At 33.2% G+C, this 144,179-nt stretch overlaps 5 protein-coding genes across 9 annotated transcripts in view; 2 read left to right on the forward strand and 3 right to left on the reverse strand.

The window, feature by feature from the left end:
* Positions 1-14,897: 14,897 nt before the first annotated feature.
* Positions 14,898-46,576, reverse strand: LOC106670128 (fatty-acid amide hydrolase 2-A-like). Of its 2 annotated transcripts, XM_024230683.1 has the most exons (12): positions 46,481-46,576; positions 46,148-46,425; positions 19,119-19,297; positions 17,270-17,489; positions 16,992-17,209; positions 16,826-16,937; positions 16,150-16,307; positions 15,942-16,085; positions 15,769-15,870; positions 15,427-15,594; positions 15,180-15,362; positions 14,898-15,093 (listed from the first exon to the last, which is right to left on the reverse strand). In XM_024230683.1, the coding sequence occupies exons 3-12, from the start codon at positions 19,287-19,289 to the stop codon at positions 14,998-15,000; spliced, it is 1,572 nt and encodes a 523-aa protein (XP_024086451.1). In that variant the 5' UTR covers positions 19,290-19,297; positions 46,148-46,425; positions 46,481-46,576; the 3' UTR covers positions 14,898-14,997. The 2 variants fall into 2 exon arrangements, with proteins under 2 accessions (XP_024086451.1, XP_024086450.1); XM_024230682.1 differs by lacking the exons at positions 46,148-46,425; positions 46,481-46,576 and adding an exon at positions 30,169-30,306.
* A 13,522-nt stretch (positions 46,577-60,098) lies between these two features.
* LOC106670109 (probable cation-transporting ATPase 13A3) lies at positions 60,099-84,772 on the forward strand. 3 transcript variants are annotated; one of them, XM_014400155.2, is made up of 22 exons: positions 60,099-60,256; positions 66,416-67,187; positions 68,148-68,227; positions 68,298-68,465; positions 68,528-68,598; positions 68,702-68,808; positions 68,894-69,050; positions 70,155-70,359; positions 71,683-71,887; positions 71,946-72,250; positions 72,316-72,516; positions 72,597-72,782; positions 72,846-72,971; positions 76,852-77,005; positions 77,078-77,323; positions 78,689-78,840; positions 78,907-79,046; positions 79,111-79,295; positions 79,357-79,822; positions 79,884-80,312; positions 80,377-80,561; positions 83,103-84,772. In XM_014400155.2, exons 2-22 carry the CDS (start codon positions 67,073-67,075, stop codon positions 83,276-83,278), a joined length of 4,059 nt encoding a protein of 1,352 aa, XP_014255641.1. In that variant the 5' UTR covers positions 60,099-60,256; positions 66,416-67,072; the 3' UTR covers positions 83,279-84,772. The 3 variants fall into 3 exon arrangements, with proteins under 3 accessions (XP_014255641.1, XP_014255644.1, XP_014255645.1); XM_014400158.2 differs by lacking the exons at positions 60,099-60,256; positions 66,416-67,187; positions 68,148-68,227; ... (2 more) ...; positions 68,702-68,808; positions 68,894-69,050 and adding an exon at positions 69,931-70,057; XM_014400159.2 differs by lacking the exons at positions 60,099-60,256; positions 66,416-67,187; positions 68,148-68,227; ... (2 more) ...; positions 68,702-68,808; positions 68,894-69,050 and adding an exon at positions 69,935-70,053.
* Positions 84,773-85,662: 890 nt separating this feature from the next.
* Positions 85,663-134,818, reverse strand: LOC106670118 (myosin heavy chain 95F). Of its 2 annotated transcripts, XM_014400175.2 has the most exons (25): positions 134,592-134,817; positions 127,318-127,484; positions 93,460-93,644; positions 93,320-93,393; positions 93,120-93,249; positions 92,886-93,050; positions 92,540-92,802; positions 92,330-92,479; positions 91,985-92,244; positions 91,771-91,928; positions 91,533-91,697; positions 91,229-91,452; positions 90,958-91,158; positions 90,580-90,804; positions 90,304-90,511; positions 90,118-90,242; positions 89,943-90,059; positions 89,653-89,873; positions 89,501-89,588; positions 89,288-89,427; positions 88,766-88,816; positions 88,487-88,604; positions 87,085-87,202; positions 86,794-87,018; positions 85,663-86,719 (listed from the first exon to the last, which is right to left on the reverse strand). In XM_014400175.2, the coding sequence occupies exons 3-25, from the start codon at positions 93,641-93,643 to the stop codon at positions 86,568-86,570; spliced, it is 3,762 nt and encodes a 1,253-aa protein (XP_014255661.1). In that variant the 5' UTR covers position 93,644; positions 127,318-127,484; positions 134,592-134,817; the 3' UTR covers positions 85,663-86,567. The 2 variants fall into 2 exon arrangements, with proteins under 2 accessions (XP_014255661.1, XP_014255662.1); XM_014400176.2 differs by lacking the exon at positions 88,766-88,816 and having other exon boundaries at positions 134,592-134,818.
* A 2,080-nt stretch (positions 134,819-136,898) lies between these two features.
* The window catches only part of LOC106670119 (kynurenine 3-monooxygenase), a 16,594-nt gene continuing 9,313 nt past the window's right edge, over positions 136,899-144,179 (reverse strand). The window contains exons 6-11 of the mRNA XM_014400177.2: positions 142,926-143,094; positions 138,040-138,285; positions 137,879-137,968; positions 137,293-137,433; positions 137,069-137,230; positions 136,899-137,002 (exon numbers count right to left, since the gene is read on the reverse strand). Coding sequence (XP_014255663.1) covers positions 136,919-137,002; positions 137,069-137,230; positions 137,293-137,433; positions 137,879-137,968; positions 138,040-138,285; positions 142,926-143,094 — 892 coding nt within the window. The 3' untranslated portion in view covers positions 136,899-136,918. The remainder of the gene's footprint in view (positions 137,003-137,068; positions 137,231-137,292; positions 137,434-137,878; positions 137,969-138,039; positions 138,286-142,925; positions 143,095-144,179) is intronic.
* LOC106670120 overlaps positions 142,733-144,179 on the forward strand; it is a 22,511-nt gene continuing 21,064 nt past the window's right edge. Inside the window, exon 1 of the mRNA XM_014400178.2 lies at positions 142,733-142,837. The gene's annotated coding sequence lies outside the window, so the exon portion shown is untranslated. The remainder of the gene's footprint in view (positions 142,838-144,179) is intronic.

The following is a 144,179-nucleotide window of genomic DNA, read 5'->3' on the forward strand; positions in this document are numbered from 1 at the left end:
CCCTCAAATTCCCGTGGGAATACAGATTAATCCAAAGTCTTCGTCTGACGGCTCGGTCCCCTTCATGCGTAATATTAAGACCCTTTTCCAAATCCCTTCAATTTAGTCCTTCACAAATGTCTACCAAGAAATGTCTCATTGGTATATTATACAAAACTGTAACACCGTATAATACCCTTCTCACGTATCCCTTCACAATTCTATGGAGCTTATCAAGTATGAAATGATAATGCATCAGAATCGAAGAGAATTTTTTACAAAATTATTTCTTTTACAAATACGTGATTACCCAATTATATTAAAGCTATAGTTATGCATTTTGCTTTGTAATTAATCTTTAATTATTTTATCTTAATTACAATTAACATTTCTTTATACAACAAAATTCAATTTATAAAATAAAACAACAAGGTAATATCGTTAGTTTCTGTTCCAGAGCCAATGGAACACTATGATATTCGTACGCTAATCGAATAAACTTTTTTACTGTAAAAGCATTTTTTATTGCTTTCGTCTATTCATTGAGGACGTCTAAAACAAAATGTCACACCCCCTTTTCTCAAAAAGGAAGATAACTAGAACAGAATTTTAAATGTTACTCACCCTTATTGTTTGGCTTATAAATTGAATATGTAATCCAATCTCAAAGATTCATAAAGGGTATTACCGAAATCATTCCCAATTCTTTAATTTCAAATGGCACCTCATATTTCTCTCTTGAGTTTATGAAACAAGATTTGATTCTGAAAAGGTAACATATAAAAAAATATGATAATCATAAAAATTAAATAAAAATTTATGATCTAGTTTATTCGAAAAATGTTTGTTTTTTAGAACTCTTTGCTTTTTGATAAACTTTGATAGCTTTTAGAATATTTTATTGCAATATACATTTTAAAAAAGCTGTAAAATGATATATTTACATGATAGATTTGAACGAGGTGAACAGCTAAATAAAAATGTTAACATAATTTCAAATTAGTTCCACGAAAAAAACATTTATAATCTAGTTTACTGGAAAAATGTTTGGTTTTTATAACTCTTTGGTTATTGATAAACTTTGATAGCTTTTAGAATTTTTTATTGCAATATACATTTTAAAAAAGCTGTAAAATGATTATTCACGTAGTAGTTTTGAGCAAGGAGAACGGCGAAATAAAAATGTTAACGTAGTTTTTTATTTAATGTTTTTATTTTATTTAATTTGGTTTACAATAAAAAAGTATATTATAATTTATTCGTATAACTATTAAAATACATATAGTTTGAAATAAACAACAGACTACGAATGTCCGGCTTTTGTCTTTGTGTACATTTTGTTAGTATTTATTTTTATTTTTGAAGCTTTTTGAAGAATTTGCCAATATGTCAGTCAAACATTCTCATAGCTTTGTTGGAGAGATATCATGAACCGAAGCACCTCGGCAAAACGGTGGTGATTGTCGAGGTACCTGGACCCAGACTATAAACCGAACACCGGTCTTAAACACATTGATATGGCCCATTGACGATACAAATTACTAAAACGAAATGACAGTCTTCTCAACAACCGGCCTTAACCACCCCGATCCGACTATCTGACGAGAAAAAGCAAGATTAAAAGAAAGTGGCCGGATCGGGTAAGGAGATTTCACGTATCCAGGGCACTAACGATATGTGGCCTAAGAAGATCTAAATCGAGATTAGGGGTCATCCTCTCCCGACTATGAATAGGCCATGCGAGTTTGACACAGAACAATTCTTTTTTATCAAAAGCGGCGTATGTGCCCTCTATGCAGCGAAAGGAATTTTTCCCAGTTGATTGCAGGGTGTCGTTCCTAGCTCCATACAGAGAGCATTTTAATAATAATATTGGGAATTGTGCATGAGCAGTTAGTATTTGGGTCCTCTGTCCAATTTTTCAAATAAATAGGGCTGTTTTATTGCCGTTACCTAATACTTTTACAATATATGTAATAAATTTGCTTTAATGAGAATCCTTCAAATTTAAAATATGACATTAATAAAAAAAATTCATATTTTTCTATCTGGCCATAAATCCAATGAACTCAAACAAATAGTCGTAAAGTTGATTAATTTAAACTAATTTGTTCTCTATTAATAACATCGTTTCGATTGTTTAAATTAATATAAAGATTTTTCTAAGAACTTTTAATAGAATAGCAGGTGCTATCCATTTAATCACATATCGCTACTACTGAGCGGGAAGTTGGGATCGAAGTCACGATAGATCAAGTGGTAGAGCAGCGGCGAATCTAGCCGAAGGTCGTGGGTTCGAATCCCGCTCGTGACACTGACTTTTTTATCTCAACTAAAAACCTTAATTAATTGTATTAAAAACGTTTGTCCTCACAAATACTCCATCTAGAGTACTCGATATTCCCCCGGACGGGGTTGAATCACTCCATTCACGCTAATACATTACATTCCATTCATTCCAATAAATCAACATTTACATGTATCATTCTTACAAACAATTATTAATTTTCATTTATAAAAAATTGATTTATATAAAACTAACTAGGAAATGAAAATGAACTGTAAACATTTTATCCAAATACGCAAAAAATTAATTCATTATTTTTTCATTCCATTTGCTTTTTCTAAATTTTGTCTCACGAAGTTCAGAACGTTAAATCAGCACCGGAGGTTAAGAAAAGAACTTCGGCTGAAAATAAATGGATCAATAGGAGGGCGGTTGACTTAATGAGACTTGACGCTTCTGAATATTTGCTTAGAATGAATGTATTCAGTCATCGCGGCTGGATTTGAAAAGATCGCTTTCAACTTTCCCCCACAAATTATTCGGAATGATGTTCCATTTGGCAGAAACGCCGCGATTTTTTCAAAACAGCCAGCCAGCTAGATAAAATCGACATAAAAAAAATACTATAACATTTATTTTAATTAATTATACTTTTTATCTTCGGCTTGTGGCACTAGCTTTTTAATCTCAACCAAGACCTTATATAAAAATTATAATTAATTAAAATAATAAATACGTTCGATTATGACTACTAAATACATATATGGATTAATATAACATTTATATTTGATAATATGATATTTTATTATATTCCATACACGAAAACCGAAAAAATTTCATAAAAATATTTTCTATATACATGGATCGATTTCGGGGTACTGCCCGCTTCCCCTCTTCAGCTCTTTTAAATGAAAAAGTGCACAGTTTCACATGTAAGGGTGAGCGGGCCAGCACCCCGAATAGATCCATGTAAAATAATAATAAATATTTTTATGAAATTGTGTTTTTTGGTTGTCTCTGTCTGTGAAATATAATAACTAATAAGATTTTTTTTTAATTTAATAGAACTGCCTATTGAAGAAAAGTAACTATCAATATTATCCATTTAAGATAATTTAATTGTTATTAATCAATGATCTTTTTGTGGAATGTTTTTATTGGTAGAAAAAGGATATCTCACAATAAGCTTTTAAAGTTTAACTTCCTTTGTTGAATCAATATGAGCTGGATTTAGCGGTTGTACAGATTATTTTCTTACCACAATGTCAGGAAAGAAAAAACAACGATAGATTGTGTATATGGATGCATAAATAGTTTATGACCCGAAGCTTGTGGCTGCTCGTGACTTCAAAATAAGGAAGGGGTGAAGAGTTGTAACCGAACAGTATCGATCTATTCCGATTTAACAGACTCGGTTGTTTTCGTGGAATTTTTTCATAAAAAAATATCAAAACCTCATGGGATTAAATTGCTCGAAGCGGTTGTTTCGGGTTGAAGAGTGCGTAATGGATTCGGACAGTCACTTTACTTTCCACAAGGCCTAAATTAACATTTCATCATACTTTAATACAAAAAATAAATAAAATAAAAATACTAGTTGAAAAAAATTAAATTTTGCTGAAATACCGTAAGTCGAGTGCTTGGAGGCTTTCAAACCATGATCTGATAGAATTTTGTTTCTCTAATGATGTACAAAGTTCTTCTCGGTTTTATTTCTTTAGTACTACTCCAGGTTTTTAATTTTTCCCTTTTCATTCCATTGTGTTCTCTCATCACTTTTTAAATACAGTTTTTCGAAATCTAGTATTTTTTCTTGAATGTTAGACGGTTTTGCCAGCTATGCTGAATCAACACTGAGTCAGTCTAAACTCGCGCGTTTTTTTTGCTTTCTTTGCGCCTTCTTCAATGATTGAGTGTAATGGATCCAGTAAGTGATATGCTGCAGGTTGAACTGAGCGTATGTTACCGACTCCCAGACCAACACCGACCGTCAACTTCATGTCGGTTATATTTACTTTGCCAAAATTTTTATATGGCTAGCATTAGATAAATGTTTTCTTTCTACTCTCCGACGAATTCTCAGTTTTACACTCTCAGCCATCCTTTTGATATGGATAAAAGTTAAAATTTAAGGATACGTTCAATTGCAGTTGTGGGTTTTGTTTAAGTGCACTGGTAGATGCTAAAGCATTCTTATTCTATTTGTAGCTTTTTTAAAATATTTTTTATACGTTTTATATCAGGTGTAACTTTCATATATGATCCTGGGTTTGGATATCATAATCAATAATCATAAGGTCATTTAAGATTTAGTTTTACAAATTCTACCCCAGAGTCATTGGCATATCTCTTCTCTCTTAAGGTCAAGAACTATTCTAAGGTATGTAACTTCTTTTTAATTGGAACTCTGGTTAAGAAAAACTCACAACTTCCATAATAAGTTGAAATACATCGTTGTCATTAGTTTTTTAAATAAAATTCATTATGAACTAAGAACATTTACAATAACACATAATACTACGTACAACATTTATCATGTTATGAGATCATTGATTAATCAAGAAATCATCAGTCAAATTGTCAAAAACATAATGAGCTAAACCAAATATGATATTAAAATATTATTGTATTTACATTTCCCAACAAGTAGAAAGGTGTTGTTTTTTAATAATATTTCTTTCAAAAACCAACGTTAAAAAATAATTACACTCTTATTCGGAGATGGTGAAATGCGGTCTGGTGTAACCTAGGTTTTAGAAAAATCCATTACGGTTCGTAGTCCGATTGAACAATTAACTTGTTTCAATTAATTAATCTTTATGAAAGGTATTGGTTGAGATAAAAAAGTCAGTGTCACGAGCGGGATTCGAACCCACGATCTTCGGCTTGATACGCCGCTGCTCTACCACTTGAGCTATTGTGACTTCGATCCGCTCGGACATTAACTTCACATCTCAACCTCACCTATCGAATTTTCCCTCCTTTTCAAATGTCGTTTAATCTATTTGATTCTCGGCGACAAATGAAATGGCCACGGAGAGCAGCGGCGTATTTAGCCGAAGATCGTGGGTTCGAATCCCGCTCGTGACACTGTCTTTTTTATCTCAACCAATACCTTTCATAAAGATTAATTTTAATCTTAACGTTGGCATGATAAAGAAAATGTTTTTCTAAAACCTACGTCACACCAGACCTCATCTCACGATCTCCGAATAATCATTGACTAACGGTCACTAAACACCACACAAAAATAAATACAATAAATGGATATTATAGTGACAATTATTACTAAAAAAATCTCACTTTAAAAGTTACACACCTCGAATGTTTTTATCAATAAATGCTACTTCAGGAAGTGTTGAGGGTGATGTCGGAGAGACGGAGTTTTTCTCTTAGTGGATCTCCTTGGCAGAGCTGGAATTATTGATTAATAAAACGACGGTAAGGAACTGAAAAATCTCAAGGGGTGCGTCACGGTTGAAAAAGCACTGAAAGGTATTATTATTTAGATGTTAAGACGGGTGGCGAAAAATCTGGGTCCCGGAGGTTTATCATGTGAAAAAGTCACTGGTCGAGTTGGTACAGTGGGTTTGTCACCGCTCGCCTCCTCAAATGATAAATGATCGCGGGAGTGATGCAGTGTTGGGGTGAGCCGGCCACCACCCTATACTATATATATATCACTGCCCAAAGACAAATAAGCCGCCCTTAAAAGTGCTCCACGAAATAGAATTCTCTCACACCATGGGAAGGATGTAGACAGCTCGTTCGGTCCTGTGAGCGGCATTAGTCCCGCCCCTCCGGAAATTGTTCCAATACATTCTCAATTTGGTGCCATTGCATACTGAATGGGAATCCTAATTCAATAAAAAACACGTCGAGAGGAAAAAAGCCGACGGGCTCAATTAAATTATAACAACGAATTCTTAAATAGCTTTTTTATAAATTACGCTTAAATCTAAATTTTAAAATATCACAAACTCAGTTAAAAAATGTGATTCGATTTGTGTATATTTACATAACTAATACATGATCGGAGTTTTGCTTCACCAATTTTTTTCTTCAATATAAAAATCAAAATACCTAAAAAGTGAAAAACGAGTGTTTAATAATTTTTCCTGATGATAATTTTAAGCTAAGTTCACTTTTATAATATAAGAAAATTTTTAGGTGTTTTGTTAGACTAGATCGTACTGTTTTGTTGTTTTTTTCACCAAAATATCAGTGGGTTTTTGCCTAAATCAAACAGGAGCAAAGGCAGATCATCATAAACGATCAAACATCACATATAATGTAAAAAACAATAACGGTGGCTATAATAATAACGAAGAAACGTTAAGAGACTACTTACATTTACATTTACATTTACTATTTACAGAGTTACGCTTCACCAATTTTTTCTTCAATATAAAATTACCGAAAAGTTATTCTAACCCACGTTTCATTTTTATAAAATAATCTAAATAAAAATAATATAAATATAAATAAAAAAAAAATAAGAACCAAATAATCTTAAATGATTATTTGGAGATCGTGAGATGCGGTCTGGTGTGACTTAGGTTTTAGAAAAATATTTTCTTTATCGTGCCAACGTTTCTATCTTCATTGAGATTATCTTCAGGGCCTTGTGTTGTCTGCATTTCAACAAAAAAGTTCTCTGATTGATAGATGATCTTAACAAATATCAAAACGTTAGCACGATAAAGAAAATATTTTTCTAAAACCTACGTCACACCAGACCGGATCTCACCATCTCCAAATAATCACTGGCTAACGGTCACTAAACACCACACATTTCTACACGAGAAGAACGAAGAACATGGGATTCTTTGAACAGATGTCAACTGCATATGGGCACCCAGCAAAGAGTCTTCTGGTCTTCTGAAGGACATCGCCAACAATGAGAAGAAACTTGCTTCGGCTATCAATCGGAGAACTTTTTTGTTAAAATGCAGACAACACAAGGTCCTGACAATGATTTCAATGAAAATCGAAACGTTGGCACGATAAAGAAAATGTTTTTCAAAAACCTACGTCACACCAGACCGCATCTCATGATCTCCAAATAATCATTGACTAACGATCACTAAACACCACACATTTATTAACAGTATTATTAATTGTATTATTTATATACATATTAATAACGATTTACCAACAACGGATAACGTTTTTCTTGGTTCATTTCAATGTTTCTTTCAGTTAGTTTTTACTTTTTCATTGGCCCCCGGGTAGCAATGTCTCTCTACTTTCTTTACACTGCTAATTTTGTGTTGTGATATAATGAGTCGGTTTATGACACGACGAGTCAGTCCGAATTATTTTTCTTGGAGAAGGAAAATTATTGCGCTACTTAGCTAATCGCCTTAGCATTCATTATTTGTCAGTTTCAAAAATATTAAAAGAAGCTGGCCTGACACAATCACAAAATTGACTGTCAAATTCACGCCGCTTTTATTGAAACGCTAGCAATCTGCTAGGGCAATTCAACACTTTTGGCATTAAAAAAGTTAAAATTCCTATTCACAGATGAAATGAGAGTGGCTCTTAAAGTCCAGAAGGCCATGAAAGAGTTTGGAGGAGACGAACATTGCTGTACGTTGAGTGACATTTGGAGGCGTCATATTCTGGGGCGGCATTTTTCTAGGTTTTGTCTTCATCTATTAAATAAATAAGAAGATAAATAATAACAGGGAGGGACCACTGTCCAACACGATCTAAACCACATGAAGAGATATCAAACAAGAAGAAAAAAGTGCTGAAAACTACATAACATTTTTTTTAATTAAACATTTGGGGGGGGGCATCGGTGGCTGCAAAGGTTTAGGCGTTGACACGGACGCGGCCGCGGCGCTCATCAATGTAAGGTAAAGGTCCCAGGTTCTAATCCGGCCGCATTCGAACCCGACATACTTACAACTGGACGTTTTTCAAAGACACCGGCACCCCGAGGGTTGATATGACCCCTGCAATGTAATCACAAAACGCTTTTTTCCTACGGTCCCAACACTAACACTAATGCCAGCGCTGTCTCAGAGGGCACATGACATGAAAAACCAACTAATGCTTGCAATGAGTGTGAGGATTTAAAGAGCAAGGAGGTACCGAAGCCTTCATCATGATTCGAGCATTAGGGTGAGGTTTGATCTAGAGGTTGATGTGAAACTTTGAATTCGGTAACGATTAAGTTCGTTCACAAAAGGAATGTTGAGGTCGTTGTGGATAGTGTCAAAGTAAGGAGCTTTGACGATTGGTAGAGGACTTTTGACTGAATAGGTTAGATAAGTTGGATTTTGGATGGATTGACAGAACCCCACAGTTCCTCTCTGTATAGTCCGTGCTAAATAAAATAAAATTAAAAACACGAGCTGAAAATTTTCACGAAAAGTCGGTACAAAATGTGTAGTTTTACTGTACGTAATTCTGGAACTTGACAGATATTATTTTTATAAAGTTTGACATCGATTTAATCATATAAATTATAATTTAAGTTAAAACTTAACGATATGGATGGTTAGTCAATAATTCTTATTAAAAAGTTTTTTAGACTGAACCATCTAGATTTTTTTACAAGACGATACTTCTATCTTTGGCTTTTTAGTTCATTTCTGAAATCTCGTTAACAAGCTCGGCAAAAGCTGTAATTATTGCAATTACACTTTAATATCCGAAGAAAAAGCCGGAACCTTATCTCTGCTATAGAAGCTAGGTTAATTATTTTTTGCAAAAAAGGTTTGGCCACATTAAACTTAAACCGGACTAATTTGGTTTTATACTGAGTTCTAACTTTTACTCTTTGTTGCCAGAAAAGCAGTTTAAAAGATGCAACTTTAATTTCTTCTTTCGATTTCATTCTTTTGCGCTGATGTATTTAAACAGTATTTTTCTTGTTATGATATTTGGTGGAAGTATATTTGATTTGAAACACTTCCTTATTTCATGGCCAAATTGTAGAAAGTTGAAAACATTTTCTGATATTTTCAAGTAGTAAAGGAAAAAATTAAGAAGTGCTTTTATGTAACAACTGCCATGAGTCGACGATATTTCGTTTATACATACGCGTCACCGATGAAATCCCAGAACGACCTGAGGCATGTCCGAAACCACTCCTGGAACGCAGCCTAGAAACGAAAATATGCTCTGTAGAATTCAAGACCCTGTATGTTTTTTTTATTACTCTCTCGTATTAAAATAAAAGTACAAACATTAGAGGGGACTTCAACAGACTAACATAAATTAATATAAACAAAAAGTATTTACATGTATAAACAAAAGTCATAAAAGATGGAAAAAGAAAAGATCTCGTTTAGCTTATGTTTAGCTTTTCAATATCTTACATTATCTTAGAACTTTTGTATTTATGTCGTGATAAACTTTAACCAAATAGCATAAAGTTTCATCATGAGGACATTTAAAGTCTGGTATTTAAAATAAATTATTGTTAATTTCCAATTAGATGTACTCATTATTTACATAATTAATCGAAAATCGCGAGATCGAGAGACTTGGTTTTAGAAAACATTTCCTTTATCATGCCAAATTTTCGATCTTTATTGAGATCATCTTCAGGCCTGGGATTTTCAAACATTGCTTAAATTTCACAAATACATGTAGGATGTGGAAAAAATGAATTTATACAATGCAAAAAAATTTTTTATATTTGATGTAGTATTATAAGTTACTATCCACAATTACTAATAATACTACATCAAATCTATCAAATACAGACTAACCAACATTCATTTCCATGCCATTCATTCACGGCCTATCACATGAATTGAACACATTTCTCTCTTCCGATAACTTTAAAATAGCTTTCAAAAACTATAAAATAATTCACACACTTTTTTCCAAAATTAAAGATCACACACCAGTAACAAATAAATATGACAATCTTTATTTACAAAATAAATTATTTAATTTGTCCAGCAACTGACATCGGTATAACATCCCAATATCTGGATAAGAGAGTAAAGCAAGATTTCAATGATTGTAATAAACCCAAAGAAATTCCTATATCACTGGCTACCCACCACTTTGAACACCAACAAAATTTCGACTTCAACAATCCAAAAATATTACATTCAGAACAAAACAAACATAAACGTAACTTTTTAGAAATGGTTTACATCAACAGAGATAAACACAGCATCAATTACAGAACAGACACATGTAAACTCAGTCGCAGCTACTACAATCATTAATCAAATTCAATATCGATAATATACATATATGATCATCATATCACACAAAACATTTAATATAACACATAAAACAATCATTACATTCCACACATCAAACATTTCTACATAGTATAATTCTTCAACAATTTGGCTTTCCTTTCCCTAGTTTCCCCGTCTACATAATCCTGAAAGGATAATCAGGCCGAACTATTCCCCATTTTTTTCCATCGTCGGCTCCTTTCAACTCAAAGAAGCCGACTCCTCATTTAAAATGTCTTTCTATCACGACTTCCTTCCCAATCCCTTCAAAATCCAACGTATATAAACATAAAGCAATATCTCACTGGCACTCTCAACACGACACACAAGAACGAATATTTGTTAAATTTAAACAATGTTTGTAAATCCCAGGCCCTTAAGATGATGTTAATAAAGATCGAAACAATTAATTAAGGTTTTTAGTTGAGATAAAAAAGTCAATGGCACGAGCGGGATTCGAACGAGTGGATCGAGGTCACGATAGCTCAAGTGGTAGAGCAGCGGCGTATCTAGCCGAAGATCGTGGGTTCAACTCCCGCTTGTGACACTTAGTTTTTTATCTCAACCAAAACCTTAATTAATTGAAAAGAATTTATTTGGTCAAGCGGACCACGAAACCTAATAAAATGTAATAAGCAAAATGAAGACTTCACTAAAGCTCTTCGTGTCTATTTCATTTGTTGCCGAGAACCAAATAGATTACACGACATTTGAAAAATGGCAAAAAGGATGGAAAATTCAAAAGGTGGGGTTGAGATGGGAAGTTAATGTCCGAGTGGATCGAGGTCACGATAGCTCAAGTGGTAGAGCAGAGGCGTATCTAGCCGAAGATCGTGGGTTCGAATCCCGCTCGTGCCATTGACTTTTTTGTCTCAACTAAAAAACTTAATTAATTGTAATACATTAATTGGTCAAGCGGACCACGAAATTAGTGAATTTAAAGATCGAAACATTGACACGAAAAAAATGTTTTTCTAAAACCTACGTCACACCAGACCACATCTCACGATCTCCGAATTGACTAACGGTCACTAAACACCACACATTATTTACATATTTTAAGTTGAAGTTAAAAAATGTGTCTTTTATTCAACAAAATTACAAATTCGTTCTATCTATAATCGTCGAAGTTTTATATAAAAATAAATTTGATGGATGTGTAATTGTCCAATTTGTAGGGATTACTGTTCCATACGAAGAACTAGACTAAATCTTAAGAAAACATCTGTGATTTTAGAGTGAAAAGTATAAAACTAGAATTTAAAAACGATCACGGCAAAATCATAAAGCAGACAGAGAAAATAACTTAAATTGCCATTAGATCCCGTGTGAGGCTGTTGAACAAAACAATCCTAATTAGAAAGGGGCATAAATCGAGTCCGGAGAATTATTGGCTGCGTATTGCCTCCAACGGGAGGATTTGTTCGGCCCATGGGATTACTTGGCTCTAGATAAGGTGCCAGCCGCTTTAATCCCACATTTTTCCCCCGTACCCACTTGCATGCGGCCTCGGAGCGTCCAGCATAAATTTTAAGTTAACGCGTTGATAAACATCCGAATCCGGCTCGTTTTCGAACCCGGGGCACCCCGTGGAAGGGCTCATGCATAAAGATATGACAGCGTGCCGAGTGTTTCATTCTCGATCTACTTCATCTCTCATTTGCCTTATAATTGTTTATTCCTCTGATATATTACCAAAAATAATCATATAATACGTTTAACGTACATTTTATTTTTTCCAAAAATAAACAGACTTCATTTATTCTCTACGTGTTCAAACTTTGTTCCAATAACATTCCAATTGAAAATTCTTTCAAACTACCTTCCCTTTTTATACAAAATTCTGTTAACTAATACATACAATTATAATGTTCAACAAATATAAAAGATCAACGTTAAGTATGGACTTGGCAGACAGATGGCCGTGCCTTAGATGTTTAGATAAGAACATATCTAAAGGCACTCTGATTCCACACTTTTTCTATTTCAATTTTCTGACCTACAATGTTCTAATAGTTGTGTTCATTATCAAATTTTATTGCTCAAACTAATCCTGAATGCAGTGGTCATCATTTCAGGATGTGTTTATCAGCCCATAGGCCAATCAACCACATATTATATTTTTATACTTGAGAAAAGTATTAAACTAAATGGTTCACAAACTGTTTAGTAGTATTGTATACCTTTCAAACTTAAAACTTAGATCCTATCACCCTAGAAGAATAAGATACAGCTGCTCTTGTTGAATGGAAAAAAATTCCTCAGAAATATTTTCAAAGGAATGCAAAGGCGTTTAACAAAACGTGATTCGTGCCAAGTGGAACTACTCAGTATTAAAGGAAACAAAATTTTGTAATTTTTTTGTTTAAGTTCAATATTTCAATTTTTTTTAATAAGTAATAAACATTTTCTTTTTAAATTATTTTTACAACCAAACCTATTTGTGGTACGCAAACTATGAAAAAGATTAAATAGATTAAAAGTAAAGGTGGTGCATTAATTTTGTCCTTCAGTGTAGCTTATATTACTAAATTTATAATTTTTTAAATTCATTTTATGTATTTTAATTTTTACATTGTAATTTGGTTGTTTTTATCTAGATCTGCCTATCCTTGCTGTTATGGTCTGTCAGATTCATTCCAGCTTTGTTCTACTGTTAAGGTTAGGGGTTATTATTCTAATTACTCGAAATTACTTTTCTTACGAGATACTTAATGAGAAATTATCTCTTAAAACTAATGCACTTCAGAACAGTTCTTGCTTTAAACTGAAATTTTAAGTTTAGATTTGATATTCAAGATTTTTCTTTTTTACCCTATTTCATTTTTTTAATCATAATAAAGATGAAAGGTTAGATTTTCAGCAAATTTGAATTTGTTACTTCCATAAATTATTTTTGTCATTACTTCAGGATAGTGAATTATTAAATTACAATTTAGAATCGTTTCTCAAGTCATATTTATATTTAGATTTGTTGAATTTTTTTTCTGGTCTTTTGTATTTCACCGCTTCTCCAATATCCTACAGTAACAAGAACTCCATCCACCAATTTTTTCAGTTACAACTATGTAACAGATTACTTAGGTATGGTTCTGGTCCCATGGGTGAGGGGTTGCACCTTTGTTGGCTATTATGTCAGCCTGTTCATTTCCTTCTATGCCTTCATATCCGGGAACCCACTTTAAGGTAATCTGATTTTGCTTTTCCAAGTCATTAGACAATTTAGGCACTCCCAGACAATTTTGGAGTTGAAAGCATGCACAATTAGTGCCCTTACAGCTGCCATAGAAGGTGTATATGGAATTTTCTCATGGGGTCTGTTGGGTGATGAACATGTAGTTTTGTCAGTAATAATGTACTTTCCAATGAGAACATATAATTGCACCTAATAATTATAAAAATAGTAAGCATTGAAATTAATCTTGAATCTTCGAAGTTACTAAATAATCTAGGAATAGTTAAGTTTATAAATAAGGATAATAGTCACAATCTATAATTTACAAATACCACGGTAACCTGGAGTTCAATGTGTTGAACACTCAGCCTATAGACCTTGTGGTCATTTGGTTCAATTCTCATTCTCACCCCTGAAATTTCTGACACTGACCCATCGCCACAAAATATTCTATCATTGTCCGTACTCTGGCTAATATGTAAGAACATAATTTATCAACTGAAGGATGATCAACCTGTAATTTGATTATTATCATTCAGACAGATTTATCTCATCAGTTTGTTATCTTCATAGTTGAGTCTCAGTTGATTTTGTGGAGTCAAGTTTGTTTTATGGCCTTGAGAGGTGGAGAATCAATAAAATAGTTAACAGAATCACATAGACACAGTGAAGATGGCAAAATGTCAAAACAGGTCTGATAAACCAACCCAGCGAGGATAGGCCAACATGTCTCAATATTTCATTATCTTCATTCATGGGTCTGAGTTATTTTTGTGAAGTCGTTTCTTTTATAGCCATGAGAAGTGGAGGAGCAAAAGGAGACTTGACTTAACAGAATCAAACAGTTTCACTGAAGTTGGTAAAATACCGACACGTATCAGATAGACCAACACAATGATGGTAGGCAGACCAAAATGATCGATCGGTAATGAAGAAATTACAAAAAAAATTGCAATTTGTTTAATGTTTTTAAACATCAAAACTGAACACAATTTGAAATATTATTAGACATACGGTGCTGACAGTAATGTTTGCATGATCAAAATCCATTGAAAGAATTGTTGAATATAGTTATGCTGCTCTGCAGTGTTTAGAAATTATTTGATAGTATAAACATTTAACTTATTATTTTTTTGTTTATTATATACTTTTAAGTACTGTAAAAGAGAAGTCATGAATTGTTATGTATGATAGTATTTATTGCAAAGATAGGATCATTTCAGCAAAATGAAACTTCTGATAAAAAGATGAAGTTTATTACAAAACAAAAGAAATCAAAATGTATACATATTTTCAAAATGTTTAACAGTTGCGTAAAATTTAAGTATGTACAATTAAGCAGAAGGAGGAGGAATCCATCCTCTGTATTTTTCATCGAGGGCTTTTGCCACGGCCAAACAAAGCCTGTCTTGGTATGGCGCTGCAACAACCTGTAAAATTCAAAATGAAGTACTTATTACTTTATAAATGTTATAATAAGGTTGTCAAAAATCTTTTTTTAATTTTTATTTCTCACCTGTATGCCAATTGGAAGGCCATTTTTATCTAATCCTAGTGGCACGTGTGTTGACGGTAGTTCCAATGAGTTAAAAATTATTGTGTACATAACACCAGCTGTTTTGACAAATATTTCACCATGATGGAGTGCAGCTACTGGGAATGTAGGGTACAGTAAAACTCCATTGTCTTTGAGAGATTCCTAAAATGCAAAAATAACAATAAATTTTATTTTCTTTTTTCTTTTTTTTTAAATCATGACATACAGCAAATGACTGCTTGAGCATTTCATTGAGTTTGTTGTAGTAAGGATATGTCGATTCAGAAATCATTAATCTGTGCTCAAGCAGAAGCATGAACAGCATACCATTAATAGAAAACTCAGATAATCCAAGAAGAGATTTGAAAAATTCAACATACACGCTCATCTCAGTCTGTACACACACAAAAATATATTAATAATAATAATAATAATAATAAACATAAAAAAAGGAAAAAAGACAATTTAGATTTTAAAGCATTTAAGGCCATGGATCTTGGATCCGTCTGCCAACACAAAAATATATATATATGTAACATTGTATCATTAAGTATCATTTGTAAATTACCCTTTTCTTTATCTTTGAAATATCTAAAAGATGGGGGATATCATTTAATCCTAAAAACACCGCACCACTCATTTCAACCGAGTCGCCTAAATCAAAATTTCCCTAAAATGTAATAATAATTTTAAATAATTCTTATTGTAATAAATAGTAATTTTATTTGCTCATTAACTGACTTTTCTAACTGTGCATCCATGATTGTTTTTCAAGTAAGCAGCTGCTTCAAGCATTCTTGTTGTTATTTCATCTTGAACACCTACGTTGACAAGGGAAAAACCAGCCGATTCTTGATAGAATACATTAATACTACCCAAATTGACCTGCAAAAGACATTTTTTGTTAAATAAACAGTTTTATTAAAAAAAAAAAGGTTATAATAAACACCTCTTGGTCTAAATGAAGCATTTTTGCATTTTCTCCTCCCATTACTTTCATCATCAGAGTCAAATCTTCAACATACCTGGTCAACGGACCAAGTACTAAAAACTTAGAAAATTTATCATCTTTTGATATAGGATAGTGGCCCTCAAGAGAAATCATCCCTTTAAAAAGAAATATGCATTACATCCAGATGAATACAAAAATATGAAAATGACTGATTAAGTAGCTTGATCATCTCCGATCAGCCTGGTCTACCTGTACACAATGGTTTATCTTTGTGATGCTTTTTGTCATATTTAGTGTTTGGTAAATAGCTTGGCACAATACGGACCAAACCAAACAAAATTGGCAGATAAAAATAAAAAATAAAATCGATAATTTAAGTGTTACCTGTATCGGCCACTTTCTTTATTAATGAATAATCTTGATCTTGGTATGGTCTAGATGAAAAAACAAATTTAATTCTCATCTGGCAGATAACAATCGATTTTTTTTTCATCCAGACTATACCAGGATTCAGATTATTTGACAGAAAATTGATAATAAACAATCTTTGCATTAATGTTTCACAATCTATTGAAATTGAACATTGCACAAACAGAAAATACCATGCGATTTGGACAATAAATATATTATTAAATATAGAAAATGTAATAGGAGCATATCAAACAGTACTAACTCGGCGTTGGTTTATGGCCATAAACTCCATTAAACATTGCCGGGATTCTAATCGAACCTGCAATATCTGAGCCGATTCCAACCAAAGAAGCACCTGCACCTAGGAGTGCTCCCTAAAAATTAAAATTTATTTTTGAACTTTACAATTTTACAAGTCTTTCTACTACCTCTCCACCAGATGATCCACCAGAGGTTCTGTAAATATTATAAGGATTGTTCGTCTTCCCGGTGACTAGGTTGTTACTCTCCCAGCACAAACACAGTTCTGGTGTGTTAGTGACACACAATGGAATCCCACCGGCTTTTTTTATATTGCTAACAGCCTGGCCATCTTGCTCAGCCTTAACGCCCATTCTGGGTAATGAGCCAACACAGTAAGACATACCTGTATTAAAAATTATTCTCATTTGCCAACTATAATTTTTAAAAATAATAATAATTACACCTTTTACACAACAGCTCTCTTTCACTGTCACGGGGACTCCAAGAAGTGGTGTTTCCTCTTCTAATGTCTTTGAGTCTTTTTGACCAGATGTTATTAACTTATCTACGTTGATCGCATCTTGTCTTGCGTCTTCAAATCTATCTTCTACCACAGCATTGAGTAGTGGATTTACTTCTCTTATTCGTGCAATGTAAGCTTCAACTACTTCTTGGCTAGTGAGCTAAAGTCAAAAATTCAAAATTAGTCACAAATAAAATATTTATTAGAAAAAATTATTTTTCGGGAAAATATCTTCATATTGAACAATCCAAATGTTATGAGTGTTTTTGTATAAGTCATATGAACAACTTTTAACAAAGTAACGTTTGGATTGTTCAATATGGAGCAATTTTCCAAAGCATATCACCAAACATAATATAATAATAACTATGAGTAAGGTTAAAACTTTGACTTTACTTCATCGTAAAGTACGATCGTCATATACTTGAAGTATCCCAGTACATCAGGATATCATAGGCAAGGTGTCAAACCACTTTACAATTTTTTAAAAATTTTATTCTCAATTACAATTCCATAAGCTAGATTCAAACCCAAAACTGGTAGTGTGACAAATACAAGTCATGAGCCCAAACCACTAAGGCAGTCCTCAACTAAGCCAATTATCAGATTTGAACATTTAGATTAATAACAAAAGTTTTAACTTTTAACAGTTTGATCCTAATTTCTCTTAAGTACAAGTTTCAGCATTTTGCCATATTCAGCAGTTGATACGTGTGTTATTTTGTTTGTCATATTTGCAAAAAAAAAGGATTACTAAAATTTAGGGAGACCACAGTAGCCAAGTGGTCAGTGTGTTAGACTCTCGACTCATTGACACTTTCGTCATGGGTTCAATTCCCTCAGTCACCTCTGGCCTTTTTCCCTTTCCCCCAAAAACCCAGTAACAAGAATTTAATTGAATGAGCTCTGGCTAATATTGACAAAATAAAGCCAACAAAGAATGAATTTTCTGAAAATTAACAAGAAATACATTTGTTTTTTTATTATTATTGTACATGTTCCATTTACTATTTTCATATTTATTCGATCATGATGTAGTCTTGAAACCCATTTTAGTATATTAGATATCGTTTCATTGTGAAATTATGTGTCGTTGTTACTTTCAGATAACCCTTACCTTTAAATTGCCTTTTGTTGTTGGATGTTCACCATACAGATTTGAACGATTTTTTAAATAATCATTAGTAAAGCTTAAAAAAAATCATTAAATCCCTTACCCTAAGTTTGAACTTTCAGTCAACCCCTAAAGTGGTCAAACATTTTTATAGTTAAACAGCAATTTTGTTTTGCTACCTGAATCAACTTTTGATCCTTTCTGTAATTTGAACTTTACCAATCAACCAAACCATTTCATTGACAAATCTACAACTGAAATATTCAACAAAGTGTAATTCATTTTCTATTAAATGGATTGAAAATATTAGCCCATAAAATAATATTGTAATAAAATTGATGATATAGATTTGATTAGAAAACATACATTAGGAAATTATAATCTCAGGATTTCTCTTCCTTTTTGTTGACACTTGTCATTCATTTTAGCATTTATTCAAATAAATTTATATAAGCAATGTTGCCTAGTTTTATTCATTTCATTTTATTTAGATTCTCAAAATGATAAAATATGTAGTATTATTTAACATAATCATTGTAACATTTCACATTGAGCAGATTTGATTATAAAATAGTTTAAAAATAATTTTATATAAATAATTAAATGTAGTTAATTTTTTTAATAATATGATCTTTAATTATGTTAAATATACATATATGTAATTTGATTAATTACCTCTTTATTTCTAATTTTTTTCGCTAATTGTGTAGCACTGAGTTTGAGCAAGTCAGATTTAATTGGAGGTACATATTTGATTTTCCTGAATGACAACAGGTAAAATACTGGGATCAGAAGGAGTGAAATGATTAGCTGCACCGCACCAAGTATCCGCACGCCGATCTCCATGTTGCAATCTGATTAAACAAAACAAAAAATATATATATTATATACATAAAATACCTCAAACAGTCTGAACCATGAGGAATGTCTTTCTTGTTTTGTTATTCAATTGTAAACTTTTTATATATTAAATAATAAAGACATATAGTATACATAAAATATATTTAATATGATTGATAATTAGATTTTATTGAAATTTATGCAAATGAACATCAGATTTAAAGCTGATTTTTATATAAAGTATTTATTTATTACCTATTAAAAGCCAAGATACAAATAGATATCTCATAAATAATTTTGACATGCATAAGGTTTATACATTTTCTAATAGACAATTGAAACTGAACGACTAAAACTAATAATGCCACATGATATCTACATAATTAACTTATGACCCAAAGGCATACGAATTTTTAACTACAAAAGCTAATGTGAAACTAAGGAGTTCATGTTTAATTTAATAAACGAGAGATAAATGATAAAGATGAACAGTTGGGGGTAAAGTGATAACACTATTGTATTGTACCGTAATTATGCTGGAGTGCTTAATGTATTGAAAGAATATGACTTTTTTTAGAGAAAGTAAACTGCTGACACCAGGAGGTATGCAACAGAAAGGAAAGGGCCAGAACAGTCAATAAAGGCAAGTGTCATGTAATGTAAATGACGAGAATTTTCAAACACTATGGGAAAACTCCATAACATATTTAGAAATACAGTTGGACTTCAAGCTGACTTACACCGCCACATTCATTTTGTCTGTGACAAACCATCAACCAGAGCGCTTCACTCAACTTATTCCCATTACTAAATAAAAAATCTGCCTTAAATGTTAATTACAAAAGCCCATCTACCTTCTCTATATTTGACCTATTTTAACTTACACCTGCCTTGTGTGATCAAACACATGTAAAACCATAACTCAACTCAGCAAACTCCAAACTGCACAGAACAAAAGTCTGAGAATGGTGGATTTAAAAGTGGACAACTATTGACTATATGCACTCTGTTCTTAGCATGCCAAGCGTAGCCACATTTACTGGATAACAGAAAATTTTATGAAATCCTCATCAGATAATTATAACACGATCTTCTACAATTATAAAAAATATAAACACAAGAGAACAATCCAATAATTCAATCTTTATTAAGATTTTTTTTTCTTTTTACCCCATATTTCTCCAAGTTTATTCTTCTCCCAATATTGCTTGTAAATAAATTATTATTACTATTAGTACAGTTAATATGATTATGAATCCATCTAGTTCATGGAGAAGATCATAAAGAGTATTACTAAATATTCCAGCCTCCCTGAATCAAATAAGATGCAAGAAACGTCTCTGTAACCCTATAATGCATCAGTTAATTGTCTTGTATATGGATTCCATAGGACACATTTACAATCAAGATTTGATCACTCAAGGTCCTTATAAATTAAAAATAAGCTATAAGAATTACTGAAATTTACAATAGTGTCGTTAATAAATCTATGGTTTTATTAGCCAGTTGATTGTAGATTGAATATGATTTTTAACTTCAAGTTATGGTAAAAATAAATTCAAAGATCTTTTTTACAGTCAGTTTGCACAATGTTAATTCAAAATAATTTACTTTTATAAGCCTAATCAGAAATAAAAATGGAGTGGGAAAAAAATATTTTCTTTTTTTAAGTTCAATTGAATTCTGTGATACCAATGTTCAAGGCTGTATAAAGAATTTTGCAGTGTGTTAGTCTTCAGTTGTTTTCATAGTCTGTACAAACTATATTTTCAGATCCTAAGTAAAGAGTGAAAAAATTAATATGCGGAAAACAAGATTAAATATCATTTATAAAAAGTTTAAACAATAAAGGCCCAAGTAGTGAACCATGAGGAACTCTATAGGAGTCGGTAAAGGTTTTAGATAATATAAATATTAATTTGACTGTTTGACTTATGCCAAATTAAAGTTTTCAAAAATTGCTAATCAGTATTTACATAATTTGCAATCAGGTTGAAAGCTTTCAAAAAATCAAAATATATAGAATCTACTTGTTGAAGAGCATGATAGGACTTAGTGTACTTGTCAATGGAGTGAATTTACTTAATTTCCAGAATTTTCTATGTCTGAAAACAAACAATGACAAGGTTTAATATCACAAATCTCAACACTAGGAATCAATCTTTATTTTTTTTAAATAAATGAATAATCCAGGCTCTAAATTGCAATTGAATGTGTGTTCAAAGCTTTATGTGCTTCATTTTCAACATTGCAAACATTATTTCAGAAATAACTGAAATATAAATACTTTGGGCCTATTATGTAGGTATTGCTGTTTTAATATTAATGATAAATTAAACACAAAATAATGTTTATAATTTTGAGAAGAAAGCCCATAAGACTTTGAAAATGCATTAAATTAGAATTTGTTTTTACACATCAATATTTAAAATGTAATTATAAATTCTTATTCCTTTATGACAATAACAATCGAAGGTCTGCTTTATCCAAATTGAAATAACATGATAAATGTAAATTATTCTATCATCATAACAGGTCGACCTCTGGCTTTATTCTCAACGTGAAGTAAAGTTCTCATCATTCTATTATGACATCAAACGCCATATGATTCTAAAAAAAATTGATATTGAATTATCATGCCTCGTTATTTTAATGTTAGCTTTTTAGCTAAATTTATTTACCTGCTAATCGAAAAAATATAACTTAAAAGCACATAAAGTTTTTATTTCACGTTGCGACAAGACAATTTGTAAAGTTTTTTTTAATAAAATCTACCAAAAATTAAAATTAACTATACATTTTAGGGGGGCGTCACTGTAAGGTAAAGGTCCCGGGTTCGAATGCAGCGGCCATTTGATTAGTCATAAAACTGGTTTCTCAGCAATTACTACGTGGAAAAACCTTATTGCAAAAACATCATTTTATTTTATTTAAAAAAATGTAAATATCGTAGAAAATCAGACATGTGGAATTCATTATTTTACCACAACCCTAATAGTCTATTATTAAAATTAAATTAATTTTTTCTTTTTTTTCTAACTTGAAAGCAGTTCTAAAGAAAATCCATCCAAAAAAAACCCTCCGTCTGACGTTTGAAGCGCCTTGGAAATTACTAAAAACAGGTCTTTCATCGTCGCTAAAACCTTTTTCAATGCTCGAGCCTGCCTCGTAAAAAGGCCCCTTTTACGTTCAAACTGCTAAATTGGGATACACCTCAATTTCCGACTTTGGCGTATACTCAAATTTTTCGGGCGAAGAACAAGTGAAAAGGAAAGTAGTGAGAGGGAACTGTCGCAACCTGTAGAAGGTGGTCTGATGCTAATATAATCCCCTTGTTGACGTTTTTCAAAATTTATTATTCGAGGAATTACAATTTAATTTCACATTTGTATCAGGATCAATTACTAATGAAATAATCGGTTGTAAAACATTTACTTTTAAAACTGATATCCTTTTCATCCAAACCAAAAAACCAAACCTGACAAGCTATTCAGTCAACGATTTAAACGAAAACATCAATAAGTTAATAGAAAAAAGTTCACGTCTCAGTTACTGTTCAACACTTTGCTGAGCCATGATTTTGGGGAGGTCCCGGAGTGCCCGTGCTTACTCTAGATCAAAAAACAACCGGAAGCAAACTACCTACCACTTGAAATTAACAAAATCTCATTCTAAATACATTATTCTAGCAACCGATTCATAATTTTTCGATGGAATATCACGAAACAAAACAGTGAAAATATAGATCTGGTGGATAAGTGTAATGAGCGTTGTATCAAAAGGTCGCATAGTTATAATTAATTAAGATAAAGCTTATAATTGTTGAATGGTAATGATAATAAAATCCTCAAATATTAGAGGCATAAAAATGATTCTTTCAAACAAAAATGTTTATTTTAAATATTCATGAAATGTTACTTTTTTTAAACTGATCAGTCTCATTTTCACAACTAACCAAACCACTACACTTTAACATTGTGTCGTAATTTTATACAGAGAATGTTTTAAATATTAAAAAGCTAAAAAAAAACCCGATCCCAAGCTGTGCCACAACAATTTAGAGCATTTCGAATGTTTATTATTCTTATTTTTTTTTAGAATTAGACTTCTTTTCGAAGTTTTTAATTCATTAAAAACAAATCACGATCAAATTGTAAGAACTGGAACCTGATTGAAATAGTTCAGAAGTACACAAATGTAAGATTTATTATATTGTGTTTTGTCCATACTTGATAATGCGCTCATCACTGTAAGGTAGAGGTTCAGGGTTCGATTACAGCGGCCAACGCAACAGCTTTTAATTTAATCCATTATATTTAGAGGTCCAATTGTCCAAATTACTTCTTTCAATTAATTAATCTTTTTACGTAAGGTTTTGGTTGAAATGAAAAAGTTAGTGTCACGAGCGGGATTCGAACAAACAACCTTCCGCTCAATAAGCCGCTGCCCTAACCACTTGAGCTATCGTGACTTCACGGTTTATTATTAAGAATAAAAAAAATATACAGCAAAAACATAGAAGTTCAGAAAAAAATCATATATGTAAAACAATCGTACCGCAATGTAAAATAAAAACAAGCGAAAAATTTGATTTATAATAAACAAACACAAATTAACATTTTGCCTACATTGGACGATGTAGGACGAAAATGTTCGATTGAAAAAACGACCTTTCCAAAAAATTATTATTATTCAATTACAGCCTTCTACTGATTTTACTCGTACCTTTGTTAAGTACCAACCGTTTTTGCTTAATTTTGGACATTTCACTTAACTAATGATTTGTTTGTGCAAAACAATGTTAACTTTAATTTTTCTGCTAATTCTCGTACGATTTCTAAAATACATTATCCATAAACTAAGACCTTTTTTCCATTTGAATCAATCGTTCCAGAAGAAATCAAACTGTTGACAAAACAAAAAACCACTTTTAATTTTCGGGCTGTTCTTGTTTTAGGTTTTTCATTTTCTGGTTTATCAAGATCAGAAGTACCCTAAATACTGAATTAAATTTTTGTGGGCCAGCTGAGGATTTTTCTTATGAAAAGTGTGTGGTGTTAGTGACCGTTAGTCTATGATTATTTGGAAATCGTGAGATGCGGTCTGGTGTGACGTAGATTTCAGAAAAACATTTTCTTTATCGTGACAACGTTTCGATCTTTATTGAGATCATCTTCAGGGCAACAAACACTTTGAGCCCTGAAGATGATTATCGTGACCTCGATCGTCTCGGACACTAACTTCCCATCTCAACCCCACCTTTTGAATTTTCCCTCCTTTTTGCCAGTTTTCAAATGTCGTGTAATCTATTTGATTCTCGGCGACAAATGAAATGGCCACGGAGAGCTTTGGTGAAGGTGTGCTTACTGAAGTTAGTGTCTGAGTGGATCGAGGTCACGATAGCGAGAAGTCTATGATAGAAAATCACTTCCTGTTTTTGAGATAAAAAATACAAGTAATTAGGCTGAGATGGGAAGTTGGTGTCCGAGTGGATCGAAGTCACGATAGCTCAAGTGGTAGAGAAGCGGCGTATCAAACTGAAGATCGTGGGTTCGAATCCCGCTCGTGACACTGTTTTTTTTATCTTAACTAAAAACCTTAATTAATCTAAATATATTAATTGATCAAGCGGACCACGGAAACTAGTGAGTTTTTCATGCGGTTTAAAAGCACGATTTTAAACCATATTTTCTTTACTAATTTACTTCCACTTTTAGTAGCGCGGTAAATTACTAGGAAGTTAATCTACCTTATTTAATTTTATTAATAAATAATTAGTTTTATTTGTATGTTGTAAAGTGGAGAGTTAGGTACTGAAAGAAATATAAAATGACTTCATCGGACAGTCCCGTGACCATGATGTTTGTTTTTAACCATGTTTATATATGACAATTTTGCATCTTTCTACGAATAAAGTTTATTATTATTACTTCCACTATTAAATCAAGTAATTTTTATCAAACTCCCTCTCCTTTTTTACTTAATAAAAAAATTTATTCAATGACTATTCTTTTTAACTAGCTGCTATCTTTTTGCGCTCAACTTTGGCTTTTCGCTTAAATATTGATTTTGTTATGCAACGATGTACGTGTCTATTTCACAACTGTCAATTTTCAATTTCTTTCAAAATTTTTATCCATCTACTACAACTTTTTACCTTTTTTTAATACTATATAATTTTTATCTAACTACTTCTGATTTTATTAAGAGTTCTTGACAATTCTACTCACATGAACTAAAGAAATACAACTTGATCTATATTTGCTTAAACAAAATTATTCGAACTTTATACTTAACCACTTTTTTCTTTTATACAGCGTGTTTACTTTACATTTGAGCCAATTCTGCTACCCTTATTTCAAAATATCATTGCCCTGCTGCTTCAAATTTTTTAACATTTTCTTTAGAAGAAATATTCTTTAGGTTTAAACAATTGAGTTATCATTCTATTGGAAAAAGAAGAAAAAACGAAGCAATAACGTAAAAGAATTTAAAGGTATATTTACACTTTAACGTCATAAAAGTTATAATGATATTTAGTGTAGGCCTGGTTACAAAAAGTTCAAAGGTTTGTAGTTGAACTACCTCCGATTCGGGATCTCCGATATGATCATCTCGTTCACCTTCAAAGATTTTTTTATTATTTTTTTTATGGGATTTGCAATTTTGGAGGACAAGAATATTTTAAAAAGTCTTGTTATTGAACCATGTCAGTCCAAGTTTAAACTATTTTCATTTATTTGTGAAACATATTTCATACCGTCATTATTATTAATATTGTCATACAAGTTTCAAACATTATATTTAACTATAATCACCTTATTGTTGCAGAATGAAAATATTTATTTAAAAAATAGAATAAAAAATATTTAACAAACAAAAAACATTTGAAAATGACAATTATTTTGGAGAAATCGGAAGCTTTTTGGTTTTGACAAACGAGTTCTCAGCCGACTGAGTTTCCCAAGGTTGAATAGGCAATTACAGTTAACAACATCTAGGAATATTCCAAATATACATTCGACACTTATTATTGTTGTATTGGTGTTTTGTTTAAAACTGAACGTGCGGTCGATACCGCTTTTGATCTATAATTGACAAACAAACAGACACCTGATTTGTTTTTCTTTTTTCTGCCCTAATAATAAATCGATCCCGACTGGATTAATAAATCCTGAGGGGGAAAACTGTTTTCTATAGATCTTTGAATTTTTTTTTACCCTTGATGTGTACTAGATGGGAACATGTATTACATTGTTGGTCAATAAAAATAAAAAACTGGCGTTTTATCATATCACTAGTAGACGTATTTATCAATTAGCAATGCTCCAGATAGGAATTCAGGTTTTTATATAAATTATATTTTACAAACTCTCGACAACTTCCTTTGCTGTTTGACTAATTACAATAAATTTTGTATTGCTTAATAAATTGTTTTAAGTACATAATTGGTCATATTTAAACTTCAAGTACAGCTTGCTTTTAACTAACCACTTCAACAGAAATTTTAGTGTAGGATTCATCTGTTGCTCATAGTAAATGATGGATTTATTATTTACTAAATAGAATTTTTGAGGACAAGAATATTTTAAAAAGTCAGGTTATTGAACCTGACATTCTATTTTTTATTCAATTGTAAAATTTTAATTTTAATATTCTAATATTGAAGTGTATACAAAATATAAACACAACCTAAGTTTCTAGAAAACCTCAGCTGTTGTAAGGCTTTCTATTCTCCTATTAGATGATTTTATCAAATATTAAGTCTGATAAAATATTCTAAATAAAAAGATGATAAAATAATCTAAATAAAAATAATCTAAATATAAATAAAAATAAAATAAAAACCAAATAATCATTAATGATTATTTGGAGATCGTGAGATGCGATCTGGTGTGACGTAGGTTTAGAAAAACGTTTTCTTTATCGTGTCAATCATCATGTGATCATCATCAGGGCTCAAAGTGTTTGTTTTCTGTGCAGATGTGTCATCATTTTGTGTCGTGATGAGAGTGCCCAACACGACACAAAATAATGACAATCTACACAGAAAACAAACACTTTGGCCCTGAAGATGATCTCAATAAAGATCGAAACGTTGGCACGATGAAAAAAATGTTTTTCTAAACCCGCGGCCAAACCGCATCTCACGATCTCCAAATAATCATCAACTGACGGTCACTAAACACCACACATTAATCTTTAATTACTTATTTCTACCACTTTATCAAACTGTATAATTCACTTAATTTGTATTTTTTAATAACTACTTCTACTTTTTATCCAACTAATAAGATTTAACTTAATTTTAACGACTTTTTACTCCACTATTTTTAATTTTTATTCAACTACATGATATCTTCTAAATTGTACTTTGTACGTAACTATATCTACCACTTTATGGAACTACACAATTTCACTTAAGTTGTACTTTTTTCTTAACTACTTTTTACCTCTTTATCCAACTATAACAAATCTAACTTAATTTTACCAATTTATTTATTACTAAACAATTAAATTGTACAGTTTTGTACATAACTATTTCTACCTCAATGTGATGATTTCACTTAATTTTACGTTTTACATAACTATCTCAACTTCTGCACAACTACAAGATTTCACTTAGGTTGTACAACATTTTAAATAACTTCATCTATATTTTATCGAACGATATTTCATTGTGAAATTTATCCGTGTGGATGGTAGGGTGATGACCCTGATTTGGACGTTACCGATCAATTTGGTCTACTTGTCCTCGCTGTGTTGGTCTGGCATTTCGCCATCTTCAGTCTTAGGTCTGGGTGATTATTGTGAACACAAGTTTGTCTTAAAGTCGTGAGAGGTCAGTTTCATTGATGGATTAAGTCTGTTTTTTTTTTGTTTTTTTCAATTCTTCCTGTCGGTCCTTTTTTTGTGAGTTGCGTAGTCTGAATATCCGACATTCCTACATGATCTTACAGACTCTTTGCGTATGTCTTTTATTTGTCGTCCTGACTGTCCTGTGTCCCCCTTTGCATGTTAGTATATGCAATTTTTGAAAACTGGGTTCGTCTTGTCAATGTTTTATCTTAAGAATCGTTGTTGTTGTTTTTTTCAGTGCCAAATTAATTGTCAAATAGTTTGTTTGTACGTTTCTTACCCTATGTATGTGATTGTGGTTCATTTAGTCTCTGTTTTGTGATGTCGTTTTGTTTATTATTTTTTGATAGTATTTGTGTTGTAGCCTTTAATGTGTGCTATAGTTTATTGCTTTTAGTACTTTACGTATTTTTCTCAAGCCAGTGGTTCCGATTTAAGTCTGTATGCTATTGAATTTTAATGCTGTCATTTTGTGTCGGTTATTGATTTTCGGTATAATTCAATTAGAGAGTTTTTAGTCAGATTTTGTGATGATGTTGATGATGATTATGATGGATACTAGGATGGGGATTTTTGTTTCCTAACCACTGCAGCCTTCTGGTATACTGTGCTTTCCTAGTTCTTAGTTCAGTGCAATCGACTCGATCCTTCCCCTAAGAATTTCTAGGTCATTGACTTTCCTTGCTACAGTTGTTTTATCTGGGCGTTTTCTTTGCTTCCCAGGTTATGTCTCCGGGGTTGCTTTGCATTCGACGTCGATAGGGGTGGTCATTTCTTCCTCCTCATTGCACAACCTACAAATGGTTTGTTGTGTAGACGTTTTCTAGGATGCTAGTGACCGGTGTATGTAGCAGTGAGTTTGCCAGTCATGGTTAGAGTTGTTTTAGCATAACATTATTATTTCTAGCACCTCTAGAGTTTTTTCTTTTTCTTTTTTTTTTTAAGATTTTGTGTTTGTTTTTGTTACTCCAAGAATAGATTCAGGGCCTATATATCTTGCAGATCCTCCTCTGGTCAGTGTGTTTTTCGTCGTGCGTACCCAAGATATCATCGTATAGTTAGTCTCCCCAAGTTTTGGAAATTTAATATGCATTCGTTGACTACTGCTTGGCTATGCGATCTTATAGGAATTTTTTTTGTCAGTCAGCTCTTTTAAGAGTTTTAATGGTTGTTCAGTTCAAGAAAATTATACTGGAATTGATTTCTCGTTCTGCCGCTAATTGTACGTTCTTTTATAAGGATTTTAAGTCAGGATGTGGTTTAGGTTGTTGTTTTTGACGTCTAGAATGGTAGTATGTCATTAACATATCTGCAATTTGCACGTGATGGGTTTGGCCATAATTGCTAGAATTATTTTTATTAAAGTTTCGTAAACATATTTTTCTAGTAAGTCTCCAGTTTGGTCTTTCGGTTTGTATATTTTTCCGTTGAAATTAAACTAGTTTTGTTTTGTAGACATGTGTTCAGTAGTTGTGCATAAGGAAAATCATTTTTAAAAAAACTGAACGACACGTTCTCAACAATTACCGAATTAATAACACATCCAGACAAGGTCATTATCAAGTGGGAGGACGTAGTAGGTAAATATTTAGTAAGTATTGTTAAATATTTGTATGGGCTGTTTATCTTGACATTGTTTATTTCTATAACTAAGACGACACTTTGTACGACACCAAAAACTAAAAAAAGGTAACCCAATAAGAATTAAAATTATTTTCCTTAATCCTCACCATTTTTTAAATCATTTTAATTATAGTATTATTGTTGATATTGATTTTTTTAATAAATAAACATATATTTATAGTGTAATATAAAACAGTTGAGTGATAGATGGATAATTTTTTTTTTTTTTTTTTTTTACTAAATACATTTTCTTCTTTTGTTACAAATTGACACTTACAGCGTGAATATGTAGTTCGTCAGCCAAAAAAGTTGAATGTTGGTTACCTATTTGTTATCATTGTAGCTATCTTCAAAATGTTTTTGAATAAAACTTTTCGATGTTGCATTAGCAATTGAAATGTACCTGCATTAACGAGGTGCGAGCTGAGATGGTCATCTTTAATGTGCATTAATCGCAGCAAATGGATATCGATTGTATAATTTACCATCGCGATAATTTCGCTTTCCTGATTCGAACACTGGTCTTATCTGACTTATGCTCTGATTCGTTTTTATCATCGTAAAATTACCTCTTACCATCCCTTCCGCTCGTAAACCGTTCGAATATAAATTACAGAGTGGACCAAGGCCATCGTAATACTGAAGGTGGACAGTTATCAACGCTCGACATTGAAAAAAAAGACCTTATCACAGAGTGTCGATTTTCAACGAAAATAGTCATGTGGGTTATCTGAGAAGCTGATCCCAAGGCTAGACTTAACGTGCAGAAGCTAAATAAACCCCATATATTTTTTCTACAAATTTTCTAAAGAATTGCATTTAATAGATGAATATAAAAAAAAGAAGTTTGCATTGCAGAACAACTCTCATCTATATTTATCTGAACCTATAATTAACTTTCACTTTCGTTTCCTATTCAGATATTTGTATTAGAGGAGGAGAATGCATCCGCTTCATTTCGCTAAAAAAATCAAAGCAATAACGATATTCTAATTTCTAATTTTTTTTTCTTTTGTTACTTCATGATTTAAATAACGACAAACCTTGAACTTAATGAATAGGAATGACGGTAGTATTTGCACCTGCCCTGAATATAATGAAATCATTTTATTTCTTTTTTTTTATTTTTTTACCGATCCCATTAGATTTCTTAAATGAAAATTATCACAAACGATAAAAATAATGTTGCGTCGTCGTAGGAAACGCCTAAAGGGAGAAATGAGGAAAACACCGACTCTTTTAGTCACGATAGACGGTCACGGTGTAAGATTATTAGAAAGTATGTGCACTATGGTTAATTACTTTTACGTCCTAAACGCACAAGAACACAGTGACCGTCAATAAAAAAAAGTTCCGCTGAGCGCTTGGTTTAACAAACAGCAAGAACAACGAGAAACCAGGAATACTTTTTGCACTTTCTAATTATCGATAATCTCGATATCGGCCAAAAAGGTGACAAAAATCATACATTCATAGAGACTAAATTTTTATTTTTAATATAATTGAAAATAGGTCGTTTTATAGCGATTTTTTAATTATGTAACAAATGTGGCAATATGTGTAATAAACGAGAAATGACCGTTTGGGCAAATATTTCTACTTCAATAACTGACTACATCTATCATTAATGACTTTTGTCTTTTCTTTTTAAATCATTAATGATACAATTTTTTTGACAACTCCAAAATAATATATAATTGATGATTGATTCACACTTTTTTATAAATTGGTAACTTGTGTCTGTCTAGTATTTTTGCTTATTTTCTTCTTATTGCAAAAACTTTTTCATTTTTTAAACAATTTTGCCTCAAGCAATAAATTTTATTCATCACTGAAGGATAATAATTAATATCAACAGAGTAGAGAATTATCCGGTGATACCACTCCTAAAACACATATTAATCTTGCGCACCAACAGTCGATAGGTGACCTTTCAGAAAATATCAATCGCAGAAGAAGGATCATCCCAACCCGACTTAGAATTGGCCACACATGCACTTATTTTTTGGACAAAGCCATGTCCAACATGCAGAGAAAGGTTGCTCAAGGTGTTCACTTAATCGAATTAATCATTCCTTGGCTCCATATAGAAAGCGTGTAGGAACGCCACCCGATACAGTAATTGTAATGTGATCATTTTTTTTTTATAAAAGGTTTGGAAAGAGATGTATTTGTGAAGTTTTTTCGGAGGATCTACGGAAGAAGTCAACACAGAGAAAAACTTCCTTTCGGTTTTCGCCGAGCTTTCGACAGTTTTTATACTGTCATCTTCAGGGCCTGTTTTATTATCATATAAAAAATCAACAATTAAAAACATGAAAAACAAATTGCACAAAAATTGAAATATCTTACTTAAACCTTAATGGGGAAATAAAAAGACATGGTGTTTTGAGCACAGAAGTACATTACGTTTTGTTTTTTTTGTGCTCAGTATCTAAACATTATTTAAATTGAATAAATTAATAATTAAAAATTAAAAAAACTATAAGTACAATAAAAATTAAAAAACGTGGTCGAGAAAATTATTAATTTATTCAATTTAAATAATGTTTAGGTGCTGAGCATAAAAAAAAAAAAAAAACGTAATGTACTTCTGTGCTCAAAACACCATGTCTTTTTATTTCCCCATTAAGGTTTAAGTAAGATATTTCAATTTTTGTGCAATTTGTTTTTCATGTTTTTTTTTGTTGATTTTTTATATGATAATAAAACAGGCCCTGAAGATGACAGTATAAAAACTGTCGAAAGCTCGGCGAAAACCGAAAGGAAGTTTTTCTCTGTGTTGACCTCTTCCGTAGATCCTCCGAAAAAACTTCATATTTCCAGCAGGTCGATAACCCAGCTCATCGTTACATTTTCATCGAACTATAATAAAACAGGCCTTGAAGATGACAGTATAAAAACTGTCGAAAGCTCGGCGAAAACCGAAAGGAAGTTTTTCTCTGTGTTGACCTCTTCCGTAGATCCTCCGAAAAAACTTCATGTTTCCAGCAGGTCGATAACCAAGCTCATCGTTACAGATGTAGTTGTATTAACTTTTTCGTATGTATTGGTAAGCGTAAATGTGCAGTACAAGATTGGTGGAATATTGAGTACGCCAGCGATCATCAACTAGACTGCATATTTCGTTTTTTTTTTTTTTTTTATATGAGTAATTCTATATCATCCAAAGTGTAATGGAGGAATATCGAGTACTTCATCGTCTTACTTAAGTGACTGGTATGTAAATAAAAAATATTAATTTAAGAATCAGTAGATATGAGTATATCTACGTTAGAAACTATATATTATATAAAATTGACATTGTTATCAACAGCCCTGGCCACAGACGTCCAGGAGGTTTATTAAGACGAGATTGGTTTTTTACATTTGGTTGTAATGTATTAAAATTTGCCCATTCATAAGATAAATAAAGTTTTTTCTTAATCTGCCGATGATTCTTATTCATTTTCTATCGTAATTGTCTGTATGAACAAAAAATAAAATGATAAACATTGATTAATTAATCTATAAAATAATTCATGATAAGAAGAAAAAACAGGCTAAAGAAAATTTCGCAATTTATTGTTCCTACAAAAAGATTTACTATGTATTAATTAGCCTATTTGTAAGTTTTGTAAAGATTTTTTTGACGAGTGTTCGCAACAGCAGAGGTCATATGAACCCTCGGGTGTCGATATTTTTGGAAAAAGTCCATTTGTAAAGTATGTCGAGTTCGAATGCAGGGCCGCTGGATTCGAACCCGGGACCTCTATCTTACAGTGATGAGCGCCGTGTCAACGCCTAAACCGTTGCGGCCACCGCCGCCCCTATTGTAAAGAGAACAATTGAAAGAACATGAAAAGTGTTAGTTTATTTGTTAGAGAAGCACTTGCTATATAGAAAATCCCATATAATTTTTATGGCACTAATTTTTAAACTAATATGAACAGAAAACAGTTTAAAAAAATCAAAAATTAGATTATTCATTAATCGGGTTTGATCAGTATCAATATCACAATTTGCAAACCATCAGCCATTAGAAATACTTGAAACATGAAAATTATACTTTATAAAAATAAATTCTAATTTATAAATACTTTATATAATTATTCGGTAAATTATTACTTTGCATAATTTCGGAATGTGTGATTGTTTAGTTTAATGCGTTGAAATTTTTTTAATGAAATAAACTACTATAAAAACCGATATGCGAGGGTTCTACTGGCAGCGACAAAAGGTAATTTTTTTTTAAGTCGAAAGCATCACATACTTCTATATACGTCTACGAATTTTCAAATACTCTACCTTGATTGTCACAAAAATGTCTACAGTTTTTTAATTTTGTCTTGCTTTAAAAAAATTATTTTTGCATGTTATTGCTAAAACCTATTTTTTTAAATATATTTTATACATAAAGCTAATAGAAAATGTCTTTTCAAACATGTTAAAAGTATTCTGGTAAAATTTCTAAACTTCAATAGAAAAAATTATCAAAAGGTAAACTAGGTTTCTAAAGGAAGTGAACTGGTTTCAAAAAGTGCGAGATTTCAAATTTTTGGCCTTCATTTACTATGGGTTATTCTAACCTACGAATTTGTGCAGAAGAGCAAGTCATGAAAAGGCACTAAAAAGACTTGGAACTTGTAAATCTAATTTGAAATATCATATGCATGCATGTAAGGCTTCTCATATCTGCCAACGATTCTCGTTTTATTTTCTACTACTTTTGTCTTATTTTTCTCTTTTAATTTATATTTACTTTCAGACACGTCAATAAAAAAAACACAGTATTTTACACTTTACCGGGAAAAAAACTATTACTTCAAGATGCATCACCGAAATAAGAGGTGTGAATTTCATTTACAGTAATTCACGTAACGTTTTAATATTATTGTCTAATTCTATATATAATCCCACAGTATGCAAAAATAATAAAACTTTTATGACAATTTTAAGACAAAAATTAATACATTCTACATATTACATATGAATAATGTACTTTTCCACTCGTTAAACGATACATTTCCACGATTGTTAAAACACTAAAACCTGCGAGAGTTAACGTTGAAACAAACACATAACCGTTAATTGAACAATGTAATTATAAATAATTGTAGACACTAAGTCAAACAATACATGTTTGAAAATAAATTATGAGAAATTAGAATAAAAGGTTCAGCACATCAGAAATGTAAAACACGTCCAAATTTGTTGATTGTTTTCTTCTATTAATTTTTCCTCAGTGAAAATGAATTCACAGAACAAAAATCAACCTTGATAAAGCCTCCAACCCTGGAGAACCTTGATATTTAAAAAACGCAGTTATAACAGATCCAAGATCGCAATCGTCTCTCTGTGAATCAATTAAGTAAGTTCTTAACTTCATAATTGGGGTTTGATGACCATAACAAGCATGAAATAGTGACCTTTTTTCATTTTTTTTTTTTTACTTAGTAAAATATTTCTAAGTCTATTATAGAAAATTTTTCACTTCCTGTTTTTCAGATAAAAATACAAGTAAGTAGATTGAGATGGGAAGTTGGCGTCCGAGTGGATCGAAGTCATGATAGGTCAAATGGTAGAGCATCGGCGTATCTAGCCGAAGATCGTGGGTTCGAATCCCACTCGTGACGCTGGCTTTTTTATTTCCACCTATACTTTGAATAAAGATTAATTAATTGAAAGAAGTTATATTTGGTCAACCGGACCACGAAATAAAATGGATAAAAAATACAGTTTTTAAAATTTAAAAAGATCTTTGTCTAGTAAAAAGATGGAAGAATATATATATTCTCTCTCTCTCTCTCTCTCTCTCTCTCTCTCTCTCTCTCTCTCTCTCTTTTTTCTTTTCGCCTCGAAAAGTATTTTACTGCAACACACCAAGTTATAAACGATTTTAAAAAAAACTTTTTATAAGATGTATTTTACTATTACTGCAGAAATTTACACGAGTGTAAAATCGAATGAGATTCTGGATGAAAGAAAAGTCTAACATAACTTTTCAATTAATTAAGGCTTTGGTTGAGATAAAAAGTCAGTGTCACGAACGGGATTCGAACCCCACGATCTTCAGCTAAATATGCAGCTGCTCTACCACTTGAGCTATCGTGACTTCGATCCACTAACTTCCCACCTCAACCCCACCTTTTGAATTTTCTCTCCTTTTTATTTGAACCAAAGCTTTAATTAATTGAAAAGAATTTATTTGGTCAATCAGACCACGGAACCTAATAGATGTCTAACATAACATTTTATCGTAAAAACGGATAAAGTTGAGAAAGATCATGTTCTTCTTCTTTATACCAAATATGTTGATTTAACATTCGAAATAATATTTTCATGGGTGCATCCCATGGTTGTAACTGTAACATTTCGCCTACACGTGTAAAAAAAGTGCGTTTTGACCTGGGATTTTTCGGTTTCTACCATTCGTTGCCATTGAAGATAAGTTTACTTTCAACGGTCATTTGTATTGTTGAAGCAAATAGTTGGGAAAAAACGAGTCCGAGATTTAATGGCTAAAGGGACATGACATCGTGCAAAAAAGACTGATACACAATAGCTTCCAACCATGTACATGATTTCACGACGAAAAAAAAACTTCCGCCAGCATACAACCTGAGATGTTTTGGAAACCCGTTCCGGTGAAAGTGTCAGGTGAATAGTCAATTTTAACCAACCGAATGAATGTTTTGAATTATAGAGTTGTATACATTACATAATCCCTTTAGAATTTATTATATGTAGGTATTCAATACGGTACACGGAATCTTGAAAAATTGTTGAAATTCTGTCCGTAGGGTATTTTCAGTATCTGAAAAAGCCAACGGCCTATAGGTGATAACGAATTTTCTTTAACTTGCTTTCATGTCAACTAAACGGTCAATTTTTTTCAAAATTCCAACACAGCCGGCTAAATACAGTTATTACGACAAATGTACAGTAGGTCTTCCGAAGTAACGCTAGGGCATACACGTACTACCTCAACCGTACTATCAAATCAGGCCATAAACGTAATGCTCGTGAAATGAAATTATACAACTTATGAAACTATGAAAATGCAAAAATAAAAATACACACTTTTGGTAAAATGGTAAAATGGAAGAGGCCAAAGTGCAAAATGGAAATTTTGTACGTGAAAAGCCAAAACTTTTTTGTGTCAAAGCTAAAACGAAATGGGCAATATCCTTGCATGGGCAGCGTTGCTTTTATTTTAATCTTTCAGGCAATTTCGTAATACAGTCCCACGATTTTTTTTTGTTCTTACAAAAATCAATTTCCCGACGATATCAGTAGAATTTTTCATAAGTAGTTAATAAGTAACACATTTAAAAAAAAAAGAGTTCAAAACAAGTCTAGAAAGAAAAAATAATTATACCAATATAATTACTCAACATTAAAAATATTAATCAATTTACGTTTTATCCCGCTCGTGACACTGACTTTTTGATCTCAACCAAGATCTTACATAGAAATAATAATTAATTGAACGAAGTAACTTGATCAATTGACCACTAAAACGTAAATGAATTAATATTTAATAAGTAAAAGAAGTATCACTTCACTAAACAGCTCCCCATTACCCCATGGCCATTTCATAAGTCGCTGAGAATCGAATCCTGATTACACGACATTTGAAAATAGCAAAAAGAGGGAAAATTCGAACGGTTGTAGGTTGAGCTGGGAAGTTGGTATCCGAGTGGAAGGAAGTCACGATAGCTCAAGTGGTGGAGCGGCGGCGTATCTAGCCGAAGGTGGTGGGTTCGAATCCCGCTCGGGGCACTGACTTTTTAATCTCAACCAAGACCCTACATAGAAAGAATAATTAATTGGATTAAAAATATTTATGCGCACACACGAAAGCTCATTTGACCGTCAGGCATTTTTAATGTAGCCAATGTATTTTTTAATTAAATATGTTATTAAAATTGAAAAGAAAAGCATGAAGATTTCTCTGTCATCAGAAACACTAGCCAATTAATCCATTTTTTATAAAATAAATATAAAAAAATTATACATCATACAACAAACGAAATACAAAACAAAAACTTCAACATTTTTAAAGTTTGTTATATATAAAATTAACAATATATTAAAACAAACTATATTACTTTCAAAAACGTAATTATAATACAGTATTTAAGTTAAACTAAATGCCCAATATGATCATATTTCATACCTTTTATCGACATGGAAAGGTTGAAAAAAAATTATAGAAATCACTGCAGAAGTTTTTCAATCAAAATCCAAAATAAGGTTTAAGAGGATATCAGAATTAAAATGCGTAAAAGACTACTACTTACTACTTATTATTGCTGGTGTTAGTATGATGTTTAATACCTTTCAATGAAAGGGAAAGATTTTAAAAAATATAAAAGTTATCACTGCAAACGTTTTTGAAAAAATTGTATAACTTAAATCCTTAAATAAAATCGTTGGTTGTTATTAATTAATACGAACAATATTACTTTTAAAAAAATTATTACTTTCTCAACGGACTTTGAACTTTTCATTAAGGTACTTTGTTTCTTCTTTAATAACAAATTAATAAATTCAAGTGAAAAACACTCTAAAGAAGACATTTCAAAGGCTCCTAAGGAGAATTCATGCTTACACCCATAAGAATTACCAAAGTACACACGGCTCTTAGAATAAAATTGAATAAAGCCTACCCTAAGAGAAAGAAAATAATTCTAAAATGTATAAAAATAAATGAAATTGTTACAACGATGTGTGGAAAAAATAAACAGTTTTTTTACAGCCCTGTAAAATAAAAATAGTTGCAAGAGATGTTTGGAATATAAAGCCCTAAGCTATTATTATTATTATTATAATATTATTTTTCAAANAAAAAAAAAAACATTTGTAAGTATGTCGGGTTGGAATGTAGGGCCGCTGGATTCGAACCCGGGACCTTTACCTTACAGTGATGAGCGCCGTGTCAACGCCTAAACCGTTGCGGCCACCGACGCCCCCCTAAGCTAATAGAGGATCCTTATTATACACAGGGGACCGAAATAGATAGATTTGGGGCACGAGTCGAAGTTCAAAATGTTGACCTAGCAAAATCTCTAGGCCCGACACCAATAATTTTCCGAACTGATATCCAAGCAATAGAACTCTGGAAAAAGAAATGCTTTAAAAAAGCAGCACAGAAGGCCTTCCAAACTGAGATTCATGCATTAGAATTCTGGCAAAACAAATCCACAAAAAAAGCTGCATTTAAGGCCTTCACATGCAGTAGAACTCTAGAAAAAGAAATGCTTAAAAAAAGCTGCATTGAAGGCCTTCCAAGCTGATATTAATGTAATAGAACTCGGCAAAGAAATGTTCATAAAGTGACTAAAATTACACAAATAAAAATCTCAACACGACACGCAAGGATGGCACAATTACACAGAAGACAAACACTTTGAGCCCTGAAGATGATCTCAATAAAAGATCGAAACCATGGCACGATAAAAAAAATGTTTTTCTGAAACCTACATCACACCCGACCGCATATCTGAATAACTATCAATTAACGGTCACAAATCTCTACACAGATAAAAATATTCTCAGGCAGGTAAGCTGCACTGAAGAGGACCTTTCCATCTTCGATTGAAAGCTTATCTTGGGAATGCCTAAATTATTTCCGACTCCTGGAAAAAATACAAACGGGTTACTCTGATGTGAGTGTCAGGTAATGAGGGGATTGTAGACAATGAACAGGCTGACAAATTAGCCAAAGCAGTAGCAGTCCTCGCACCCTTTGAACGTAAACCACAAATTGGCACGCCCCACAGCATGCTAAAGGGAGTACTGAACAAATGGAATTACTGGATCAATTCACCAGGTGCAAAGCGATCAAAGCGGTTTCTCAACATTTCAGCAGGAAGAAAAGTCTACCTCTCTCTCATCGGCCAGAATTAAGGAAATTAAGGTCTTTATACTAGCCATTACCGTGAATTGCAGATATATCGGTGCGTATCTGACCGCAAAGTGAAACGGTAGACGCGAAATGCTAGGGGAAGAAGAACTCCAGAAAGTGCACATTTACCTTAGGCTAGAGCACTTTCTGAAACAACTTAGCCATCAATGAGACAAGAGTCCTCATTCTGGAAAATTAAAACTATCAATCGAAAACGAACAATCAATATTTCGAGAATTGGGCATAACGAAAGTATCTAACACATGGAAAGAACCTGTCATAGTTTTCAGTATACAAAGTAAAACGAATAATCATTGGTAATGGAATCTAAATGTTTGATTAGGAGAAATAGAAATATATAGAAAGAAAGCCTTGTAATAGTTTTTAACCTGTTTGCCGCAATTTCCTCGATAAACAATGTAAAGCCAATTTGTGTAAAAGCTCGTCTCACCGGCGCCAATCGAGCTTCACGATGATACCGCCTAGGAAATAGATTAATTCGTTCTTGCTTAAGTTTAACGATAAATAAAATATGCGTATCCTTATCTGAGAAAACACAACCGACCGAGCGACTTTTCAAAAAGTTGTAAAAATTAATAACTCGACAACACACGAGGAAAGCACTTAAGGATCTTTTCGCTTTTAATTTAGCTTTGGTTACTAACGAAGAGGTAATTTAATTTAGATCCTTTGAGAGCTTCACACTCGCAAGGATTTTAAAATGGCTAGCTGTGAAAATATTACCATAATTGATTAATATTAACCCTGGTGTGAAGGTGAATAGGATAAAGGTTTATAAATGGTTAATATTATTCATTACATCACAATTAATTCAGGACTCATAAAAAATCTCGTTACTTATTTATAATAAAAAACAGCTCTGAATTTTCCTTTATTCTAAATCAACGTTATTCCTGTCAAGGATTCGAACCTGAAATCGCTAGCGTGGAAAATACGAGTCGGATCCCTTTATTTACACTTTCAAATATAAATATTTTTCTCCTTATTATTCATTTCTTTAAACTTCAAACATTTGCGAGTTTATATGTGCGCTTGCTTGTTTTTGTGTGTTTGAATTACATATCAGCACAATTGGTCACTTTGGAATCGACGCCAGTATTCTGGTGTATACAATAAATAGGTAGATACAAACTTCTTTTTTTATAAAGCTCCATCGGATTCCGGAACTAAGTCCTTGAGTTTTTACCACAGAACGCAGGACCATCCGACGTGCATCATATGTTGGAATAAAAAACGCTGGATAACCTGTTAATATTTTTGTCTTTTTTGCCCCGTTGTTTTCCGGAATTAAGTCCTTGGGTTTTTTCAGAAACCGGATGAAAAGTACCGAAGACTAAGTATTTTACATCGCATTAGTAATTACACGGGCTGGTTTCTTTATTTGTACAAGCATAGAATTCAGGACCATTCTATCACATGCTGAAATAGAAATTGCGAATTAAACCGTTAAATACGAACTCAGTGAACAAAGGGTGATCTAGTGAAAAGTTTTATTGGAATTTTGAATGAAAGAATGTTACTGACAAAGCCTGGAATGTATTGATCCCTACTTACTTCTTTATACAAAAAGTATTTGATGTATAAATCGTAATTTTTAATCAAATATGTTGAAAAATAAAAAGAACCAAAAGCTTTTATGATGTACACAAATCATGAGACTACAAATTTTTCTTGGCTAAATAAAACTCTTTCGATAAATTTTTTACATATTTCAAAATTACATTTAATTTAATAAAATGCCTTCTTTAGAAAAATTCAATAACATTTTCAATGTTTAATGGTCATAATTGACCATATCGTCCCGCTCGTGACATTAACTTTTTCATCTCGGCAATTTAATTCTGTCCGAAAAAAGGAAACCGTCATAAATGAAAATGCTACTAGTTGACATGTAGGATTGATAAAATTGATTTGTTTTCTTTTCATCCTGTAAAATAAAGGCCGAGGAATAGAAAGAAAAAAATTTAACGAACCATTCTAGCTACTTAAATGTCATTTTATAATCCAAAATCTCCAAAACCTCGGGGACTCAACTATACGATGACATTTTGGGTATCAGGACAAAAAAAAAATTGGGTAAAAAAAGCAAACACGTTGGCCAGAGGAGGATCTGCAAGACCGTATATAGGCCCTGAACCTATTCTTGGGATAGGAAAAACAAACACAGAATCTTCCATCACAGAATGGGTCCAAAACACAGAGAAGTGGATAAATTCGAGGGGCGCAAGACACAGTAAATTTGTGCTAAAATAATCCTCATCTTCGATTGCGAAGCAACTTCTCACTGGAGACCATAACACAAAAAGAAACCCAGGAATGGAATGGCAGTAGCCACCGTCAATTCTTAGCAGAAGTGTGTGGTGTTTAGTGACCGTTAGCCAATGATTACTTGGAGATCGTGAGATGCGATCTGGTGTGACGTAGGTTTCAGAAAAACATTTTCTTTATCGTGCCAACGTTTCGATCTTTATCGAGATTCGATCTTTATTCTGAAGATGATCTCAATAAAAATCGAAACGTTGGCACGACAAAGAAAATGATGTTCTAAATCCTACGTCACACCAGACCGCATCTCACGATCTCCAAATAATCTTAGCAGAAGAATCGAGTCAATTGCACCGAACTAAGAAACTATAAAAGTACAGTAAGCCAGAAGGGTGCAATGCTTAGAAAAAAAAGACTTCCTAATATCCTTCATGATCATCATCATCACCTACTGAAAAAATACATATTTCAAAGATACATGTTCATTCATTTGATGAAAACAATTTTTTTAAATCATCGTGTACTTTCTTTCTGTACTTCTATGTATTTGATGTATATTTTTTTATTAAATAAATATTTTTCTTAATAATAAACCGTGAAACCACGATAGCTCAAGTGGTTAGGGCAGCGGCATATTGAGCGGAAGATCGTTCGTTCGAATCCCGCTCGTAACACTAACTTTTTCATGTCAACCAAAACCTTACGTAAAATGATTAATTAATTGAAAGAAGTAATTTGGTCAATCAGACCTCTAAATATAATGGATTAAATTAAAAGCTGTTGTGTTGGCCGCTGCAATCGAACCCTGAACCTCTACCTTGCAGTGATGTCAAGTTTAGACAAAACACAATATAATAAATAAATCTTACATTTGTGTATTTCTGAGATATGTCAATCGTGCCATTGTCCATTTCTTACAATTTGATCGTGATTTGTTTTTAATGAATTAAAAACTTCGAAAAGAAGCCTAATTCTAAAAAATAAGAATAATAAAAATTCGCAATTGTTGTGGCTCGTCAGTTTAGGATCGGGTTTTCTTAGCTTTTTAATATTTAAAACATTCTCTGTATAAAATTACGACACAATGTTAAAGTGTTAATTGTGAAAATGAGACTGATCAGTTTAAAAAAAGTTACATTTGTCTAGTACAGCACTAATTCAACTTTCCCGTTCACCTTTCTTAGTATTTAATAATTACTATTTTTAAAACCAATTTTTTTAGTTCAATTCATAAAGTGTATGATTGGAGATTATTTCGCATCAAACAGCATTTCGTTCGGTTCCTACAAATTTGAATAAATAATCCCTACACGTACGTACATAATTTTGTATTACAAGATCAGGGTAACGGCTAATTTGACAGAAAAACACCCAGTTCCTTCGTCCAACTTTAATGAATATATCCCCTTCATCAGGACATTGAAACGATAATAATAATTACATAAGGTTCTTAACTTCATAATTGGGGTTTGATGACCATAACAAGCATGAAATAGTGACCTTTTTTCATTTATTTTTTTCAACTTAGTAAACTATTACTAAGTCTATATAGAAAATTTTTCACTTCCTGTTTTTGAGATAAAAAATACAAGAAAGTAAGTTGTGATGGGAAGTTGGTGTCCGAGTATATCGAAGTCACGATAGCTCAAGTGGTAGAGCAGCGGCGTATTTAGCCGATGGTCGTGGGTTCGAATCCCACTCGTGACACTGACTTATTCATTTCAACCAATACCTTACATAAAGATTAATTAATTGAAAGAAGTTATTTGGAAAAATAATGGATAGAATAATAATGTTAATAATTCACATATATTAACAACTAGTTATATTTTTTTCTATCAGTGTTTATTAATGCGATTTTGCATTAAAAATTCAGGGACAGGCCAGTATAAAAGAAAAGAAGAACGCTCATTTCCTCCTTCAAACTTTAGAAAAATATCCCTCTTCATCAATACGTAGAAACTATTATTATCAATTCACAAGGTTAACAAATAAGTACATATAGTTTTTTTTATAGCACAGTTTAATAATATGATTTTGTGTGGTATTTAGCGACCGTTAATTAATGATTATTTGGAGATCGTGAAATGCGGTCTGGTGTGACGTAAGTTTAGAAAAAAATTTCTGTATCGTGCCAACGTTTCGATCTTTATTGAGATCATCTTCAGGGCCTGGGATTTATAAACATTGTTTAAATAATACAAACACGTGTAAGATGTGAAAAAATGAATTTATACAATTATATAAAAATACAATTATAGACCACATCTAACGAACTCCAAATAATGATTAATATGATTTAATACGATTTTGTATTAAAAAAATCATTGCCCAAGCCAGTTTGAAAGAAAAGATTGAACTTCCTTCATCAAGCTTTAGAAGAATATTTCCTCTTCATCAATACTTTTAAACTATTATTATTAAATAACAAGGTTAACAATAATCAATATCCAGTTATATTTTTTTATACCAATGTTTAATAATACTATTTTGTATTAAAAACTTATTGTCAAAGCCAGTATTAAAGAAAAGAAGAATACCCAGTTCCTCAAATTTTCGAAGAATATTACTTCTTCATTAGTACTTTGAAATTATTAACAATAATTCACAAAGTAAACATATCTGAAGATCTATGCATACATGAAATTTGTACTTACGAGATTGTAAATTTATAATACATAAGACTTGACAACTTTGTTGATTTGTTGTAAGAACTAAATTCTTTTTCGACAGATTTTTTTATTAACATTAAAACTCTTTTTTAAATTCAGCCCCTTAACATGATTCAATGATTTCCAGTTTTGACATTATCGGCTTGAGAGTTGATAATGTTTAATTTGCAATGAAGTAAACTCGTTAACTTTATGTAATTTACGTGTGGTGTTTACTGACCGTTAGTCAATGATTATTCAGTAGCATTGTATAATTTCTTTTTTAATCTAAAATTTTCTAGCATTGTATAAATTCATTTTTTCGCATTTTACATGTATTTGAAAAATTTAAATAATGTTGATAGATCCCAGGCCCTGAAGATGATCTCAATAAAGATCGAAACGTTGGAACGATAAAGAAAATGTTTTTCTAAAACTTACGTCACACCAGACCCATCTCACGATCTCCGAATAATCATTTATGTAGTTATAATTTGAAACGACTTCAAACGACAGATATTAACTGTACGCCAGGTGAAATGTGTAGACTACTAAAACTACAGTATGTGATTCGAAGAAGTTCCTGATCAGGGTATATAAAAAAAATCAATCTACGATTACTAGCCGAATTTTTTATAAGACCCTTGATCAGAAGCCAGTTCTTCAAATCACAGACATTTGTTGCCTATTATCTATTAGATTATATTCTTAATGTGGATAGATATGGCGTTATTCTAATTTTTAGATTTCCGAAATAGCCAAATTTAATTATTGACATTTGAAGTATCTAACTTGATTGATAAATAAAACTAAGAAAAGCGTGCGAAATATTTTTTTGTACCGAGCACCATGTCCCATATTCAATATTTGTGTTAATATGTGTTGTCCAGTTAGTTTATATTAGGGTAAAATACAATTATTAAAAGAAAGAAATTACAGTAATCCCTTAACATTCGCGGGTGTTTGGTTCCAGAAAACTGCCGTGAATGTTAAATACGCGAATGTTGAATCTATTTTCCTATGCTATTCCATGGCGCAAACATTGAGATACAATTTAGAATTTTAAAAAAAAGTTTATTCAAATAAACGTAATAGAAGACATGATTGAACATGTTAATTTTTCCATTGTTTGTATTTTTTGATATGCAAGGAACGAAATCACTATTAATAGTTCGCTGTTTCGCCGAATAATTAATTTCTTTAAGGATTTGAAGCGGCCTCGACATCCCTATAAAAATTAAAACTTGGATTTAAAGATGGGTAGAAATCCATTGCTTTTTTAATAAGCTGGTCCCTCAAGGTTAAAATTTTCCTGAGTTGTTTTGAAGAAAAGCTTTGGCCTGCATAAAAAATGTAACATGTCCAAAAATTTTATTCTTTCACCAAGGGTGAGGACGGTTTATGTCTGTTTTGGAGAAGGTGGCATTTTGAGTTGTTTATTTTAATGGAACCTTCAAGCTTTTGGCATTGGAATGAATGTAAAGCCCACTCGCGACGTATCAAGCAATGAAGCCTGAACAATTAATTAAATTATTCAAGCGGAAAAAACTTACCGACGATCCGTCCTTCCTTATAAACTGCGTAACGTAGTAGATTACCAGGAATGGTCTGACCCCTCGTTCACGATCGTACGTGGAGAGAGTGGAGACTGACGGCAGACGGTGTGATAGCCCGCGATTAATTCGCCTGCCCCTCTTATTCCATGTTCTCCAGCCAATCCTTCCTCTTTTTTCTCTCTTTTTTTCTATCCAACGAATTTTCGAGTTTTGTCCTTTACCCGAGGAACCCCTGCAAGGGGCGTCCCGCAGGAGATGATCACAGACGGCTGTACCTTCAATAAAATCAATCAATCAACACTGGGCAAAATATGCTTTTTTTTAAATTACCTGGTATCTTTGAAATAATTAGCGCAAAGAGTGAATTGTAATTTCTATTCTGAAATGAAAAACAAATTTTGAACGTACTTTCCAAAATAATAAACAATTGAAGTAATTTATGTACAATAAATCAAGGAGGTAGTAGCTCGAAGGGTTACAAGAAGATTGCCAAAAATTAACGGAGTTTGAATATTTTTCTGATTTTTTACAGATTGAAAATTCACTTTTACCTTTATAACCTGACTATCAAATTTATTAAAAATTAACATTCAAAAAGGTTGAAACCACCATTAAAGGTTTGCCTTGATAGGCATTTTCTTTCATATTTACTTCCAAATCAAGTTCAAAAAGATAAAGCCTTCATTACAAAACAGCTGATTCTTGTCATTATACAAACAAAACTGTGGGTTATTAGTTTATTTCATATTTTGATAAAATCATAAAGAGAACCTACTGAAATAAAGGATATTATTATATAAAAGATGATATATAAACGTTTTGGGCATAATGTTGTCTAACCTATTCACCTAGAATAAAATATATGTTATTTTTTCATTGTTTACAAGGTTATTTAAAAAAATTTGATTGTACTAACGTAATTAGCTCGTATATTTTAAATTACATGCATAAAGATAAAAACAACCTACGATTATCTCACTGGGGATTTTTGTTGTTTGTTAAAAATATATGCAAATATACTGCAGCCATTTTTTTAAACGGAAAAAATGTTTATTGTTCTTAACAATATAATCGAAAGCTTGAGCATAGTTGATAGTAAAAAAAGTTAAATATTACTTTTTGTTTAGGTTTAAAAACTTCAACCATTTTTCCTGTGTGAAACAATTACTCTGTATTGTAATTTTTTTTAATGTAAAACCTCTTCTATAGATTTTTTAATGGTTTTACCAAGCATACTTCCGGTTATTTGATATTAAATGTTTTCGTACATAATCATAATTAAATTTATTAACAAAACAGTGGCTACGTCGCCGAAGTGGCGAAGAGGCATATGCGAAATTGTATCAACGCGTAACTGAGCACCCAAATATCTTCACAAAAATCTTCACTGATTTTGTCCAGTCGCTGCCGCCGACACGTGAACTTAGAAGGCTGAAAAGGAGACAACATGCTGACCTTGTTGTGTATATAAATTTAAAAACAAACCAAATTTTGGAGGAGAGCCACTGGGTTGAAACCTCCTCACACGTTTCATGTCATTTAGCATTAATGCTACTGAAATATTTTTCATTATTTGCCAAAATTATGACTTATGTTCATTAAAGTTAACTAGGCTAAAAAAAAATTAAAAATAAATTTTAAAAATTTAAAAAAATCAGGCTAAATTTGTATATACTGTCTCATTTTAATTAAACGAACTGTAAATTATCCCTCTGTAATGGCGGATTTTAATTTATTAATTACAGTATTACAATATACATTTTTTTTTTTTACAATTTGCTTAGTCGCACTGTCATAAATTATGAATTTCAATATTTACTAAACCTGACTAAGTTATGGGTAGGTTCTAAATACAATTTTGTCGTAGTAACCAAGCGACTTAGCAAAGTAGGTAAATGATAATGTGTTATGTTAATATTAAATGAATGATATGCGTTTTTTAGAAAAATTTAAAAATATTTTTGAATTTTTGAATTGTGAAAAATGGCAAAAATGAGGGAAAATTCAAAAATGTGGGGTTGAGATGGTTTCCGAGTAGATCGAAGTGACGATAGCTCAAGTGGTAGAGTAGCGGCGTATCGAGCCGCGAAGGTTATGGGTTCGAATCCCGCTCGTCTGACTTTTTTATCTCAACTAAAAACCTTAATTTATTGAAATATATTAATTGGTCAAGCGAACCACGAAAACTAGTGAATTATATACACTTTTTTTTTGTAACAGCTGGAAACTTTAAGAGGACGGATAAATGGTAAGTTTCGAAATATGGTAGATGTTACCAATTAAAATGGACAAAAATTGACGCACTTCTAAAAATAATCTAATGAAAGACCGACAATACTTTTCTATGAACTCTGTGTAATTTTAAATAAAAGATCTTGTCAGAAAATCAATACAAATGTGGACGAGAGAGTTGAGCCTTATAGACGCAGTCGTTCGTTTCTCAGTTTCAAGTGTACAATATTTTTAAAAAAGTTAGTCAATCAATTTAACTCAATTTACTATTTATGTCAAAAATAACAATATAAAAATCTGCAAATTGATCTCAAAACGTAACGCCATTGTTACAACTATTTTATCTAATCCCAGATTTTTTATTACAACGTGTTTAACATGAAATGAATCTGCAATATCATTTGCTGAAATTTACACATCTACCTATCTACGATACAGATCCAATATTTTTATTATCTAATTATCAATGAATATTAAATAAATGGGGTTATCTCTCTACAAATTAATAGTTATCAACGGTTTGTTTTGACTATTGCTGTTCTCTACACGGTCTCGTATCTCAAATGAAGAATTCCATTAAAAATAACTGGGTTTTTTTTTCGTTTCAACTTATTAAACATTTAGAGTATAAAACATTGGCTAAACAAAAGGTCAATCACTCCAAGAGGTTTAAAACAATTATTTTGGTAATAAATTTTCCAGCTTGCTAAGGATGGCGGATAATTATTTCCTGCGTGTTCATCCGATGATTAATTAGTCACAAGATGTTAAAATAATCCACAAAGGATAAAATATTGTTAATATATTTATACCTTTTGATGAAAAAGAGTCCAATCCGTTAATTACAATTGGACTTTTTTGAACAGTTTGGTTTTATCGTTATTTCTAAGCCTGCTCTGGACCTTTGAACTTTTTAAAAATAATGTTTAGCCTAAACATGGTGCTTTAAATCGTTGTTGCTTGCTATGTTTTAACGATTTTCGTAACTTTTAAACAGATATTTTCTGGGTGTAACTTTTATAATTGAGCTTGTACTTAACGAGTAGCAAACTTTCCTCAACTAAGATGCTCTTCCTTTACAGAGTTTACAAAAATATATTGGACACAATTTATGAAATAGTTGTTTTCAGTATTTTCTGGCGTAGTGACGTTTTATTGGTTTCTCTCCCAATCCTGTACGTTTTGACTTCTTCAGTGAGTTATTTATTATGTGCACTTACGGTTTTTGATCTTAAATAATTACATAATAATTAATTTTATAAAAGGCTAATAAATTTATTACAATGTAGTGACCCGCTGGTAGAAATTTAACAAATTAAACGACAAAGTTAGACAAGTAGAATTATATTTTATAATTTCGTTTGCGGATTTAAAATCTAGTTAAAAATAAATCACTCATCAAACCTCTTCATCAGGAAATTTGAAACTTTTTACAAGCTTAACGAATACGGAAATCTATTTTCAACATTGAAATCCATAGTAATAATGACAGGAATAAAATTAATAAATTGCTTACATTTTTATAGTATATTATGGATAAATTGTTTAGAAGGATTTTCAGCACTGTATAGGATGTATAGGATTGGAGATCATATTTCTGGTTATGTGTGTCCTTTCTAGATGACCTGATTAAATTGGTGGTGAACTTTCAACAGATAACGCTATCGAAAAACCAAAAAATACGTATTTAAATGTTGTTTAGTCTAGTTTTAAATTGTTTCCCCTTTTTTAAATATTTGTTGTCAGGGTACAGAGCCAGTACAACTTTCAAATTTTAAATGATACTTTTTTCCATTAATTTGAAAGGATTTTTTACAGTGAAAACTATGGCATAATCAGATTTCCATCGGAATGTGAACAACTTGTCGATGACATGGTTACTTGATTATGGAGTTTTCCTGTGCCCACTTCGAAAATTCCTCAGGAATAAGAATACCATTTGTAATTATTCAGAAATCGTGAGATGCGGTCTGGATCACTAATCACCACACAATACCATTTGTTGTGATCTTGGATTTATCTTTCCACAGGATGTCTGGGAGAATATTTTCTTATGCGTCTCCAATGGACATCTCTCTCGCGTTTATCAAAATCAGTGTCCCGAAGCCCCTGGATAAGTTGAGAGCGTTATGATGTGGCCGGTTTCTTGATGACCCCCCCCCCCCGACAGATCGACATCTCTCGTGTGCAACACGAATGAGTGATTTGTAGTTCGCCCAGGAGCTTTTGGGAAATTTTTGGGGTTACAACTCGTCTGCACGACGATCAATTCGGCCACTTTCATGTGGTGGAAGTATTGTATATCTTGCTCTTGACGAGAAAAAAGCCAATTTTTGACTAACTGATAAACAACTTATTGAAGAATATTTAAAGTTCATACGGGCCCTATGCAATGAAATATTTGTCGCCTTTGTCGAGCATGGATTTCGATGTTAACATATCATTAGAATTTATTTGCTTGCCAAAACAAAAGACGATTTGTGTAGGTGATCACAAGTCCCTTATTCTTCCCTTGTTAGTGAAACCATCGTCATATTTCTGCCAATTGAAAAAAATGCAATGCTGTGCTCTATTTAAGCCTTGATAAAACTCAGTCAATTTTAGTTGTGATTTTTCAAAAACATCCGTTTATCATCACTATGTTCTTCGAAGTTTTGTGAAATTTCGAGCAAAGCATTGTCTGTACAAGCCTCCAGCCAAACGATCCTGGCAGTCGTTTGATATAGCTTATAACTGTGGAATTTCAACCTTTTGTGGGTGGTAGTCATCAGGTAACATACACGAGACTCTGCTACAGTACTGATTGTTTCGGCTGCCGGTTTTGGTTCCGTAGTTTTTCCATTCGACCTCTATCCGACAATGACCTGCTCCAGGTTAGAACAAGAAGATGAGTTAATATTTTTACATCACATTTTTATTTTTCGACCTAGTATCACCAAAAAAAATCCATTGAAATTATTTGGATAAAGATTTAAACTAAAAAAAAAAAAAAAAAAAAAAACAGGAAAGAATTGTCAAAGCAAATTGCCTTTAAATCAACCGGTCTAAAGCAAAGATAAAATTATACAACGCTCTTGTTTCTCGATCGCGGATGAAGCGGACAATATTCTAGAAAAAAGTACGGTCAGCTTCTTGCCACGCCCAACTTATATCCCTGACATTGCAAACATTTTATTTGACAAAACGTTTAGCAAATGTAGATGCATACTAATCTTTAAAAATTAATAAAATATAACTTTCTAAATTCACTAGTTTCGTGGTCTGCTTGACCAATTAATGTGTTTCAATTAATTGAGGAGGGAAAAATTAAAAGGTGGGGTTGAGATGGGAGTTAGTGTCCGAGTGGATTGAGGTCACGATAGCTCATGTGGTAGAGCAGCGGCGTATCTAGCCGAAAATCGTGGGTTCGAATCCCGCTCGTGACACTGACTTTTTATCTCAACTAAAAGCCTTAATTAATTTAAATAAAATACAACGTTTTTCTGTTTGTTTCGTTTTCTAAATATAATGAGTGTAATGTTTCATCATGATCATCATATAATCCAGAAAAAGGTACAAGGAGATAAGTCGAAAATATTTGTAAACATTAAATAGGCCATCCAGACATGTTTATTAATCATAGGACGGCGCGTTCAATTGACTGGATTTTCATTGATAGATGTTTACGCTTTTGGAATTATTTGGTCATTAATGTTGTTTTCGTAGACTCGAATCGACTTTATATGTATAGCAAAAAAACAACTTGGGTGATTCTTTCATGAATGGAGACACAGTAAATGACGTAATAACTATAATAGCTAATTACAAAAGTAGAAACAGAAAATCTAAAGGTGGTTAAAGGCCAAAAACAAAAATCGTTATTTATAACCCTAGTATTGTCGAAGTTTAACAAAAGCAAACGATTAAAAGTGAAATTGCTTGTATGCTTGTTTTTTCTGTGGTAATGTTTACAAACAGTGTGCCTTTAATTATTCTCATGGCCATAGCTTATAGAACTGACGAAATAAGTTATTTTACTTTGCGAGATAAACCTCACCTGTTGGGCGAAGGGTTTATAGATAAGTGGTGTAAACTTTACGATACTTTATCTATTGAGATTAAAGATTAATCTCCAACCTAATATAATCGCGAGGTGTCTTATCACCCATAGGGTTTTAATTACAATTTTTGGAAAAATTGCGCAATCTCTTTGTTTCATTGTTTAACTTAACCCAAACAGTGTGTCGCTGCGTTGGAACCTCTTTTTGTTTCATAACGTTATAACTTTTAAATCTTAACTAGTTCTTGCAGATTGGCGATTCTTTTGATAAAATTTCTTCGTGTAAAATATTTTTTTTGTTTGATCGAGTACCTCGTCATCCTTGATTAATCAGCGATATTCAAATTCTTCGCTAAAACCCTCCCACGTACGCCGTATTGAATGCAAATCAACATCAAATATAACCGTCGATTCAAATTACTGCCAATAATGAGATTATTAAGTCTCAGTGACAGCACAGGCAAAGGCGGGTAAAAATAATTTTAAAAGAAAACGTGACGTTCAATATTCAAAGTGTTTACACAGCATTTTGGACAAGAGTGTTAATTTGGATTGTTCAGGCCCAACTTCAGGAATGGGCTTGTTACACACATTCTGGCATTTTCGTTTTAATTTTCTAACATGGATCTGCAGCCTACACCGATCCGAACAATAAAAATAAAATCTATAAGTCCCTGCTTTTGCTACCTGCACGAACAATAGGCCTCCTGCAAACAGGAGACGAAAGTGAACCAGTGTCCTGAATTTTCCAGATGGAAACCTGGACATCAATGGTTCAGGAGAAGAAAATAATAAATTTATTTATCACAAACAATATGTTCTAATTACAATTTTTAAGATGAAAAGAATCCATGAATCCTTTGGATATTATTTATTAAACAATTAATTAGTAAATCAGATTCAATCATTACTTATTTTGATCCTGTCCTGAAAAATAATTTTAAAGAATTGTTTGAAATTTTCACATGGGGGAATTTGAGATGTGGAATTCACATAGCCTCGAGAGTTTATTTTGTTTTTAGATTGTTATAAAATTGTCTTGGTTTTAGTATTTTCGGCTGATTTAATTAGTATTTCATCGTCGTCATTTCACGTCTCCATTTTAATTTAGACATTGTTCCAATAAAGTTTTTATTACGTGCAGATTTAACGTATGTAGCATTCATAAAATTCCGTTGTCATTTTCATACCCTCACCATGTATTCAATATTATTTCCCTGTTCAGAATCAACAAGCAAACAACCGACTGTTTGTCTTCGAGTATAATAATTCCAGGCTCGAAATTAGGATTCATTGTGTCAATTTAATAAAGGGTTATCATAACAAGAACAAATACGAAACTTATGTTAATAGTAGGGTGACGTTGATATATTCAACTCCCAAGAATATTTAATATTTCTGAGATTTGTTCTGGCTTTATTTAAACAAGTAAACATTTACCAAACTTAAATAAAAACATTTAGTGTATAAATGGGTCAATTTAAAACAATTTTATCTTCTCAAGTTTTAAAAACCCCAGGATCACAGTAGACGCAGGGAAATTCATTTATACATTCTGGCGAAAGGAAATATATCTTTTTAAAGTTTTAAAAATTAATTAACAGATAAACAATTCTCATCAGAATAAGTCAATATTGCTGTACGTTGATTTTTTTGAATTAATTAATTTATTTTTTTGGCATCAGCCTTTCAACTATAGCCAGATACGCTACCTGGGACGCCAGACCGGACCTTATCCCACTTCATTTGTTGCTATTAAAATTTAATTAAATAACACACTTACCCGATGCGACGCTATGCTACGCTACCCGATGCGACCCGACGGTTTACCACGTTTTGGTAGGGTGTGCACATCTGCCCGACGCAAGCACACACCGCGTACAGTCAAACAGCGTGTATCATAAATCAGTATCACAATCGCACCGCCTCTTTTGTTCTTAATGCACTATTTTGAGCGAAACCTTTTTTTTGCCTTATGGTCTAGGCAACAATCTATTGCCTTGTAATAAATTGTTAGTTAAATTTTATGAGCACAACCATGTAATAAATTGTTAGTTAAATTTTATGAGCACAACCATGTAATAAATTGTTAGTTAAATTTTATGAGCACAACCATGTAATAAATTGTTTGTTAAACTTAATTGTTTTAAATTAAGTTATTCCGGTGTTTTGATAAATTTTCTTCCTAACCATTATAATTAAATAATGTGTGGTGATTAGTGACCGTTAATCGATAATTATTCAGAAATCGTGAGATGCGGTCTGGTGTGATGTAGGTTTCAGAAAAACATTTTCTTTATCGTGCCAACGTTTCGATCTTTATTGAGATCATCACTCAAGAATGGCACAATTACACAGAAGACAAACACTTTGAGTAAGTAGAAATACTTTGATTGAACATAAAAAATATATTTTGCATTGGATAAATTCACTTTTCCACATCCTAAATGTATTTGTTAAATGTAAACAATGTTTGTAAATCCCAGGCCCTGAAGATGATCTCAATAAAGATCGGAACGTTGGCACGATAAAGAAAATGTTTTTCTGAAACCTACATCACACCAGACCGCATCTCAAGATTTCTGAATAATAATTAAATAATTTTTGTAAAAACTTATTAATTTTTGATTTGGTTTAATTTGGTTTACAATAACATAGGAATATTGTAATTAGTATAGCGACAAAAATTACATGTGTTTAGGTTTGAAATATAGGTTTTATGAGTAAAACCGTGTAATAAATTGTTAGTTAAATTCATTACATCAAAAAAATGTTATTCCGGTGTTTTCATCAATTTTCTACGAAACCATTTTTTTTTTTTTTTTTTTTTTTTTTTTTTTAAATAAAAACTAATGAATTTTTGATCTCGGTTAATTTGGTATATATTAAAATAAATATGTTGTAATTAATATAACAGCAATAATACTTGTAGTTTGAATAAAAGTATGAGTGTCTGGTTCTTTTGTCTTCGACTGTACGCGATGCGACCCGAGGAAAATCTGGACAGTGGGGATCGCAGAGCGTAGAGTAGGGTAGCATCGGGCTGATGTGTACAGGGGTTATACAATCTTATGGACAAATGGGCTTTGGATTTGCATCGGGTAGTGTCGCATGACGTTGCATCGGGTGTGTTCCTGCTTTGTCTCTTTTATAAATGTGTATATATAGGCTTAGCATCTGGCCTTTTCACCAAGATTGTCACTTTTTCGAACGTCTTTCCTATGCTTACTATGTTTAGGGCAGTTCATAATTATATATGCTCTGGCGAGAGAGAGCTTTATGTTCAGCTTGTACGGGTATTAATTACATATGTAATGTCCTGATCTCAATCTGCATACAGTACGGCAGAAGACTTTTCCTACTACTGTTGACAGAACCATGTCTCCATCCCCTCTTTTGTCACTCTTAATCTAATATGGAATTTCCCTTTTTCATTGGCTCTTATTTGTTGCTACCATTGTTTATTCCTTCTAAAGCGGGAACACACCCGATGCTACGCCATGCGAGGCTACCCGATGCCTTGCCACGTTTTGACAGGGCGTGCACATCTAACCGACGTCAAACGCACGCCACGTACAGTCCACACCGTGTGTCACAAATCAGTATCACAATCGCAACGCCTCTTTTTTTCTTAAAGCATTATTCTGAACAAAAACCATGAAATAAATTGTTAGTTTTATTTAATTGTTTTAAATAAAGTTATTCCGGTGTTTTGATAAATTTTCTGCCTAACCATCATAATTAAATAATTTGTATATTTTTTAATCTCGTTTATGTTGGGTTATATTAAAATGTAAAATAAGAATGTTGTAATTAATATAACGACAAAATTACAGATACATAGTTAGAAATAAACTACAAAAAATATGGGTGCCCTGTCTAGTTCTGACGCTACTAGACAAAAATGGTGTAATTTTATAAGCAAAACCATGAAATAAATTGTTAGTTAAATTCATTCTATCAATAAATGGTATTCCGGTGTTTTGATAAATTTTCTTCCTAATCCTCCTAATTAAATAAGTTTGATAAAAACCTATGAATTGTTGATCTCGGTTACTTTGGTCTATATTAAAATAAGTATGTTGTAATTAATATAACGACAATATACACGTAGTTTGAATAAAAATATGAGCCTCCGTTTCTTTTGTCTTCGACTGTATTCGATGCGACCCGACAAAAATCTGGAAAGTGGGGATCGCAGAGAGTAAAGGAAGGTAGCGTTGCGTGGCATCGGGCAGATGTGCCCGGGAGTAATGCAACCCTATGGAAAATCGCAGTTTGGATTTGCGTCGGGTAGCATCGGGTAAGTGTGTTCCCGGCTTAAGGCTAGCTATCAGATTACTTTTGGGAATCCTCACATCTGTTACTATCCTGTCGATTATAGCTTTCTTAGCCAATAAGTATACCTTCTCATTTCCGTCGATCCCTGTTTGGCATGTTATCCACGCAAGGTAGACAATTTTACCTTGGTTTACAACCTTCTAAATGGGACAAAATTTGAAGGCATGAGCTATTATAGTAGAGCCTATTGCTTTTGTTGTCCAACAGTTATAATGCACTTTTACTATGTATCAAAATTGCAATTCCAGAGTTTGCCCTATTGCAATTAGTTCTGCTGAAAATACAGTCAGGATGGAGATTATAAATGATTGGGTGAGTGTGGAGTTCAATCCTTTTTAAAAAAGATGGTTCCTACTCACATTATTCTTAATTATTATTCTTTTTTAAAAAGGATACAGTCAGATGTTCGTTAGCTGCATTACAATGACCCTGGATTGAACTGAATCCCATACAGCACTGTAATCGCGATTTTAATGAAACCATTTTGTTGATACTAGTTCGAAAAATATTAGACACTTGCCAACGCGCCTAGGAAGCAAAAAAAATTAATATAATTTAATCGATTTTTTTAAATTATTGTTTCTTTATCTTTTTCGTGCAAGTATTTAAAATTTTTAAATATAAATAAATTTTCTTTGTTGTTTAATTAAGTAGGATAAATTAAAAAAATAATAAGATTAAGGATAAAATTTTAAGAAGCAAGATTGTTTTAAATGTGATTAGTTCTATCAAAAGTTGCATAAACGAAAAGACATTTTTATTAAGTAAGCCAAAAAATTGTTTTTGAAATAACAATTAGAACTCGTCTTAAAGACCCTTTAAAGCCCCTTTTTCCGATGTCCAGTGCTCCTCTTAAAAATTAAAATTCATAACTCCTCTGGATTTCCCTGAATGACCATAGTATACCCGCTGGAAAACCCCATTTCTCTTCGTTGAACCGATATTAAAAACGTTTACATCTTCAAAAAAATAAAAAACCACGCGCACGCACACATTTCATCTTGATTTGATTTGTCATTCTATCGCAAATTGTATTCTACGATGCCCATGCTCCGGGTAGTTGTACTACAATTCGACAGTTTCCGAGCAAAATTTTTTTAGGCAGAAACAAAGTTAATATTCGTTTTTTTCGCCTTCAAAAAATAAAAAATCTCCGAATAAAAAGTTTTTGCGAAATCAAAAAATGTTTAAAATTGTCGCCTTTCAAATACTCAAACGTGGCACTCTCAACACGACACGCAAGAATGGCATAATTACACAGAAGACAAACACTGAGCCCTGAAGATGATCTAAATAAAGATCGAAACGTTGGCACGATAAAGAAAATGTTTTTCTGAAACCTACATCACACCAGACCGCATCTCACGATTTCTGAATAATTATCGATTAACGGTCACTAATCAGCACACATAAATAAGAGCCTGAAATAAAAAAATTGAGATGTTTTTCTTGAATTTTTCCTTACCTTTGTCACTTATAGTTACAATAATTCTATACTTTGTTGTATAAGATGAATGAGGAACAACCAAGCTTTCCAACGGTTTTCATAACCTTTCATTTGGATGAAATTAAAAAGGTGTTAAGAAGTTTTTAGTTGGAATATTGGAATTGGAATATATTTTATTTTATAGCTTAGCACAGAATTAGTGAATATTTAGGCATAATTTAGAAACACATTAAAAAAAAAAGAAAATGGTCGGAATTGCTAAGTTGTAGGCAAAATTTTCATTCGCAGTTTGACATGAACACATAGCTCTGACTAAAGATTGTTTTAAATTTGTTCTTATCATTAATCAGTATTTTTAATGTGAAATGACAATGCTGGTCAAATTAAAATAATTTGTGTAATTTACTTTTTTCTTTTTTTTCGGTAAAAAATATTTTATCTCCATGAACTTTTAATTGAGGTCCCTCCGGCAGAATAGATGTTAATTAATAAAGGATTTTTTGTCTTTTCGATATCGCAATAGCGTAAAAAAATTAATTCAAATACTAATATTTTCTTTATAATTGACAATAAGGTCAAAATTGTTGTTATTTTTAGGCGTCAAGGAATAGTCCCTTAACGAAAGAACCGCCTTTTCCCATCCTTAACAATTACTTTTGTTTAAAGAATTCTGCACCCTCGGAGAAAAACTGGATGAATGAAATAATGAGAGAAAAAGAAAGAGAGAGAGAGAGAGAGAGAGAGAGAGTGAGAGAGTGAGAGAGAGAAGCATTTTTTGAGCTAAAGATGATAACGAGGTAAGGGAATACTAGAAAACGGGGTTCTGTATCCCCATAGCACTATTGTACTTTTCCTAGTTCCTTTGTTCATTTCAATTGACTCCTCTTAAGAAGTAAAAAGTCATTGACTGTCATTGCTACAATTCTTACAATTAAGTATTTATTCTCGTAATCTCAAGTATAGGTGGTATGCCTACAAGTCTTACAGATCCTTATTTGTCTAATTTGTATACTTTATCATTAGCGAAACTCCTTTGTGTCCTGGCAATCCGAAATATTGTCAGGTTGTGTTTTCCCATTTATTAGCTATATTAGAAGCATTCACTGACTTTTTAGATGTGACCTGGTTACGTACTAGTGTTTTTATGGCTGCTTAACTGTCTGATCTTATGAGGATATTTTTTCCTAACCACTTTTTTAAGATTTTCTATGGCACAAGCCACAATATTTCAACTTGATAGACTGAGATGTCTTCCCAAGTACGGCTCAAAATTTGGGCTCGCACTATATTACATATTGTATTTGATCGTCTCCTGATTTCTTCTTCCCCTTTTTAGTCTGTTGAGATTTTATAGGATGTTACAAAGTGGTGTCTGATTTTATTTATTATTGCTAAATGCCCGAAATGTTTACCCATCCAATTCGATTATTTTTGGAGTCAGAATGAGTTTGGGTTGTTTTCACTGTTCTTTTCATGCACAGAATTTTTGGGTTGTTTTCGATAAGCTTTGGTCCATTAATTTAATTAGTTAATTTCATGCACAGAATTTTTGGGTTGTTTTCGATAAGCTTTGGTCCATTAGTTTAATTAGTTAATTTCACATACTTCGTTTCCCTTGAGTAGTTGTTCCTGAATTTTTTTAAATAAAAATATTTTGCGCAAAAGGAAATAAATTTTATTGATGCCGATGAACTCAATTTTTGCGATGGCCCCTCCGACAGAATCGATGATGGATTATATTGATAAAATAGCGAGCATATATTATTTTAATTAGTGCGTTTATTATTATTTTTTAATAATTGTCGATTATGCTTAAATTTTATCTAAACCGATTAGAGGAAAGGGAAATGAACTTTTGTACGTGTTGGCCAGCCTGCCGAGTCCCACCTACGATCCGTGCCCTAGAGACAGAGAGCCAGTGAATGATCCGACGTTCTGCGAACCTGAAGTTCGTTCATTCTCGTAACACGTTCTCGCCCCCGTTTTAGGTTACTTCGTCCGTCAGACAAGGCAGGTTCTCCGAAAGCCTCCTCCTAAAAGGAATCAGGTAGGCCGATCCTATGATAACACCGGCCCTTACACATCGTGGTGAGGTCCTTTCGGGACCCGGAAGGGCCGAAACGACGCAAGGCCGTCCCTTACAACGTATTTTAGCCCCCGTTTACGCCCATTCCTTTATTTTTAACTTTTGGGGTCGTTTAAAAATATAATGGGCATAAAAAAAATCGGTTAAGGATACAATTCTTTGTACAATAAGTGGGGTTTTCTAATTTCATAAGTTGCATTCCCCATCAGCACAACATTGCAAAACCTCATGTATTCTTTAAAATCATAACACCTTTCATAATTAATTTGATTTAATTAATATTCAACTGAGTGGGCTAAATATTTTCAACAATTTCTTAAGCTTTTTTTTAATTTTGACCCCACTAAATATTAATCTAGTAAAATTTAATCGTAGCATATTTTTAAATATTAAAGACAGGGGATATGTTTTACGCTAAAAAAATCTATCACATTTCTCTCTATTCTGATTCGTATCCCGTAAAAAAACCATAAACATATTTTTTGAATTTACATGTGTACATTGCTTTAAGCATTGGTCTGACACGCTTTGCCTAAAATGAACAAATGTAAAAATTTCTTGTGCAATCCAGCACGTTGATTATTTTTATCATGATTACATTTCATAAAAAAAGCCTGAACTCTATTGTTCAACTGTCATCTGGAATGATAAAACTTTTTTGTTAAAAAAAAATTCATTGTTTCAAGTTTAAGGTTTGATATGCCAGTTGATCTACGCTTAGTCAACACTTGATTACGTGTAATACATATAATAAAAAATGAAGCAAATGGTATACAACTTGAATTTAAAAAGAAAGTGTTGTAACATTGTTTCAGTTTTTTAAAAATTTGCAAGCAAATAAAGAACATTGTTTCAACCTAGAGGTTCTAAATTGTTGCAGTTTTCTATTCCGCACTAAGTCAATCTTTGTGATTATGTACAATACTAATCCATGATTTTTTATTAGGTCTTATTTAACCAAAGTAATGATTTAATTTTTTTAAAATTTATTTCTTTATTTTCAACTGTACTTCAAATGTACAACAAACAAAACTATTGAAAATGTTATTATATTGTATGAATATGCACACAAGGTTGTTCGCATATACACAAGTGTTTTGAGAAGTATGGACAGTCTGTAAGTTATGATTTTAGTATCGGGAGTAGAGTAGATGGTAGGATGCCCTTGAGCTTCCACAGAAGCCCTGGGTGCCATACCCTATCAAATGCCTGAGGGATGGCCAGGAAGAAATCAGGGCAGTATTGACTCAGCCCGAGGGCAGGAGCAGTGCTTTAAATTGATTTGTTTGTAAATCATGGATGAGATGAAAAATTAATGTCACGAGCGGGACTGGAACCCACAACCTCTGGCTGGCTCTAACCCTGGTGATTCAACCACTTGAGGTCTTGTAAGTTCAGTCCCTAAGGACACCAAGACCTCATCACAACCTAGAACTTATTAAAGTTTATCCCTAATTCATATCTTTAGCAGTCATAATTGACCATATTAATTATTATTGATTAATTATTCTTTTTATCTAAGGTCTTCGTTAAGATGAAAAAGTTAATGTCACGAGCGAGATACGAACGCATGACCTTCAGCTATATCATAAAGAATAACTAATTAAAATTATTAATATGGTCAATTATGACCGCTAAACATATATGGATTAATATTATAATTAAAGAACTAATCGTTTCACTAACAGCTCCCCGTGTCCACTTCATAAGTTACTGTGACTCGAATCCTGATTACACGACATTTGAAAAATGGCAAAAAGAGGGAAAATATTGTAGGTTGAGAGTTGGTGTCCTGGGGGGGGGGGGAGAAGTCACGATAGCTCAAGATCAAGTGGTTATAGCACTGGGTATAGAGCGGAGGTCGTGGGTTCGACTGCCACTCATGACAATAATTTTTCATCTCAACCACAATTTACATATAAATTATAAATCAATTTAAATTGTATATAATAAAAATCAAGCATTTAGAAGCAAACTTAGGACAGTCATTCAACCTTCAGATTGAAAATGTGGCGATTGTGTATTCCACACTAGGTCAGTACTTTTTTATCTCTGAAGAAAAAAAAATCCATGCAATCAGTACATTATAAATTTAACTTACCTCGTTTTATTATAAGATTTCCTGGAGTCTGTGGGATGATGAGGCTATAGTTTGGTTATTTCTGATTATCTTCGTCTGCCCTCCAATCAGACACTTCGGCATTTCACCATCTTCAGTGGGTTCAGACTAAATCAACCACCACCAAAGGTGCTGAAAAATATATTGTCAACATACTCCCCTCATTTGTCAGACGTTATAAAATTGACACGACTTCACTTAAATTCAACAGAAGGTTGTGAAATGCTGAAATGCATCTGTCAGACAAATTCAGCGAAGATAGGCCAAGGTAGATACCATGCCCTCATAGGGTTTAGAACTTGTTTGTATAACATTTTTATTTTTACAATAAGGTTGGAGCCGCATCCTATGAACCAGTAGTTTATACCTTCAACATATTTCTGCCTTTCCCCCACCCCCGTTTTCTTAACGTCTCAGCTTGGAAACTAAGGTTATGCACACATGTTTAGCTTCGCTGTGTGGTATAATAAATAGCTCCATCAATAGTGAGCAGTTTACAATGTTTTGTATATAAAATTTATATTTACAGATTTATACCGATTTAGCCAGATTCTCCTTTTTTTTGCCCATTTATTTATCATGTTACACGACTTTATAAGGATTTTGGATGTATGGCATTTTACACAATTGGTGTTGACATGCCAAAATGTGTCTGAATGACCAAAGCAGCGAAGATAGGCGTACCAAAGTAAAGACAACTAAATTGCAGTTTCATTACCCAACAGATCCATTAAAAATCTCTTGATATAAATGTTTGAAGGACAACTAAACAAAGAACAATGTTCCAACCTATACTATCAAATTAGGCCAATTAATGTGTCATCACTGACTGTATCTAACAAAAATAAATAGTGCAGCTATAAAACATTGAAAGAAAATAATGTTTTTAGCCCTGGCTTCAATATTTCTGCATTTGGGAGACACAAATTTTCACATTCACCACATTAAAAACAATAAAAATCTAGTAGTATCTCTAGTAAATAATAGAACTATATAATGTTAATTTGGACAAAATATGTTGTAACATTGATTTCAACATTTCAAACCAATAAATGACTTTGTTTTATTCTGAATAATACAATATTGAGCCCATTTGATTTTAGTAGGTCAGCACATTACATTATATGTTTCAAAGAAAGTAGTGTTGCAACATTGGTTTGTAACATTTCAGCATTCGGAAGCACACAATGGACATTGTTTCAATAGTACAAAATTGAACTGGTTGTTTGATACTAAGTCGTCTCTTGAATAATAAAAATCAAAATAGTATCACTGCTTAGTTAACTTACAGATTAAATAAATGGTAGCATTCTAATATCAATGGCAATATTTCAGAATTACATTTTGTCAATCTTTAAATGTTCAGTGCCATAAAATAGAAACTAGGCCAATACTGGATTTATAGGAAAAGACCGAAGTCAAATTGGCCTGCAAGTAGTTTAAGTCACAGCCTAGTTCCAATTCTTTGAATTTTCATTTGTCAAAGGCAAACTATATGCATGGATGGTTGTTAGTAATATTCGTTTAATAAAATTGGGATTTATTCGTTTAAACTTTTATAATTATTCATTATTATTTTATTCAATTGAGCAATCTGTGCTCCTGAAAAAGGGGGACAAAATAAATTTTAAAAGGTAAACTTTACAATCATCCTTACAGTTGAGCTACATGGTTTAAGTGCTCTATACAATTCTATATTAAAAATCAGGCATAAGCCCAATTTCCCTTGAAAATCCATTGTTTCAACCATAAGATTCAATAATGTGCCTATCTGCCAGCTGGAATTCTCTTTTTGCCCGTGTATTGTTGATGTTTTGAATTGTTAAATAATCAAAACATTCCAAATTCAATGGATTACCTTTACAATTATCTGGAGAAAGAGAGAGAGAGAGAGAGAGAGAGAGAGAGAGAGAGAGAGAGAGAGAGAGAGAGAGAGAGAGAAAACATTTCATAAATTAATCAAGCTTTTAAGGGTTTGAAAGAAAAATAATCTTACTCCTTGGTTAGATTATTTCAAAGAAAGTAGATAAGCTTTTAACCTTGAGTTTAAAATGAAAGTGGCCTTTCTGAAATTGGTTTTAATTTTGAGCAACATTTAGCTGCAAATATGCGTTGAACATTGCATATTATTTAAAAATATTAAAATTTGTAAAATATTATGCCCCAATAACTTTCAGTTTAGATAGAAAACATCTTTTGCCCAATTAACTTTTAATTAATAATTAATTTTGCCAGAATAGAACAAAACAAGATAATATTATGATTAGTATTGTTTTTCTACATAAGAAAAATAGTAAATACTGACTAAAAAATACAGTAAAATAATTTATAATTAACAAAAATAAACCAGGTATTGTTTGTCATAGTTATTGATATAACAACTCTTGGACGAATCTTTCATGATAAGTTCATTATGATGACCAACTTTACGATTTAGATTTGAGTCTAAGAGTCGATCCATAACAACTTAAAGCAAGGTGGTGAAAATTGTCACAATTTGTTTCTCAAAATAGGGTTAGCAGGGAATGCCTGTATTATTCTACAGAAAAATAATTTAATAGATTCTGTCATATATTACAATACCCATAAAACTAATTCAGGTTTTGAAGCTTACTGAAAACAATATGTACATGCATACATCAATCTATGCACATCAAAGCAAACAAGAACAACTTATTAGGGCCTAAAATAAAAATTTATAAAAAAAGAAATTAAATTCCACAGTTAGAAGTAGATGGTGAAGAATCAGCGATGCTTTCTCAAAGAACTTCGTTATAGGAAGCTACTTTGACTGGTTTTTCCACTGCTGAAAATTTTGTTGAAGAAGGCCGATTGGTTGAGTTAACTAGCAATGCTGTTGATGCTTCTTTCCATAATTGAATAATATTCTACAATTTAATCTTACAACTTTTGAGCTAATCGAAAAATTCCTCTAAATTTTTCTATTGTTCATTCTTGTTTTTCTTTCATTTTATCCTCTTTTGTGGTCGAGTTTATGAGTTCATTAGTGAGTTCTCTTCAAAAAATTAAATGTAGAGCAACTAAGCAATTGCTCTAAGACCTACATGAAAGCCTATCATCAGACCCTGTAGAGAAGGGAAGAAAATGCCTTACATATTTTATGTAGTTTAGCCAAAATTGTATAGAAAGTCAGAATAAATAAAATCAAAACTCCTTAGGGACGCACCTTCTTAGACCTTACCAAAAAGTATGACCTAGGAAAGACCCTCTGGGCATATGGAATAGAAGCATGGTAAGACCTAACTTGTTCCGGGGCTTAGTTAAGGATTTTCAATGTATTACGTTTTTCTCGGGACAATTCCTATTTAACCCTCTTTTAAATGACCTTTTGAAACCAACTAGTATAAGTGGGTCATAGATGGTAACTATGCTTACCATAGTATAGGTTACCATAGGTATTTATATACTAAAATATAAAACATTGACTTTTTAAAAAGAATCCTTAATAAATTAAAATGTTAAAGATATCTTAATTATTTGGGGAGCTTAGTAGCTGAGTAGTTGGGGTATTCAATTCATATTTGTTACATCAGTGGTTCTGGATTCCGTTGCTACCAACGGATAGTTGAGTGTTGTGCCCTTGCATTATTTTACCTTTGATTTTTGTAAAATGTGAACATCTCTTATGTTTGTAAACAAAATAAACTGACATTTTGTTGTGTCAGTATCGATGCTTCAGTGAAAAATTGTACACTAAATTCAGATAGACGACATTAATTTTCTTCTCGATTATCACACTCTTTATTTGGCCAATTATAATAATTATTTTTAATTTGTTTATGCAATTTTACATAATCAATTGATTTTAATGACATCTTAATTACCTTGTTAAACTAAAATTTGGTACAATTAGTTTTTTCTAATTACTAGTAATTGTTGAGTTATTTAAAATTTTAAATGTGTAGACCAAAGCAGAGCGATGTACACGTGCTGTAAGCAAAACCTAATTATTTTCCTGATTGTGCTTTCCTTCTTTCTAGCGTTTACAATTCAAGAGTCACCTGGGACCGCAAGAGTATGAAGTTACCAATAATTTGTACTGCAGTTTATTGTTTATTTAGTGAGAGACATTCTTTGTGCAATAAACTTATGATAAAACTCTAATTAGAATCAGTGATAAAAAAAAGTGTTTTATTTTTAGTTTATAATTTTTGTGTTTTAAGTTATTGTGGTTACATCAAGAAATATTTAAGACAATCGGCAATAAGGTGATTTTTATGAACCTGTGGACTGAAAGTAACTAAAATTTTTGAGGTTGAGTTGTTATAAACCTGTCGCCAAATATGTATTCATTTGCGTCACCATATAACAATCCCAGACAATTTTTAAGAAGTGAAGACGACCTGAAAAGACCTAAAGTAGGGTGGAAAAAACCTGATCCTGGGGACTGACAAATGCTTATACCAGCCAAGCCGGATAGATGAGAGCGTTTTTAGCAAAAGTACATCTGCACAAGGACAAAGACTGTTATGCACTTATATCGTTTTAGTTCTTTTATAAAATAATGGGCCAGGAAAGATATTTCCCGGAATTTTAATTTTTTTTTTCCCGGTGACGCACTGTGACTGGTGTTCTTGTGGCAGGCTATAGTTTCCTTGGTAAAAGTTCTTTGCAAGTGTATAAGAGACTATTTGAAGATGATTGCTTCTCCTAGTGTTAAGAAATTTACAATTCAAACAAGCTCTCGTGAAAAATCATTTTTTGACAGCATTCACGATCAGAATGCCAATGCTGACAGGGAGCCACTACGAGGTAAAAAAAAAAAAAAAACACTTAGTATTACTTATTTTTCTATTTCGCTTAATAATGAGATTTTAGATAACTTTAAGAATGTATGAAGTGTTGTGCACATTGGAGAATGTAGGTAAACTCAAAATATATGAAAGCAATTTTTTTCTGCTTATTTATTTAAAGTGATTTTTGTACTAGCTAAACCATATTGTTTTTTGATGACTGCATAAAATTTTTACTCTGTGCGCATATCTGCATCTTGCTAACAATGCATATATTCGATTATCCAGCACTTTTGCCTTGCAATTAAACAGCCCCTTCTTCAATGAAAGAAAGGTGAAAAAATATAAATTGTGTGTGTATTTAAGATTGTAAACATTTTAAAGAAATGTAATTAATAAAAAATTAATTAGATTTGTTTTCTCATTTGCTAAAAAATTTTGAATATTGATAAAGCTATTCACCTTTTTTCCGCTTATAAATAAATATATAACTTCAATCAGCCTTAATTTCAAGTGAGACTATTTACAGATAATAGAGCCCTTCCTTGTTTGCAGCACTTTTACTTTAGTAATAATCAGTATGAAGGACGATATTAATGATACCCTCTCCCCTAGGGTAAAATTTTGCTTTAGCCTAGGAGTCAATGGTTATTTTTGAATTGATCTCTTCTAGACAAGTATACTTGGATCATAGATCATTTATATTAGATAAATTCCTGTTTAAATTTGTTTATGCGATTTCAAGAAGAAAAATGATGTAATTTCTCCTCCCCAGTAATCTAAGAACCCCCCTCACTTCTAGATGCTTTTCACATTTTAAAGCAATGATAACCATTAATATTTCATGAAGAATGGCAGTAGGTAAACTTTTATTTATAGCATGCTCAATAGAAAAACTACTTAAATAAATTTTATACTTTGTTCGATCTAGTTTGGTTAAGTAAATGTAAATTTATTTTTTATTTTTTGTAATTGACAGATGGAAAATCTCAACAAAATGGCAATATTCGACAAGATGTGTGCACTGATTATATCAATTATGGAACGGAAGATAAGATGGTTTGCATTTTATTACATATGTATATTATTCTAGTCAGTATACAAAAATGTATTATATATTTATTTCCAGGAAATCCAAGGTTTCGTGAAAGATAAAGCAAGGACAGTTTTGATCTGGGTATTTATATTTTTAACTCTCGGTTTGCTAAGGCTTGTTTTTCACTGGTGGCCTCAGTGGATGCTTTACGCCACCCATAGACCATGCTCATTGGACAAAGCTGAAAAAGTTCTAGTCATTGTGAGTTAAAAAGGAAACAAATTTGTTTTGTTTTTTATTTACTTATGGTTCTACCATTTTAGGAACGCTACCAAGATCAGCATAAATGTTATTATGTGGAGGACGTTGCATCAATAAATTTGGAATCTGTGAGGTAATTACGCATGAAAAAATTATTCCAGTATCAAATTTATTAACATTATTTTTTCTATATATTTTATTTTCTTTCTTTATTTATATATATATATTTTTTTTAGAAATGAGATCAACCAAGATGACAACAATATTTGGGACCACAATCTTTTAACAGAGATAGACAAATTTGATAAGTTAACAGTACATATTTCAAGAGGGAGGTTTAAAGGTAAGCTTTTTTCACTAGTCTGTTGAATATTTAGAAAAGGAACATTCAATTCATGGCTAAAAACCCTATAAATTCAATTTTTCAGAAATTGATACCTTGAAACTTTTCACGTGTAAGAAAATGATATATTTTTGGGACCCTGATGATGGCATTTTTTACCAAGTCCGAGGATTAGATTGGGATGTCAGTTTATCGGTTCTACACCAGCAAAAAGGACTGTCCGCCACTGAACAGTACATTCGGTATGATGGTTTTTTTAATTTTTTTTTTTCTCTTGAAAAAAGGATGTGATTATGAACAATAACTGTCAAATTTTTTCAAGCCTTGCATTTGATCAATATTCTTTTTTATGTAAGCTAAACTGACACAATTAACCTTAATTTACTAATGTTGTTGTTTAAAATATATTATTTAAGTTATCATATTTTTTTAGTACAATTTTAAAAGAGTAAATTTAAAATCCTCTACACTAGGTTTTAGACTTAACACATTTCATGACCTATTTATTAAATGATTATTTTAAATTTCAATTACACTTCTCAAATTAAGGAAATGTCTCTATGAAAGCAAAAATAAATTTGAAGGTGTGCAAAGTGGATAATTGGAAGTTTACCTAATTTTATAAAATTAAAAGTTAAAAAGTGATTTATTGTTCTATTTACATAGCATAAGTTAATTAATTTTTCACTTTCATCCCTGCAAATTTGATAAATACGTCCCAAGCAGATCATTTCAATGTACAGTGCATCAAAGTTGTTTGCTCGGGGCAGATGAGCCAATTCAAACTAGTACTGTAAAACCTGATAAACTGATACATTTTTATCGTAGTAAAAAGGTGAGTTCTGAGTAAACAGACTTTTGTGCGTTTGAGGCATACAAAGAAAAATCTGCCTGGGATTGATTGCATGGACAATGTTTCAGTTTTTGTACAGTAAGTTGCTAAAATTTTTTTTCTTTTCCAACAAATCAAACTGGAGAGGAGAAATGGTTTTGGTCATGTTATGTAACATTCGGTTAGATTTTTAATAATTTCAGCTCTCAAGCCTTTCTGCCCAATACCCCAAATCTCCCAGTGAGGTTACCTGAAGGACCTGTGGTCTTCTCTTGCGTGCTAGTGAACACTTGACGTGCATTAAAAATATATCAGCCAGGAGCTTTGGTTCAAAAATTAAAATGAAAGTCAAAATGGCTTATAAAATGGAATCGTAATCTTATTCTTCAACTCAGATATGACAGTTCATGCAGGCAGGCAGGCATATGATCATACGATCAGTTTTCATATCAGTACCTATGCTAAGAACTTGAAATTAAAACAATCTAATTTTTCCTTCATCGTCCTGTTTCAGGAGGGTTGTTTTTGGAGCCAATGAAATTATTGTGCCAATGACAAGTGTCACTAACTTGTTCTTCCTGGAAGTACTAAACCCGTTCTACATTTTTCAATTATTTTCCTTCACGCTTTGGGCTGTTGATGACTACATCTTTTATGCATCTGCAATTTTCATATTGTCATGCATAAGTGTGGGATTCGCTGTTAAGCAAACACGAAAGGTAAATATAATTAAAATTTATTTTCAATCTCTACCTAATAATAATATAAAATTAATCAAATAAACCTTTATAAATTAAATCAATTTGTGGAAAAGAAAATCATAAAATATTTTACAAGCTTACAGACAATTAATTTTTGAATTTATACATATGTACATATGTCTTCTTAGAACACATTTGGTTTACTAATAACAACGAAAATACTTAGGTCTTTAATTAATTATTTCATTTCGTATGACAAAACATTTCAGTTTCTTTGAGAGAAAAAATAAAAAAAAACTTAGAACGGTTAGATTTTGATCTGTACATCATTTATATTTTCATTGGTGACTAATGTCGAATCCCGGTAGCTGTCTACATAGAGGACTGATAATAACTTGATGAGTCAACAAATGCGATCATCACCTTTAAAAAAAACTTACCATCTTGCATGATGTAAATCGTGATAACAAAACTCAAACCCAACATAAAATAAATCATTTAAAATAATAGTACATATCATACTTTATATCATGTAAGTAGTAAGTAGTAGTAATAAAAAAAAACTTCTAAATTTAACCTATTGTAATGTTGATTAAATTTTCTGGGAAATATTTAGCGATTTAATAGAAGGATAAGTGGATTAAAAATAGTCTTTTGTACATATTCCAAATTGAATGATTTTATTTCAAAAAGTTCCAATTGAACCTTTGAGAGGTAGCACAGGATCCAAAGTTACCCAAGTAAATTTTTTTCCAATTATTTATATTTCTGAAGGTTTATTGTTAACAAATATATTGGAAACGAATTTTACACATAAACAAATATTTTCTTTACTAATAACAATAATTTCATTAATGAATTTGGAAAAAATCCACTGTAAATTCAAAAAATTAACAGTAGATTAATAGAATTTTTTTGATAAAAAAGTATATAACCAATATTCTTTTGGCATTGCTTAACCAAACTCCCCAATGGACATGTCAAATAATAAGACTTCCCTTATGACCAGACAATTTTACCATTTTGTTCAAATTTCAAAGCTGACAAACTAAAGAATAATTGTTTTTGTTTTGAGAATCAGTTAATTTTTTTTTTTTCAAAAATAAAGTAAATATGTAAAAAGTGAAAAAGGTTTTTAAGTTAATTTTTTTCAATCGTACAATTTATGTAATGATAGTCCAATCCAAGGGAGGGAGGTTATGTTACGTTTTATAGAAATATTAGGAAATTTCAAATAAAGGCACAACATCTAGCCTCGATTATCTTGGATTTACGAGGTAACAGTAATCCAATTTAATAAATTTTTAGACTTTCCTCTAATGTACATTAACTGTTTTTCAGAACCAAAAGAACCTCTCTAGCAGGGTCCATTCAAGGGATGTCGTTAATGTTTTACGTGAAGGGATGGAAACCGAGTCAGTCGTCATATCTACAGAGCAGCTTGTGCCAGGGGATGTCATAGTACTCCCACCTCACGGCTGCATCATGCATTGCGATGCGGTTCTCCTCACTGGAAACTGCATCGTAAATGAAAGCATGCTGACAGGTCAGGCATATAATTTGTGTTCAACTTAAACCTTACTTAAACATTTTTATTTTAACAGGGGAAAGTGTACCTGTTACAAAAACTCCACTGCCGAACAACTCGAACACGGAATATGATGAGAAAGAGCATGCACGTCACACTCTGTTCTGTGGAACACAAGTGATTCAGACAAGATATTACGGCAATGAAAAGGTTTTGGCAGTAGTAGTTAGAACGGGATTTTCAACAGCGAAGGGGAAATTAGTCAGATCCATTTTGCACCCTCCGCCAGTCGATTTTAAGTTTGAGAGAGATTCATACAAGTTTGTTCAACTTTTGGCTTGCGTTGCAGCTATCGGTGTTTTATATACAGTTGTCACAATGGTAATAATTACATATAAACTTGAGTTAGTTCAAAATTAATTATTGGTATTTTTTTTCTCTTGCAGGCCATTCGTCGAAATCCTTGGAGTGAAATAATACTGAAAGCACTAGATTTGATAACGATCGTTGTTCCTCCAGCTTTACCAGCTGCTATGACTGTCGGAAGGATGTATGCCCAAGCAAGGTTGGAAAAAGCGAATATTTTTTGTATTAGTCCTAGAACAATAAATGTTGCTGGTTCAATAAATTGTGTCTGTTTTGACAAGGTAGGAAAAATTTATAACAATTATTATTAATCTTTTTTTTTTTTTTTAGTAATCTGATTAAATGGTTTGCTATTTTACAGACAGGAACTTTGACCGAGGATGGGTTGGACATGTGGTGTGTAGCACCAGTGCACAACTCAAAGTTTCACCTTCCTGTTAAAAATATCAAAAGCCTCCCGCCAGATCATTTGTTGAGGTCAATGGTGACATGCCATTCCATAACAATTATCGAAGGCAATCTAGCTGGAGATCCATTAGATATTAAGGTAGATTTTTCTTTAGAGTTAGGATTTTAAGATTTGATTAAATAATTCCTTTCAATATTTTAGGTATTTGAAAGTACTGGTTGGACATTAGAAGAACCAGAAATTAACGATGCTGCTAAATTTGATCTTATATCTCCAACTGTGGTAAAACCAGGCCCTGAAAATGTGGTGCCGGAATCCCCAGATGAGGTCAGATTTTAAGACATGTTTTATTATTTTGTTTAACACTAGCTTTATAACCCAGCATTGCCCAAGAAGATAATAAAACATCTTATTTCTCTTTTTTTATAAATCCCGACACACTTTATTTGTTATATGCCCATTTTATAGTCTCTAAACCTGCCCGACACTAATAAAAACAAAGTGTGAAAGTTTCATCAAAATCGGTTCAGTAGTTTGAGTTAGTTCGTTTTTATGATTATCACACATACGAACATACACTTTTATATATATATAGATTTAAGTATTGATAGAAGTTTAGTGTCGATACAAGGAGTTAAAAAATTAGTCGTTAGGAAATTAAGGCCTTACATTTTAAAACAAATTATTAAAACCACTGATGTATCACATAAGTCGTGTGAATGGGATGTTCTACCCTGCCTAGTGCTCCAAAACCCAGAACAAAGGCAACCCTTAAAAGCCAAATAAGATCTCTTGGTAATGTTTTAAGAGCGACTGATCAACTTGAACTGAAACTTGAATGTGATTTGAAGGTTCTTACAATTAGGTTGCATTGAAATGGTTTTAAAAAGCTTGAAGCCCAGTTTACATGAGTCTCATCGTCTGAAACTGACAAATGAAATTGTAGGTTTTATCAAATTGGAATGAAATCCATAATTGGATCGAAAGTTTGAATCGAGGGGGTACAATTTCTGAAAAATGGTCTCATATGCTTTTATAGGTTCATTGATACATTTTTCAAGCTTTTTTTATTTGTATAGTGTAATAAAATCATAATTACAAGTCATCTTTTGTTTTATTTTTAGAAGGAATCCTATGGGCATGAGGTTCATGACAAATCTCACAAATTATTCTGATATGAGAATTGTCCTCTTTTTAATAGCTATTCTATAATCTTGATTTGGCTGTGGAGATGTCGATGATTCTTTTCCTCTGGGATTCTGTAATTGCAATTACAGTTGACAAAAAAAGGGCTCCCTCCATGTTTGAGTATATACATTCAAACAAATAATAAATCATAAAGAAACAAATAAATATAGGCTTTGCAGTAAAGATCCCCTAAGTTTAGGTTAATAAAACCTGATGTGAAGAAGGAAGGGAAAGTGCTAACATGTAAATGGCTGATGAAATGAATGTTTTTTTTTTGGCCTATCTTATGTGAACACTAACAAACAATAAACAAATGACAATTTTTTCTTCTTTTTTTTGATACCAGGGACTGGAGGAGTTCCCTCCTGAGCACTGCAGCTGTACAGCTTATTGTACTTTATCCCTGGCTCCATATTTTGGGGTAGGGCTCACAACACAAATGTGAACTTGAGCCCCCGTTGTACTGGTGTTCTTCCATCGAAGAAACTCATTTTTGGAGGGGGTTGGGACCAAATTCAGGGTCGCTGAGATCCGATCCCGCCCCTTCTATTGATGAGTGCTGTGTCAATTTCTTTCAATTGCGGCCACCTTAGGCGTCAGAAAAAGTCCAGAGGCGACAGTGGGGATCGAACCTCTACAGATCTACTAGCCGAGAGTCTGACGCCTTAACCACTCGGCTACCGCGCCCCCCCCCCAAACCTGCCTTAAGAAATAACATAGCAAGTTAATAAATAACAGCAAGTTTAAAGGTGGCCATTCACGAATGCTCCTAGTAGTCCAAACGGAGTGACGCCATTCCAAAAACCACGTCAATGGCAAAACTGAACTGGCATGCCTGGCTGTGCCATATTCGACTGGTCCAAACTTCATCGTGCCACTCCAAATATCGCGTTCGTGAATGGGAAAACCTGGTGTGAACAGGTGGAATATTGGAGCGCTGGCTTGGTCGTGAATGGGAAAACCCGCCTTTTTTTGGCGCAGTCCCCGTCTTTCTGACACAGAGCAAACATCTCCGTCCTACATTCTCAAAAAGTCAAAAACGTTTATTCTTTATTGGCAATGACACCCAATCGAGATTTTATTGTTGAGGTGATTGAATTGTATGAAAATTTATCATGTTTATGGAAAGTGGTGGACAATGATTACCACGATAGAAATAAAAGAAATTCGATCCTCAACCAGTTGGTCGACATTTTCAAAAAAAGGATACAAATGCAACGAGAGATGTGATATTGATAACCCTTAACAATGATCAGAAATCGTAGTAGAGAACTTAAGTTCTTTGTAGTTCATCCCTGTAGCGAGAAATTGTAATGTGGTTGCCTACCTTTCATGTAGTGATGATTTCTCTCTTGACTGTCTTTTGTTTTCTAATCAAGGGGTAACAAGCTGGAGTAAATAAATAAGACGTTAAATTTTTTTTTTTTTAATCCACGACATTCGGCTAAATACGCCACTGCTCTAACCACTTGAGCTATCGTGGCTTCGATAGTTCAATCCACTCAGACACCAACTCCCCTTCTCAACCTACAACCTTTCGAATTTTCTCCCTTTTTGCATTTTTTGGTGTCAGGTTCCAAGTCCCGCTCGTGGCACTAGCTTCTTCATTTCAACCAAAACCTTATAAAAAAGATTAATTCATTGAAAGAAGTAATTTGGTCAATATTACACTAAATGTAATGAATAAATAAGACATTACATCCATTCTTAAATAGTTCCTCCAATCAGCGGATTCAAGGGAAAGATCTTTCATCAAATTGATGTGGGTATTACGGCTTCTGTTCAGGAGCCACTTCTTACACCATTTCCTCTTCGGCTTTTTGCTTTGCTATATAAACAAACAGCAGCGTAGCACAATAGATTGTCATCCATTTTGAGAAGGTAATTCACTAGATGACGTTCGGAGCGACTGGCTGTGGAGCGGTCGTGAATGCCCCCTCAAATTTCAGGCATTTCAAATGGAGCTGTACGGCTTGGCGCGGTTCCATTTGGAGCGATCGTGAATGGCCACCTTAAGTGTGTAAAACCCGTCTGGAAAGCTTTATTCACTATTTTATCATCAAATGAATCATTGAAATGGTATGTGATCTACTTTAACAATCCTGACACCATAAAGCATTGCCTTATGTCTGGGAAATAAACTCTATTTTTTTAAAAATATTTTCATTCTAGTATTATGTACTAAAAAAAGTGTGGTGTTTAGTGACTGTTAGTTAATGATTATTTGGAGATCGTGAAATGCAGTCTGGTGTGACATAGGTTTAGAAAAACATTTTTTTTATCGTGATAACATTTCAATCTTAAACAAGGGGATCAAGTGTCGTGGCCCTTAACACTCTCAACACAACACACAATAATGACACATGTACACAGAAAATAAACACTTGGAGGGAGCCCTGAAGATGATCTCAATAAAGATTGAAACATTGGCACGATAAAGAAAATGTTTTTTTCTAAACCTACGTCCCACCAGATTGCATTTGACGATCTCTAAATAATCAAGTACTAACAAAAGTTTCATTAAAGTGGATGACCCCGACAAAGTTTACTCCAAAAGTTATCAAATTTTTGGGGTAGGGGTGGAAATCAAATCCATGACTTGTGGGGTCTACCCCCTTCGGAACATCTTAGAAGTTTTAGAGTAAGACTATATGTGGTATTTAGTGACATACTTAATTATTACTTGGAGATCGTGAAGTCACAGAAAACAAACGCTTTGAGCCCTGAAGATGATCTCAATAAAGATTGAAACGTTTGCACGATAAAGAAAATGTTTTTCTAAACCCTCGTCACACCAGACCGCATCTCACGATCTCCAAATAATCAGTAAGGCTATACTTCACATTAGACCATTTCAGAAAAATTGTCAATATAATCCCAATCGGTCCTAATTTGGATTAGCTGTTTCACTTAATAAGTGGTCTGTAATGTCATTTGAGTTAATATGATACATAAGAGGACCTATAATCCTCATACGCTAAGATTACAAAGTATTTATCATTTTATTAATGATTTTCAGATCGACTTTGAAATTGGTATTGTGAGACAATTCACTTTCTCTTCGAGCCTTCAAAGAATGAGTGTTATTACTAGGACACTCGGTGCTAATACTTTCACCCTTTATTGTAAAGGCTCACCAGAAATGATTTTATCGCTTTGTGATCAGAGCTCAGGTAAATTCTTCTTCATTTACATAACAATGATATATCATTTATTTGAAATGTTATTTATTGATTTGGTACCAGTGCCATCAGATTTCCAAAGACAGCTTGAAATGTACACTAAGGAAGGCTACCGAGTGCTGGCTTTAGCATACAAAGATTTGCCGCCTAGGCTCAGCTATGCAAAAATGCAACGATTGTCAAGAGAAGAAGCTGAAAGCAACCTGATATTGCTTGGTTTGGTAGTCATGGAAAACAGACTAAAACCCCAAACTTCTCCAGTGTTGCACATGCTCAGAGATGCCCAAGTGCGAACAATTATGGTCACAGGTAAGGGCCAAGAGTGTTTTTATAATTATGCATATTGAAATATTTGTAGTCATAAATATATACAGTTTAACTTTCCTTAACAAAATTCTCCCCTGAGAGGACAAATTCTGGTTCCCAGCTCTTCTCAATAGTTCATCACATTAAAATCTTCCATGAAGTGGATACTCCCAGTAACAGACATGGACTCACCAAGGTTATACAAAATTGTATGGAAAAACTTAAGCAATATTGCGTGGAAAAAGCAATGGTTGTCGACGTACAGTAATTGTCGTGTAATTAAGAAAAGTGTAATGCTTATCGCTGAACCTTGAGGGTCTCCATTCTCTTGAGCAAAGTCCCTGCAGAGTATGGATCCCATTCTCCAGGGGGGAGGGAACACTGTGGTAATTTGCCTCTAAATCCGACATATCAAATGCTTTCTCGAGGTCAAAGAACACAGCCAGAACTCTTTATTTAGAAATGTATTCTGAATATCACTCTCGGGAAGGCAGTGATGATCAACTGCAGAACAATGCCTGTAGAATCTCACCTGATACTGGCTGTAAAAACCCCTTTGTCTCAAGACACCAGGTCAAATGACCATATGTCATGGACTCCAGGTGTTTACTCAGGTTGTCCGGGAGATTGGCCTGTAACTCGTGGCCAGATTCGAGTCCCTGCCCAACTTAAGAGCAGGAATGACTAGTGCCTCCAGTTGAATTCCGAGCAGGCCTCAATACAGCCGTCGAAGTCAATCTGGAGTCTGTCTCGGTTTTCCTTCTACGGAAGCTATCATAGAAGGCCGCAGAACTTGGCACAGCTGCAAAGTGCCGTGCCAATTCCCCAGTGACATCCAATGCCTTGATCATGTTCCCACATTCCGTACTACATCAACGGAATTCTCTTTGGGTCAGAGAGAGCCCTGATCCTTCGCCAGGCCTCCCCTCTAAGTGGACAGTTGATATCCTCTACATACCAGGGGTTTTTTAGAGGGATGTGCTTGTGTGCGCTGCCAACCACACCCCTCAGACTTCCCCCCACAGCCATGAAACAGCATATAAAGGTCTCCCCGCCTGGCAGACCACCAGCGCTCTGGTCCGAGTCCACCACCCCCCCCATGCATGCCACGGGAAAAGTTATCCTAGTGGTGATAACCCTAGGTGTGTACAATGAGTGTCAGTGTATGTGTTATGTTTGTGGATGCAGTTTACCCTCATACCACAGATTTTTTGTGTTTTTACTTATTTATTTATTTTTGGTCACTGTGACATTCAAATTTATTATGCTACAAATTGGTTCCCTTATCACTCTTCGTGAGAAGTTTCAAAATGATTCCTAGACTTCATTCATAATACAATATTTTACATTCATATTGAATTTTTTTAGGAGATAATATGCTGACAGCGCTAAGTGTCGCTAGAGACTGTGAAATGGTACCCCCAGGTCAGACGGTTATTATGATCCACACAACCCATCATAATCACAAGCCTATTTTGTACTTTACTCAATCGACTGGTGCTACAACACCTGATACAACAGTTAGTAATTTTATAAATGTAGTAAAAATAAACCCTGTTGTTTTGCTAATTTAATTTAATTTGTAGCATGTATTAAGTGAAATGAGTCAAATGACAGCAACAGAAAGCCTGACAAGTTTGCAGACCATTGGCTCCAATAATTTCAACCATATTCCAAACGGTACAGCAAGAAACAGCGTAGTCACTGAATTACCTTTCGATATCAAGTAAAGTTTTATTTTCTCAGTTTATTTGTAATTTTTATTTTACACTAATGGTTTATATTATCAGCATTGAAGATCAGATGGGTACAGACTACTCTTTTGCCCTCACTGGCACTACATGGAGTATTATAAGGTCTCATTATCCAGAACTTGTTGGTAAAATTATTACAAGGGGATCTGTGTTTGCAAGAATGTCACCAGATCAAAAACAACTTCTTGTCCAAGAACTTCAACAGCTTGAATATTTTGTCGGTAAGTTTTATTTTCAACTTGCATTTTGCTTTAGATTTAAATTTTCCTTTTTTTTAAACAGCAATGGTCGGTGATGGAGCAAACGATTGTGGAGCACTCAAAGCTGCTCATGCTGGCATATCACTGTCAGAAGCCGAATCGTCCGTTGCTTCTCCATTCACATCGAAAACACCGAATATCAGTTGTATTGTTGAAGTCATTAAGGAAGGAAGAGCTGCTCTCGTTACTTCGTTTGCAATTTTTAAATACATGGCTGCATACAGTTTGATGCAATTCGGCTCAGTGATTATCCTATACTCGATCGATTCTAACTTGACCGATGTGGAATATTTGTACATTGATCTATTTGTGATTACAACTTTTGCATTTGTTCTTGGAAAAGTCAAAGCGTATCAGGGTCCACTTTATCCAACACCGCCTCAGTCTTCACTTATTTCTATATCTCCAATATTCTCATTACTCGGGCAGATGATAATTGCGATTAGTATTCAGTTCATTAGCTTTTTCTGGACAACTAGTATGGACTGGTAAGTGTGTTTGATATATATTATAAATATAAACATTGTTAATCAATTTTATTTGTTTTAGGTACAACCCTCCGATCAACCATAACAATCTATTTAATAACAGCAGTGGGCAAGATTTTAACACGACTGATGAATCATTTCTGGAAGTAACAGTTGAACCTCTGGAGCCTACTGGTCTTAGTGCAGGATATGCTAATTATTCACTCTTTACTGTATCGAGCTTCCAATACATTATATTGGCACTTGTGTTCAGCAAGGGTGCACCGTATCGTAAATCGTTATTCTTGTCTCCAGTCCTCATGGGAGCTACAATAATAATTACAGCATTCTCAATATATCTTGTCACCAATCCTTTCGATTGGCTTAAAGAATTATTCGAGCTCGTACTTCCTCCTTCTGACAATTTCAAACTAATGATGCTACTGCTCGCCTTCGTTAATCTCGTTCTGGCGTTTGTTTTTGAAAGAATAAGCGACCTTTTAAGGAACAAGTGAGTTAGCTAGTGACGTATTGTAAATAGTGCCGTTTTAAATTATAATCTTTTGGGTTTTAAGGATTGAAAAGAAAAGGTTTATGCCGTATGAATTAATAAATCAAAGTTTAAAAGAAGATTATTTGTGGCCTCCAATCAGCAATGAGCCTCCCAGATTCAATGAAACTTCACCCACTTTGCCTGGTCCACCAGCCACCATCACAGTTGTAAACACACCACCGGGAAAAAAACGATTAAACAGTATTGGTAAGATATTTATTGCTTGACATTTTAAAGTATCTTCTTACTTTGATTAACAATCGATTTTTATTTATTATTGATTGTTTCATTAACATCACATGTATTAATGAGGAGCCAGGGTTCCCAACTGCAATTATAAATTAGAAAACAAATACATATCAAGCAGACAAGACAAAAAATGAGACATAGAAAAACTAGACATAAAAAACAAAAAAAAGCATGAAACTACTACACGGCATACAAAAAAGAAACATCTTTGAAAACTGGGAAATAGCACAACACATTAAACACTATAAAACTCATAAGCATACACACATTAACTACAGTTCACATAGATTGTTTAAATCCACCAAAGACACCAACAAATAACAGGCACAGACACAAAAAACAGCAAAATACCGGAACACGTCTGACAGACCAAGATGATCAGCAAAGATCAAAATACAAATAATATATGTCTATTGTAAGAAGAAGAAAAAAGCAAGTGATGCTGGGTTTTTTAATCAAAATAATTAAAATTGTAATTATAATAATGTGATTGTAATTGGAAAATTTACAAATCAAAATGTAATATGGGGTAGAGGTAGAGGAGTTGTACGACTTCTGTGTGGGATAAATTTATCCCCAGGTCAGTACGTCTGATGAAGTCAGTCAAAAATGGACCACGGGGTCTTCTTTTTCCACCCAGAGCTTAACTTCCATTTTGTTGAGAGAAGAGGGATTCATCCCATAAACAGTTTTAACAGTTTATTAAACTTGAGCATACCCAATTTTTTTTTAGAGACTGCATTTTCCATTTGTGGGTACTTGAGTAAGTTTGTTTGGTTTTAAGAAAAAACTCAAAATATAAATTAATTTTATTTTAATGCAAAACAATTTTTTCCCCATTTTCTATAACATAATGCCAACATTCTGGTAGCAGAAATATCCTTATTTGTAAAAGTCTGATAACGTAGATGAATAAGAAACCTTTGAGTTAAATTTTCAGAGCGTTTTGGTAAATTTTTCTTACCTTTCAAGTGGTTGTGTAGGGAGCAGAACAAGTAAAAATCGGAGGCTGTGTGAGGTTTGACAATGTCAGTGAAACACGACATTATGTCTTATTCATCAGGGCTGGACTATTTTTCCTTGAATGCTGTCTCAAGATGCTCTAGCAGCTGGGCACAGTATACCTCTGCTGTAAGCTTTTGATTTGTATGGTAACAGTTCCCAATAACGATGAGCTGGGTTATCGACCTGCTGGAAACATGAAGTTTTTCGGAGGATCTACAGAAGAGGTCAACACAGAGAAAAAAACTTCCTTTCAGTTTTCGCCGAGCTTTCGACAGTTGACAGTATAAAAACTGTCAAAAGCTCGGCGAAAACTGAAAGGAAGTTTTTTTTTCTCTGTGTTGACCTTTTCTGTAGATCCTCCGAAAAACTTCAAGTTCCCAATAAATTATTCCTCAAATATCTTACCAAACTGACAAAAGGATCTTACGAGGGTGCAACCCTCATTTTTTTTTTTTTTTTAAGCTCATTTTTTCTTGGCAAACGATTTGTCTGCATTTAACATTTTTGTAAATGACCCACTTCTCATCCCCAGTGATCATGTAGGAAATCTTTCCGATTATTCCTATTCAGGCATGATAACATAACATGCCATGCAGTTTTGATTGCACTTGTTCATGGGGAACCCATGAAACGAGTTTCACAATGTAACCCGGAGTTCTATTGTTTTGCGATGTACTTGAAATATGTCTGATATCTCTGGTACAGTTAATTATCCAATACCATTAATAAATTGTCGCTTTTAAGCTCGTTATTCCTTATTCAACGAGGCTGGTCTTTGATTTGTTTCTCTCCATTACAAAAACATCAAAACTATGTTCAATTGTGTTATCACCATAAATTCAGACAGCCATCTGCCACTCTATGACCAAAATATTATCCCACGAATTTTCTCTGCTGCATCATCCATATCATCCTGTTGTAATTTATTCCAGATTGACTTTTGGGATTAACTACCCCTTTCTTAACAGTTACTTTCATTAGGGCTTTTTCCATCCTAGAGTTAACAAGGCTAGCGTTAATAAAGGCCTTTGTAAGGGTGAAAGTCAAAATTTAAAAATCGAGCAAACTTGTGAGGTGCCTTTTATAATACAAGATAATTAAAATGTTTTTGAAACAAATTTATTAATTAAACAGTAAAATAATGATAATTAACATAAATTAGATTTATTTCTCCTTTTCTATAAACAATCAGAATTTTTTTTAATTTCACCAAACAAGAATTTTATCACTTACAAACTCTTTGCCAGACCACAAGGAAAAAAGGGTGGTACTCACTATTTGATTATGATTAATCCGCTGTGAACCATGATTTCTTGAGAACTATTTTTTAGGATCTAACACTTTAGTCTCTCATGCAAGAATAGGCTGGATCCCTGGCCTCTACCCTAAATGTATGAATATTTTTTTTTAAGCACTGTAGGACTAATCATGATGTACAAATCACTAAGTTGACTACTAAATAAATTGGTGTGACATATGTGCTAATCTTTTCAGGTCCAAATAGTGTGAGTGATTTGCAACTAGAGAAATTTTCGACTCCGATGAGAAGCGTCGTGAGTCTGATGAACAACAAAAATGTCGGGCAGTCGGAGGACAGCCTATCGGGTTACCAAACACCCCCAACTAGTCTCGGCTCTCCTCAGATGACAGCAAAGTCTCATGTATTGTAAATCTTTCTAATAAGACTTAATTGAAGTGGATTCCAGCTGTTCGAACCGCTTTGGGTTTTTGGAACAGCATACAATGCATTTTATTTTAGATTTAAGTCGCATATGGGAGTGAATTTCTGCAGTGTAACTTGATTTATAGGAATTTAGGTAATGTCGTTTTAATAATAAAATGTAACTTCATATCCATTCCATTAGACTTATACATATTTATTAATGTGGGTCTTCCGTCAAATTTACTTTAAACTTTTGTACTGCAATTCAATTTTAATACTTTATTAGGAAATTGTGCACATAATTTAGTCAGGGTGGGGTGTTTAGTCAGAATTTATCCATAAAAGTCAATCATTATTTTAGAAAAACAATATTCAGATTATTGATATTTAAGTATGCGATGGGCACCTAATAGAGAATGGAAAACAATTGTTAAAATAATAAAATCCAAAATTCACAATAATATTAAAGGAAACTAAATTATACAACACAAACAAAATCAAAGTAAAGAAAACCACTTTGAATTGTTATCAAATGAAATCTGTATTAAAAACCCCAAAACCAAATCTTTAAAGAAAATTAAATAAGCCAAATTTGGTTGAAGCTCACCAAGATAAAAAAACCGATTTTTTTAACAAGAACCACAAGGCAGGTCTGTTTAGAGCAAGGCTTGAAACACACCTGTCGATGTGTCCATCCCTCTCCCTTCTCCCCCACCGAGCGTCCATTGTGACACCCAAATTTGGAGCAATTATGAGGGTGACAAGAATATTCTATTTTATTAGCTTCTTGCACTTTTAATTTTACTTTCTGTAGGTGATAGTTATTATATTTTAAGAATGTTGTATTGTGATCACACAACTTACTAAAAAAATTATATTAAACCTTCCTTTATTTTTAAGATTTTAATTGTTTATAATAAGCTAATAAACTAAAGAAACTTATACATTTATTAAGAATTTTCAGTCAACTATTTTAAGTTAACACATCCAACTGGCTGGATTACTTAAAAATACAAGCATTTTCAATGCTTTTATTTGTAGTATTTTTAATCAGCACTGATCACCAACTGAAGAAGAAAAAACAGTATTATAAGACTTATTTTTTTTAATCATGAATTATTTATTTATTTAGAATTTACTAATTTCCTATTAGGCCAGTATTTCTTAACACATAATTAATTTGGTCACTACTGTTATCATTTGACATTTTGACTAAATAACAAGAAAGGAATGGAAAATGTTATACATTCCATCTTTTGACATTTCAGTAGTTAGCATTCCGAATATATTGGTTGGTTAATTTTTTTTAAAACATCATATTTAAGCATGAATTATTCCCAGGCTGTATTTTATAATTTTTTATAATTCAGAATTTATCATTTTAATGTAAAGATTTGCAAGGGTAAACTAGTTTCTGTTGAAGATTATGTATTTTATAAGATGATAATGCTATTGTATTCTTTTCTTATGATTTTAATCTCTTTTTCAAGAGTTCCTAAAACAATGAATTCTTCCTTTTGCACCAAGCAAGTACTTATTGTTTTTTAAATCTATTTTAAGTTGTTTTAAAATGTCTTTAATATTTATTTGCCTATCATATTGTGGCAGTTTTGTAGATCTAAGTTGTTGAAAATAATTGTCAATACATATTTTATAAGTATGTAAATTTATAGTATCTACTATTAAAGGAGTATATCAATTATAGATATTTGTATTTATTTCTGTTCCTAAGTCCTTGATACACTGCTTCACTCCCCATTAAAAATTCCGCCACACCTATAAATCTTAATATTTTTTGTAGTTTTGAACCTTTTTGGTTTATATTTATAGTGGTATTATTTGTTCAAAGTTGATCAAATTTTTTCTTGGTTCATTTCAATATTCCTTTTACTCAGTTTTTACCTTTTGTTAGCCCTCTATTTTGTTTACTGTATTAATTTTGAGTCAAAATGAGTCTTTTTTTTTCGTCGTCAGAATCATCACTCTCCATGAAGTTTAAATTATTCCAAAATTCTAATTACATTAAATATAGAAATATAGACACGCTTGAAACTAGATGTAAAAAAATGATATATTTCTCCATAAATTATTAAATAATCTGACAATCTCCCCCAGAACAACTCCAATTAGAGCTAAATATGAACCAAACAAAGCTGTTCATGATTCACTTGTGTCTGTTATCAAGCTTACTGGTGAGTCCACCGTAGACCAGATAGCCATAATTGAAATTGGGGAGCATAAGGGAAAAGACAAGGAGCTTACACAGGTACTGATTGGGAAGAGTTGGCTTGCATAACAAAGTAAGCAGAGAGCAGAGAAGCAAGAAATGTTCTTGTGCGCATTTTTTTTCCTGCCAGGATTATTACATTAACAAAAGAATTAAAAACAGAATTATGCCAGTTAATTTATTTTTTTATTAAATATTTAGTGATTTAAACAAAAAACTAAAGTGAATTCTTATGAATCCAGACATTAGTTGAAGCAGATTATAAAAATATAACAATTATATTTAAATGTGTTTGTATTACTGTCGATTTTCACTTGGAATGTTGAATTTCATAGATCACAACCATTCAGATTTGATTTTATTTAAATCTTTCATCTTCGTACAGAAATACAAAATTGTATTAAAATTGTAATAATAGTTACAAGTATTGTATTGTATTAATTTTACACCTAATGTTGATTTGAGGAAAATTTACCCTTGGGTTTATAAAAATAGCTTACAATTGCAAAACATTTTATATATATTTCACACACCATTAGTTTTTATTTTTTATTAAATTATGTACCTAAGTACCTAAAGTGGATTTTTTTACAATAATAATAACACCTATCGGTGATTTAGATATGGTAATAATAATTATTTTGTTTCTGTATTTATTAAAAATTGAAACAAATTCAAAATGTGTATTATTATCAAAAAATAAAATTTTCTATGTAATTAAATTTGAAATATTAACATGTTGCACACATTCAAAAAATAAATATAAATTGTAATTTTATATGAAAATATATCCTATTATCACACAAATTTATGATATTCATTAGGAAATTAATTTATTTAAAATAGTTTTGCTAAAATTAAATGTAACATGTTTTTAAATTTTCTTTTTAAATAGTTTTCAGTTTTTAAATTTTATAAATAGTAACAAAATGATTGAATTTGTTTAAGTAAATCAAATCACTCATGGATTTTTGTTTTCTTAATAGCAAGACTAGAGTAACTATTTACATTGTACATTAAAGGTGGTGCAAATGTTGCTTTGTAATTTGTTAAGAAGATTTCTAAATATCTACTTAATCCTATCCGAAGCTTTGGTGTAAGGTTTCCCTCCGTGTTTCTCCCATTCTCTAGTGAAATCACGCTCAAGAATCTCTGCACCTCTTTTACGAGTTAACCCTGTCTCTTCCAGGCTCAATTCACACATCTGCATGTCATCAATCCCTAATGGAAGAAAAAAAATGAATAAAATAACTGTTTATTACAGTTCTGACTTAAATCACAGGATAAATGTTTACCAGCAGTAAGCAGTATTGCCGGTTTGTCAGGGTGGAGTTCCATTTGCCTCGCCACATACTGGCCATCGAAATGAGCATACCACCATCCTCGTTTGTTCGAATTGTCCATCAGATTATCCGAGTGGCCGTTACTGAGGCCTGTTGGGCGAATAAATGGGATCCGGAAGAAACGTTGGCTGTTGTTGTCTATGGTGTTCTTAGCCAAATTTTTCGGAGAGTTGTTAGCTAAAAGAACAAATTAGAAGATAAAATCCGTAAATAAATATCTAAATTGTGTTATTCAATAAATACCTGCATCCATTATTGATCGAGGTGCCCTCTCATTTTCATTCATGATGGAGCGATGTCTGTTTTTAGCTTTCCAGGCATGATAGATTTTCAACCGTCGATGAAATTCTACCCTACATGCCTAGACAAAAAAGGTTTGTTAAATATGTTTTATCATATAGCAAATAAATTATTAAACGTTTAAGGTGATGGGACCGCAGAATGCAAGTGGTTAGAGTGTACAACTCGTATTTAACACACTAACTTTCTGGGTTTGAATACCGGCATAGCCCATGTAATTTTAAATGAGAATATTTCAGAAAAAATATTGTAAAATAGTTTACAATTAATTAAGGTTTTTAGTTGAGATGAAAAAAAGCTAATGGCATGAGAGGGATTCGAACTCACGACCTTCAGCTAGATACGCCGCTGCTCTACCACCTGAGCTATCGTGACCTCGATCCACTCGGACATCAACTCCCCATCTCAACCCCACCTTATGAGTTTTCCCTCCTTTTGCCATTTTTCAAAGTCGTGTAATGGGTTTGGATTCTCGACGACAATTGAAATGGCGACGGAGAGATTTAGTGAGGTGTACTTCATTTTAATTCATTAAATTCACTAATTTCGTGGTCCGCTTGACCAATTAATACTTTACAATTAATTAAGGTTTTTAGTTGAGATGAAAAAAAAGGAGGGAAAACTCATAAGGTGGGGTTGAGATGGGGAGTTGATGTCCGAGTTGATCGAGGCCACGATAGCTCAGGTGGTAGAGCAGCGGCGTATCTAGCCGAAGGTCATGGGTTCGAATCCCTCTCGTGCCATTAGCTTTTTTTCATCTCAACTAAAAACCTTAATTAATTGGAAAGTATTAATTGGTCAAGCGGACCACGAAATTAGTGAATTTGTAAAATAGATTAAAACAGTCAACGGGTAGTTGGACTTTAAGCCAGTGTGTCAGGAATTACTTTGCTTACTTTAATTTTAACTGTCAGAACTATTAAGTTAATCATTTATTGCATATATGTACTTGTATTGTTTTATCACATTTGTGATTATTGTGAAAAGTTGAGGTAGCAGCTTGAACATCCCGATCATAAATACGTATGATAGACAATCCAGTGAGAATATACAGACAAAGATGAAAATAGATGAACAAATTAAAAAGTTCTGCTCATGTTTAACAGCTACAGCTTCTTCTCTCTCATTACATTTATTTACTTCTGTTGTAAAGTATATTTGAGGAATGTACTATCAAATTTTGAACAGAATTGGTGCAACATAAAAGGAATAAGAGTGATTTAAAGCGAACACTTTCGAAGTGTCCAAGACTATAGGCAAGGGAACACGTTTTAGCATCCAAAAATCAGCCCAAAAAAAAGTTAAATGTACAAATAAAATAATTTAAGAAATATATAATACACACCTCTAACAAATCAATATCACAAGATGTATTGATTGTGTCCCTGAGTTCTGAATATTTCCACTTGGAAAGATCATATTTAGAGTTATTGTTATTAATTTGACTTTTGATGTGTTCAGGCCTGTAAATACAAACAATTATAAACAGTTATTTACCAAACAGTATGAAATATGTACTTTGTACATATTTAAATTGCAAGCCCATCCAAGAATACAGGCAGCATGCTTAATGCAAAAATAATTACAGTTTAGAATATTCTACAATATGTGCTCTGAAAGATACCTGTTTAGTTTATTATTAGAGGTGGAATTCATCATCCGTGCGCCGGAAAACCTATGTAAGCACAAATGACTTTATTATACTCAAAGCATTCAGCATTATGGAGTTATAATGCAGACATTTTTTAAAGTATTACAATGTGATAACAAAGATCACATGCAGTGTCAAAATTGGCATAGCTTTCCATGCATTACCAAATCTATTTCACAAAGTTTACAACATATACATAATTATAGAAGGGTTTATGTTGTTTTGAAACACTTTAGCAATTCAACCTTGATGGAACTTCACAAGAAAGCATTTAGTATGTAAAATATATTTCATTAATAACTTGTAAGAAATGTCTAAAAACTTTTCTTTATTTCTTTTTCTTTTTTTAATATTCTTTTAGAGAATTTTATATTCATGGTTTTTAAAAAAATTGTTTTAATTTAATTTTACTATTTCATTACTGGAAAAATTGGGTGCTAGTCATACATAAAAGTCTATTTCTACAAAGTGCTATTGTTGACACAAATTTCTCACCTATCCATTGGAGAGATTATATCGTCAACTTGACTATCACTTTCCTGCGCTAGTCGCAGAGCCAATTCATGATCTCTGCGCTCTTGTTCCAACAGGCCCCTTTTTCTTATCTCTTCTTGGACTTGTACTTCCAGTTGGTACTAAAATTACAATAGAAAAACTTAATTAGTATTACATTTCAATTTTGTTCAGGTAATTATGGTTTTTAAGCACCTGATTGAGTTTTGTAGCATTTTCAAGCTCTTGTTGCCTTTTAAGTTGATCTTCCTCTTGCTTTCTTCTTTTTTCCATTTCAAGTTTACTAATTTAAAATTTAACAATTAGATAAAGTATTAAATTCACAATAAAGTTTTTTTTTTACTTACAGCTTCTTTTCTTCTTCTTCTAAGTTCTTTTGCTTTTCCTCTTCCTCTCTCCTCATCTTTTCCTTCATCATTTCTTCTTGAATTCTCCTCAATCTCTCTTTCTCCTCTTCATCTTTTTGTGACTCCAATTTCTTTTGTAAATTGGCCAACTCCTTGTTTGCCTTGTTCATTAGCGTTGTATGCAATACATTTATTTCTTCTGGTTTTATTTTTGGATTTGCCTAATTCAAGTGTAACGTTATAAATAAATTAAATTAATTAATATATTAAAATTGTTTTTAATTTAAAACCTTAATTTTTATAATGACATCTCTCATTTCATTTTGGAGATTTTTCATTTCGCTGATGCTGGAGTCTTTGTCTCTTTTTAATTGGCCAATTACTATTTCCATTCTACCTATTATGGACTAAGAAAGTAAAAAAGTTAATGAATATATTTACAATAAATTTCTAATGCATACATACTTGCAAATTGTTGATCTTCGCTATGCCTCTGTATCTTGGGCGGTGTTGCTTCTTTGCTAAATACATTCTGACTGTTTTTTGCATAATTATTCTACACTGGTTCCTATATTTGATCTTCTTATCCACTGTAAAGATAAAATATTTATTTAAAAAGTTTGAAAAAAATTATAGGTGTATTTTCTTTACATTTTATCACAGCTAAACTGCACCATTGTGCTTTCTTCCATCTATTGGCAAGCAGCCATTTTTTAACTTTTCCTACCATCACAGCTACATTTTCAGGATCAGATCTCATTATAGAATCAAATTCCGCAAACTTCCCAGGCCTGAAGAAGACTTTGGAAACACCAAATTTAAATTCATTGTCATTCATGCCAAGCGCATAGAACAAAGCCTAAAATCATAATATAAAAAAATACAAAAATATTATATATAAGGAAAAATTGGCAATGTTATTCTAACTTTGCAAAACAGCCTGGGATCAAGTCTTGCCAATTGAGGGGGCAAGAAGGATGAGTACATCTGGTAAAGATCAGAGAACTGGGTTCTTGAGGGGAACCCTTGCTGCATTAGTTGCAGAACGCTGGTCATCCCTGAACACTGAAGCTGGGATAAAATTGATCCACCTTCAAACTGATGGTCGATCATTTTTTGATTCGGTTTTATACAGCGGACAAAGCTGGTTCCCTAAAAAGTGTAACATAAAATATGTAGTTTATGTTGAATGCCTCAGAGTTAAGCAATATCCATGTGTACATTTAAAAAAACTACAGTACAATAGAGATTGCCCATTATGTAGAAAAAAGGATAATAAAAAGAAAAATTTATTTAAATACTTACTGTACTCTTCAACTTATCCATTAGTTCAGCAAGCTGTGTCTGGAATTTTGATCCAACACTAATGAAGGTCAGTTTTCCCTTTTGGTTATTTGTATTATTAAAATTTGTGAACATTGTTGATAAAAATGGATTCTTGCTTTCTTGTACAAGACCTTCCAATGATGAGTGAAGGGCATCATTATTCTTCTCAATAAATTTACTCTAAAAATTTTTTGTTGAAATTGACATGTATATAGTGCATTATTTTAAAATATTATCTGTTATATATTACAGTGTCATAGCAAACTGCTCCAGCAAAATGCCGTACAAGGAATCCTTCAGAGTCCCTGATTTCCCGATGTGCTTTTAGTTTAGAAGTCCTCGGGAGAGCAAGCCTGAAATGGGAATTCCACCGTCTGTGAACCTCAGATGTAAAATGCTCCGCACTGGGTTTCGGCAGTTTTGACTCTTCATCAAGTAAATTAAATAAACCCCCGTTTTTACCTTCAATTAAATCTGAACAAAGAGGCAAAATAAGAAAACCAAACCGGATATTAAAAAAATATATATATTTTAAAAAATTGCTAATTATGCACCTATACAGTCTTGATTGTCGATAAAATTGATTTTTTTAACTTGTAGTCCTTCTTTTTGATAAAGCTCTTGTTCATCTTTCAATATGCGCTCGTTAAAGAACTGCTGTAGCTTTTCATTACAGTAGTTGATGCAGAATTGTTCAAAGCTGTTTACGGTAAAGTATTCTAAATTAAAAATAAAAATAAAACATTTTATGAAAAGTTCCAAAAAAGATACAAAGTAGACAAGTGTAAGTACCAAAGCCAGCAATATCAAGAACACCAATATAGTAACTTGATGCTTGAAAAGGTATACTTTTGTTAATCCTGTATACAATATAGTCAAACAGTTTGCTGTACAATGCTTTTGCTAATGCATCCCTTGCATTATTCGCTTCATAGACTTTCAAAGGAACCCTGGAATAAATATAAGTTAAAACCATAATTTTTTTTTTTTTCAAACGCATCGTTACATTATGACAGTCCCCTTTGGTCCACCTCGGTTAGTCATCATCACTTTATTAACGAGAGCTTGTCTCAGTTCTTCCTTGTCGACAAACAAAAGTGACGATGCCATAATGAGACTTGCCTCAGAGTTGGCAGTCACCTGAGAACCTCCTTTAGTACTTTCAACGTTTTCCTCAAAAGCTACATTTCCCAGATGTAAGACAGCAGCAACCATTGCATAAATTTCAAGCCTTTCATCTTCTGCAAGGCCAAGTCTGTTTAAAGCCTGCGACAAAACAAAATATTAATTTTGGAAAGTAATGTAATTTGTTTCTTTTATGTAGCTGTATTAATGTTACAATTAAACATACTTTATCCATATTTGCAAAATCTTCAACATCGTCAAGCATCGGATCTCTAAGTCCACCTTGTCTGGCATGAGACGCACTCTTTTGAGTATTATTCAATTTACTTTCTGTATTGTTGTTGGTAAAATATTGAGTACACCCATTTTTCAAATACTGCAATTTAATAATGTGAATGAAATATAGATAATATTATATGAATTAAAATTTCCTTACATGAAAATCGTCCGGTTTGGTCAATTTTAATTTGTGCCTAATGCTCTCTGGAGCACCTGCGCATAAGAGATAGAACACGTGATAATTTCTCTCTTCTGGGCTTTGCATTACGATCCTTGACTTTTCGAGCAAATAATGTGAAATATAGCCACCAACCACAGTGCATTTTGTATCAAAATGGACTTCCATAAATTTCCCAAATCTAGATGAATTGTTGTTCCGTGTAGTTTTAGCATTTCCAAATGCTTCAAGGACTGGGTTTGCTGAAGACACAGTTTCCCAAATATTATAAATATAAATATTTATTTATATGGAGAAGAAAGAAAAATAGAATAAATTTAACTACCATCAAGGATTTTTTGTTCAATTGGTCCTGCAGCTGTGCCCCAGAGATCACAAAGATATCTCAAAAGATATTTGGTCGATTCAGTTTTTCCAGCGCCACTTTCACCAGAAACAATTATGGATTGCGACTGCTTTAAAACTTTCATATCTCGAAAAGATTTATCAGCTGCAATTATTATTAATTTATTATTATCTATTTAAAAAATTAAAACAATAAGGATATAAATAAATTTACCAATAGCAAAGACATGAGGTGGCATTTGTCCAAGTGATTTACCCTGGTACTGTTTAATAACTTTTGAGGAATAAAAATCCTTGATCTCAAAATAAGGATTTACAGCTATTAGGATGTTCGCGACATAAGTCTACAAAACAAGAACTAAATGTAAAAGATGACAACAGACTAAATACACCAATACTCAAATATAAACCCACATATATTTTATCTTTCTTATAGCGATTTCTTATATTGTTTAAGAGAGAAGCTTCATTTAAATTCATCAAGGAGCCTATAAGAAAATTGAATTAATGAAAAGAATGCAACATAATATTCAAAAGTAGAAACGATTACAAACAGTTATCATCGAAATCACGATTGTCGTGCTCTTCTACGAGGTAGAGTCTATCAAGGCTTGTTGTCACCTTGGGTCCTTTCTTGTCCAGCGGCTGTACTGTTACTTCATCCATTCCTATGTCTACGATTTGGCCCAGGACAAACCCTTCCAAAGGGTCTGACAGCCACACTTTTCTCTGCTCCATTCTAAAAAATAAATTTAAAATTTAAAATGGATATTCAAATTTTTAAACGCAAAACTTATTAATTGTATTTATATTGAAGAGATAAAATTATTTCAACTTAAACTAAACTTAAATTGATAAACTGAACTTCATGTTCATTTCAAATCTTTTAAAAGCTATTTCTTCTAAGTGAAACATTAGCTGATTTTCAATTTAAATCCCACACAAGACCTTGACACTTTAGGAAGATTATATGACATCTCCAATCATTCATATTTTAACTTAATTATTTCAAAATTATTGACACACTGATAAACAGTACTGTTGAACTGAATGCGATGAGTCAAGTGATTTATTGCATGTATCATTTCATTCATCTAAATGGCTTGTTAATGAAAGTCAGATTGAGTAATAAAAATATAATTCCCTAATTTCGTGGTCCGCTTGACCAATTAATATATTACAATTAATTAAGATTTTTAGTCGAGATAAAAAAGTCAATGGCACGAGCAGGATTCGAACCCACGATCTTCAGCTTGATACGCCGCTGCTCTACCACTTGAGCTATCGTGACCTCGATCCACTCAGACGCCAACTTCCCATCTCAACACCACCTTTTGAGTTTTCCCTCCTTTTTGCCATTTTTCAAATGTCGTGTAATCGGATTGAATTCTCGGTGACAAATGAAATGGAAAAAATTTAGTGAAGTATACCTCATTTTAATTCATTAAATTCACTAATTTCGTGGTCTGCTTGACCAACTAATATATTACAATTAATTAAGATTTTTAGTTGAGATAAAGGAGGGAAAACTCAAAAGGTGGGGTTGAGATAGGAAGTTGGTGTCCGAGTGGATCGAGGTCACGATAGCTCAAGTGGTAGAGCAGCGGCGTATCTAGCCGAAGATCGTGGGTTCGAATCCCGCTCATGCCATTGACTTTTTTATCTCAACTAAAAACCTTAATTAATTGTAATATATTAATTGGTCAAGCGGACCACGAAATTAGATTTCTTCTAAATGTAACATTAGCTTATTTTCAATTTAAATCCTAAACAAGACCTTGACACTTTAGGAAGATTATACGACATTTCCAATCATTCAAATTTAACTTAATTATCTCAAAATTATTGACACACTGATAAACAGTACTGTTGAACTGAATGCAATGAGTCAAGTGATTTATTGCATGTATCATTTCATTCATCTAAATGGCTTGTTAATGAAAGTCAGATTGAGTAATAAAAATATAATTCTTGAAAACAACTAATCTAAGATAAAAAAGTTAAACTATGATTGCTATAATCTTATTATCACAGAAGGTCTACAAAAGGTACATTTCTAGTGCAATTTATTATTTATATTAATGTAATGCACCATACAGAAACAAATGTACAAATTTTGTTATAAAAAACTTTAGTAAAATATTTATTGAAAAATAGAACATTGCCACTATTGAGTAACAAAACTCTGTTACAAGTTTAATTAACATAAATTGATTTATTAATATTATTATTTATTAGTATTATTGGTTATGGTCATTTAACTACTCGAGTTACTATTAAGTGACATTATAGGCCTGACAACTTATTTATAAGAGTATTTTAATGAAATACTCTGACAAAATGTAAAAACTAATGCCTTCTTAGGATTCGAAGAATTAATCGATTTGGTAACACGGTTCCACATTTATTTTTACTTTAATGTAGCCTAGGGAAGAAAGCTTAAATATTTCAATACTTAATAATACATAGAATATATAATGATATTCTCAGCTGTTATGCATATATATGTTTTACTATAAATTAACAATCTGGGAAGAAAGTTATCAGATTAATTAATATATAATTAAAGTAAAGTAATTCCTGAGCTACAGGAGGGTGTAACATCCAACTTTCCATTGGTTGTTGGTAAACAAGGGGTCATTTTACAATACCTTTTACATATTTTTACCAATTGTGCTGTTCCGGGATCTGAACTAAGAACTGTTAGCTTTTCAGAAATGAAATTTCTACTAACAGATTTGTTGCTTACAATGATTCAATTTTGAGCGTTAAATGAACATCATCAGGTTGAAACTCGTCTCTTGACATGAATTGTAAGAGTGAACCGCGATGTTTCATTGACAAAGCTGGTTTTAATGCTGTTCAATTTTGAATTGCAAAAAACGTAAATTACAGCACAACTAAATATTATACTAATAAATAATGTAAAAAATTAATTTTAAACTAGTGATTAATTTATATGTCAAGTATTATTTAGGTACATGTTTAACACAGGAGGTAAATCAAAATATATTATATTGTATAAGAAGTTATAAGAATGTGCAGTTTAAACAACCATCTTTATTGATTTCCAATGTAAAATTTATATTAGGGTGTAAAGAATTAATTAATTGGAGGAATTCTTTTAGATCCTCTAGTGTTCCTTTTTATATTTCATGTCGAGAGACGTGTTTGTAACTCCTTCAACCTGATGCTGAGCGTTTAATACTTGACTTCAGGATTGTAAACAAAAAATCTGTGAGTAGAACAATCATTTACACAAAGTGAGTCAACATATACACATGTACAACATACTCACCCCACCTTCATCATTTCTATTAATTTGCTAGTCAAAGGATTATAACTATAACTAAAGTATTATAACACTACCTCCAATTATTTTAAATCAGTCAGTAAACAAGAACTTTTAAAACTTTATTATAAATTAAGACTTTCATGCTCGATAATAAACAAATCATAGAGCATCGGTGGCCTCAATGGTTTATGCGTTGACATGGCGCTCATCACTGTAAGGTGAAGGTCCCGGGTTCAAATCCAGCAGCCCTGCATTCGAACCCAACACATTTACAAAGGGGCTTTTTTTCAAAAACACCGGCACCCTGAGGGTTGATATGACCTCTGCTGTTGCGAACCCTTGTTTAAAATGCAAAATTCGTTCTTGCTAAATTAAATACAAAGAACTGTTTAACTTTCTTAAAACATAAATGCCATAAAAACGATATTAAATAATGAATTAGATAAATTATATATCAAAGAGATACCAAACGTTTTTACCAGTATCTTGTTCATATTATGTGTCTTAGATTGGGATAGATACACGACCAAAAGTTAAATAAAATACCTCATAACAAAATAAAAGTATACATACTATTTATGAATAGTATTAATACTCCTACTTATTTCGAGTAATATTTCACTACTCTTTTAGTCAAATGATATACCCTAACATCTTACATATGCACCTTATACAGCGAAAAAATCACAGTGTAAAAAACAATCATAAAATGAAACACAAGTTTGCTGTTATATTAATTTTACTTTAGTCTTTACTTAACATCCTGGACTGCCTAACCTCACTGTATTCTTAGTGTTAAACAATAATAATAAAAATTACATCCTTTTTTAAAAAGATGGTTCCTACTCACATTAAGATAAAGTAAAACTTCCATTAGCACCGGCTAACTATAAAAAATAATTAGAAACTATTAAAACCATAGCAAAAAAACAACGGGTATCTAGAAATATTTATTGATAGGTTGCTAGTTAAAAGAATAAAAAAATAAAATCCCAAAAAGCTGCTGGTTTCATTTGGCTCATAGACCGTATGTTAAAACTTCCATTAACACCGGTTAACTATAAAAAATAATTAGAAACTATTAAAACCATAGCAAGAAATAACGGGTATCCAGAAATATTTATTGATAGGTTGCTAATTAAAAGAATAAAAAAATCTTAATGTGAGTAGGAACTATCTTTTTAAAAAAGGATTGAACTCCACACTCACTCCATCATATAATTTTTAAAAATTACATTGTATTACATTTTTAAAAGGAATGAATAAGGAACTGAAGGAAAAGACATTCCTACTTGCATCTTTATTTTGCCAAGAAATTAATATAAATTCACTTTTTTCCACATCCTACATGTATTTGTTAAATTTAAACAATATTTGTAAATCCCAGGCCCTGAAGATGATCTCAACAAAGATCGAAACGTTGGCACGATTAAAGAAAAGGTTTTTCTGTAACCTACATCACACCAGACCGCATCTCACGATTTCCGAATGATTATGGGTATTTTTATTTGTTGTTGTCACAATTATAATTAGTTGCCTAAAGAATTTATAATTGATTTTATTTGGTTCTTGTTTATATAAAAGAAGAATCTTGATGAATGGAATTCGATGAAGTTTACAGGTTTGTGAAGCACTGTGAGCTTCATCAGGAAGAAGTAATTTCAGTTTTTTTAAAATTCTTATTTATTAATAAATTATTGACATTCCTGACGCTGTAAAGAAATTCGAGGCGGACCTGCTCTCGAGGTATTAGGATGTTCTCAAACCAGGCAATTTTCTTTGAGATTCTCGAATCTCTGAATCATTCAGCGATTATATAATTGGACATCGTCGAATGAATTTTCTTCTAGATAAAAGGTTCGTTAACGTCGTGAAATCCGATAGTCGAAGTGCTTCCTTGAAAAGCCAGGCTTCATTTAATTCTCATAGACGCTTGCCACGGCATAATTTCATCCGATCCGATTGTTCCTTTATGTAATTCCGAATGTACTGGAGTGGAAGTACCACGGCCAAGAAATAAACTAAAGAACATCTCGCGGGTCGTAAATTTTCAGAAAATTCCTTCCGTTGGCTTATCAAATCAACTGCTGTCAACAATCATTTTTTTAAATTGTCGTCCGTAGAATAAAAAAATGCCATTATCTACAATCTAGGGCTCACGGACGAAGTACGCAAGAGAAAATTAATGCCCTTTCACTGGACAAGCGTCGGGGTCAAGTGAAAGACAGAATTTTTAAGAATTTCGTCAAAACCATCAAAGCATGGCTAAGGAAAGATCTTACTTGATTTGTTTTTACAAACGGTTTGGCACAGTTTAAAGAAAAATGGTAATTCTAGGCGTTTTGATAGCTGACTAATGGACCTTGGCGCAGGCAAATATTGTCCTTTCCGCAATTGTCCCTGTAAATTTAATGTGTCAACATTGTACTGCCATTAAAATTCAGATTTTTTAAAAATCGTCTTTACTTTAAAGTAGCATATAACTGATTTTTCCTTATTTTCCTCTCTTGTTTTGTCAAATGCATACATTAATATCTATTGGTTATAAGACATCAAGCTTTCATGTCACAATCCAACAAAAAATTCAAATAAGCTGGTAAAAATGGCATTTAACCAAAAGCCAAGTTGGCTAATAGCATTTTTTTTGTGTAACAGGTAGAAAATCGCCTTTAAAATACGAAATACCTCTTTATGTCCTGGAGTAATTGGCAAGTCTGAGAATCGTTAGGGAAAGCTCATTCCTATATTTTCGCTATTGGCAAGCAGCATGCAAAGTTTTAATTTACTCTCCGGCCATTGTTTCCGCGTTAACAATACGATACACACGAAATTCAATGTGGCAATAGACTTCTTATTCTTTTCGTAACAGTTTAATTTTTATCGAGAACATCTAGGACCTTGAGACTTTTCAGAACCGAAACAAAAATATAAGGTGGAACGATTGTCCTCCTGTTCACACAGTTACCAAAGTAGAATGTCCTGTTTTCTTATCATTGGCAAACTACCGGGCTTTTTTTTGCATAGTGAGAATCTAATAGAAAATAGGATTGTTGGATCCCGTTATTCTTTTTGTTGCATGCTGTTTCCTTCCGTGCCATGCTGGTGATGGAAATGCACTTTGTCCGTGAGACCGGCGGATTGATTTACATACGGCTTCTGTCCGTTTTATCATGACAGATTTCATAATATACAGCCATAAATAATATAAAATAATCACGCTGGATTATTTTTATTCCATAAAACAACTTCTTTGAAATAAAATTCACAAAAGAAATTCTATACTTTTCACATAAAATAATAACTTACAAGGTGGTACCCAATTTGAGTAATTTTTTAAAATACATTTTTTTGTCTGTGTTGTGTAAGGTCTTAGGCCTTCAAGGTTATGATGTATCATGGGAAGTAGATTTATATTTTTACTTAGAATAAATAAAGACTGTGTATTTAAGTAGTCCAAACTCAACGATACCCATGCAACATACATTTTTACAACAAACAATTTTTTAACCATAAACAAAGTCGACTTTTGTTTCTTGTTAACCAAAAAACACCCTGAATACAAATTTTTTGGAAAATCGAGAAATAATTGTTTTCTCTCAAATTTTTCACCTTCTTCCGATTTTTTTTTCTAAAATCACACAAACGGTGATAACTTCGGGACGAGTACACCGATTCACAGAAAACTTTACAAGGCGTAAGCTACATGCCACTAATTTGAACCTGTAAGTTAGAACCGGAGATTAAAAAATACACGTATGAGGATGTTTAACGTTACTGTTTAATTAAGGTTTTTGGTTGAGATAAAAAAGTCAATGGCACGAGCGGGATTCGAACCCACGATCTTCGGCTAGATACGCCGCTGCTCTACCACTTGAGCTAGCGTGACCTCGATCCACTCGGACACTAACTTCACATCTCAACCCCACCTTTTGAATTTTCCCTCCTTTTAGCCATTTTTTTTTTTTTTATCTCAACCAAAAACCTTAATTAATTGTAATATATTAATTGGCCAAGCGGACCACGAAATTAGTGAAGTTACTGTTTAATTTGATCCTTACTGTCATAAAATCTAAACATTTTTGACATAGCCTGAAAAAAAATTATTCTGCTTTTTAACGGTTGCAGTAACTCTGAATTTCGATAAAATCCGGAGTAGTTACGCATTTTTAAGTGGAACATCGTTTAACGCAGAGAAAACAAAATTGTCTCTAGTTAATCCAGCTCAAAAATATATTTTTTTTTATTGTGCTGAAAATATGTATTTAATGGTTCTATGGTGTCCTTAAAACGAATCCGAATTGTTGTTTTTTAATACAATTTTTTTGCCTACTTTACACAAAGCTCTTTTGGTTTTTGCAACTTTTATGTATATAACCCAACTAAAATCTTGCGTATTTGTTTCTTATTCTACGTACAAATATACAAATATACTTATGTATCACAATCTTGAAATACATGAAGAACAAAGACAGAAAAACATATTTTAAAAAATTACTAAATTACGTAAAATTATTTTTGTTTTTCGGTTCTTAGGGGTCCTAAGAAATAGGTAAGAATGCTTGGACATGAGCCTAATATTTTTCGACCTGGTATCAACAAAATAAGTTTCATTAAAATCAGCGACCCGGTTTCCCCTTGATTGTATGAATTTACAAAATATATTTTTTCCAGTTTTGAAACTCATAAATTTCTCAATCCTGCAAAATTTAATTATTTTTTATGTAATTTCACCAACACTGTACTTTTCAGCTTATTAGATTGTTCCTTTCTTGCGTTTAAGTTTTACTATTTAAGTATATATTTTTGTACACATTACTAATTTTCTGTACCTACTTTTAAACAGTTAGGTTGATCCGTTTTCAACGTACAGTTTTAATCAAGATTTACCAAAAATATATTTGGTATACCGATCAGTACAAAGCCAAAATAAAAATGCTCTTGTGTATACTGTATATTTCATCAAGCTGAATCAAGAGACAGCAAACCATTTTACAGGGCATTCCTAACTTACGATATTCTCTGTAGTCACTCAGTTATATTGACAAGACATTGCCGCCTGGAGAAACACTTGCAGATGCAAGGTCTACTGCAATGTGTATACAGATTCGGCAGAGAAGAGGAAGGACATTGTGATAACACACAAATTGGAACTGCTTAATATCTTTTTAGAATTTACCTGAAGGTATGGTCTATAAGTTTAAAAAAACAATGGCTGTTTATTTTATATGTATTAGGGATGTACAGACTTTCTGCAGCATTAGCGAGTAAAATGAAAGAATCTGCCTGGATATGTTGCCATCAACAAATTATAACTCCTTATGAGATGATGATAAGGCTATGCTACGAAGCGGGGATTTTGTATTCTCCAAGCGCTGCAGCCTTCTGACTTTTTGTACTTTTCCTAGCCCCCTAGTTCAGTTCAAATTACTCAATACTTCTTTTAAGAAGTAGTAGATCATTCATTGACTGTCATTGTTGCATTTTTTCCTGGGATCTTCTTGGTACCCTAGATTAGCGGTTGCTTTGCATTCTAATATAATATGGGTGGCTGTTTTATCCTCCACATCATTTAACGTTATAAATTACATCTTCATTGAATAAACCCATGTCGTGTACGTGTTTTGTCAGATGCCAGTGATAGGTATGTATCACCTCTCTGAGTTTTACCTTTTCTAGCTGTAGCAATTGTTTTGCCAGTTGGTGAGGGTACTTCAATCATGAATTTACTGTGTCTGGCACCTCGGAAGTTCGTCTACTTCTCTTGTTATGTGTGACCTAGTCTGAAATAGAGAAGTCTACGTGTGATTATGTTGTCCCAAGTATACATTCTGGGTTTTTATGTGGTATTGCAGATCTTCCACTGGTAATTTTGTCTGCTTGTTCATTCGCCAGCATTCCTTTATACCCTGACACTCAAGTTATGCTTATTATTAAGTTATGCTTTCCCAGATTTTGGAGATTTTGGATGCACACATTGACTATTTTAGATGTGACCCTTTTAGGTGCTAATGCTTTTCTGGCTGCTTGGTTGTCTAATATTATGAGGTTTTTATCTGTGTAATCTCGATTACATATTGTATGGCATATAACAAGGTGTATATCCGTAATGAGTTGACTACTCGTTTTTTCGGGATTGCAGAGTATACCTGATTTTTAATTGGTTTTGAGCCATCTGTATACCATATAATTGTGTATGATTTTATCCTGATTAATTCTTCTTTTTTAGAGCCTTATGAAGTACAAGGTATTGACATTTTTGACTTTACTAAAACGTATGAACCACACGCTATTCCAATCCTTCATTTGATTCGATCAATCGACTTTCACATTTAAAGAAACCCGTATTTCTTGTACGTCCCTATTTTATAGGCGAGGTAAGATAACGGCCGATTTCTTAAAAAATGAGGGATGAGATTGTCCAACTGTGAAACTCCATTAACCAGTTATGACAACTGAAATCCAGTTATCAAGGAAAAAAACGAAAATAGAAATTGATTCGTTCCATGACAAGGCCTCATATTTCGACAGCTTTTTGTCAAAAATTGACTCCACTACAGTTTGGGTCCTTGGATGGTTTGATACTTGAATTACCTCCTATTCCAGTCCATGAATAATTGTTTAATAAAAATTCAGTTTGGCACTAATAATACATTATTATTATTCACGGTCCGAATACACTTATTAAATAATATTTCTTCGAATAAATATTTTTTTAGTTCCAGTTGAAAGTAATAAGACGACAGACTACTTGCCGTAAAAGCTCATCGTTAAGATAATTATAAAACGGTGACAGTTGTTTTTTAGCTTAGCGTGATATAATTTATTTTCTGGTTTGATAATTACTACTCAGAACGAACCAACTAAGCGAAACGAAATCATCTACATCAATAATTCCATAATTTTAAAAGACAGATTGGGATTGAAAATCTGAAATATAGATGGCATTTATACTGTATTTATTGGTTGTATGGACAAAGGCAATCAACAGACAAGAAATCAAAATTCCAGGCTGTAACGCGCTTGTTAAACATTTCTTTTGGCGGTGTAAGTTTATAATAATGGAAGACGAATTTTTCGTTATTCTTTATCTAGCCTGTATAAAAGATTTATTCAATAAAAAAATATGTGCATTTAATGTTTTGTAATGATTGAATGTCCTGTAGAGCCTGTTTTTCCACTAATATGGTCGGCCGACCTTGCCCCCTTGCAAAGTCAACTCCACCTGCACACAGTCTGATCATAATACGACAATCTTCTTCACTTGATAAATTAAAGCACTGTCGTTTGGATTACCAATAATCGATTTATACAAAATATTGTTATATGTTTACAAACCACTAACTGCGAAGAGAAAACGCATAGAAACGCACAAGACGAATCGAAAAGCAGAAGGTGAACGATAAAAATGGGAAAGACGTATTTACAAACTCACAAACCACATTCCCACCATTAAAAAAACCACAGATAAAAAATATACACTTACTAAGAGAAACCACCAGCGTATGTTATAACGGGAAAATAATATGTATTATCAATTAATTAAGGTTTTTAGATGAGATAAAAAAGTCAGTGTCACGAGCGGGATGCGAACTCACGATCTTCGGCTAGATACGCCGCTGCTTGAGCTATCGTGACCTCTATCCGCTCGGACACTAACTTCCCATCTCAACCCCACCTTTTGAATTTTCCCTCCTTTTTGCCATTTTTCAACCTTTACACTTGAAAAATTGTGAATTTAACATGTATTACATTTGAAAAGATCCTGTAATCCAATTTGACTCGGAAGATGTCAATGATGATTAAGAAATTTATGTTTTTTAGGTTTATCGACCAGCCCATGATCACTTAGTTATCAGGGATGTGGTCAATTAAAATGTGTTTAGTTTTAAATCTTCGCCTAGCTTTCGGAACTTTATTATACCTTCTTCAGGGCTCTACGAAATGATATATTATACATTTTTAATTTTGGCCAATTTTACATCAATATATGTAAGAACATGAAACACATATTTGTACTTACTGATTTTTAGTCAGAAGTAAATAAAGTGGAATTGTTTTATTTTCATCCTAACACTGAAAGTTTTTTCTTACTTTTTTCTTCACCTTTTCAACTGTGAAATGACTAGACTAGTTGCTAATTTTAAACTTATGTTGAGGTGAACGGCCCCCGAAGAAAAGTCCAAATGCTTCGTTCAAAACATTTATTGACAACTTTTCGGACGTCTCACGTCCTTCATCAGGTACATAATCATTGTTTTTTTTTTTTTTTTTTTTTTTTTTTTTTTTTTTTTTTTTGTCAGTAACACCCTTTCCGGCATTCAATATTCAAGATTCAATATTCAATTCATATTCAATAAATTGCTAGATAATAAATAGAAATAAATAATAATAAGAAGAAATAATAATAAGATAAGAAATAATAATAATAAATAGAAACAATAAATTGCTGTTGGTCTGAGACGCCGGAAAGGGTGTTACTGACACAAAAAAACAAAACAATAATTATGTCTGATGAAGGACGTGAGACGTCCGAAACGTTGTCAATAAATGTTTTGAACGAAGCATTTGGACTTTTCTTCTGGGGCCGCTCACCTCAACATAAGTTTAAAATTAGCAATTGATTATCCAACGGCCGGCTAAAACAAGGACATGACTAGACTAGTTTCATATAATATCACAAACAGTAGAAATAAAGATACAATAAGGTGCTGTTATTTGCTGCTGTATCTTTATTTCTACTGTCTGTGATATTATAAGAAAATAGTCTAGTAATTTCATAGGTGAAAAGGTGAAGGAAAAAGTGAGAAAAAACTTTCAGTGTTAGCACGAAAATAAAACAATTCAACTTTATTTACTTCTGACTAAAAATCAGTAAGTACAAATATGTGTTTCATGTTCTTACATATATTGATGTTAAATTGGCCAAAATTAAAAATGTTCAATTTTGTATAATTTATAATTGTATAATTTTGTAGAACCCTCAAGAAGGTACAATAAAGTTCCGAAAGCTAGGCGAAGATTTAAAATTAAAAATATTTTATTTGAGCTTATCCCTGATAACCTAGTGAACATTAAGAAATTTATACAGATGTAAATGTATTATGTAATTAGGAATGATATATACAAAAAAAATCTGAGAAATAAGTCTCATATTTTTACTGAAGTATCTAAAGTCTAGGTGTTGAAATTTAATGGATAAGATTTGATAGTATCTTCCATGTAAATATGTCCTAAAAGGCATTTTTTTAAACTCTGGAAAACAGAAAAGGCATTAAGAAAGAGGAAACGCGCCTATGAATTGATGTAAGAAAGAAGTCACGAACTGTTTCCCCACCGTGAGGCAAGAACAATTAAAAAAGGATTATTACCTCGACTAGGAACGAAACTTTTCCCAGTCGACAAGATATGTAACAATGGCCAACGTGGTACTTTCACTGATTTCCATCAGTTCTGCTTCTGTCCTCAAGGCCAGAAAGTGACAAAAGAGTCCGGCAAGGCTTTTTCCCATCACGGTCGTTTACAGTTTACTCACCGAATGCGCTCGGTGATGCGTCCTCGGGCTCACAAAACGGGCCGGATACGGAGGAGGAAGTGAGTCACACTTTTATTCAGCGTTTGTATTCTAAAAAGAAATGTCTTAAGGTCCGATTGATGGCCGGCTTAGAAGGGAATGGTGGTTTTACACTTAAAAATTCAAGTCCGGCTTAGAAAGTCAGCCCGTTTAACTAGGGCGATATCTAAGCAAACTGATTTTCTACAACGCGTTTCTTCAGATTCTACAAGGGTTTAGGTCATATTTTTATACAAAGGTATAAAATCCACGATTTATCTCGAACCAACAAAGAATCCTTAACGGTTATGTAAATCTGACACTGAACTTAATAGCTCATTTATTTATAACATTTCGATATTTATTCTTTTGCCTTTTTCCAAGCATCCTGATCATAAATCAGTTCATTTCAGAAAGTGAAAAAATAAATCAAAATCTTGATAGTTGTTCACCATTGGGACTAGCAGCGTAACTTCTTGCTCTTAAAATATCCAATAATTACTGAAGTACAGTAGTCCTTTTCACGTACTATATGTCTAATTAATAAATGAGTGATCATGGGGTACTTTATGTTCTACCATTTCTCATACTACGCATCACGCTAATAAGTACATTCACCCTCATGTACACAAAAAGGAACAACGTGATGACGGTACTATAAACAAAAAACTGCCCTGTTTCGTTAAAAACTCGAAAATCTTGTGATATATCGAGAAAACTGATTATTTGTCGGTAAAAAAATCTTTACTGTTTTTATATAATTTATATCTACTTTTTAATTGCGTGATTTTTGATCAATCTGAGATATTTAGTGGCAAAATGCAATGCTGCTATATAAAATACTTTATCACTTATTGTTATTTTGTAGGCATAAAGAACATGAAAGATGTTAAAAATTCTTCATTTACTGAAACCTTTATTTAATTGGAAAAAAAATCACATCAAAGATTTTAAAATAAATTCTCTCATACAAGTTAACGTCCAACATCTCCAGAGATCTAACTAATACACAATACTTTTTCATATTACGATCCATCAAAAAACCAGAGCTATACCGGGTTCATTTAAAATTTTATAAAATACTTAAGTTGTACAATAGTTTTCAGACGCAGTTAATCCTTAATCTTGGCGCAATTTTCAGGATTAATTTTATAGAACTATTTTTATCTTACCTTTTGTTTTGCCTTTTCCTTTTACGTTTTTTTCCAGTCATTGGGCAATTTAGGCACTCCCAGACAAGTTTGGAGATGAAAGCAATTGCATTTAGTGCCTTTAAGTCTGCCTGGCTGCCTGAGAGTATGTAAATATGTGCGTCTTTCATATTTTTCTTTATTAACGCCTGCGCACAGTCTTGTTTTGCATAGACATTAATTCTTCAATTTAATTAATTAATTAATTTAAGATACATAAGTAATTATGAGTTTTCCCACTTGGGCCTGCAGGGTAATGAAACAGTATTTTGGTCTGCCTATCATCGTTGTTTTTGCCTCTCAGACACATATTCAGAGAAAAACTTTCAGAAAAGGCCAAATTATAAACAAGAAAATGGAAAATGGTGGTTGTTCAATCTTTATAAAAAGATAAAATTCAATCTTTATAAAAATGATTTCAATTCATGTATAGAGACGAGGTTGTAAATTCCTCCAATCTGATGATGATCTATAAGCTTGAAATCAGTATCATTGAAAACAACTAACGGTGAGTAGGACCTAGCTTTTTATAAAGAACTGTAAGTAATGTTTATATAGTACTTTTTAACAGTGTTTTGGGCTTTTTCTAATTAAAAATACAAATCAGTGCATTCGCCAATTGGCATCTCGGAAGCTAGGAAACTAGCTTTGAACGTAGGAAATTAATCAAAATATACTATAAAAACCCATAAACAGTCCCAGTGAAAATTTTATTTTTGCTCTCTTTCGACCTAAAAAACGCCATGTAAAAATTGCCGTCGGAAATGAGATAACACGTAGAAATCTTACGCCAAAAGCTTTCTACAAGGATAAATAAAACGCCACCGGACAACAAATATATCACGTAAATTTTTTGTTTCAAGAATTATCTGTCGTGTTAGGGAGGCGATCCGGGTGTTTCTGAACTTGACGCTTCCCACTTTGGATTTTGAGGTTTAACCAAATGGGCTGGAAAATAACATAGCTTGGACTATGAATTATGCGGCAACAAGACCTTGTGCGTCCCACTCTAATCACGGCGGATTATCTAAATGAATTTTCGTACATTTGCTTTCGAAAATTTACAATTTCTCTTCTACGATCGAAAGGAGAATTAATTCATAGGATCTTGTGCCATGTGTACAATATGTCAAATATCTTTGATATTTGTTCGAATCAAACTTCAATTGCCAGTAACAGTTTTATTTTCTTAACTATAAAACTAAGTTTAAAATAAACAAATGAATAAAGAAATGGTTTAAACGAAAGCTTTTAACACATTCAGCAATTATTATGTTGATTATGTTGTTATTTATTTAACAACACATATGGCATTCTTGCATAATTGTGTTTAAGCGCTTGGCTTATTCTAGTTTGCGTGATGTACATTTCGGACTCTTCCTTCCTGCTTTCGTATTTTTAACTTTGTAATAGCACTCACTTTCACTGTTTTATGTCTCTAATGTAATTCATATGACACAAAACGCAAGAGTATTTACACAAAAATCAGGTCATCTTTCAGAACTCAGAAAGAATGGGCCATTTAAAATAGTTCACACGTCTTCTTAATCGAACAATCAATCTCGAGTGAATGATTTACGATATATTTATGGGACGGTTTCGGTTGATGAGAGTGTTTACAGTCGGATATTGCAACATAATGGGCGTCTTATTTTTTTTTATCATTTCATCAATTTTCACCCATGAGTCCTTCCTCCGGCGTATCGTAAGAATTGTTATTCAACTGGAACAGCTGTTTTCTCCACCTGCTGTTTTCTGTTTTCTACATCCTGAGCCGTTCAGGTTCAGTAAAGCCGGTAACGGGGTGTTTCATGGCGGCTCTTCTCGGCCCAGGGCACCTCACTTTAAAATGTACAACCGTTGGAAATCAATAAAAGAAAGTTTTTCTCGACGAACTAGAGAAAAATTCAAAGGTTTTATCATATCTGTAAGTTGATGAATGATTATTTATGCTAAATGACGGCGAGTTACAAAGTAAGAGAAATGTCCGCAGTTATAGAACTGTAATTTAAATTTACATGTACTTAATTAAAAAAGAAAACACGTTTCAATCAAACCACTGGTCAGAAAAATTGCAACTGACTGACTTACCCACATAGTAGAGTTTGGATTTAGGTCTGGGCTTATCCGGAAATGGGGTTGGTTTTTGAAAGAAACCCAATTACCCACATTCTACTTGAATTCTAGTCTTAAAACGCTATTTTCTAAGCTCCTTAAAATCCAGATTTTGCTGCAGAAAGTAACTATTTATTTGGACAATTGTCTTTCCATTATAGTTTCACCTTTATAGTTCAGTTATTTTAAAATGAAATTAAAATGATGACTATGTAATACCATATCTGCTTGTTTAAAGGACAAAAACAAAAATACCAACGGATGTTATTTATGTAAATCTTATCAACCTTATAATTATAGTTAGGAGTTAATAAATTATTCTATGTAGAAACGATTACATGTCTTTCACTGATTTTCGTGTCTGAAATTTGTCGTGTTAGACCCTTAATTCCATGTTACTGGATCACGAAACCAACGAACAGGGGCAAATGAACCTTAAGTGAGAAAGGTCGAATTGGAAAAGCCCGCATTCTAATTCCTAACATTTTTTTTTTTTTTGAGAGAGAGAGTGAGAGAGAGAGAGAGAGAGAGAGAGAGAGAGAGAGAGAGAGACAGATAGACAGACAGAGAGCAAGAGTAGATCTAATTTTCTCATTAACACATACGATGGTTGGCTGGACGATGAAAATATTGATTACTAGACAATTCCTCCTTGATGAATCATATTAGAACATAAAAAAATCCCTGTGGTGTCAAGGCATTTTGTGATAACACGTAAGTAAATCGTCGGCCGATAGGTTCAAAAGGTTGACTTCCTATCTAACAATAATCCTATATAATAATCCTATATTAAAAAAATGTAAAAATAGGCGTTAAGATTTTTAAACAATAAAAGGATTTAATATTTTTAAAAAAAGGTAAAGACGCTATAATGTTTTAAATCCGTTTTAAGACGAATTCCTCTGGCTTCTTTGCGTCTCGTCTGCAAAAATGTCTTCCAACAAGAAAGCAGGCTAAACATCTAAAAATGTGTGGTGATTAGTGACCGTTAATCGATATTTATTTACAAATAGTGAGATGCGGTCTGGTGAGTTATTGTTTACATTACAGGAAAAGTGAATTTATACATTGCAAAATATATATTTTGCATTGTATAAATTCACTTTTCCACATCCAAAATGTAATTGTTATATGTAAACAATGTTTGTAAATCCCAGGCCCTGAAGATGATCTCAATAAAGATCGAAACGTTGGCACGATAAAGAAAATGTTTTTCTGAAACCTACATCACACCAGACCGCATCTCACGATTTAAAAATAAACATCTAAAAATGGTTTATATTTTGGAAAAAAGTCTAATTACAGTATTTATCTGACAGATTCATCGAAGTCATATTATACATATTAAGGGGTGAGCGAGAGAGAGTGAGATTGGTGAGTGTGTGTGTGTGTGGGAGGGTGAGTCTGAGTGAGAGAGAGGAAGGAAGAGAAATACCACATAAAACTCTTACGTACATATACAATATTACATACATAGCAAACAATAACTGAAATCCATAATAATATCCATAATACTTATGAAAGTCGTAGAATGCCTTAAAACGTAAAGTATAACATATAGTATTTAACATTTAAAAAAAAAAAACTGTTTGACAAACTTGTGCTATGGAATCTACCATTTTTTAATTGGACCCAATGGTTCTTCGGTGTGATGTATAAAACAATCGTATTTTACGGCTGGTTTCGTACCGATTATGCTCCGTTTCCAGATCCAGGTTCCACAAAGGCCGACCGATTTTTCAAGGGAGCTCCGGACCTACGCGAGAACGGATCAGGTACCTGAATTTTCCCATCACGAATCACCTTTGCTATCCTCTCGAAGGAACGAATACAGTAATTACAAAACTGACCTCCATCTTTTTACAAGAAAAGAAATGAAATGACGAAGTTTATTGAGCACTAGAACATCAATTCTCATTGTAGAAAATGGATTCTACGATAAGTGATTACTATTGATTCTCTCTAAACTATGTCAAAAGACTGACTTTATAGTTAGCTGAAATGACTAGATATTATTTATTGATTGCCCTTCAAAATAGCGCAGTAAGATATATTTTTACGATTCAATACTGAAAGTCAATTTTTTTCTTTGTTATGTTAACGCGAAACCTTTCAGCTGCCAGTTTGTTAAATCAGTCGAGGCCAGTTCTGTACTTTAAATATTTTCCAGAAAACAACGATAAATTAGTGGAATCTGGATTGATTTTACCCGTACAGTGTCACATAAAATAGAAAAAATAGTGTAAGCGATGAATCGGAACTCGTTCAAGGGCGTCTAACTAAGGTTGTGAAGGATGCTTATGATAGTGAAAGAGAGGAAAGAGAGAGAGTGAGTGAGTGAGTGAGAGAGAGAGAGAGAGAGAGAGAGAGAGTGAGAGAGGGTGGAGAGAGATTGTTATATGGCTTTATAAATTTACTAGTTACTTTACTTAGTTAATTTACTTACATATTTATATAGATTGACAGAGAGATAGAGACAGAATTATATATCGATAGAGTAAATGAGAGAGAGAGAGAGAGAGAGAGAGAGAGAGAGAGAGAGAGAGAGAGAGAGAGAGGAGAGAGAGAGAGTGTGTGTGTGTGTGTGTACGAACGGTCGTTTTAACGAGAAGAGAAGAAGCAGAAATCTGTCTGAGAATCATTTTTGAATAAAAGTTTACATGGCTTGACAGAGAAGCGAAAACTTTACAAGTCCCGGAATAATGTGTTAGCGGATAGTGGGATCGAAAAATACTCTTTATGGGGTGTGTAGTTGGGAAGAAGGCGTTTTCTCCCGGGTATCCGGACGGCTTTGACTAACGCCATGGCGCGCAGTTTCTCTCATGGCGTCGTTGAAATAGTACCACCGCAGTTAGAAAAGTGCTCACGCCCCAGTCTGCGGACAAGTCCCAATGGCTGATTCCCGACTCCCAGACTGTGAGAAACTAACAGTACCGGGTGTCGCCCCTCACGGCACCTCTCCCGTAGACTCTGGCCCGTCCTTCCGTCCTCAAGACTCTTTTGTCCGCCTGCGAGGGGGTGCCTGGAGAAGCCAGCCTCTTATACGAAAACTCGCTTTTATGGTTAAAGCTTGATGTGACGCGGACGCATTGCCCATCCGCGGGTATGTTACCTGTCGGCGCCTGGCATCAATTTTTTCAAAACAGCGTTGTCGCGAGCACGTGATTCGTCACGGGGTCTCAGGTGCGATGAACTATATACGACCGTCGGTCGGCCCGAGTCACTCAAATGGCCAGGGCGGTTGTCGGCCCACACAGTAAGGTATTCGAACAGTTTGTGAAATGTTGACATTTGTGAGAACACTGTGTGTAAGAACACACCTTCACGAGGGGTATGTTACATGCCTACGAGCACAAGGATTTTGTGAACGAACTCAGTCAGTACGTGCGCCCGGCCGTTGTACCGAACTTCGGTCCCGGCAACCCGGTTCGTCGGCTCGTCCGGCGGGCTCGAGGACGGCGTTCTTTGGCGTACATATACATACGACACACCTCGAGAGCAGGCGTCTGTTTTGCTCGCCGGCAACTCGTGAGCGCAAGCCGACAGTTCGCTCCCACGGTAGTTCTATAGTTGATCCTGCCAGTAGTCATATACTTGTCTCAAAGGTTAATCCATGCAAGTCTCAGTCAAGCCATAAATGTCTTAGTACAGACTATATTAAAGCGAAACCGCAAAGGCTCAATAAGCCAACTTTTGATTTACTAGTTACAAGTCTCATAGTAGCGGGACCTCGCACCGTAAACGCGCTCCCTCGATTCATCGGCTCGCCTGGCGTTCCCGAGTTCGGAGTTCTACGGATGAACATACATACCAGGACAAACGTTGAGAGCAAGCTTGTCTTCGCTTTTCTGAAAGCTTAAGCCATGAAGTCTCGCAGAGACAAAGTAAAGTGAAACTGCAAAGGCAATGGTAGAGGGAGCCTGTGAATCGGCTAAACATCCATGGAAGGCATTAAGCAAGCACGAAAATTAACTGGTTCGTCTGGGGCGGTACTCTGTCAAATATAACAAGGTGCACTAAGGTCAGCTGAGCGAGGACAGAAACCTCGCGTAGAACAAAAGGGCAAAAGCTTGTAGATCCCTATGCTCAGTGCACGTAGGGACTGCGAAAGCAAGGCCCGTCGATCCTTTTGGCTCAAAGTTTTCAGTAAGAGTCAGAAAAGTTGTCACAGCGATAGGCTGGCTTGTGGCGGCCAAGTGTTCATATTGACGTCGCTTGTCGATCCTTCGATATCGGCTCTTGCTATCATTGCGAAGGAGAATCACAAGCGTCGGATTGTTCATCTGCCAAAAGAGAATGTGAGCTGGGTTTATTAGACCGTCGAGATTCTTATGATGTCATTGCTGTAGTAATCCTGCTTAGTAGAAGAACGCAGGTACGGACAATTGGTTCATGCACTCGGAGAGGCCTGCGTGTTACCATCCGTGGGATTAGGCCTGAACGTCTCAAAGGCTGAGTTCCCGACTATGAGCAATGATAACCTGTGAGTCTCGTGAAAGGCTCAAAATCATGTAACTTTAATTGGCGGCTCGTCTAAGAGCCGTCGCAAGACCCAAGTGAACGCGCCTGCAGCGCTCCGTCGTAGCAAGGTTCGTCCCTTCGAGGAGTTCGAAGTCGAAACTCTATTTAAGACTTTATTACCGGGCGGGCCTACTTAAATAGATTATAGATTTCTACTGAAAGCGGAGGATTCTTGTCCGAAGAAACGGGAGTAAGGTGCCCGCACTCACTTCGTCGGGTATGTCTCGACGGAGAACAGTAATTAGCCGGACTTGGTTACTTCTCAATGTACACATGGCTTGGAGAGAAAGAAGGTACGACGTGGCAGTTTAATTTAGACCTATTTAGGGCTCGGAACTGGGCCGGCCGAGAAGGCCTGTCGTTGAAAACAGCTAAAGATGTTTACGTCGTAAGCCGGTAAGCTAGCGGGATACGGAAAGTTTCAGACGTTCGATACGTCGTAGAGATCGACATATGCACCACACACACATTTTCCCTCTTCTTCGATAATTTGTTCAATTTTTCTCGTTTATATCGAGTTATTGACACGATTGACGAACACTACGGTATGTCGTGGTAGATGACGCGTCACGTCAAGTAATCCAAGTACGAAATCTATATTATTATAAAACTCATGCCATGTACACCTTTATTCAAGACGGTTTTAGACAATTTAGATTGAATTAATATCGGTTTTCAACAACATTATCAACATATGTAAACTTTAAATAAAGATAAGAACCCGCAAGTGACTAACCCTATATTGTCTCAACGCTTGAAAAATTCCCAGGGTTAAAAAGTTCACAGTGATTTGATTTTCTATTTTTGTAACAAAATTGTGCTGTTGTTTTGTTTTAATTTTTGATCTGTAAGCTCGTGGGGCAAAGAAGTGAAATTATAAACGTTTTGAATCGTCCTTCACAACCTTTTAGAGTTAGACGCCCTTGAACGAGTTCCGATTCATCGCTTACACTATTTTTTATATTGTATGTGACACTCTGTACTGGTAAAATCAATCCAGATTTCACTAATTTATCATTGTTATCAAGAAGATTTTTAGACACTTTTCTGGAACAACACTTTTTATTACCCCCATGGGCAATTAAGCTAGTATATACATATTTACACAATTATGAATCGTTGTTTAATTTGGGAGGAGAAATATTTATGTCCTGAGAGTAATCTTCAATATAACAGTGTAATAAGATAAACCTCTTATCTTTTATTGTTTGTTAGTAAGCAACTTCTATTTATCTCAAGTTAATTTTTTGCAGATATTTTCTATTTTTTTGAAGATTTTTAACTATGTGGTTTTTTTATTAAAAGGTATGACGAGACTATGATTTGAAGTACAATGAAACACCGCAATGCAGGCTGCAAATAAAATTGGGGGCGGTGAATATACTAAAGGGCGACACGACAATCTATTTCTACGCTGGGTTGATAGCCATGTTCGAAGTTTATTGTACTTATAGAAGCAATACACATACGTGAAATTACCATTCTGTTATTTTATAAGACTTTCTCGATATACGTTTATGTAACAGAAAATCATAGTTAACATGCTGTATGTTTTTATTGCGATTTATTATAAAACAAAAAGGGCATGATTACATTTCGATATCCCTGGTAATTAAATATCTTTTCTTGTATAAAACTAATGGCCTTGAAAAATAAATTCTGACAGTTTCCACAATTTCGCCTAGAGATTGAACATTATTACGACCAATTATTCAACTGACTTTATATAATATCTCAATTATTTATTTAAAAAAAGGGGGAAATGAACCGTAAAGAATGAACGCAAAAGTTGCTCACAGTTACCAAGCAATAAGCTTTCTAATTACAATTTACCTTGAAAAAAGATATTACATATACGCTTTGTGTATGTGTATGTTTAACATTTTTCTCTTGCTCACTCTCTCTCTCTCTCTCTCTCTCTCTCTCGTTCTGTCTCTCTCTCTTTCTTTCGTTCTGTCGTTCTCTCGCTCTCATTTATCTTCGCCTACTCACTCTTTCTCCGCCTACTCTCTCTCTCTCTTCTCTCTCTCTCTCTCTCTCTCTCTCTTTCTCCGCCTATTTTCTCTCTCTCTCTCTCTCTCTCGTCCTGTCTCTCTTTTTTATCTCCACCTACTTTTTCCCCCTCTCTCTCTCACTCTCTCTCTCTCTCNAACATTAAGTTTCCTGGCTCTCTCTCCCTCTCTCTCTCACTCGTTCTGTCTCTCTCCTTTATCTCCGCCTCTTTCTCTCTCTCTCTCTCTCTCTCTCTCTCTCTCTCTCTCTCTCTCTTTAGATTGATCTTCCACCTGAGGTAAAATTACAAATTATAAAATCTATGTTGTTCCCAATCTTTGATTATGCTTCCTTATGCTATTCTAACATAAGTTAAAAAAAATTATAAAAACTACAAAAAGCACAAAATGCTTGTATAAGATATGTTTATAATATCGAATACTTTGATCATGTCACACCATATTATGCGAAAGCAAAAATTTTAAAAATTAAAGAAAGAAGAGCACTAATACTCTCGATGTTCTTAATAAAATTATTAAAAAGACAAAAACCATCATATCTGATAAATAACTTTAAATTGTATAAGCCTACCCATGACAAGAATACTAGATATGATAAAAATAAATGTATATTGCCTAAAATCAGAACTGCTATCTACAATGCATCTTTTTTAGTAAAAGCAATCAATAATTATAAGAAAAACAACCTGTACAATTTATTACTTTTACCATATGTAAATGCAAAATCTATATTAAAAGAAGAGTTCCTGACAAAATACAATAATAGACAAAAATGTAATTACAATATCCTCATGTTATATATATGTGTTATACTATACTACTATAGTATTGTGTTACTATACTACTATAGTACTGAATTATGTACTATTGTGTTAAGATTATTTATTACTAAATTTGCTATTTATTAATTATTATAACTATTATTTATTTATTTGTTATTTAATACTAGTGTACATTAAATTATCATTGTTATATTTAAGCCATAATTAGAAAGATACCTTTTAAAAATGAAAATTATAATTAAGAAATTACGATAAATTGATATAATTATCTGTTAGAGCTGAATAAAATAAAATATTAACATTAAGTTTCCTGGCTCTCTCTCCCTCTCTCTTTCTCACTCGTTCTGTCTCTCTCCCTCTCCCCCTATCACTCTCTCTCTTTCTCTCTCTCTCTTTTTTTCTCTCTCTCTCTCTCTTTTTCTTTCTCTCGTTCTGTCCCTTTCCTTTATCTCCGCCTACTCTCTCTCTTTCTATCTCTCTCTCTCTCTCTCTCTCTCTCTCTCTCTCTCTTTCTCTCCGCCTACTTTCTCTCCGCCTACTCTCTCTCTCTCTCTCTCTCTCTCTCTTTCTTTCTCTCTCTCTTTCTCTCTATCTCTCCCTCTCTCACTTACACTATCGATATATTAATAATTCTGTCTATATCTCTCTGTCAATCTATATAAATATTTATCGGCCTGAAGATGGCGAAATTTCGTATCTCAAAACCAAATACCTATAATAGGCAGGCCAGAAAGTTAGGAAACGATAGAACTAAAAAAAACATTTATTGTTTAAACAGGTTTACGGATGTGATTATGAACAGGACGAAAATAAAACAAATTTTAACAGGAGATAAATTTGGTGAGGTAGTGTTTCAGGTCACGAGCAACAATTTTACCCGCGTCATCAGCGAGACTTGACTAAGCAGCAATTATTACGAGCTTTTCCTTAGAAAAAAATTCAGTTTAATTGTTATTTGCCACTTCAAAAACTGGTTTTCCTTGTTGTCCCTAGGTTTGAAAAGTATATGTAATAAGTATATGTATATAAGTATATGTAATAATGAAAATTGTACGATTTTTTTATTCATTATATTCAATAGTATATTTCGCAGTAAGAATTGACGTGTGAGGGATGAATTTGATGAGATTTTATAGATTACTCTTAATAGAAAATAAATATAGATTGTTAATGATCTTTTTGGATAGGATTGAACAGCCAATGTCATGTTGGTTGTGGCGAAAGATCCGTTCAGAAAAACCAAAGCCTTTACGTTTCGAATAGAAACTTTCAAAAATCTTGACTCCCTCGGGGCGAAAGTACAGTTCTGTTTCAGGCGGCTGCCCCCGGCCCGAAACCGCCGGTTCTATCACGATGGCGATGAGATTGCGAGACAGGAGACTGGAATAAACGGAGAGTGGAATAGGGTGATTTGGTAGAAGGCAGTAGGAGGGAAATAGCAGACCGTTAGACGGATGACCTTTCTGCTGCTCGACTTTCTTCCTCGGTCCTACCCGAGTGTCTTTAACGCAAATACGTCAAACCTAATGAACGGGCCTTCCAGCTGAATCCTGGAGTGAAAGATACAATAAAAAGTACGACTGAACGCGCCATCTCCGGATTATTGTTTAAAAAAACGTACAGACAGATTATAAACTAGCAACTAGGAAAGAGAATGTGAACTCTAATCAAAAGGTCAGTGAATGTTCCGCTGTGTTGTTTAGCAGAAAAATCACGGACCTACAATCCAATAGACAAACCAACGTACATTATGTATATTTGTATTTGCAAAAATAGGAAGAGAGAGAGAATGAGCGGGCTTATTGTCAGATCGTTTTTAATAATTAAAAAATCTTACAAAAAAATTATACAGATCAAGAAGTTATGAGTTTATCAAAAAATTAATGTTTTATGCTTTTTGACATAACATATTTGATTCACACCCATAAAATGGCAGACAGACTATGGTACAAATAAAATTTAAATTTGTAGTCTACACATCCCGTTTTACATGAACTCATCAAAGCCCACTATAAAACAATTTTATTAATAACTGAGAACACATAATAATACAATATATTAGTAGGACAGTTATCCCTTCCAACCTTATCAGAAAATCCTCCAAGACGATTGAAGTGAAAGTGACCCTGAGACATTCTCATCGAGTGAAGATTGGAGAAGTTTCAGTGTGAAGGAGTGTTGGCACTGGGTAACTTCTACAAGAGACTTGTAAAAATCAAATAATTAAATAAAAAAGATTCATAGTCATAGTTTGATTCAAAACAACTGATAAAATGAAATTAATATTCAAAATTGGGCGTAGGTAATAAAAAAGGATAAACAAGCAAAAGCAACGGATCGGAACACGAAACAAATAGTTAACAAAACAATTACTCAGTCTTCTTGCTTAAGTTTTACAGTGAAATATTATAGGGCGTTTTTATTGTTTTTCAAAGAAAACAAAAGGCGCGATTCTTTGGGGGTAATAAATATTATCTTTATCTTCGAATTGTTAGCTAGTTTTATGACAGTTGCACTTTATAGACTTTTTTATATTTTTTGTATTATCGTGCCGTTATAAAACAGAAAATTTTTGGTTTAATTTGGCCGCAACGTTTAAGGCATTGGCAAGCCGACTCAACACTGATAGGGTACCGGGTTCGAATCTAAGTTCCCCGGTATTCGGATCCAACGTATGTACAAATTGACTTTACAATAAATAAATCAAATAAAACTCTTGGTCTCAGTGGTCTTGTATCAGCTGATATAATGTTCTTTGGTCGAAGAAAATCCTAGAACAACTGTTTCAGAATTTGCAGAGAATCTTTTATTTAGCAAATCGGCCGACGCTGACCATCTTAAGGCAATTGGAAAGTTGCAAAAGCTCAAAAGTTGGGTTCCTCATGCATTAAACTACCGCCGAAAAAAATCATTCTTCATTCATGAAACGAACCTTTTCTGGATAGAAGTGTTCCTTGTACGAAAAGTGGAGACTACGATAACAGCAGACGTTATGGACAGTTGTTCGACAGAGGAGAAGCATCACCACAATTTCCAAAGCTCAAACTCGTCAAAAAAGGTGTCTCTGGTGGGTTTCATTTGGGCTGATTTACTACAACTTTTTGAATCCTGACGGTCAATGCCGAAATGTATTGCTCTCAAATTGAAGCAACGCACCAGAAACTGGCATACTGAAGCCATCTTTAGTCAATCGGAAAAGGCCGATTCTGTTAAACGACAACGCTCGGCCTCACCCTATTCTTCAGACCTCTCGCCTACCCACTACCATTTTTTCAGACGCGTGGACAATGTTTTACATCATAAAATAATCATTCATCAAAAGTCGTTAGAAAATTCGTTTACAGAATTTGTTAATAATGTAGATTCAAAATTGAAGTTGCAATAACGTTGGGAGAAGTGTATTGAGAGTTATGTTGGGTATTTTATTTAAAAAAAAATATTGAAAATTATTTATTAATTGTTTTTATTTTATAATCATAAACTTGCATTATTTTCCGGAAAACCCAATAATATAAACATTAAATGTTATAAATAGTAGCTTCGTGTTCAATTGCTCCCGAAATTCCAACAATAATCAATATAGCTTGTTTTTACTGACAGTGGCCCTAAATAAGTCTTGTTAAATCGATACCGTTTCTACCCGAAACAATTCTAGAAATACAAATCCTTATATGTATTTCGTGTAATATTTTTATTTTGGTTGGAAAAAATTATCAAACATTAAAGGTTTAGTGGCTTTTGTAATGGTTGTCTGGTGTAAACATTCACAAATGTATTCCCTACGGCATGCAGAGTGCAGCGTTTATTTACACTTGACACACTGATCCTGTTCTCAATTGGAAGGAAAAACTCCATTACGCAATAAATTGAGCTTTATCGGTAACCGGTGAGAACGTTAGGTTCAGGCCGAAATGTTATGGCAGGAGAACAATGGATTGCGCAACGTATCCTTGTTAAGGTTGCTTGGAGAAAATAACAGATCGAGGCGAAGATCCCACGCGATAGTTGCACCAGGTCTTGTGTGATACTGCGTTTAAAATGGTTTTATCACAGGCGGAACAACGACGTCGGCGAATAACCGGAAGTAATATAACTATTGTTAGGGCCCGGAAGCGTTGAGACAAAACACCGGTGATACGTTGACTTGGTTTTCGATCCATTGTGACCTCACTTGTACAACTTTTATCGGAAGATAAATAATTCTAGGACTGGCAACTTGTAAATCGAGGCTTTTGAACTCCTGACACGAATCAAAACAGGAAGCGTCGGTCCATCGGAAACACAGTTTTTTATAACTGCAAAATTCAATACAAAATAAAATATACGATTTTTTCCCAGTCTACGTTTGTTTCTTCCAAAACCCTCAAGCACGTTGGTGATGTTAAAGACTAAAAATTTCACCAGGTTTATTTTCTTTTTGACTCCGACGGTTCATCTATTGTATCATCCGCTGTTAACTTCCACCTTACATCTGACCAACCAGGTCAAATCTTCTCTCCAACAGGAAATGTACTAGCCTGTCATTTTCATCGGCGACATTCAAATAAACCATTACCCTGTCCATTCCTGACAACAAATCTCACTTCTTTTCATTTCTTACTGATTTTATGTGTTCTTTCCCTTTTTATTATCATTGGTTTATTTATCCTTCAAACTATCAACCAATGTACTTATAGACTAATTAATATTCTTAAAAAAAGCAATTAATTGTTTATTCACTTACAAACCTACTTAAATAAATTCAATCAATATCCATCAATTTATCAGCCAGTTTTATATTTACATGAATCCAATCAGCCAATCAAGAATCAAAATATGAATAATTACTAGGTTTACAAATCTGACAACCTAATTGCAATTTTGAATCTTATTGTTTCTAGTATACAATATACGTATACGTTTTTCGAAATCATGTCGAAGGATTTGGATGTTTTCATTTAAATTGGCCTCTTATTTTTAATATAAAATTACAATATTGGATGCTCGTATCAATTACATCGGGCAAATACATAAAAAAATAGATGTAGTTTATAAAATTATTCCGTAAATCAATCGATCAATCCGGTATACTTTTACTTTTCGATCAGTACTAACCTATTAGTCCACAGTCATGTCTATCGGGTTATGGGTCACTTCAGTCAACCAGTAACCAATGTATTTCTTGATTATCTACCTCTGTATTTCTCTCTCTCACTTTCACTCTCTCCGTCTCTCCTCTCTCTCAATATATCTATCTTTCTATCTATTTATCTATGGCTTTTTGATATTTCTTTTGCTCTCTTCATATCTTTCTAATCTATGTACACTTATCGTCTATTTGTCACTCTATTACGTTTCCTCATACTTCTTAATTTTGTTCTATCTCCTTCACCTTTTTCCTTCATTTTCTCTTATTAGCACTCTGTGACTCTCTCACTATCTCTCACTATCTCTCACTCCCATTCACTTACTCTCACTCTCTCTCTATTACTTCTAAATTTTCTTCTATTTCCTTTTCTATCACTCTCTTTCCTGGCTTTTTCACTCTCTCAAACTCTCTTTCCCTTTCTCTATTTATCTATCCATTGCATTTCACTCTTTCATTCCTGCTATCTCTGTATTTATTTATGTCCTATTCCTTCACCAGTTCGTTTTTTTTTCTTCGAAACATCTAACTTTTTACTCTTTTCCTATCACGCTCCTCTCTCACTCTCTCTCTCTCTCACTCTCTCTCTCTCTCTCTCTCTCTCTCTCTCTCTCACTATGTTACTTCTAAATTGACTTCTATTTCCTTTTCTATCACTCTCTTTCTTGGCTTTTTGCACTCTCTCAAACTCTCTTTCTCTTTCTCTATCCTATCTAAACCTTTGCACTTAACTCTCTCACTCCTGCTATCTCTGTATTTATTTATTTCCTATTCCTTCATCCGTTTCGTTTATTTTTTTTCTTCGAAACATATCTTCCTTTTTACTCTTTCTCTCTCTCTCTCACTCTATCTATCTATCTATCTATATCTATCTATCTCTATCTATCTATATCTATCTATATCTAACCATCTATCTATCTATCTATCTATCTCCCTTAATTAATTGAAAAAATTATAAGTAAGTGCAAGATGTTTACATATTATGTTTATGTATTTGTTTACATAATCCCAGAGCAAGAAAATTAACCTTTTCTACAATTGATCATTGAGTACTGCGAAAAAATTGTTTATCATAAATGCATGCATGTTGAGTCATATAAATATTGGTTATTGTTCGTACATTTCAGTTTTTTTATATGTATGATCATTTTTTTAATATCTAAGGCAATTTCATTATTCAATTATATCTGAATAATCATCGTGCGTTATGCATGTTTAGCCTTATGAATTTTATTTCGTTTTAATTTATTTAATTAAGCTTTATTTTGTCTGATTCGAATGGGACAGGTTCTAAAGGTTAATGTTTTGTTACATTGTAATATTAAAAGAAAGTAGCACACCCACGGTATAAAATCATGAATATAAAATTTATTAAAAAGTAATTTGCATGTTTAAGGTGAAGGCAATGGTAGAGGAAGTCTCAAGGTTATGGAAACACGGTTTTTAAACTTAGAAAGATAATGCACTAGTCTTTTTAGTCTCCTTTGATTTTGGTTTCTACGGAGCTAGGGCCGGTACCGTCTTGTGCCTGGGGATCGTGATTCGTGAACGGACCGTTGAAATTACCGGGACCAATCGGATTCCCACAGGGACGGACATGATTAGGCGGAGATATGCCTTCTTTACCGGCCTTGTTTCTGTCGTTTTGTCCTGGATTTGTCCCTTTATGTTATCCAACATTTACTAATGTCGCAAATGTATGGAGACTAGGTGGAGTGATAAAGAAAAAAAATCAGATGAAAGAGTTCAACAATTGGCTGAAAGAATAAAAACAAACAAAAAAAAAACGAAAAAATAGTGGGAGAAGAAAAAGAGGCAAGGATAGACACATAATAGAGGACAGTGAAAGAACCAAAGATAATGAAGTATTGTTGAACTAGAAATTGCTAGAGGCCTTGATGGAATGCTAAATGGAAAATTCAGACTACTGAAATCAAATAAAAATAGAGTAGAAGGAATAAATGGATTAGGGGGAAAAAATTACAATGGAGACGACAGAAGAAAACAAAACGACGTTAAATTGAGAAATTCAATAAATTGTTTAGTGACGCGTGAAAAATGTAAAAGATTAATAGTTTAAAAATACAGTACTTTATAAACTTTGTCTTCAACATGAAATTGAGTTCTGAAGGTTAACTGGAAGACTAAAAATGCTAAGAATGTGACGATTAAAGCTAAGATCATATGGAGAAAAATTGTCAGCTATTTGTTCAAGTGATACACAAACATTATATACATTTAGATAGTGAATAACTGTTATCATAACAAAATGAACATAAAGAAGATGGTAATAGAAAACAAATTAATAAAATATTAAGATTAAAAAGATAAATGGAACAACTGTGAGAAATGAGTGATTAATGGATGCTTCCAAAGATTTAGACACACGTGGATAAATAGGTGGATAAATACTGACGATACTTGAATAAATAGATAGATTGATAGTCAGTACATGCTTAAGAAAGCATTTTTTTAATTAGGCATACTAGTATGCCCTTTTCTACTAGTAGATGATCGGTAACTATTCTCTTAGAAAAAATTACAAATTTTTCTCTAGTTAGAAAATAATAGTGTGGTATTAGGGTTGTCTTTGTATAATAATTGGCGCCACCATTTGTGTCGTTCTTTAATATTGTAGGGGTAATTATTCCCCACCTGCTTCTTAAAAGTAATTGCTGCCGTACAAAAAATATCGTGTCATGACCGTTCATCAATGATTCAGGGTTCAATTATTACAAGAAATCTACAGTAACAGGCAAAATTTCCTGTATAATTTATATTGCATGGTTATTATAGAATATATTATTATTTATTAGAAAATTTCTCTGGATATGAACACGTGGTTTTCCTTCAGTGATAAATATCATACAGACAATATAGTAAATTTCGTGTTTTTATTTGATTAAAATTGTGTTCGGACTGTTTTGTACTACCTTAATTATTTAACAGGATAATTAATTATAAAGGTTCACAAACTTAAATAAGACATTGCAGGTAGAATAATGTTGTAAGTTGTGTGCGTGTTTTTCCCACGTTTCGCCTGTTTTCCCTCCTCGGCGTTTGTTTATCTCGGAATAATTCTCCTGCCTTTTATGCCGACCTGCATGATAATACAAGCCACAAAAAGGTGTTGAGAATTCTTCAACATTTTGTCGTTTTTATCTGACTCAGAAAACTGTGATAAGAATTGAGAAAATATTGGGTTGTCCGGAAAATAATGCAGGATTTTAAGTTTTCATTAAAAAAAATCTATATAAAATATTCTGTTTACGTTTACAGGATTACTCATTTGTATGAATGTCAACACTTATTAATCCTCTTCCAAATGATATTGTTTGTTTACCTCTGTAGCATTCCGCTACTTGGAAATAATTCAGTCATCCTTATAATGTCAAAGCGAGAATTTCGTACGATTTTCTTTTACGAGTTTAAACTCGGCCGAAGCGGAGCCCAAACGGCTAGAAACATTAACCAAGTCTGGGGCGAGGGTTGTGTTAATGAGTGCACTGTGCAAAGGTGGTTTAAAAAATTTCGGGAGGGAGATTTCAGCCTTGAAGATGAAGAAGGTCGTGGAAGGCCTTCCTCTCTTAATGATGATGTTCTGCGATCAGTGGTGGAAGAAAACCCCAAAACAACTGTTCGAGAACTTGCAGAGCAACTCAAAGTCAGTAAAACGACCGTCGCTGACCACCTCAAGGCGATTGGAAAAGTGAAAAAACTCGAAAATTGTGTTCCACACTCATTAAACGATCGCCAAAAAATCAGCGCTTTGATGTTTGTGCATCACTTCTTTGTCGAAACAAAAATGACCCATTTCTGGCCAGAATTGTTACATGTGACGAAAAGTGGATTCTCTACGATAACACTAGACGTTCTGGACAGTGGCTCGACAAAGGAGAAGCTCCAATACATTTTCCAAAGCCCCCAACTCATCAAAAAAAGGTAATGGTTACGGTATGGTGGGCTTCATTTGGTTTAATACACTACAGCTTCTTAAATCCTGGCGAAACCATCAATGCTGAATCATACTGTAACCAAATTAATACCATGCATCAGAAATTGGCAGTAATGAAGCCCTCTTTGGTCAATCGGAAAGGGCCCATTTTGTTGCATGACAACGCTCGACCACATGTGTCACGTGTAACGTCACAAAAATTATTGGAGCTTGGCTATGAAACTTTGCCTCACCCACCCTACTCTCCGGACCTCTCGCCTACTGACTACCATTTTTTTAGACACCTGGACCACTACTTACAACACATAATATTCAAAAATCAAACGGAACTGGAAAATGCATTTATTGACTTTATCAATTCTAAAAATTCTGAATTCTACTCAGACGGATGATTAAAGAACATTGCTTTAAAGTAACTAGTTTCTTTTTTTTTGTTTAATACCAAAATCCTGCATTATTTTCCGGACAACCCAATATTATTAATCCCGACTCATTAAATAACGTTGTGTGTACCACAACTCTTCGCTGACTTTCGTAAATATATAATAAATATTTTTGAATGCTTTTTCATTTCAAAAGTAATTATTTGATTAACAAATAAAAATATGGCATGCAGATAAGTTAAAAGGAAAGTCATTTGATTGTTGATGAATATTGCTTTCGATAAAGACTCAAAACCTCTAAATTCTATATAAAACAAATTTTGTATGATTTCAAACTATTATTAAGTTATTAATAAGATCCTCCATAAAGACATGTTTAAATAAACAAACTGTTTTTTGACGAACAATATAAATAAAATATATCGTTACCGGTTAAAACTGAGGATTAAATATTTATCTAAAAACATTGCGATCAATTTAAACAATTTAATTTCCACGTTCTTCTGTCAAAATAACAACGTCCAAAGGCATGTAAATTAAAAAAAATAAGATAGTTGAATAATTGGACCGACATAAACGTACGTAAAAATATTATATTTTCATGTGACTGTTTCGAATCTTCGCGTATGGTGATATTTAACCAGCCCTTGTTGATTTATGTTTCATTTAGTAATCAAAACACAACGATGTACTAACAGAATGAATTGAAACAATCAACTCGTTTTTCTCGTGGAGTTGGTCCTAATTTTTTTCCAAGTTATGTCATCTACAATTTGATATTGGTTGTTTTACCATGTCTTATCATCCCGGTATCTCATCATTTTTTTGGTCAAACTTGATGCTCAACGTACCGCAGACATCAATAAGTTTTTTTAATATTATAAAATACCGACTGGAAAATATTAAGCGGAAAGCGTCATCCACCTAGTCAACTTAGAGAACAATTGACATTTTGAGTATGTTTTTATTTACTTATTTATTCATTTTTTTGGTAAACCTAGTTAGTCAAACAATCCTATATAATTTTTAAGTTTATATAAATAACAGTGCTTGCTTCTATCAAAATGTTATTCATAATTTAACTTAAATTATTTTAAACGTTTTTTTAATGTACGAAATGCCCTGGATATGTATGTTTTTCTTTTTTCATAACAATACACTAAATAAACACCGTCAACGAACTGAAAATGCAATAAGGAAAGAGAGAAATAAAAAAAATTCTTTATAGAAAATCTATGAAATTTATAGAAAAGTACAATAACGCTACAATGAAAAAATTTTCATAACAATCTATATATAATTATACATCCACACAAGCGTTATACTTCGCGTATGTATTATATATACTCGAAAGAGGAAAACTTGCGACATTTTCATTGTGACAGAAAAACTTCAAAGTTGGCAAGGTCTTGCGATAAGGGGCGTTTGTTTGCATGGCAAGATGGTGGGACAGTATGTCTGATAAATTTATCATTATGACTTGCCTGTCAGGAGCAGCGAGACGTCGTGATCACTGGAACGGTACGAAAGCACAACTGATGTCCTACGGCCGTTCGCCGCTTACCGCTGATCGTTTACCACCGTGGAGGGGGCCGTTTGATGAAGGACGCCGCGCTTCACGGCAAAACGACCAGGTGGCGACATCATACACCTGGGTGAAAAATAATATGAAGGATTAGAGGTTTTATTTGAGCTTGTTGGGCGAAGACTGAAAAGAAAACTGTCTGTTTTTTCCTGCTTGAACCAGAAGCTCGGCTTGAAAGAGCAGCATAGCCAAGAACTATCCTCAGGGTCTTAAGAAGGAAGGTCCACTCTTCCACAGTGCATTGTTGCATTTTTGTTATATCAAGTTACCCTTTTTTATTATTTACATTTCAAATTAAACTAATGTTAATTGCATAACAAAAAGTTTAAATTTTACAATTATTACAAAAATTATCTAGGGAGATTTAGCCATAAGCACAAAAAATGTCATATTTCGTCTTTCAAAAATTTTTACTAACTAAATTATTAAAAATATATACCAATTGTTACCAAAAGTGTAAAATAATATATACAACCTTATTCTTAAATATAACTCAAATTTAATAAATATAATCATGTCACCATGACATTGAAATTATTTTACGACAAAAGGCGTCTCGTTTCGGTATAAACATATGCATATTCATCCACAAAAAAGAGGCTGTTGTAATTGCAACTCGCAATTCAAATCGTTGTTATATTTTTAGAAATAAGCATTTCGTCATGCAAGAATTTCTCTGTTTCTGGTTGGTTCACATTGACAATTTCCCAAACGTGTTACAAACACGTTGGAACATCCGTCAATCAATAAATCAATCAAATATTTACTTACAACTAAATATACTGACCTGAAGACTAAGCAGAAAGGAATTTTGATTAACGAAAAACAGAAAAATTAGCCAGAGAAGGATCTGAAAGGATAGAACTTACAATCGCTACAAAAAATCAATCATAGGATCCTCTATTTCAGAATGGGTGACAAAAACAAAAAAAGTGATCGAAATCAAGAGGTGTTAAACACAGTAAACCCATAATTAGAAAAACCATCATGGAAATAAACAAAACAACCCTCACCAAAACTAGCATACACATTGCTACAGCTAAACTGGGTAAAACACAGGGGAACGATAGGATTATTACCGGTCACTGGCACCTGTGAAACACTTACACAACATGGGTAGATTCAACTATGACCCCACATTTAAATTATGCAATGGGGAGAACCTAGAGTACCAAGATGACCCGGGAAAAATCTTAAAATCACGATTGAACAAATTGAACTGGTCTAAGAAAAAGGAAAGTACAATACAATAAGGCAGAAAGTTTCAGTGCTTGGGGTATATTTCCTATTAAGATTGACAACTCTAATTTTTCGTTGACCCTTACATTTTGTTCCTGCATCGCCATTGAGTTGATCTTTTCTCGATAATTCAATATATATATATATATCATTTTAATTACAGGTTTATCTCTATCACAATCTTTTGGTATAAACAGTTATCCATGCATCAATCAATAAATGTAATTGCTACCTAATATGATCATCATTACTCAGTCCAACCGTTTTGTCTGAACTTATATAGCAATCAATTAATTTATCTCATATCTCTCTCTACCCACCCTCTCTCTCTCTCTCTCTCTCTCTCTCTCTCTCTCTCTCTCTCTTTCTTTCTTTCTTTCTCTCTATTATCAATTTATCTTTATATCTAGCTATATATCTATCTTTCTTCATTCTATCTATTTGCCTTTCTTTTTTCTACCTATCTGTCTTCCTTTCTTTTTTATTTCTCTCTATCTATCTAGATGCCAATTTTAATACATTTTACGTTAATAAGTGGAAAACATGATTACCGGAACTGTCAATTTATATAATATAGTATTGCCTAGATATTATTTGGTTGATTGATCCTCAATGCAAGCATTTTTGCTAAGCTATATGATTAATTCCCTAATGATTGTACGTTTTTACTTACGAGAAATCTGTTTTTATTGCTAATCTCTAATGTGAAATGAAAAAAGTTTTAACCTTTTTTCAAATACTTATGTATATTTATTTATTTTTTGTAGGAGGGTTCACATCAGCAGAGGTCATATCAACCGTCAGGGTGTCGGTGTTTTTGAAAAAAAGGCCATTTGTAAGTATGTCGGGTTCGAAAGCTGGATTCGAACCTGAGACCTTCACCTTACAGAAATGAGCGCCGTGTCAACGCCTAAACCGTTGCGGGCGACCGACGCCCAATACTTATGTATAAGTTCCGAAGCACAACTGGGAAGGAGGCAAAAGAGTACTTGGGAAAAAGGACAAGGGCATCATGGCAAGAAAGATGGACAAATAGCAATAAAGGTCGGATGACATCCAAATTTTTCCCAAGCGTTGAAAAAAGACAAAAAGCAAAATGGCTACACCCCGACTACTGGACCACCCAAATGCTATCAGGACATGGAAACTTCGCAAGCTATCTTCATAAATACAAGACAAGAGAAAGCCCTTTATGCTCCGTTTGCAGCACTGAAGAAGACGCCGAACATAAACTCTTCAGCTGTATTAAATTCAATGCAGAAAGAGAACGTTTGCGAAAGACCATCACCTCAGCAGAATGGCCGCCTAATNCAATGCAAGCATTTTTGCTGATTAATGATGATTAATTCCCTAATGATTGTACGTTTTTACTTACGAGAAATCTGTTTTTATTGCTAATCTCTAATATGAAATTGGTTTGTCCTAATGCGCATAGATGGTCAAGAATGTCTTCTTCCTCTGGCATGAGTTCGTGTAAAATTACTTACAAAATTACTAAACTTCAACTTTTCGCCCTCCTGAACTAAATGATCAAACTTTCAGTATTCATATATCATCAACAAAAATTTTAAACATAGTAAAAAAAATTTCTCCTTTACAAATGTCAGTTCAATCCGATATTAATTTATATTGGTTGCTCCTGGATTTCAGTAATGATCGCACATTCCTCTGATATATTGGGGATTATTTTCTATTCATTTGCTTAAATTAATTATTTCATTATGTGGCTCGTTGGTTGTCTTCCTTATCGTCCATTTACCGTCTAAAAACACCCTTTCTACTCTGGACCAGCTCATTTACATCTTTTTAATCGCATATTGCTGAAGCTTGTCGTGTTAAGCGGCATCTGCAAAATTGGCCTCTAATTTGTTCCATCTCTCTAACGGAATGATTGGAAGCGATTAACAATGCAGGGAAAGTTTGTATAATTAAATGTAATTATTAGCAAGAGCTTAAAATATGACATAAAAAATAGTATCATACATTAAAAAAACTAGGAAAATCTAACAATATTCATATTTAGTGGGAAAAATATAATATAATGTAAAAAGACACGCAAATGGCTGAAAAGTGATCGGAATATTGCTTGTGGATTTTTTGAAATTAAGTACAAGTATCGTTGTTTTCTGAATGAAAAGATTTGTCCGATGAAAAGAGGAACTTCGTGTATGAACGTTTCGTCCTGTTTCATTTAAATAATAAACATCGCGTGAATATGCTCATAAAATTTAAATAAATCACCTTTAAAAAAAAAATTTTACAATACTAAAAGCAATATTTCTACTCTTCTTGTTGACAAAAAGTGAACAAAATAAAAATACATGAATAGCAATCAATGGACAAAAATCAGAGGATTGGACCTAATTAACAATTCCAGGCGGTACTTTTTTTAACACAAGCTGCAGCTTCGTAGTTGTAAACGTGAAATATTCAAATTTATGACTTTATTATTTTAATATGTCAAATTTTGAACATTTGAACATTTCTGCAAAACAATGAGACATCTCCAGATTAAGCATTGAAATAAGATTTTATTATTTCAAAACATTCAATAATAAATTTAAATTTATCAGTAGAAATGATTGTCTATTCTGAAAACCTTGTTTTTTAGGTTTAGTACCTCATTTTAACCTTTTTTCAAATACTTATGTATATTTATTTACTTTTTGTAGGAGGGTTCGCAACAGGTCATATCAACCGTCAGGGTGCCGGTGTTTTTGAAAAAAAAAGCCCAGTTGTAAGTATGTCGGGTTCGATAGCAGGACCGCTGGATTCGAACCTAAGACCTTAACCTTACAGAGATGAACGCCGTGTCAACGCCTAAACCGTTGCGGGCCACCGACGCCCAATATGAGTTATCCTTTTAATGTCTTATCCTCTATCCTACAGGGTGCTTCCAGAACAGACATCAATACTTCAGAAGGATATTCTGCATGTCAAATGGAACTAAAAAGTCCCTACGGTTCATAGTTTAATTAACAATTGTATTCATTTTCGTGTTACTTCAACCTTTTACAACCTTTTCCCCTAAAGCTCCGTATCCCTTAAGATATTTATCCTTACAAATCATGTAAGATTCAATTATTTCTGTATTGTAACTTAAAGTGAAGAAACTACAAAATTAGTTAGAACATAAACTTGTACGAAATTCCAGGTTCATGACAAGGTTTAAGCAACAATCATATTTTTATAACACAATAATTTTTAGAAGCTCGTTGTTTTTTCTTATGTTCAATTCAGTACCAAAGAGTGTTGTTTACTTTAATGATCGGTTAATGACTATTTTTTAACCATCAGTAACAGATAAATCAAATTGGCAGCAATTAAACGTTAATTTTACATTTGTGATAACTGACTTTTGAGAAATTACGTACATGCTAAGCTCATTAGAAGGGGCAACTTTTCTGTAAGCGGAATATTTGCCAGTATTTATTGAGTCAATAAAATCTTACATAACTTTAAACATGAACTTAGGAAAATCTTAAAAGTTTACGTTCTAATTGATTTTGTGCTTTGTTGCTTAAGGTCACTTTAAAAAATTAATTAATCTTGTAACATTTTTAATGCTCCTTCTATTGATCTAATCAAATCTACAATAGGTTTAAGATTTTATGAGATTCGTGGGTTTTAGGGAAAAATGATTAAGTAACACGAAAAGTGAAATATGTGGAATACAGTTCAGAATCAGACTACAGAAAATAACGACTTTTTAGTCCCATTTGACACGTAGAATTACCATCAGAATTATAGACGTCTGTTCACGGGATACCCTGTATTCATTATATTCACTTATAAATTGTTTTCCCTATAGAAAAATTTATTTTTTATTGATTTCATTGCTTATCAATAGAAAGCCTGCTCAGATTTCAGATTTCACTTTTATCTGCTAACAAAAATTTTCTCCTTAGCCTTAAAACGTCTATTTCAATGTGTGGTGGTTAGTGACCGTTAATCGATAATTATTCAGAAATCGTGATATGCGGTCTGGAGTGATGGAGGTTTCAGAAAAACATCTTCTTTATCTTGCCAACGTTTCGATCTTTATTGAGATCATTTTCAGGGCCTGAGATTTACAAACATTGTTTACATTTAACAAATACATGTAGGATGTGGAAAAAAGTGAATTTATACAATGCAAAATATATTTTTTTATATTCAATCGAAGTATTTCTACTCACTCAAAGTGTTTGTCTTCTGTGTAATTGTGCCATTCACCTTCAAAATCCAATTCACCTTCCCCACCCCTTCAAAATCCAACATATATAAACACAAAACAGCAATATCTCACGGCACTCTCAACACAACACGACACGCAAGAATGGCACAATTACACAGAAGACAAACACTTGAGTGAGTAGAAATACTTTGATTAAATATAAAAAAATATATTTTGCATTATATAAATTCACTTTTTTCCACATCCTACATGTATTTGTTAAATTTAAACAATGTTTGTAAATTCCAGGCCCTGAAGATGATCTTAATAAAGAGCGAAACGTTGGCACGATAAAGAAAATGTTTTTCTGAAACCTACATCACACCAGAACGCATCTCACGATTTCTGAATAATTGTCTATTTCAATCCTATATCCATCGGTTTCTTGTGAGGTTAAATACAAATATATTCTTTATAGATTTTGCAGTCGAGAGAAGGGTGGTTAAAGTATAATTGTACTTTCGTAGAGAAACCTATTGGCAAGACAATAAAAATAAGATACATTGAACAAAATCAATTCAAACTAAAAAAAATCCTTTTTTTCTTGTTTACATCCTTTTCCACCATTCAACCTGACATCCTGTGGATGTACCGTATAAATCTTTTATGATAAGGTTCTTGTATTAAGGGGAGGTGTGAGTCCTATATTTTGAAGGTTTAAAAAACCACAAAGCAGTTTTTGTAAGACTTCTTGCAATTACGTACAAACACACCCCACTCTGTAATTATGCTTGAGACAGAGAGAACGCCACACAGGTCTTAACATTTAAAATAATTAATATTTATGAAAGGTATTGGTTGAGATAAAAAAGTCAAAAAGGAGGGAAAATTCGAGAAGTGATTTTGAGATGGGAAGTTAATGTCCGAGCGGATCCAAGTCACGATAGCTCAAGTGGTAGAATAGCGGCGTATTTAGCCGAAGATCATGGCTTCGAATCCCGCTCGTGACGCTGACTTTTTTATCTCAACCAATACCTTTCATAAATATTAATTAATTGAAAAATGTTAATTGGTCAATCGGACCACGAACTGTAATGGATTTAATTTCAAATAATCCTTAAGTAGAGGATGAATTTTCTTTCCTTGGGACCAATAAGTATCAAAAATTAAGATTTAAAATTTCATAAGAAAATGTCAGACGATAGTGTTTGTGAAAACACAAAAATGTTCTGATAAACTCAATGAAAAATTATTTCATTAAGCAAAGACGAGAATTTTTTATTAAACTCTTGTTTCATTGCGTATATCAGAGACTACATGAAATCAACTTTAAACTTTAATCTCAATCGTATCATAATCTCAACGTTTCTTTTGAAATGATAAAAGTTGTAGGTCAACTCACATTGGTAAATACTAAGTTTTCTAAGATTTACCTAACAAGCTCATCCTCTAATATTGAACTTTCTATTGTCAAATCTGTAAAGAAATTTTGCTATCAAATTAAGTTAATATTTTTGATAAAGTCCGACAAGAAACAATGAGTAATAAGTACTGGTCCATTAAACGGTCTGATTAGCAACTATTACAAGGAAGTTCTATTCAACCAGACGTTTTGAAACAAGGCACAAGTACTATTAACCCGGAACTTATTAGATTCATTGAACCGTTCATTTAACGATTCAGTAACAAACTAAAAGTTTAAGAACAATTAAGTTTGATTGTTATTCGCACAATCAAAACGCACTAAAAATTGAGAAATGTTGAAGATCAAGACTCACCGTTTTTTTTAATCAAACGTGTTGAATACAGTCGTATCCTTTGTAGACGGCCTACCGCAACATATTGCCTGGGAGGAAAAGCAGTACAACCCTAACCTCAATAAGCATTAGATTGCTGTTTTCAACGTAGATCCCGATTATGATCAATTCACTAACTTATTATTGAAAGGTCGGTGTTATACAACTGTGAACCGGGTTGAAATACCGTAGTGGCAATGTGTTGTAAACCTTTTTGCAAGGGTGCTTTACCCAGTGCCCCACTTTCGACCCGGACCGCCCTCCATTTCAAGGGCGCCGCACCCTTACCCACCCCAACCACTCTTTCATAATCAGATACACTTTTGCAATACGCAATGCCTATTTTTTCTTCTTTTTTTAAAATAAAGTAAAAGGTATTTTAAACACAAAAACATAATAACAACTATCCATTGAGTGGTCATGCTAGAGTTGCATCAAAAACTCAATTTATTATTTCAATAAAGATTTAAAATTAATCTGTGCATGGTTATTCTTATATCTCTTAAAATATTGATTTTTCATATTTATATCTTTTTCATATGTTTGGGAAGATTGCATTATTTAACCGATCACAATGACTTCTTTTTATCAATTTCACCCACTTTTGTAATTCATTTTGTATAACAAATGTATATTATTATATTATTTTGTATATAATTTATATCTCCTTAGTAATATTAATACAAATTATATGATCAATTATAAATAATGTTAATATTATTTCTTTTACACTGTGAAATTTTTATATTATAATTGATAAATTTAACTAAATGCTTTATCACGATTTTATTTAATTTTATAATTATTTATGTAGTATAGAGATATATGTTATTATTGATAAACAAGTCGTTAATCCTTTATTATATTGTCCGCCTTGGTTTTTTACTATATTTAAGCATATTTTCAGATGATAATAAAAATTATAATAATAAAGTTAAAATTTCTGAGATTACAAATAAACAAAACGTGATTCATTCCTGCTTCACTCTTTCAAACAAAACGTGATTCATTCCTGCTTCACTCTTTCACTCTCTCTCTCTCTCTCTCTCTCTCTCTCTCTCTCTCTCTCTCTCTCTCTCTCTATCTATCTATCTCTATTTCTATCTATCAATCTATCTATCTACCTACTGTCTATCTATCTATCTATCTCTACCTATCTCTATCACTGTTTATCTATCTCTATATCTATCTATTTATCTATCTTCTATCTATCTACTATCTATCGATCTATGTATCTATCTATCTATATATCTATCTTCTATCTATCTATATATCTATCTACCTATCTATCCATCTATCTGTCTGTCTATCTATCTATATATATCTCTATCTATCAATCTATCTATATCTATCTATCTACCTATCTATATATCTCTATCTCTATTTATCAATCTATCTTTATATATCTATCTTTCTACCTATCTATCTACTACCTATCTATCTATCTACTATCTATCTATCTATCTATCTACCTATCTATCTATCCATTTATCTCTATGTATCTATCTACCTTTCTATCTATCTATCTCTACCTATCTCTATCACTACCTATCTATCTATCTCTACCTAACTCTATCACTACCTATCTATCTATCTATCTATCTCTACCTATTTCTATCACTACCTATCTACCTATCAATCTATCTCTACCTATTTCTATCACTACCTATCTATCTCTATCTTTCTCTGTTGTTTCTATCTATTTATCTATCGATCTATCTATCTATATCTATATATCTATCTCTATCTATCTATCTATCTCTATGTATCTATCTCTATCTATCTACCTATATATGTACTATCGATCTATCTATCTACCTATCTATCTACTATCTATCTGTCTATGTATCTATCTACTATCTATCTTTCTGTCTGTCTGTCAATCTATCTACCTCGGACAGTCTCTTCATTTTTATTGTCTTTCTCCAACTCTAGTTGTCAATCTTTATATCTATCTATCCTTTAAAAATCTACCCATTTATAAAAATTTTATTCAGATTAAAAATATTTAAAACTGTATTAATTTATTTGAGATTGTATATAATCACAGCCATTAACTATGGATTTTAAGATTAAAATTAATTATTTATATTAATATATTATTAAATTAATTACAAATCAATTGATAATTATTTACTGTAGTTAATGCTACTGTTACTTCCCTAAAATCCAGATCTTTTCATATTTTTTGGTTTACAAGCTTTATTGGATTATGATTAAAAATGTAAATCTAATGGAGGAAGATTTGGGTTTTTCAGATTTTTCTATTGATAAATAAATTGCACGACAAAATGTTTCAATTTGAGGTTTTATTTGGTTGTAATCTTGAACATGGTGATGAAAGCCAAAGCTGCACTTGTCACCCCGAAGGCGTAAAGAAATTTTTCAAGTGACTAAGGGGAAAAAATAACAAAAATCATACAGTGAGTGAAACTTGATGTTAAAAAAAAAAAAATTACCATGTCTTGCCATTTTTTATTCTTTATGCAATTGAGGTAATCCATATTCGAGAATGTGACTGACTGGTAAAGAGGGATCCATAGAGACGGGACGATCCTGTAAAGGCAGTTGTCGAAGAATTTCCTTACTATGAAAGAAGTCGTGTTTACTAGGTGCCTCATCTTTAAACAAACACAAAATAATCAATCGTACGATCTTTCCTTTCAAAATAAACTTCGTTCACCTCGATATAGTTATACATCGCTAGGTCGCAAATCGCTTCGGCGTTTGGATTTCTGCTTTTTGAATATTCTTCCAAACCCTCCCTGATTGTCAGACCTCGGTTGTGTAGAAAATCGTCGAGCAAACGGCAATCTTCAAAACCCTAAAAAATAATGAACAGCAGCGTCAAGCACTATTTTTATACAAGTAATAGTTACAAAGACATAAAAAATCTAGTAGAATTAAAATAAATAAACCGTTTGGCTGGCTACACACAAAAATAGTTTATAAACCAATAAAAAATGCATAGTGACGATTTTTTCCATATTTGAAGGGATCTTTCTTAAACTATTTACAGCTTAATAACGTTTGTAAATTATAATGTACAGTATCTCTTTCTTTTTTAAGAGTTATGTTAACAGAGTCCGCATTTCTGTTTGCACATAATTCCAAAAATTATATGGATTTCATTGAAATTGTTAGTTACAATGTTTCCATTGTTTCAGTCAGATAAGAACAATAACCCTTTGGGCACAATTATCTTCCAATACTGACTTGCACAAGAATTGACAGTAAATATTAGTTAGTAATTAGTAATAATTGATTACGGCGTTCATTCCTTGGCCGTAGAACGGTACCATCGCATGGGCCGCGTCTCCAACAAGGACCACGTGGTCTTTGTAATTGTATTTGGAAACCTGAACAGAAAGAAAACCAAAATAAATTAGTATGTAACAAGAATGTTTATGAAATTTATGCAATAGTGCACCTTGATTGAAATCAAGAACGAAGGCTTGGTAGAGAAGTAAGTGTCGATCAGGGATTTTTCACCTATGAGATCTATAGCGTCTGGGAACTTGTCCCGGAAGAATCTAAGAAGTTTGTCCTTCTTGTCCAACATGGAAAATTGAGTGTGAGGCATGAACAGAGTGACGGTCCAGCTGTCGTCTTGATTCGGCAGGGCGATCATCATAAACTCGTCCCTCGGCCATATATGTAAATGATTCCCTTGCATCTGAAAAAGATTTTTTTTACATAATTATAATTTAATTAAAATTTCAAATATCTGTGATTAATGTAATTACAGCTGAAACTGAATGAGTTCCATTTTTCCCAAAGGTCTGCTTTGCAAAACGGTTAAAAATACAAGACTCTGCCATAATGAAGGTTTGTTTCGTTTTTCATCAATCATTAGCATAGGCAATATCCTTAACACCCTAGAGTTAAAAACCAATATGTGCTATGTTTTTAAAAATATAATTTAACAGAATAATACCAATATTCTAGCCTAGGATCAACACACAGTATAGCCATGATTTCCTTCCATAATTTGTGCAAGTGACTATAAACTTTCTTAGTCTATGGAGTTACAGCCTTTAGAGGACCTTGGCCTCCAAACATTTTTTTCTATTGTGCCGCGTTTCTCCCTCCACTGACGTGCATTTAACTTCTGTAGGTCGTTCTTGTACTCGCATCGGCCTCGGGTCGGCATGGGGCGGCGAGTGCCTTATCAGAGGCACATGTAGGTTAGGGTACCAGATCCTGTCTGCATAGACGGGGGAGGGTGCAAAACCATCTGTACTACGGGTAACAGAAATGTTCCAAGGTTCAGCCCCTGTTACAATGGGAATGGACTCGTAGTTGGCCGTGGTGAGACCCGTGGCGGGTACTTAGAGAAGAGACTGTCTTCTATCTGTGACCTTCGGACGAAACTTGCGCATGACCATCGTTATACACCTGGCCTCACGGGATACGGCGGATCAGACGTATAAGCGTTGAGAACATTATGCTGAAAAGTCCCTCGAATGCGTGATTAGTGGCGGATGGGAACAGGTATTGAATCGCTCCTACTCGAGTATGCTTTGCACGTAGGTGTAGGCTGAGCTCGATTGGAGGCTTTTACCGTGGGCGGTCTCCTCTAGGGGGTGGTTAGTAATTCCACTTTAAACAAAACCTCGGTCGGAGCGAATCCGGTAGTTTCTACGCTAGAGAACCCCCAATCTGGGAGATAGAGTGGCCTTCTCTATCTAGGGAGTGCATGGGAGACCAGGTTGATGTATTTCGGTTTAGGTAGCCCTTTACGTTTCGATGCTTAATGCGTACCCGACCACTTGGAATGGGCAAGCGGAGAGCGAGGTTATCTTGGCCTCTCGGGGCACTGCGGCAGTAACACCCTTCTGTCGTATGCGGAGGTGCGTCAGCTCATCTTGCGAATCAAAACGTCCGATAAGGCCGAATAGGCTAGGTGCGGACGTTAAAGATCCTCATTGTCCTTTTTAGGACGACCGAGTATACGGGAAGCAATGTAAGTCGTTCTACACCACTGCAACCTCTAGGTCTCTTACTTCGAGGTTGCCCTTCCCACACTGCTGTGTTGCAGTTCTGTCGCCTTCCGTACCATACAGGTGGCCCAACCAACGAAGTCTGCCCTATTTTATAGTTGTTACTAAATCTTATTAGCCCCTCGCTCTCCCAGAGGTTTACTCTTTTTTCTTCCGCTACAGTAAGTATGCACATATCCGATCCATATGTAATTATTGGCCCCAGAATCATCCTATAAATGGTGATTTTAGGTGTTCGGGTCAGAATTTTATTTCGAAACGTCTTCCATAATACACCTAAGTTTCTATTTCCTCCTGCTAACCTACTGTTTATATCGCGCAACACTTCATTTTTTGAGGACAGGATCCAAGAAGATACTTAAAAACATTCTTACGTTCGGGCCGGTGTGTTATTCACCTTTCATTCCTTAAATATTATAGTTCGCCTCTCTAAATCACCCTGTACTTAGTTTTTTCTTTACAGTTTTTAGGTAAAATGGCGCCACTCCAGCTGTATGAAGGCTTCTTTCATCCCAGTGGCGGATCGAGCCAAATGGCTACATCATCGACATAGCCAAGTACTCTGTCATTCTGGTGCAAATACTTTCTCCCGGGGTCACACATCTATTCCCCATTGCTAACTCATACTAAATTGAAAAGGATTGGAGAATAAAGATCTCTTTGTCTTAAGCCAATTTAGTTGATTGGAAACTCCAAAGGGCGTCCTACTGAACAATTATTTTGACCACTGTACACATATCTTAACCAATCTGATCATCTTTGCACTGATCCTAATCAGCTCCCTCAATGAGCCCTAACCACACTTCTGTGTCATATGCCATCTTGAAGTCAATGCAAAGATGGTGTAGGTCCAAGTCATTTTCATAATATTTGTCCAGAACGGATAGATAGAAGAGAAGGATCTGCAAGGCTGCATAGGACCAGAACCTACACTTAGGATAAGTAGATAAAACATCTCCTCCATTTCAGAATGGGTGAATTGCTACAGTTAAAATGGTAAAGCGGTAGGACTACCTGTCACTGGCACCTATGAAACACCTACACAACTTTGGAATAGTCAATGATGATCCCAGTTGTAGGTTATTTATTGATAACATCTATGTTGTGGTCTATTGACCAAATTACGTCTTTCAATTACGTAATCTTTTTTATGTAAGTTCACTAATTTCGTGGTCCGCTTGACCAATTAATATATTACAATTAATCAAGGTTTTTAGTTGAGATAAAACAGTCAATGACACGAGCGGGATTCGAACCCACGATCCTCGGCTTGATACGCCGCTTCTCTACCACTTGAACTATCGTGACCTCGATCCACTCGGACATTTTTATGTAAGGTTTTGGTTGAAATGAAAAATTAGCGTCACGAGCGGGATTCGAACCCACGACCTTCGGCTAGATACGCCGCTGCTCTAACCACTTGAGCTAGCTTCGATCCACTAGGGCACCAACTCCCCATCCCTCTCGTGACGCTAACTTTTTCATTTCAATCAAAACCTTACAAAAAAGGTTAAGTTATCAATTACGTAAAAAAACTTCGTGTTATCGTCGAATGTACGATATGAAGAAGACCTAGAGAGTGAATTGCAGTGATGACAGTCAAAGGCTAAATTTTCTTAAGAGAAGATCCTAGTCAATTTTTAGGAGTATAGGACAACAGGATAGAGGACAAATTTTTGATACAAAATGGATCTGTTTGATCTCATTGTTGTAATTTTATTTTGTTATTTCATTACGCTTGTAACCATTGGTATAATTAACAAATAAATTAACAGTGAACGAGATCAAACACCCATACATTCTATGTCAAAAATACAAATTGCCCCCGGTTACCCTACACAGCCAGTACACCTCCAAGATGTTTTAAATTTACCATAATAATGTCGTCTTATTAATATTATTCTTGGCATTATTTACCATAGAGTTTAATATTGTATGTATAAATTCATTAGATTTCATGGTCCGATTGAACCAATAATTTCTTTCAATTAATTAATCTCTATGTAAGGTATTGCTTGAGATAAAAAAGCTAGTGCCACGAGTGGGATTCGAACCCACGACCTTCGGCTAAATACTTGCTGCTCTACCACTTGAGCTATCGTGACTTCGATTGTATATATATTTTCACATATTCTAACATGTAAATTTTAAATAATAGTTTCAAATAACAAACAGTTTCATGGAACTGAATGTTTTCTTTCAAATTGGACCTATCCTTGTTTCCTAATAAAATTATAATGTTGAAGGCTGCTAATAATTATATCGGAGATCAGTCAATTTTTTTACCCCTCCGCAACTTTGGTTGGATTATCTAGTACATTTTTAGTATGTTCTAAGCTATTTTTTGAAGATGAAAAATTCCCATACGATATGAATACAATGCAACTGAAGCAACTTCCCAGTGTTGCCTGATGATAGCCATTACTTAAGATTTTTTTTTCAAAACTGATTGTTTCATGACGGGTGTTTCATAACAAAATTTCGTGCTTGGTTTATTATATCTTGTTTACTCATTAGACATTCAACCCTAGAAATTGTTCAAATATTTGTTATTTATTTATCGTATCGACTAGATAACAACAAAGCCCGGTGGAAAAAAATTACTCTCAAACAATTCCTTTTGTTGAAACGCATTTACGCATCTTAAGAAAAACATACAGACGAACACAAACCAGACCATCATCCGAGAACATCCTCTGGGTTTTGGATGTATTTTCTCAGCATGTTTTTTGATGTATTTGGTTACAAACAAATTCACTTTATAAAATGTTTTAAAACCAACTCAACTTGGAAACAGGGAGGTGGGATTAACCTGGATTTCCTCTTCTGACAAGTGGCCCAAGTTAACGTCGGAAACTCCACCCATCCTGCAAGTCAAGAACCTCTGCTTGAATTAGAACGAATTAAATCTTCTGAATTATCGATTCTTGAAAATAGTCATTTCAAATTCCAAAAGGTTGATATTTTGGGCCAAGTAGTTTCCAAAAAACGAAAGTAAAAGTTTATCGCCGTCACTGTTCATATCAGTTGTATTGTTCGAATAAAACGGTATAATTCGCGGTTACTACAGACTCTGATAAAGATTATCTTCACCCGAGCGTGATTAATTAAAGCGTAACGTAATATCAAGTAATAGTTTCATCGTACCATCACCTCATGTGTAATCTCAGTTTTAAACTGGCCCAGCGTGAAAACCGGGCAAAATCCTGACACTGCGTTAAAAAGGTACGTCTTCATGCCATTTAATGATAATCGGAATAGTTTTGGCTTTCGTTAAAATTTTGAATTTTGAAAATGTCCTTGATAAGCTTACTTTGTGGTTGTTCTCCGGAGGAATGGCCAATTCCAAGTAGCCGTGTTCGATGTACGTTTGGCTGAAGTTGATCCGCGATCTTTTCAACAATTCGGACCTCACTGCAGAAAAAGCACCGTCCGCACCGATGATTAAATCAGCTCTGACTTCTTCAATTTTCCCTTGGGCACTAGAAACAACGTGATAAAATCCAAATTATAATTTAAGGACTAAAATTAACTTACAAATTTGACTATGTTGTGAAAAAAAAATAGTAGATGAGGTGTTAGTCTGTTAACAACCTACGGCAAAATTTAAGATTTTTTTTATCAAGTCAAAAATAGTACATTTTATGTTGTAATAAACCATTCAAAAAAACAAGTACCGAGAGAAGTTTCCGTTCGCATAAAAGTAAAAATCCTTTTTTATTTATTTTAAGGTAATGTTTTGTTAGAGTGGATAGTTGAAGCACTGTCTAAGCGGAATTGTAAGCATTCAGAATGTTCTTCTAAATTATCCTTTACTCTTACACCCAGAAAAGTACATTATAGTAATGATTAATATGAGTTACGTTTATGTACCTTTACTGTCTCCATCTTTTAGAGGCAAAATCCTTCGTAAAGCAGATCCTTCCACGTTAAATCCTGCATGCCCTTTCTTTCTTGTAGATTCTTATTTGTACTCGTTTCTTTTGATAAAATTTGGGTAATTCAGCACCAAAAATATACTTAAGCTATTAGTATCGCTACATTCTTGTCTTTGACGTGCCTTTTATAGCTCATATCTTCTGTTAACGTCTAATAATATTTTGGAAACTTATTTGTGGGAAATTCTTCTGTTTTCTCGGAAGCTCATAGTATGATCATATATGATAAATTAGGTCCAGTATTAGATTATTTATTCTGAATCAGTCAGTTTAAATGAATAACGTTCGAATAGTCTTTCAAAATTTTCAATGGGACATATGTGCTTGATGTCTTATATAAGTTATAATCTGTTTCTGATTCTCTTTCCTTCGGAAAGTTTGTCCTTTTTCCTTTAATTACTATCGGTTCCTTCATGTTCTGGAATGCGCTAATAAAAATTAAATGCAAAAATGACAGATCCTTAATGAGAGAATAACTGATAGAGTGGTGCCACAAGATGGCATGATCAAGATTTCAATAAAACCTACATACCAATCAGATGGATGGAACGGATGGATATAGAACAAAAAGCACAGGACATAGACATTTGGTCATTCTTCAAGTCGAGATTCATTCAATTGAAAGATGT

This window comes from Cimex lectularius, unplaced genomic scaffold (assembly GCF_000648675.2).
Source record: "Cimex lectularius strain Harlan isolate CLEC.00 unplaced genomic scaffold, Clec_2.1 scaffold40, whole genome shotgun sequence".
Classification (NCBI taxonomy): Eukaryota; Metazoa; Arthropoda; class Insecta; order Hemiptera; family Cimicidae; genus Cimex; species Cimex lectularius.

Coding starts and splice junctions, on each gene's coding strand:
- LOC106670118 (XM_014400175.2), bottom strand. CDS start 93,643: ATGGAGCAGAGAAAAGTGTGGCTGTCAGACCCTTTGGAAGGGTTTGTC. Junction 91,159..91,228: donor GAGCAGTTTGCTATGACACT/GTAATATATAAC, acceptor AAAAATTTTTAG/AGTAAATTTATTGAGAAGAA. Junction 90,060..90,117: donor CGAAGATCAACAATTTGCAA/GTATGTATGCAT, acceptor TTACTTTCTTAG/TCCATAATAGGTAGAATGGA.
- LOC106670109 (XM_014400155.2), top strand. CDS start 67,073: ATGATTGCTTCTCCTAGTGTTAAGAAATTTACAATTCAAACAAGCTCT. Junction 68,809..68,893: donor TTCAAGAGGGAGGTTTAAAG/GTAAGCTTTTTT, acceptor TCAATTTTTCAG/AAATTGATACCTTGAAACTT. Junction 78,841..78,906: donor CTACAACACCTGATACAACA/GTTAGTAATTTT, acceptor TTTAATTTGTAG/CATGTATTAAGTGAAATGAG.
- LOC106670128 (XM_024230682.1), bottom strand. CDS start 30,253: ATGGTAAATTATACAATCGATATCCATTTGCTGCGATTAATGCACATT. Junction 15,595..15,768: donor TTTCAAAGATAAAGAAAAGG/GTAATTTACAAA, acceptor GTGTGTGTACAG/ACTGAGATGAGCGTGTATGT. Junction 15,363..15,426: donor TGCTCAAGCAGTCATTTGCT/GTATGTCATGAT, acceptor TTTGCATTTTAG/GAATCTCTCAAAGACAATGG.